This window comes from Callorhinus ursinus, unplaced genomic scaffold, assembly GCF_003265705.2.
Source record: "Callorhinus ursinus isolate GAN/ISIS: 27379988/994484 unplaced genomic scaffold, GSC_fseal_2.0 scaffold77, whole genome shotgun sequence".
NCBI classification, from domain to species: Eukaryota; Metazoa; Chordata; class Mammalia; order Carnivora; family Otariidae; genus Callorhinus; species Callorhinus ursinus.
The window spans coordinates 2,612,153-2,740,493 of NW_027397139.1; the positions used below are offsets into that span (position 1 = coordinate 2,612,153).

Consider the following 128,341-nt stretch of genomic DNA (forward strand, 5'->3'; position numbering starts at 1 on the left):
GGATGGCGTGATCCAAGGGGGGTTGTATCCATGAAATCAGCTGTGCACAGCGCTATTCTCTGCATGGGACAGACTTCTTAGCTCAGGACCTCCTCCCTGACTCTCAGCCCCACACGATCTTCCCGTAGGGTTGCCCGCTGATTTCATCCTTTGCAACCACATGGCTTAACTGTTGCTCATGCCTTCCTGTAGCCGGGGCCCTTGTTCCAGCCGTTGACCCTCACCCTCACCCTTCCAGGCCCCACCGAAATGCCACCTTCTGTGGAATGAGACCTTCCAAGACCACTAGAAGACTCATTTGTGTCTGCTTGCATCTGCTTAGGCAAACCCCTTCCCTTCCTTGAGTCTTAATTTCCCCATCTGTAAAATGGGCCCGATGACGTTTTCTTTGCAACTTTGCTGTGAGAGCCAATGCGATGTCAGATACCTCCTAGCCAGGGCTCTGGGCATAAGATATTCATATGTTGATTCATCAGACTTCTATTGAGCACCTGCTGTATGCTAGATCCGGTACTGAGCCCTGGGGAACATAGCAAGACTAAGGCAGACCCCAGTCCTGCCCTCAGGGAGCTCACAGTATGCTGGGGGAGATGAACATTAGATTAATGTATATATCAACATATAATTAAATATTAATATACAACCAATTACATTAATGTATACATTAAATATTAATACACATTAAAATAAATATATTCATATTTTATTTTTTATTATTTTTAAAGATTTTATTTATTTGACACAGAGAGTGAAAGAGCACAAGCAGGGGGAGCAGCGGAGGGAGAGGAAGAAGTAGACTCCCTTCTGAGCAGGGAGCCTGATGAGGGACTCGATCCCAGGACCCTGGGATCATGACCTGAGCCGAAGGCAGACGCTTAACCATCTGAGCCACCCAGGCGCCCTCATATTTTTTATTTTTAAAAGGATTTATTTATTTATTTATTTGAGAGAGTGTGTGCCTGTGCACATAAGTGGGGGGGAGGGGCAGAGGGAGAGAATCCTCAAGCAGACTCCCTGCTGAGTATGCAGCCCAACACAGGACTCGATCCCATGACCCGGAGATCACCACCCGAGCTGAAACCAAGAATCGGAGGCCCAACTGACTTTGCCAGCCAGGCGCCCCTATATATTCATATTCAAATGACAAAGGTGACAAATTCTGATGAGGGGAATTCTGGGAAGCTCTGGCCTCATCTAAGCCACACCATTTCTTGCTTGGAAGCCAGCATGAGCCTCCTCTTTTTACTTAGCTCTCCCCGCACTGTGTTCTTCACACAGCAGCCAGGGAAAGACTTAAAAACGCAGATGCGAGGGACGCCTGGGTGGCTCAGTGGGTTAAGCGGCTGCCTTCGGCTCAGGTCATGATTCCAGGGTCCTGGGATCGAGCCCCACATTGGGCTCCTTGCTCAGCGGGGAGCCTGCTTCTCCCTCTGCCTGCTGCTCCCCCTGCTTGCACTCTCTCTCTCTCTATCTAGCAAATAAATAAATAAAATCTTAAAAAAAAATAAAGTAAAAACGCAGATGTGCATGCCTCACCTCTCCCTCAGGTAAAATCCTCCTATGGCTCCTTACTGCCTTCAAGGTAAAGATCAACATCATCACTGGGTCTCCAGAGACTGTGACACCTTTAGTCAGGCCCCTGCTAAGTTCTCCCACCTTCACTCCCCCAAGGCTACCCCTGTGTGTGGGAACAAGGTGAGAATAATTTGCAGGCAGGTATCTGGAGGAAGAGGGTTCCAGGTAGAGGACACAGCCTATGCAAAGGTCCTGGGGCAGGAACTGCCTGGAGTGTTGGAGAAACAATGAGGAGGCCCATGGGGCTGGAACAGAGTGAGTGAGGGGGAGAGGAGGGTGGGAGGGGACAGGGGCAGGTCCTGCAGGGTCTTGGGGGCCTCAGGGAGGACTTTTACCCCAGGGAGGTGGGAGCCCTGGAGGGCTGTGGTTAGAGGAGGGCGGGATCGGACTCGGGTGTTCACGGGCGCCCTCTGGTGGCCGCCTTGGGAAGGACGGACCGGGGGTCGGGAGCAAGGGCATTAGCAGGGTCCGGGGCGGAGGGGACTGCGCTAGTCCAGGCGGGAGATGATGGGGGCTGGACCAAGTGGACGCAGAGAAGGGGCGAGAAGTGGACAGGTTGATACAGAATTTTGAAAGCAGCGGGGACAGGACTTGCTTATAGATTGGACGTGGAGAGAGCAAGCCGGAAAGAAGTCAAAGATAACCTGAGAGATATTTGGCCCCAGCCCCTGGAAGGATGGCACTGCCATGTGCTGAGATGGGGACGACGTGGAGGAGCGGGATTCTGGACCAGGCACAGCTTCGTCCTGAGGAACGTCCGCTTGGCGATGGCAGGTGGATTCTTGGATCAAGAGCTGGGCTCATTTGAGGCTTTGATGGGGGGCAGACAGGCAGGGAAAGAGTAGGCCCTTGTTCCTGTTGGGCTGGCTGAGGGCCTAGGGTTCTTTCTGGATCCTGTCCCCAGAACGCGCCGCACACCGTCTCCCCACCGGCTCAGGACCCTCCGTCCAGGCCCTGGATCTGTCCACGACCCCCGGTGCTGAAGTTCTAGCTGCAACGCGGCAAACCCGGTGCTGGAGTAAAGTGCTGGCTAGGGACTGACAACTCGAAACCTATCCCTGGACTTCACCCAGGATGGCAAAGCTCCTTCGCTGCTATTGGTCTGAGCCGGTTTCTATGCCTGGCACACCCCATCCTGCATTGTATAGACCTCCAAAGAGAGGCAGGTATGTGTCACTCTAAGTTCCAGACTTCCTTTCTCTACATGCCGTTACAGTCCCTTTAAGGATTACTTAGTGCATCTCTCACTAAGGCTCTAAAGACTGGCCCGAGTTCCGGCTGTGGACTGGCTGGTGAGCTCATGAATATGTAGATCACCCCCACCTCCACCTCACTCTGGTAGGCTCAGGAAAGAGAGGGGGCGGAGAGAAGGCGGAGCTGGGGGCGGGGCGCCTTGCTGGAAGCCCCCACGGAGAATTTTGTGCATTTTGTGTCCTGTGGGGCCTCCAGTACCTATACAGTGTGCAGCATACAGCAGGTGCTCAACCAATGCTGTCGACGCCCGAATCCAGTAGTAGTGATGTCTTGAGAGTTCGCTTTTCTGATTTGGGAGGAGATGGTTCTGTTTTGCCTTCGTCATATTACATGAAAATGACGATGACTGTTATTTATGTGCATTAATTAATCTCCCTGATGGTCTCCACAGTCCTGGATGGTGCATACCATCAAGAATCCCATTTTACAGATGAGGAAACTGAAGTTTGGAGAGAGAAAGAGGCGGCCCGAGGGCAAGCAGGCCTTGACTCCGCTCATTAGGTCCTGGGAATCCAGAGTGGGTCCTGCGAGTGCACGTCCCCTAACCCTAACCCTAACCCTAACCCTAACCCTAACCCATAGTACCCTAGTTTGATCACCATGCACCCTGCTTGCGTCTTCTGAGCCGAAGGGCCCCTGTTCCGCCACTAGGACATGGCTAATACCTCCCTCTCCAGGATGGCCAGTGCTGTTGTCTGGGCTCAGAAGATCACGTGTGCCTCCGTCCCAATCCAGCATTTTAGGACCCGGAACCGGAAGGAGGGCGAAGGCCGGGTGGCCGGGCCGCATTCAGCCTACAAAGGAGCAAGGCCTGACGGGAGGTGGGGCTGACCCCAACGGCTTTAAGGGACAGGTTAAGAAATTTGGACAGGGTGTCTTTTGTGTCCCAGCAGAGAGCCCAGGGGTCTCTCTTCACCACCACCCTCAGCCTCCAGAGCAGTGCGGGGCACACAGTGGGTGCTCAATAAATGCTTGCGGTTTTTCAAAATGGTGACGCCAATACTGGACGAAGGCGTGGGTCTCTGCTGCCCCCTGCTGGTATCCTGGGATGAAGCCTTTGGAAACTTTCAAAGGAATTGATTTGACACTTGCATAGCGCTTACTCCGGGCTGGGCTTTCTAAATATTAACTCGTTCATTCCCACAACAACCCTCAAAACGGGGTGCCCGATTAACCGCATTTTGCAGAGGCGGGACACTGAGAGATCTGAGCCGAGGGATCGGCCACTGTCCTGACAAGTGTCATAACTGGGATTCAAACCCTGGGCTAGGCTCCAGGGAAAAGGGAAGTAGATAAAACCCACGGGCATCGATGGCATGCTGGTTTAGGGAACCGTGCCCGGCAGGCAGCATGTGCCCAATAACCAGCCGTTCGTTTTGGCACATTCTGGTCTGGCTTCCCTTACAATTCAATTATCTGCATGACTTTGAGAATCAGTTTATCCAGTTCTTTGAGAATCAGTTTGTCCAGTTCTTTGGAAACAATTGTGGGGATCTGAACCATGTCGAAGTTCTCTTTAAGACTGGGAGTCTTGGGTGGCTGAGATGGTCAAGAGTGGTTAAGATGGTTAAGCCACCCACACCTGGGTGGCTCAGATGGTTAAGCGTCTGCCTTCAGCTCAGGGCATGATCTCAGTGTCCTGGGATCGAGCCCTGTATCAGGCTCCTGGCTCAGCGAGGAGTCTGCTTCTCCCTCTCCCTCTGCCTCTCTCCCCTGTTCATATTCCCCCCCTCTGTCACATTAATAAAAAAAAGTGAATTAAAAAAAAGATTGGGAGTCTTATAACTTAGTGGCTTAAACCATTCACTATCTGAGTTTCTGTGGGTCAGGAATCTGAGGGTGCTTAGCTAGGTTCTCTGCTTCCTGGCCTCTCATGGGCTGCACTCAAGGGCTTGGCCAGGGCAGGGTCTCATCTGAAGGCTCGACGGGGGAAAGACCCACTTCCAAACTTGTGTGGTTGTTGGCAGGACTCAGCTCCTCGTTGGTGGCTGGCCTTTGCCACACGGAGCAGTCATGTGAAATGTTGGCACTTTTCCCAAAATGCCTCCCATACCTGCTTTTTCCATTCTTGCATCTTTACAAGATGTATTTAAAATGAATTCTTAATTTCCTAAATAATGCTTGAATATATTCACCCCATAAAGATCACAGGTGAGTCTCAACTGTTCGTCCTCCCCTCCTTCAACATCCTGGTGAATACACATCTAGTCCTCCTCATCCTTATACACATGTCCCTGGACAGAATGCATATTTTACACACACACACGATATTTCCTGCTGTACTTTTCTGCAAATCTCTTTTCATCCCAGGTGATGTGGTCTGGAGAGGGTTGTGTTCTCTGACAGCCACATGGATGAGGCACAGGTGATGGTGTGTGACCTGGAGACAGACCATAGAAGGCAGCATCCTCTCTCCCTCTCTCTCTGTCCCTCCCCCACTCCTCCTTTGGGTCACAGGGAAGCCAGCTGCCAGGTCATGAGCAGCCCCATGGAGAGGCCCACATGGTGGGGAGCTGAGGCCTCCCTCCCACCAGCAGCCCTGCGAGGGCGCTGGCAGGAACAGCTCCTCCTGCCCCGGTCCAGCCTTCAGATGAGGCAGCCCCGGCTGGCCTATGTGCTGACCACAATCTCATGAGAGACCCCAAGCCAGGACCACCCAGCTACATCTGCTCCTGGATTGCTGACCACAGAAACCCTGAGAAAATAAACGCGTGTTGCTTTAAGCTGCTAAATTGCAGGGGGTGGTATTTGTTATGCAGCAATAACTAACTGATACACCCTGCCTGTCACTTAGCTTATCCCCCCGGAAGAACACTGACATCACAGCAGGGCTTGGCCGTGTCAAGCATATGCCTGTTCACTCCGTGGACACACCCAACCAGAACTGCTGTCTTGTAAGGATGTACATTCCAAATGCTCAACAACTTTGAATTACATTTTAAAGCTTCAGTTGGAGTATTACAAATAATAACTTGAATTACAATCTAATATATTTAAATTTTAGCCACTACGTACTGCAGGGAAGTGGGTAAAAACTAGGCAGAGGGCCAGGATTCCCTTCTTGCTGAGCTGCCTCTGGCAGCCACTTACTCTCTCTGGGCCTCAGTTTGGTAGTAACTCCTAGAATGGGGCTGTCATCAGGACACCCATCACAGGGTGATGGCAGGTTACGTGAGTTAAGTCATAGGAAACGCTCAGCCCCATGCTATCCACAAGAACTTCATGCAGTGATGGACGTGCAGCTCTTGAGCCCTTGAAATGTGGCTTCATTTGGCCAAGTGAATTTATAATTTCGTAAATCGATTTAACTGTAAATAGCTACGTGCAGTTAATGGCTACTGTTGTGTATGACTCAGGCTTGAAACAATGTTTGGCAAATCATAAGTGCTTAGTAAACGCTTGGTAGGACTATTGTCCTGCCACATTATCTTCCAGAGTGCATATCTGCAACCCAGCAGCAGCACGGAGGTCACCCTGGTGTCCTTCTCATACCCAAGTAGGATCATGTCTCTCCCCTGCTCCAAGCCCTTCTGTGGTTCCTCATTACCCTCAAGACAATAGCCCAGATTGGTTCATCTCATTGTAGTTACAACTTGTAGCACCCTCTGGAATTACTATTTCCTGCAGGGCTGTGCACTTGTTTTTTTGCCCCCCTTCCTCCTTGACTGGGGCCTTGGGAAGGTGGGGACGAAATCCAGCACTTGGTAGCTGCTTAATCACCAGAGGCCCTCTGTAGCTGAGTCCCTCCCACCTCTACATCTGCCTTTCCAGCCAGTGCTGCATCTTGGCTGACCGTCCAACCTCCACATCTCAGCCTCTGAGCCTTTGCCCAGGCTGTTCCTTCCACCCAGAAAACCCTTCCAGGTGGACTCAGACTCAGCTTTCCAGCTCCCACCCCAACTGGCCTTGTTCTGTGTGAGGTGCTGGAGCGAGGCACCCACATGCGCTGCCCCCCACACGGGGTGTGAGTCCACGTGTGTGACACGTCCAGAAGAGACTAATTCACCGAGGGGAAAGGGGCTCGTGGGGGCCGGGGGTTGAGGAGAGGGAAGCGACTGTTCACGGGGATGGGGTTGCTTTTGTGGGTCAGAATGTCCTGGAATTAGGCACACGTTGTCTCTGCACAACCTTGTGAATGTGCTTAATGCCACTGGATTATAAACTTTAAAATGGTAAAAACGGTGACTTTTATGTTATGTGAATTCTACCTCGACTTAAAGAAAATGCATATTGTAGAGTCTCTGCTCCGTGGGGCCGCCTCCATGAGGGGCAGAGACCAGGGCTACCTGGGCGCACAGAAGGGTTCGGCAGGTGTCTGCAGACTGAATGAGCGTGTGAATCCGCCATCACAGGCACCTGCTCTCCTGGAGAAGGAAGAGTCCTATCTCCTCCACTTCTGGACGAATCAGAGGGAATCTTGGTCACGGGAGTATTCTCGGAATATCTCCTCCTGCATCCCCTAACTTGAAATCTGGGTTTTTCCTCCTGCCCAGGTAACTCGGGCCAGACGCGCTCGGTCTTTATTGACGAGGAGAGGGCAAATAAGGGAGGACCCAGTCCTTTAGCAAGTAAAACTTTTATTAAATAAACTTTCAGTTTCTCCAGACCAAAGAGAGGCGTTTGGACATTAAGATGATGCTTGCAGCTTCTCACCTGAACACGCCACAGTGACAAGGATCTCTTCAGCCAGAAATTCAAACCAAGTCAACCCAAAGTTCCCTCTAAGTCCCTTTCTCGTTTTCCTTTTCTGTGTGTGTGTGTGTGTGTGTATGTGTGTGTGTGTGTGTGGCGGTTTGTCTCCAAAAGTCGGTTTGCAAGTTGAAACTTCATGAAATTACTCGTAGCAGAAATAAAGTACATCGTACAAATCACGTAGGTCTTCGATGTGGAGTATAAAAATGGTATTTACAGCCGGTAAACATGGACCAGAAGGACACACGCCACTGCACGCCACCACGCACTCCCAAGCAGGCCCGGCGGGGGCTTGGCGGGTGCCGGGGACGCGGACGAGGCCCCCTCGTGGCCCCTGGGCACGCGCTTGCACACGCAGACGCACGGGACACAGGCACGCTAGAGTGTCTCGGAACAATTATCAAACTCTGGAATATCGAAACAAATCCCTTTTGGACTTTCTTTTTTTTTTTTTTTTTTTTTTTTTTTTTTCTTTGGGTTTTTTTTTTTGTTTTTTTTTTGTTTTTTGTTTTTTTTTCTGGGTCAGTCAACACATTTTGGTAGAAACAAAAGGGAATGCTGTTTTTTTTTCTTTACAAATTTTTTTTTTCTTGAGCTTATTAAGTTCTCTGGTGCCTCACTTGGCAAGAGGCCCCACTGACGTCCAACGAACTTGACTCTGTGCTTCAAAGTGGGTTTTCACGGTTTGAGTAGCTATACAGAGACTCCCCCGCAAGACCTCCCTCCCCGCCCCAACTAGGAAACAAAAATCCACTGTCGTCTGATTTTTTTTCCCCATTTTGTTCTCTTTTCTTCTTTGTATCTGCTCAGAAAGACCAAAATTAAAAAAAAAAAATATTTGTAGAGGTATCTCTGGTAAAGGGGTGCTGGGCCAGTGCAGGTTGGCTTGTCCAACGCGCTTGGCAATCTTGGTCATGAGATCGTGAACTCCAGGCTGGTGATCCGAAGGCAGGGAGGGTGGCTGCCTGCCCTTGGGAGGGGGCACGAGGGGCGGGGGGCTCCCCCGACCCCGTCTGCCCCTGACGGAAAGCTAAGGGCTATTGGTCACATGAGTAAGGCTATGACGGGGGGAGGTGGGGGGGGGGTCTTTTTTGCCCAAATCGGGGGAGGGGGGGGGCCGGGGGGGGGGGGGGGGGGTAGGGGTTCCAGAAGCTGCAGCTAAGACCAGGGACACTCGAGCTGGCTGAGCCCAAAGGCCTGCGAGAGCCGTCGGCAGCAGGGGCCCAAAGTCCTGGAGGTATATCGCGTTGGCTGATGATTCCCAGTGCTTCTTGGTGCCCTGGTCTGACATGACAGCGGGAGATGGGGAGACACTGGGCCGCCCGGTCATCCTCAGCCCTTCTTATGTCCCTGCTGAGTGACCGGGCCAGGGTCACCTTCTCTTGGATGGAAGGAAGTCGGAAAAGTTTGGTCCCATGATCTATACTCAAAAAATATATATACTGTCTATAGCTCTATATATATATGCATATATATATATAGGAAAAGTTGTGATTTAGTTTGGGGAGCCACCAAGGAGGGGGGCGGTGAACCCCTCGGCCCCCAACTCAGGAGCCCCCTCCCCCCAGCGCTGAGGCAGACCACGAAGCCCCCTCCCCGCTCCGCGTGGCCTTCAGTAGGGTTTCACATTAGGGGATGGGGGCAAGGGGAGAGGGGAGGGGAGAGGGAGGGCTGGTGTCCAAACTCGGTTGTAATTTACGGAAAAGTCCGGGATCGGTTGGAAGCGGGAAGCCCTCCTGGGGTGGGAAGGCCCCTCACCTGGCGGAGAAGGGAGGGGCGTTAGGGTGCGGTGATGTGGGGCCTGCTGGCCTGCGACATCGCCTCCCACCCGTACCCCCTGCCCTGGCCAGGCTGGGTTCTGGGAACCCAAGGGCCCCTATCTTTTCGGAGACAGAGTCCATTTCCAGATTCGGAGGCCAACAAACCACCTGGGAAGGGACTTTGGGTCGCTGAGCCCATTTCCTCCCACAACCTGGGGCCAAGAGCTGTGTTTATTCTCGTCTCCCCTCCCCCGAACCCTGCCACTGAAGCTCCACGGAGGCAGCTCCCCCCCCGCAACCCCCGCCCCCTTTCTGGTCATTCACAGCTGTGTCCCCAAGTGCTGGAAACAGAGCCTAGCGCATAGTAGGTGCTCAGTAAGGATTTGCTGTCCCAGAGTGTTCAGGTGCATGGGGCGTCTGTTAGTTGCCTGATCCCGCGACTGAATACCCGCGAATCTGTGGGTGCTGATTTGACAGGGTCTGAAAAGCATGCGCAGCCCCTAACTGAGCACCTACTTCGCGCCAGACCCCAGGCGCAGCGCTTTGATGACGACGGCGCTCGTGATCGAAAAAAGAAAAAAACGAATGATCAAGAGCTTTCCAGGTGGCGGGTCCTGGGCTCGGCTGGGAAAACACCGCATCCCCAAGCGGATCCTCCCTGCTGCCTCTCGGGAGGCGACTTTCACGAACCCATTCCACAGATGAGGCTCGTCAAGGTTTGCGGTCAGTTACGTCTCCCCACTGGCCCCTTAGGCTCACTGTTCATTCCCCAAAGAAGGTGTTTAGTTGTTGATAAAGCTGTTCTCTCTGATGGCAAAATACACTCTTGGGGATGTGTTTGGGGGTATCTTTTTTGGGGGCGGGGCATGCTGGTGAGCAGGGCAAACATTCCACTTTCTCACCAGTCCACTGAGCACGAATTACACCAAATAAGGAGCTATGACAGGGGCCCAGCTGTGAGATTTGTAGGACACAGGACAGAAGCCCCTGCCCAGAGCCCACCCCACCCCAGACCAAACCTGGCCTCTCAGGCGAACTTCTATTCATCCTTCAAAGCCTTCTTCTGGAAGGATTCCCCAACCACCCCTGGACCCTGGTTACACCCTCTGTTCCAGCCCTGACCGAAGGGGGAATGGGGGGTGACTCTGGTCTAGCTCTGTCCTCACCAACCCAACCTGGGGGCTCCTCGTGGCCTCCAGCAGCATCCCCCGGGGCTGGGGAGGGTTTGGAGAACGAGAGGGTGTTTGGCCAAGACGGGGTGGGGGCGGGGTGTGGTTGGGGCCGCCTGGCGGCTCACCTGGGCCAGGCCCGCAGCCTCCGGGCGGCTGTGGGCGCGGTCAGTAGGGGTGTCCCGGGTCTTTGGGCCGCTTCAGCTGCACTTTGAGCCTCTTCATGCCGATCTGAAAGCCGTTCATGGCCTGGATGGCCGTCTGCGCGCTGGCCGGGTTGTCAAAGCTCACGAAGCCTGCGGAGACCGGGGTGGACCCGCGATGGTGGGCAACGTGGGCGTCCTCCGCGTCCTCCGGTGCTGCGGCCCAGGCTTCCCGGCTCGCGGGGTCCTGGGGGCGGGGGTGTGCGCTCGCAGGGGCAGATGGGCCCAGGGAGTTAGGAGGGCGTGCCAGAGCACACACAGCAGCCCGGGGCCTGGTTCTGACACCCTCTGGACTTACATGCCCCTGGGGACGGGGTGCTTGCTCCTTACCTGGGGTCTGCTCTGCTGAGACTTCCCACAGAGGGAACAGGTGGGGCCTCTGGGGGTCCTGGGAGGGCCACATTCTCCCTCCCTCCCCATCGTGGCTGCCTGCCTTCTTCCAGACCCTGGATGCTAACCGCTATCCATCTGGGATCTGGACCGTGCATCGGACTCTGTCTGTCTCTGTGCGCGTGTCCTTGTGTCTCCTCGCTCTGCCTTTTATCTCTCTTTCTCTACCTTTGTCTCTCTCTACCCCTATCTCCCCCCACTCCTACCAGGTAATCGGAAACATCCCAGCCTGGCGCTCCTCAAGCTTCCATCAGCCCCAATCCCTCCACCTGCTGCCCCAGGCCACCCTGCCCTGCTCCTGCCCCTCCCCTCTGGGTCCTCACAGGCTTCCTGGGATGGTGTGGAGGCCACAGGGGCCAGGGGCCCTCTGGGGCAAGGGACTGCATGCACAAGCATTTGAGGCGGGGATCCCTGAGCTCTGTGTGAGAGGCCGGGTGGGGGGTCAGGTGGAGAGACGGTGGGGCAGGGTTGAACGGTCTTGCAGGGGCCCACTGGGGAGCTACGGGGGAACGTGGAGCTGGGGGGGACGTCTTCACATCTCTTATCTCCCCTAACACTTGCCCCCCGCCATACTGATCAGGAAACTGAGGCTCAGAGAACACCTAGGACTCCTCACTGTTGAGGGGGATTGAGGGGTTTCCTCTACACACATTGCCTCCTTCGTCCCGCAAGCAGGATGCTGAGGAGGGGCCTGGGCGTGGGCAGGGACCCTTACTGGTGTGACCTCAAGTGTGCTATTTGACCACTCGGTGCCTCTCGTCCTTCCTCGCTAAATTGGGGCAATTCTTCTATTTCATGGTTGGATACTGAGTATATACAGGAGGCGCTTACTAAATAGGCAAGAGTTGGCCTTTTGAATACAACAGGGTGGGATTAAGAGTCCACATTTTAGAGTCACACAGACTGGTTCTAGTCTAGGTGCTGCCTCTTTGCTGCTGTGTGGACTTGGAGGCATCCAAGGCCCCGCACGACCTGCCCCGTCCCCTCCCTGCCCCATCCCCTCCCTGCCCTGTCCCCACCCTGCCCTCTCCTCCTCCCTCTCACCCCCTCACTCACCCTGCTCCAGCCACATGGGCCTCCTGGCTGGCCCTCCAACACACCAGACCTAGTTCTGCCCCAGGACCTTTGCATGTGCTGCTCCCTCTGCCCGGAACCCTGTACCCCGACGTCCTGGGGCTGGGAAATCTCATTATTTGGGTCTCAGCTGAAACATCACCTCCTGCATACCAGCTTCTATGTCCTTAGGAGTAGATGGTGATGGTGTTCTTCATGCCATTTATAAGCCCCTGGCCTATGTCCTGCCTTGTTTATTCCCACCTCCTACCTGTAAACCTGTGCTTTTTGGCTCCGTGGTCGCTGGCCACAGGTGGTAATTTAGATTTAGATTTGTGAAAACTACAACTTCGCTTCTGTGGTTGAACTGCCACACTTGAGGTGTCTGGTGGCCACGTGTGGCTGACGGCTCAGACAGCAGAGGTGTAGAGAACACCTCCGCGGGTGGAGAAAATTCTGTTGGGCAGTGCAGCAAGACTGCGAGCTTTGGAAGGCAGGAATTTTGTTGGCTTCCTTCACTGCTCTGTACCAGCACCCAGCATGGTGCCTGGCACACAGTAGGTGCTTAATAAGTGCTCATTCTAACTTCTAAATGTTATTCTTTTGGACCACACCCTCCCACGCCCCTGTTCCTTGGCGGGCGGAGTTGGGGATGGGGCTGGCAAGCAGGAAGGGGTGCCTGCAGCAGGTACTCACCAAAACATTTGCTCTGGTTGGTGGCCCGATCCATAAACACCTTGGAGGAGATGATATTGCCGAAGGGCAGGAACATCTGCGTCAGCTCCGTGTCTCCAAACTCCTGGGGGAGGTGGTAGATAAACAGGTTACAGCCTTCGGGACCTGCAGGTGGGGGAGAGAAAGACATAAAGCCCCCAAGGAGAGGAGGCGGACCCCCCCTGGGGGAGGGGCGCGGGACTGGAGCCCACCTCTGGCATCTCTAGCTGTTGGGGGAGGGTGCCCGTGACACCAGGAAGCAGGGGCGTGGAGAGGCGGGGAGGGGAGGCGGGGCGTGCTTACCCTCGCCTGTCTAATCCCACACTCAAGTATGCCGAACCTCTGATGATCCTCAGGTCCCAGATAATTTACAAAATTCAGATGGCGCCTCCCCACAAAACTGAGATAAATCCCTCAATGCCAGAACCTGGACAATCCCCAAATCCCAGACAACCGGAAACCCCTGAAAAATCCCTACACTGGAAACTCCAGACCATTTACGACATCAGATGAATTGTATGTGGGGTATGCGGACACTCTGCTCTCTCTATGCACTAATTCTGTAAATATAAGACTGGTTTTAAAATAAAATGTTCATGTTTTACAAGTCCGACGATCATAGAATAAAGTAAGACAAATCATCCTCTGGTCCCAAACCCCAAATATCTAGTTTTCAAAACCGTGGATAATCCTCCAAACCTTGAATAATTTTCAAAACCCACACAACACAAAAATAAAATCAAGTAAGATAAAAAAAATTGTCTAGTCCCCAAAACACCTGGTAATTTTATTATATTTTTATTTATTTTTAAGTAGGCTCCATGCCCAATGTGGCGCTCCAACTCACGACCGTGAGATCGAGAGTTGTGTCCTCTACTGACTGAGCCAGCCAGGCGTCCCCGGCCCCCACCTGGGAATTTTAAAATGATATACTGTACCAACCAGAAATACTTTTGCAAAAGTAAAAAGCACAGCTAACTCTCAAAACCATTCCATCCCCAAATAATCCCCAATGCACAGGTCACGTAAAATCTATAAATAACAATCAAATTTAAAAACCTTCATTATCTGAAGCCATGAACAGTCTCCAAACCTGCCCCTAATCCCAAACCAACAGATGACCTTCTCCCATGCCCCCACAAAACGCGGGGAACCTCCCAACCACCAAGAATCCCCTTCGGCCTGGAAATGAGTATTCTCCACCCCAGGAAATACAAAATCCAAGATTGGATTTTGTCCAGTGTCCCATTGACATCCAACCCTCACCTTCCTGATTAGGTCCACAGCTCTAAGAGCGCTTGTTTTTTAAAATGCAAGTGTGTCCCAATGCGATCATCGTGATTGATTCCGACCGCACAATCTTGACTGCAACACAAATGTTAGGTGTGCTTGTGTGCTATCTCATCTCCGAGAAACACGGGGTGAATGCAGAAGGCCGCACCCAGCTGAGTCGGACCTCAGGAGAACACACTCACAGCGGGAACGCCTATCACTCCCTCAGCTCCCCAAGTGTGTTGTGAGCCACACGCATCCCCGTCCGTCCGGGGTTATGACTCCCCGCCTGACTTCAGACAAGTCTCTTTCCGCCACTTCGCAGCAGCCCACGGCGACAACACTTCCCATCAATGCCATCAATGCCACCTCCACGCGCAAACCTGAGCTCTGTGCCAGGATAAAATGCCACACTGAGCGTATTTTTTTAACCTGCTCACGTGCATAACACCGTGCTACCATTTTTATTAGGGCTCTATCTTTAGTTTTGCTTTGACATGTCACGGACAGAGGTTTGGAATGGTGCAAGCAGGAGTCTTGCAGATTGTTCTGCATGCTATGGGCACTCTCCAGAGCGCTGGTCGTGAGTTAACAGCAGCACTGACCGCCTCTGCACCAGCTTTTACCCTCAGCCCAGGTGGAGGGAAGTTGGAGCAGGGACTGGGGAGGGAGACACCCAGGTCCGAGCCATCCACAAAACAGTGACCCGAGGCAGCTGGGCCCTCTCTGAAGCTCGCACTGGCCCGCCCGGGGGGTCCCGGGAGGTCACTGAAAGTCACATTGGAGCTGCCGGCACTGCCAAGTCCTCATGCCGGCTCTTCTGTGACTTTAACCACAGAGCCCCCTGGAAATATAAAATCTGACAGAGAATGGGGTAACAGCTGGTTGGCGGAGCTGGGGACCCCTCAGCCTAGGGCTCGCCTCCCAAAGCTCAGCTCCTGTATCCTGGCAGTGCCCCCCTTCCAAGGGGCAAGGGCAAGGGAGAAGTGGGGCAGAGCCTCAAAGAACTCGGTCTGCAGGCCAGGCCAACTGCGGAGCTCCCCTGGCCATGGGGCGAATTGGTCACCTCTCCCCACCCCACTAGCTGGATGCGCGAGGGAAAGGGCCTTCCTGGGTGCTGCGCCGCACTGTGTGTCAGGAACGGCCCTGCCTCCTTCCTAGTAAGGCCTCTTGACCCAGATGGTCGCTCCTGTTGCAGAAGAGGAAACTGAGGCACGGGGCAGTGAAGTGCAGCTTTCCTTATGACGTCGCAGTCAGAACTGGGTGGATCTGAATTCCGGCTGTCGGACTCCAGGATCTAACTCCTCCCTCTCTCCACTTTACTGGCGAGGCCTCAGTTTCCCTGAGATACCTCATCACCGCCCCCCTGCCCGACCTCAAGACGAACGTCCTTTCCAAAAACTCAGAGAATCGTCCAGTCCTGGAGAGGGCGGCTGGGGGTTTTCCAGAGGAGGGAGCCGAGGCTCAGAGAGGGTGATTCGGTTCCCCCAGGACACCCATGGGCCGCGCCAGAACTCGAACCCAGGTTTGTCCGGCCAGCCCGCCGCGCTCTTAGCCGCGGTTCCCCGAGGCCGCGCGCCAGGTCAGGACCGGGGTCCTGGAGGTGGAGGGGGCGGTCAGAGGGCGGGGCTGGCGCCCAGGGGAGGTCGCGGCCCCCTCACCTTCTCGCTGCTGCTGCTGCAGGAGGGGCGGCGGCTGGGGGACGCTGTGCGCGATGGGCGTGATGGCCGCGGTGGGGTACATGGCTGCGGAGACCGGGAGCGAGACACAGGGCGGAGGCGGGTGTGAGGCCGGTGGGCGGCCCGGGGCGGGCGGGGGCGGGGCCACGGCGGTCTCGGGAGGGAGGCGGGGCGTGCCCGCGGCGGGGGGCGGGCCTAGGGGAGGGGCCAAGGCCCGGCGAAGAGCGGGGCAGAGCCACGAGGGGGTGGGGTCAACGCCTGGCATCAGGCGGGGGCGTGGCCACAACCGAGGGCGGGCCTGGAGGAGGGGCCAAGGCCACATAAGATCAGAGTGGGTGGGGCCAGAGCTTGAGGGGCAGGGCCATGGTTGAGGGCGGGGCCCTAGCAGAGACGGGGCAGGATATGAGGGGCGGGACCAGACGCTGCAAGGGACGAGGAGGGGTGGGGCCAAAGCCTGGGATTGGGCCAGGGCCAGAAGTAGGAGGCGTGGCTAGGTGCAAGAGGGAAGGCCAAACGAAAGGGCGGCCCCCTGAGAGGCGGGGCCAGAAGCGGGCTGTGGCTAAGGGGGAGGGGCTAGACAGGAAGGAAGCCGGGGCCAAGGGGGCGGGGCCACGCCCGAGGCTGGGCCGGACTGCCCGCGTACCTGTGTACTGCTGGACTCCGGAGAAGGCGGGATGGAGGGTCTCGGCTACGGTCGGGCTCTGAGCTGCGGGGCAGACGGAGGGGCTGAGTGGGACGAGGGCAGCAGATCTGCCATCCAACCCCGATACTTAGGACCCAGAAGGAGAGCAACAAACATCTGCCCCAGCCTCACCTCTGCATAAACGTTTTACAGGTATTGTCCCCATTTTATGGACAGGAAAACTGAGGTTCAGAGAGGTGAAGCAACTGGCACAGGGCCACTCAGATAGGAAATGGCAGAAGTCGAACAGGACTCCAGAGAGGTTTAACCATCACCCCCATCTCTCTGTCCCCATCCGGAGCCCCTCGCTCTTCCTCTTTATTCTCTGGATTCTCCAGGACTTCAGGCCTCTGCTCCTGATCACCCTCCACCCCCATCCGTTTCCCTCTCTCCCACTCCAAGCCTCACTCATCAGACACCCCGTGGATCCCCCATGTGGCTGTGACCTCCCAATGGCTCCCAGGGGAGGAGGTAAGGGGAGGGGAGAGGTTGTCCAGACTGCTAGAGCTGGTGCATCAGGGGGGAGATTTCAGCCAAAAGATTCTGCTCGAATGGAGAGAGGTTACTAGAGGATGGGAGTGTGTGTGGGGGGGGTGACCATAAAGGGGTCACATGAACGAATCACCCCATGGAGATGGAGCAGTTCTGTGTCTTGATTTTGGTGGTGGTTACACAAACCTATACCTGTGATAACATGGCACAGACCTCATGTGCACACACACATATGAGTGCACACAGAAAGTGGTGCAGTCTGAATAAGGTGTCCAACTCCTGTTGAGTTAATTGTATTGTACCAATGTCAGCTTCCTGGTTTCGACAATGTGCTCGGGTTATGTAAGCTGTCAGCTTGGGGGGCGGAGGGCTCGGTTGGAGGGACCAGGACCTCTCCGTACTATTTTTGAAACTCCCTGTGAGTTCCAATCATTTCAAAATAAAAATAAATTCTCCTCAATGGTGGAAATGCAGATGATTTCACCTAGGCAAGGTGTCGGAGGAGGCTTGCCTGGGGATTGTGGTATAGGGTCGGGAAAGGTGGGACCTCTGCTTCACAAAGGTAGGGCCCAGCCTAATTCGGTGCATGGCTAATACTGAATGGATGGATGCATGAATGAATATGGGTACTGATATCTTCCTAAATAGTGATGATTAATAATTAAGATTGATGGTGCTGTTCTTGGTACAGGCGATGTGTTAAGCATTTGACATGCTAATTTCATTGTCAGTGCAACCTCCTGAGATGACTGATGTCATCTGCCCTATTTCCCAGGTGAAGAAACTGAGGCCCAGAGACTCACAGAGACCATCCGGGACCACCAAACTGGAATTTGAACCCAGAAATGTCTGGATATAAAGTTCCCATGTTTTAACCACCCTGCGACAGCACTTTCTCTGTGCTCACAGCTCACATCTGTTCAGCTGAGACTCCCTCTGTTTCCCAGGGACCATGGCATAGGAACTCATGCTTGTCCCAGAGACACCCTCCCCGCCCCCTCCCCAGATCCCAGGGGACCACTCCAGTTACCTGGGTAGGGCACAAGGCCATTGGCATACACAGTCTCTAGGGCAGGGTGCCCCCCAGGGAAGGGCACGACACCTGCGAAGCCATTGGTGATAGGAGCCACAAGTCCGGGCACGGCAGTGGTGCCAAGCAGGGGGGGTGAGTGCAGTCCTGCAGAATGGAGGAGCACCATGGGGAGCCTGAGCCTGGCCCTGGCCCTGCCCTGCCCACCCATCCTTAGGCCCCTGGCGGACTCTCACCAGAGGCAGGGGCGATGGGCGTGGCAGGCAGCCCGTTAAGGCTGACGGCGCCAATCTGCTGGATGTGGCAGGGTGAGAAGGCCACGCCAGGGCTCAGGTAGCTGCCCGACGTGGACAGGACCGTTGTCTGCTGCTGCATGAGCTGGGGGTGGAAAGGGAGTCAGCGTGCACAATAAGGGTGACACCTGCCCTGAGGTCATGACTCATGGGAGGAGGCCTGGTCCTCAAGTAACTTGGGAGGGGAGGGGGTCAGACTGGCTATCTTGGCTCAGGCTGGGGTCCGGGCTCAGTTAGAAATTGGGGCTCAGCATGGGATCAAGGCTCAGTCTAGGATCAGGGCTCAGGCTTGAGATGAGGGCTGAGTCAGGAATCTGGACTTGGTTTGGGATCAGGGATCAGCCAACATTGAACCCAGCCAGGGTTGGGTCTCAGTTTGGAGTCTCGATTTAGAGGCTCCTTTTGGGTTTGAGACCCAGCCTAGATTTAGGGGCTAAGTATGGGGTCGTGTCAGTCCAGAGTTAGAGTTCAACTTGGGCCTGGGGCTCAGTTCATGGTTGGGGGTTCAGCTGGGGGTGGGGGTTCAGGAATCAGCCTGGATTTGGGGACTCAACCATGACCAGGATAGGATCGTGAATCAGAGAGATTGGGCAAGATACAGAAAGATGAGCAGAGAGGCAGAACCGCCAACAGAGCATGGATGGAGAGAGAGACTGAGCCGGACCCCCAGAGTGGTGTTGGGAGCCCTGCTGGAGACAGAAGTGCAACTGCTGGGGTCACTCACAGCCTGGGCGTAGGCACTGTAGGGGCTGAAGGGCAGGGTGAGGGATGGCGTCAGGATGCCCAGCTGGCCCACCATCTGCTGCATGCGCCGCAGTGTTCGCTCCTTGTCGGTGTCGGCAAACTTGACCACCAGGCTGGAGGAGGCACCCTACAGTGGCAGCAGCAAGCAAGGAGGGAAAGGAGGGAGGTAGCCAGGACTTTGGGGTTCCTGGAACCGCGCCAGCTCTGGCCCTCGGGGGGAGCACCGTAGATGTCAGCAGCTGCTGGTCCTGCCCGTGTGCCCGTAGCTGCAGGACACGCACGTCACAGCGAGAACAGCTCACAGATTAGCATCCTGGGTCTCGCACTTGACCATGCAGCCGCCTGTGGGCACAGGTGGGGCATCCGAGCCCAGGGGGTCGCGTCTGGGGCACAGTAGAGGACCCTGACTATCAGCCACACTCTCAAAAATGGAGAGTCCAACTGGCGGGGAGAAACAACGGAGACCCAAGTGGAAGACCCTATAACTGTCACTCACACCTAAGGACAGCTGAGACTCCAACCATCAGAGAGGGAACATGCCCCCTTTGCTGGAGAGCTCACTCCCTGATGCGCCCCATCACTGGTCAGCTGTGTGCATGTGAAAGCCTGACCTCACGGTGAGCCGAACCCTGCCACTCCAGGACTAAAACTGAGGCCCCAGAGCCCAGAATGCAAGGGACAGCAGGCTCTGAGGCTACCCTGCTCCTCACACCCGTTTTTGAGAACAGCTGAGAGGAGAGTTGGTTCTCTAAGGCCTGTCTTCCCTGTGGCAGATTCAGACACTTATGTACAGCGATGTGGCTCCTAGCAGCTCCTTCTGGAGGGCAGGGCTACTCCCAGTACCTGGCTGGTCCTCCCCAGCCTCTCACCGCTCCAGACCTGCCCCCTGCCCATCCCCACTCTGGCCCAGGGGACACTTCCAACTGACCTGGCCCCTTCCCTGCCCTGTCAAAACCTTCCATGACTCCTCATTGCCCTAGGAACCCCGTGCTCCTCGGCCGTTGGCTGCAGCCCCTCCAGCCATCCCCCCTGCTCCTCTGGGGCTACGCGCCCCCACCCCCATGCTTGTTGTCATGCCCCACGCCCCACGTTCCCCTGCTGGCCTCCACAAAGCCAAACCACCCCTCAGGCCCCACCCCTCTAGGAACCCGCATGGACACTCACACACACATGCACACATACTCTTACACACGTTCACACACGTTCATACACAGTCACACACACACTCACCATGCATGCTCACACATTCATGCACCTAAAAACATAACCTCACACACCACACATGCTCACACACACACCCCACATGTTCATACACTCACACACATACACACACTATGCATGCTCACACTCACATCCACATGCAGACTCACTATGCACGCGCATGCACATTTGCACACACACAAACACCACCCACACAAACACACTCACAGACACGAATACACTCACAAATATGTGCACACATTTACACTCACCATGCCTATCACACATGCATTCACACAATACATTCAGAGGCACACAATCACACATGTACACATGTAGTCACATACACACATATTCACAAACACACCCATCCACACACACTCACACACTTGCCCTCACATATACCCACAGATGCACAATGTGCTCGTTCCCTCCACATCAGCGAGACAGACCCACACATACACATGCGCTCAGTACACACATGCATAAACACACACGTGCACACACCTACATGCATACCACACAATCCACTCACACACACCCATTCAGCACACTTACACATGCGCACTGGCACACACACATATCCGGACATATTCTCAAACACACACACCTCACGTGTACATTACCAATCCCCTACTAACAACCACACACACATGCACTCACATGTTCTCTCTTAAACACACACACAGACACACATGTCGCCACACACTGGCAGTACATCCGTGCATGCTCACACACTCACATGCTCCACACATGCACAATCGCACACTCACATGCGCACACGTACCCCTACCACCATCAGAGACTGCACCTCTCTCTCCACCTGTGCCTTGCTGATGAACAGCCTGAGGCTACGGGATGGAGGGACCAGTAGGGAGAGATTTCGTCCCTGTCCCCTCCCCCCTTCCGCACACCCAGCACCATGGCCCGGGATGGGCCCTACTCACCGGCATGGTCTGGCTGCCGTGCAGGGCATGGATGGCCGCCTGGGCCTCGGTGTGGGAGGAGAACTTCACAAAGGCACAGCCTGCCCCAAGAGAAGGAGAATGCGTGAGGGGCAACGGGGTCTTTCTGGGTGGGCAGGTGCCACAGGAGAGGGGACTGGGAGCCCTGGATGGCTGGTCAGACAGTCAGAACAGAGAGACAGCCAGTAATTTGTTCAGACAGACAGCTGGACAATAAAGGATCAGGCAATAAGACAAGCGCACGTATGACATCAGCCAGGTGGCCACCCATTCACTCAGAAAGCCACCAGCTCCACAGCTGTTTGTGGCTCGCGTGGTTTGACAGACACCGAGAGGCGGTGTGCGGTTGGCGGGGCAGGTCCTGCTCGCTGGAACTAGTGAAGGGCGCAGGCTTAGACCCCACCAGCTGCTGACACCGTGAGATCGAGTTATAATCAGATATGAAGAGAGAAGGTGACAAATGTTCAGACACAGGCACTGAGATACGGCCCTGTGGGCACACTCAGGCACAGATACATTCAGACCCAGACAGGCCCATGTGACCAGAGTTGGAGAGATGGGGATAGAAAAAAAATAGATACATCCATCCATCCATACATACATACCAGACAGGTCAGACCCAGCTGGCTGGTCACACAGGAAGAAACCAGAAATTAGGCAACCAGGGACCACCAGACACAGGTGAATTCAGACACACAATCATAAGGAGAGACTACTAGACATAGTTCCAGACAGGCAGAGTACTATGGAAGACTGGGGGTAGGGTAGGACGATGGAATGTTCTGGATTAGAGAGTGGCAATGGTTGCACAATTGTTTGAACATAAAGCACTCCACTGCACACTTTCAAAAGGCGAATTTTACAGTGTGTAGATATCAATTAAAATCAATAAAAAAAAGAGGGGCGCCTGGCTGGCTCAGACGGTAGAGCATGCGACTCTTGATCTTGGGGTTGTTTGAGCCCCACATTCGGTGTAGAGATGGTAAATAAATAAACTTTAAAAAACATTTAAAAAATGAAAAATAAAAATAATTTAAAGAGAGGGAGAGCCAAGCAAATAGGGACCATGGGATACATTCTGTCCTAGAAGATAAAACGTTTTGAGGGCCAGAGACAGGCAGGGCAAGAGTTGCTGCCTGATAGATGAACTCAAAAAGGTAGAATCAAGTAGACGGACAGACAAAGACCACCAGACGCATGAAGACCCAAACAGAAATAACCATTTAGACACTCAGGCAGAAAGTCAGAGACTAAGAGCCGCAGGTGCAGTGATGCTCATCTGCAGTCACAACCAGTCACGTGGACAGACAGGTAAACAGGTCGCTGTGGACCATTAAAGTCTTTCCTAGATGTTCAGCCAGGATCAGGCAGTCCACAGGAAAATGTCCCAGTCAGGTAGGCACAAGCGGCCCGCAGGCAGGACCAGGTGGGACCTTACAGTCTCCGCCCACCCAGCCCCCGCCCCAGGAACAAACCCCAGCCTCCCACGTGATTGGCCCCGCCCCCAAGAGCCAACCCCCGCCTTCTCACGTACCCCGCCCCCAGGAGTCAAACCCCGCCCCCACGTACCCTATCCCGCCCCAGAACCTAGTCCCGCCTTCTCAAGAGCATGGCCCCTCCCCCAGAGCCAACCCCGCCCTCCCACGTGCCAGGCCCCTCCCCCAGGAGCCAGTCTTGCCTTCTCACGTGCCTGGCCCCGCCCCCAGGAGCCAAACCTGTCCTCCCACGTGACCCGCCCGCCCCCGAAGCCAACCTGGCTTTCTCAAGCGCCAAACCCGCCCTTCCACATGCTCTGGCCCGCCCCAGACGCCAACCCCACCTTCTCAGGAGCCTGGCCCCGCCCCCAGAAGCCAACCCCGCCCTCCCAGGTGCCAGGATCCACCCCCGCAGCCGTTCCCGACCTTCTCATGTGCCCGGCCCCGCCCCCAGGAACCAACCCCGCCCCCCCGTGCCCAGACTAGGCCCATCCCCCCACGCTCCCAGCTCCACCACCGGGCCAGTCCCGCCCCCGGCCGGTCACCTTTGCTGCTGCCATCAGGCCCGCGCAGCACGGTGCATTCGTCGATGACCCCAAAGGGCTGGAACAGCCGCAGCACGTCCTCCTCCGACTGCTGCTTATTCAGCATCCCCACAAACAGCTTCCGGTCTCCTGTGGGCGGAGACACCCCCTCAGCCGAGTCCTGGCCTCCGGGAATTTCTCGGTCCCTCCAACAGAATGGAGGCAGCAGGGCGTGGGGGGGAGCACTGCTGGCCCCTGTTCTGCCTGTGTGTGGGAGGACACAGCCGCGCGCTTCCCTGCTCTGGGCCTCTCCATCCTCCCACGTGCCGTGCACGGCTCATCTCCAAGCCTTTGCTCACGCAGTGCCCCTCTCCTGGAATGCCCTCCCTTCAACCCGGCAGGGCCACCGCTTCACTGCTCCCACCCTCCGGCCAAAGATGGTCTCTCTCCTCGCCCTCGGAGAACTCACACATAGTACTAGCGTAAGAACTGCCTTGCCTGGCCTGGGTCCCTGTCTGTCTGTCTGCCATCTAGATTTCCCAGTCGGGGGTGAGCGCTGATGGCCCCTGCGTCCTCAAGAGGGGCCAGGCAGTCAAAGTCTGTTGAATGAGCGAGGGCACGTGTGCGCGCAGGACCAGGTGCCCGAAGCCTGGAGCCCCCATCTGGTGGGGTGGGGGTGAGGGTCTGGCTGGAGGCCTGGCTGGAGGCACCAGAGTCCTGCTCCCTCTGGTAACTGGGCTGTTCCCCTGCAATCAGGAACAAGGCAGCTTCATCTCCCAGGGATGGTGAGCTGGGTTACTATGGAAACCTGTTCTCTGACAGCTGTCACTCATGGGGATGGAAGAGAGAGGCATAGAAGCAGAGAGACTGAGAGTCAGGGAAAGAGACAGGTGAGAGAGAAAGAGACGGAGAAACACAGAGACAGTCAAAGGGAGAGACAGTAAGAGACAAAGAGAGACACCAAGAGTAGAGAGAGAATCAGAGACACAGAAGGAGAGAAAAAAATGAGAGAGAAAGAGGTATGAAGTGAGAGGGAGAAAGAGAAGGTGATACAGAGAGAGAGCGACAGAAGGAGGAGGAGGAGAAGAGGAAGAATTATTAAGAGAGAGAAGAGAGAAGAGAAGAGACGGAGACATGCAGGACCCCCCAACCCCCATCCCAATCCCTGACCTACACTAGCAGCCTGTTTTGAGAGTGCGAAAACAGGTCCCAGCCCAGATGGGCTGTACCAGGCTCCTACAAATACACAGGCGTCCTAACAGCCCTGCCCCACACACCACCCCCAAGGCTGGCTGCTCCCCCTCAGCCCCCAGTCCACCTGAAATGGGGAGGGGGTAGGAAAATCTCCCAGAATGGCTAGCTTGGATGCCACTAGGGACAGTCAAGCATACCCCCACGGTCACATCCCCAACACAGTCCAGACCTATGCAGATGCCAGGCCTCCAGCCCGCATACCCACACGCCCAGCCTGGAACAGTCAAGCACACAGGCTCGCACACACACGCCCACACACAGGCCAGGCATGCAGACATGCACACAGGCCAGCAGGCAGCCCCACCGCATAAGCCACAGAAACACACATGCACGTGTGCACGTGCTCACACACATCTGTACACAGGTGTGCCAAGGTATGCACGCGCACACACACACACACTGAAAGCAATCCCCCTGAGGGGTCCCTTCAGGGTTCCCAGCCCCTCTGCATCAGAAGACGCCCAATACTGCACCCTACAGGGAGTGGGGCATTTTAAGTTCTTGGGGGAAGCAGCTGGACCTAGCCAGATCCCCCCCACAACTCCTCCACTCCTGGGCCTGTGGCACTGTGGTGTGGAAGAAGGGACACAGCGCCCCCCACCCGCCGCTCTCCTGTCCCAACCCTAGCCAGGGGACTCTGCCTCTCCCACCACCATGAGGTGTGTGAGCAGAGAGGTGACTGCTACAGCCTTATGATCGGGGACTCCCCTCCGTCCCCCATTCTTCTGCCACCCCCCAGCCTGGTGGCCACGGAGAGATGACAACTACCTCCGCGGCTTTCGCTGTCCGCCGGCTTCACTTGGATTGGCCGCGCCATCTGTAGAGAGAGAGGGGAGAAGGAGGTCAAGGCTGACAGTGGGAGCATCAGGGGTGGGGGCTTCGCTTGAGCTCTGCCAGGCACCCTGACCACCTCCCCAAGGCTCAGCATCCCACCAACTTCCAGCAGCAAATCAGTCAAACGAGTGACACAGCCCCATCTGTTCCACCGATGGGGCTTCACTCATTGCAGTCTGGAAAACTCTTACTTTACCTTCAAAACCCAGTCACAATATTTCTTGCTGTAGGAAGCCTCCTTGCTTTCTCAAGTGTAGTAGGTTCTTTGCAAAGATGTCCAATCCCTCTAGTCCCTGTGTGTGATGTGACTTTGCAGTTTCTCTCATCAAAAACTGGAGCCTATTTCCCCACCCTTCTGCATCTGGGCTTGGCCTCCTGACTTGCTCTGACCAGTGGAATGTAGTGGAAGGGAAGTGGTGTGAGTTCCAAGCTCTGGCCTCAAGAGACTTTGCAGCTTCCTCTTTTGGAACCCTGACATTGCCAGGTGATACGCCCAGGCAGGACAGGACAGAACTCATGCCCTGAGAGGTCCCCCTGACAAACAGCATGTGGGAATGAGGCTGGCCTGTCCCAGCTCATCCCAGCAAGCCCTGCCTGCCACTGCATGAATGACCCCAGGAGAGACCGGCAGAAGAACCATCCAGCTGAGCCCAGTCTGAGCTTACTAACCCACAGAATCAACAAATAAAATGGTGGGGTTGGTTTGTTACTTAGTAGTAGCTGACTTATACCAAGGCAGCTACTTTTAGTCAGCTCTCTGAGCCTTGGGTGGGAGGACTGTCATACCTGAGTGGACCAGCTTTCAATCTGGGCTCCTTGCTCTGGACACTTCTGTCCTCCACCCCCAGCACTGAAAATGATGTTTAACGGAAGAAATCCTCCTCTAATCCCCACCCCCAAACTGACCCAGCCATGGGTGTGAGCTAATGTGGATATTTGAGAATAAACTCAAGGGATGTGGGAAGGGGGGTGGCATTTGCTTCTCCACTGGTCTGGGAACAGAATCCTCCTCCAAGCCTCATGTCTCCTGGTGAACTCCTATTCATCCTTCAAAACCCAGCTCAAAAGCCCCCATGCAGGCAATCCTTCCACCCCTCTGGGTTCCTTCCTCCATCTCAGGGCAGGAAGTGTCTATGTCTTGCTTTCTCAGAGCAGGCATCTCTCCCCACACCAGACAGGGATAATCCGAGAAGCTTGCCGAACTGAATTGACCAGAAAGAAGTGGCTGATGCACACCAGCATGGAAGGTACCTGGTGGCTCTGCGCCTGGCCTGGGGTTGGAACGAGTGCCAGTCCTAGACCCCCTCCCAGGTCAGACCATCCCCATGGTCATTCAGAGAAGGTGCTTGATGGATGTCAGCTTTCTAGTCGCTGTGCAGGTGCCCAGCAAGCTCCAGAGGCAGGCACAATTTTCACCGGGCCTTACAGATGTCAATATCAAGGCCCCGACTATTTGTCCAAGGTCATGGTGGGCGAGTCGAGGCACTAAGCAGCCTTCCTAGATGTCAAATTCAAAGATCTTTCTACCCACTCCTATGAGTGGAGACCCCTCTCCAACTATGAACCCCCAAATCTCCTTCCCCTTGTCTTGGACCCTATCTCAGCTCTGAGCCTCCTCACCCCATCGGAATCCCCTCCCTCACGCTGCACGCTGTTTCCCTGAGCCCCCTCCCCCTCTCCAGCTTCCCTACTCTCTCTGAGCCCCTCCCATTCTGTTTGTTCCCTGGCTCATATGGGCTGCCTCAATTTGAACTCAGCCTTGGGAGCCTCAGAAGCAGAGAGGCCTCCCAGTGTCCCCAATACCTGCCACCCAGCCACATCTTCAGAGGGACCCCGACCACCTGGGAAAGGCAAAACCATGTCTCCCTTCCCCCACCACGTACATACACACACACACAAACCCGGGCCCTCTCCACCTGGGTACCACACCCAGCTCGCTGGAGGCAGGAGGGGGAGATTATTTCAACCAGATGGGACCAGTTTCTGGGCTGGGGGCAGACAGGTTGTGAAGGGAGGTGGGGGGAGTACGGGCACCTGAACTCCAGCCTCCTGTTCGCCCCCACCCCTCCCACCCCGCCTCCGCTGGCCCTCACCTCCTCCCTCCTCCCAGCACCTTGGGCAGATGAGGATGGGGTTGCCATGGCAACGCTGATTCACCACACGGAAGCTGGCAATTGTTGTTGCCATGGAAACCGCCTCTTAGGGGCGAGACCAGCTCCTGCCTTGCACAAAAGAGATATTTAAATATAATCTTCTGGAGATGGATGAGCTGAGGGAGGGAGCGAGGGAGGGGGGCCACGGGGAGGGAACCTGTCCCCCTCACCGCACCCTCCACCCCCGCCCCAATTCTCGCGGCCTGGATACCTGCGCCCCATCTCCCCCGCCCGCCGCGGAGCCTGGGACCTTTCCGCCTCCTCCTGGGAGGCCCCTTCCCCCTCCCGGGTCAGCTCGGGCTCGGGGCAAGGGTCCCGGTGTGGTCCCGAGAAGCCAGGCGGGCAGTCCCCCCCCCCCCCGGCCCCCCCCCCGCCCCCCTCCCCCCCCCCGCTCAAAAGCCGAGGCTCCGAGGCCTGGCCATCCGCACCCCGCGGCCCGCCTTACCCACCGGCCTGGAGACGCGCGCCAGGCTGGCCTCCACGTGCCGCCGCCCTCCCGGCCGGCCCTGGGCGCACAGGCGCGCACACGCCGCACGCACGCACCGGCCCCGCGCCTCGCTCCCTGCGCCCGACGCCCAGGCGGGAGCTGACGATCCGCCCGCCAGAGGCCGGGCCCTGCAGGCGTTGCCCGCCGAGCCAGGAGGAGGCGTGCGGCGGGGGGGGGGGGGGGGGGGAGGTGGGTCTCCCCACACCCCCCCCTCCTGTCGCCCCTGCCCGCCCATCTGGCTCGGCCCACCTCCTTCCGGCTCCCTCTCTCCATCTGTCCCACCGAGGTCTCTGCCTATTGCCCTCCCTCCCTCCTCCACCTTCTCTGGCTCCCCATGGCTGCATCCCTTCCCTGCTCCCTCCCTTCCTCCTTTCATTTATTCAGTAACATTCCCGGTGTGCCCCATGCTGGGTAATTTTGCAACCCCAGGGAGGACTCACTAATCTGGCGTGAGGGGAGACAGAGGTAGATACAGTCACTCCCAGACCTATGCGGTCAGGATTGAGGCAGAGGTAGGGACCACCCCCTGGGAGACCCTAGAGCATAGAGGAGTGAGGAGCCAGAGGCTATCCTGGGGCTTCACTGAAGATGGAAAATCTGCGGTGGGTTTTGAAGTATGAGTAAGAGTTTGGGGTAGGGAGACAGTTTCTCATGTTGGAGGAATCCCTATATCCATTGACTTATTTGATCTCTAAACAAGTTTATGAGATGAAAACATTCTCATTCTACAGATGGGCAAATCAGAAAGCGAGAGGAGAAAATCAGAAACAGAGGCCCAATCTCCTGCGGGCGGGCAGGTTTCCTCAGGGTCTTCTTGGAATCCAGCCAACCCTCTAGCCAAGGAGCCAGGGCTTTGGGGAGTGTCTGTGTCTTTGGGGTGGGCACACATTAGATAGCTGAGACCCAGTCCTTGCTCTATCCCCCAGCTTTTGCTGGGTGATGTCAACCAAGCCACACATCATTGAGAAACCAGGGTCCCTCATGTCTGACCTGTGTATATTACAGACAGGGAAACCGAGGCCGCTGGGGGAGGGACTGCAGGAGGTGTCCCCAGCGGTCAGGCTGGGGCCCCAAAGATGGTCCTTTAGAAGATGCATAGTTGTGGCTTTAGAGGACGTGGGGACCCAGGAGAGGCCCCCACTAGGTCATTTCCAGGTGGTATGGAGGAGAAGGAAGCAAGGTGGTCCCCAGGTCACTATTCCAGCCTCCCCTTCTGCCCTGGAGCCCCAGCAAAGCCTCTCCCAGCAAAGCCAGACCCCGCCGCTCTCCTGCTCTAGGTGCTGCCGTGGCTCCTTCTGCCTAGGGGGTGGCTTCCTGGCCTTCCTCCCCACTCCTCCTCCCAGGCCCCCAGGACACCACTGTTGAACTCACTGGCTGGCACTCGCCCCTCCACACCCCATCCTCACTGTGAAGAGACCCCTCACATGACACCTCCCCCTGAAGACTTCCCCTCCAAGTCCATCCGCTTCAGGCGCTACGGCCCCCACCAGACACACCGTCCCTCTTGGGTGGGCTCCCGGGGGCAGGGGGCCGAGAGGCCCTGGGCACACCTCCTCACCCGAGGCCCAGCACAGGGTCCACAAATGACAACTGAAAGGAAATGAGACAAGAGCTATGGTTTCCAGACCCCACGGAAAAGGAACCCCAGTCCCTCTCCCCGTGGGCAAAGAGCAAAGTGCTGGGAAATAACTCAAGAGCGTGGGTCCAGCTGTGTCTACACCTTCCCCACTTCATGGAGGAGAAACCAGGCTTGGACAGACGACACAACTGGCCCAGACTCCTGCAGGCTCGCTGTGTCTACACCTTCCCCACTTCATGGAGGAGAAACCAGGCTTGGACAGACGACACAACTGGCCCAGACTCCTGCAGGCTCGACAGTTCATTCATTCATTCATTCATTCATTCATTCATTCGTTTGTTGATTCAGCATGGATTTACCAAGCTCCCGTTGTGAGCTCAGCAATGGGCCTGTGTCATCCCACAGGATCCTCAAAGCCCTCCTGCAATCCCATTTCACAAATGAAGAAACTGAGGCCCAGGAGAGTCACACAGCTGGACATTTGGCACCTGGGGCCCCTCGCTCAGTCTCAGGTTGGGCTTGGCTCTGAGCCAGGTCATGGGATGTGGGAGGGGGTCTTGCAAGGGGGCCCCTTCAGAAACCCCTGCATGCCTAGAAAGGGTTTTCGGGGGGCTCTGTGAGGGGACCCCCAGCCAGCCAGACAAACCTATCCCTTTCTGGGGTGCAGGGCAGATGTCAGATCTGGGATGTCCTTCGCCCCTCAAGACCTTCATGAAAAAAGAGACAATACCCCCCCAAATGGCACAGCCTCTCAGAGACAGGCATGGGACCTGCCACGCCCTGCCCCCCGCTGTCCCCACTGGTCTGTTCCATCTCCAGGAACCTCATCCTGGGGTTTGACAGCCTCACAAAGAGCCTCTGCTGCAATCTGAGGCTTCTGCCCAGCGTGGATTCCAGGGTCCTGCGGTCCATTCTGGGTTCTATTCTGGGATTCTGTTATTCAATTTAGGATCTTATTCCAGAATGCTGAGATTTGATTAAACCGCATCCCCCACGGACGCCACTGTCACACTCGAGATGGGGGCTGGAACTTGCTTCAGAAGCAGGATTTGTGAAGGGGGGGCCTGCCTGTTCCCTGGAGTAGGGGGAGAAGCACGGAGCCAGCAAATGACCTGGCTCACTCTCCCCTCCCAGTTCAGGAAGAGATAAAAAGACAGAAGGGTCCACTCCACACTGTCTCCCCCAACACACACGCACGCACGCACGCACGCACGTGGGTTTTTGAGGAGAGGCAGGGGACAGGAGAGACGGTGGCTGTCTTGGTCTCTGGCGTGACCCAGCTGTGGCCCCCTAAGTCCCCGGCTGCGTGTGTGGGCATGTGCGGGCACGTGAGCCGGCCGGGTGGGCTCTTCCAGCACGGGGGGGCCCCTGGTGCAGCAGCAGCTCCATCTTCTGGTGGAGACGGAGGGGGGGCTCAGATAACCGTGCTCAGATGCGGTTGGCAGGCAAGGGGGGCCTTCCCCGCAGCAGCCCCTGTCACTCTTCCTGCAAGCCGCGAACGAGGCTCCAGCTCTGGTGCTGAGTGTGCCGATACCATTTCTGTGGGTGCCCTGGGGTGGGGGGAGGAGGCTCACCCGCAAGTCAGATCCTTTGCTAGGCAGGGGGGTGTCAGCTACAGAAGCTGGAGGCACACACACTCGGGGGTCGGGACTCCTGAGAACGCACCCAGAGGAGACACGGCACGTGTCCCTCACAGACAAGGGTCTCTGTCGGTCTCGGCAAAAGCCGGAAACAACCCAGATGTCCACCACCAGGAGGATGGAAAAATCAATTGTGTATTCGCGCTGTGGAATACGACCCGGCAATGATAAAGCACCAGTCACCAATGTGTGTGGCACTGACAGGTGATACCCAATCTCTTCAGCATTGTACTAAGTGGAGAAAAAAAATGCAGACGGTAAAGACCACATGTACTATGGTTCTGTTCATATTAGGTAAAAAGCGAGATGGGGAAAAGCGACCCAATGTTTTAGAGATATATTCATAAGCGCTAAGAACATGAAGAAAAACAGGGGTTGGTTACCATAAAAGTCAGGACAGTGACAGCAGAGGCTAGGGGACATGATCGGGATGGTTTCTGGGTATTGCTGGAGACCCCTCCTCCTTCCTCTCCAGCCATGAGCTGGTATCAAACCGAGACCCACAATCTAGACATATGATGACACTGCATCCTGTTCCTGAGTCTAGAACTGTCTAACTAGGTCTGCACTGTCTAACATGGTAGCTGATCCTTGGTCTAGGACATTCTACATCTGTGCTATCCCAAACAGCGGCTGACTCCTAGTCTAGGACATTCTAGGTCTGCACTGGCCAACATGGTAGCTGCCTCCTAGTCCAGAACATTCTAGGTCTGAACTCACCAATATAGTAGGTGACTCCCAGTCTAGAACATTCTATATCTGCTAACACAGTAGCTGACCCCTGATCTAGAACATTCTAGATTTGAGTTGTCCAATGTGGTGGCCACTAGCCACATGTGGCGGTTTAAGTTTAAATTTAAATGTATTAAGATCAAGTAACATTAGAAATTGTTCCTGAGAGGCGCCTGGGTGGCTCAGTCGATTAAGTGTCTGCCCTCAGCTCAGGTCATGATCCTGGGGTCCTGGGATCGAGCCCCATGTCTGGCTCTCTGCTTAGCAGGGAGTCTGCTTTTCCCTCTGCCCCTCCCCCCCGCTCATGCTCTCTCTCTCTCTCTCTCTCTCTCTCTCTCAAATAAATAAATAAAATCTTTTTTTTTTTTTTAAAGAAACTGTTCCAGGGTGCCTGGGTGGCTCAGCTGGTTAAGCGTCTGCCTTCGGCTCAGGTCATGATCCCAGGGTCCTGGGATCAAGTCCCGCATGCCTGCTTCTCCCTCTGCCCCCCCCCTCATGAATAAATAAATTTAAAAAAGTTAAAAAAAAAAGAAACTGTTCCCAAGTCACACTTGCCACATTTCAAAGACTCAACAGCCACACAAAGCCAGTGGCCACCAAATTGGACAGCAGAGACAGAACATTTCCATCACTGTGGAAAATTCTATTGGACAGCAATGGTCTAGAATGGGGATCTGCCAACTCCATTCTGGGCCTCTGTCTGTTTTTGTAAAGTTTTATTGACACACAACCACACCCATCCATTTATGTATTGTCTGTGGTTTCTTTTATGTGATGTGACAGAGGCCCTATGGCCCATGAGGCCAAAAATATTTACTCTCTGATCCTTTACAGAAGAATTTTACTGAATCTTGACCTAGAATATTTCCAAAGGCTACTGTCCAATATGGTAGCCACCAGCCACATGTGGCCATTGAGCCCTTGAAACATGGCTTGTGTGACCAAGGAATAGAGTTTTAAATTTTGTTTATTTATAATTAATGTAAATATAAACTTAAATCTAAAAACTGATTCCTGACTCCATTCTTAGAAAACCTTTTAAGTATGTTTAGAGCAAGCGGGGTATGTGAACCTCCTTTTCCGACCATCAGTTTTATAGAATGCATACAGCAAAGGCAGATCGAGCATTTCTGATAACAACTGATTGTCCAACTTCAGACGGACTGAAAAGCAGGACACACACTGGGTGTTGGACGCCTACGAGGGAAAAGGGAACGTGAGCTCTTACTAACTATGCTGACTGCCTGCTGAAATGATAATATTTTGGAGAGGTATTGGGTTAAAATGAAATCTAGTATGAAAATTAATTTCGCCTGTTTCTTTTTAATTTTTAAATGTTGCTCCAGAAAAATGTGAATGCAATTTGTGGACTGCATTATATTTCTATTAGCACTGTCCTAGAACATTCACCAGCTCCTTATTCTCCTGATCACTGGATGACAGTTGTCTCTCCCAGTCATGACAATCGCAAATGTCCCCAGACATCACCCAGGGACCCATGGGGGCAGAATCACCCCCAGGGTTGAGACCCCCTTCTGACCTGATGTAACTCCTCCATGAGACAATGGAGGCTCTCGTGTGTTCCTGCACTCAAAAATGCGCCTGGCACGTTCCTACCTCCCAGTCTCGGCACACTCGGTCCCCACGCCACCCCCACCTCCATCTGCCACAGTCTTCCCCATCTCTCAAGACGCAGCTCAAACGCTCCCTCCTCCAAGAAGGCGCCTTGTTTGCCTGCCACCAAGTCATTGGCGGTGGGGCAGCCCCCTGCTTCCCCTCTGACCCCCCACCCCCGAGATGCCGCCCCCAGCTGCCTTATATCCGCTGTTCATTTAGTGCTCGCCCCATTACAGTGGGTTGAATAGGGACTCCCCTAAAACACGTCCAAGTCCTAAGCCCCTGAAACCTGTGAGCCCCTGAACCTTATTTGCAACAGGTGTCCTTACAGATGTCAGTAAGTCATGGATCTCGAGATGGGGTCATCCTGGATTTCGGGTGAGCCCTAAGTCCAATGACAGGTGTCCTTATAGGAGAAAGGCAGAGGGAGAGGGGAGATGTGTAGGCACGGAGGACGGCCATGTGGTGACAGAGTCAGGGATCGGGCTGATGCGTCAATGAGCCAGAGAACATCAAGGATTATGGGCGTCACCTGAAGCTGGAGAGACATGGAGCAGGTTCCCCCCAAAACCTCTGGAGGGAGCACAGCCCTGCTGATGCCTTGATTTCAGACTTTGGCCCCGAGAACTGAGAGAGGGCAAGTCTCTGTCGCTTTAAGCCCCCTAGTGCACGGTGCTTGGTTGCAGTGACCCCAGATCACTCACTGGCTCCCCCATTCACTCCTGCCCGGAAACCCTTCCTCCTAAAGCATCTCAAACCCCTGACTTCTACCTCCACCATCCCTGCCCGAGTCGCTTCCTGACCAACTACAGCTCCCTGCTGCCCCTCTGGCCCCCTCCCCGCTCAGAGAGGCGTCCCCAAGCACCCTGTCTGAACAGAACCTGCATTCGGAGTCTGAAAATCACTCTGAAAGACCCCCCGCTTCTCAGCTCCATGTTGCGCTCACCACCAGAAGCCCTCCCATTGGGTCCCACTTGGGTCACAGATCGGGTGCTCAGTACGCATCTGACATGTCTGCTGAATGAACCAATGTGTGCTGAGCACGCAGCCCAGGGTCTGCCCTGGAGGGGCCCCTAATCCCGGCTGCTGATGGAGCCCAGAGCCCAGCTTTGGCCCCCAACACAGAGGGAGCTGGGCCTCAGGTGGTGGAGAGGGAGGCTGGCTTTGACTCCATCAGGAAAATGGGAGCAGAAGAAAGCTAAGAAGAACTTAGCTGGGGACACCACTAGAAATGTTAGCAGATCTCCAAGAGGGTACGGATTTCTCTGGACAGAAGGGTCAGAGCTTCCAGCCCGAATCTGATCACACACACACACACACACACACAGAGGTCCACTGGACATGGAGGGACTGGGTGCCCGCAAAGTGTCTGCCGTCAAATCCCCGTTCTGCTGTTTGCTGGCCGCCCGACCTTGGACACATCCACTAGAACACTGCTTTGTTCCTCTCGGTGCCCAATGCCCCCAGGCTCCTGGTGCCCGGAGCTGGGCAGACAGCGTGTCGCTCTGAGACCCAGGGGCACTGAGCTTCCTCCTTGCATCCTGGGGGGAGCTGGCCGCCGTGCCGCGAGGCTGCTCAAGTGCTATCAAGGTCTCACTCCCCCCTGGAGAGGAAGTGAGACCTCCCGTCCGTGGCCGCTCCAGGGGCCAGCACGGAGGCCAGTCCCACAGCCACACTCAAACGCCAGCTGACAGCTCGACTGCGACGTCAGGAGAGACTCTGAGCCAGGACCATGCGGCAAACTCATTCCCTAATTCCTGACCCAGGGCCCCTGAGATAACTCATGCTGGTGGCTTGAAGCCACCAGGTTGTGGAATAATCGTTAGGCAGCAGGAGATAACTAATATGGTCCACAGAACCCCACTGTTCCCCCCACCCCCCGGTGCTAACCTGTACGGATGGACCTGCCCTCCAGTTCCGGCTCAGTTTGGGGAGGTGCCGGCAGAGCATCCGAGGGAGGGACAACTATGAATTCTCTTCTCAGATGTCACCTCCTCAGTGAAGCCTTCCATGACCACCTTCGCTACGGTTTCCTCCCCTCACTCCCCCCTGTTATACTCTTCTGGTGCTGAAGATCAGAGAGGTTAAGTCACTGGCTCACAGACACAGCAAAGACTGCTTGGAGCTAAGCAAGGAGTGCCGCCACAGCTCTCTAGCGCTCTTGTCTCTACTTCACCCCCCCTCAGGGAGGGACACCTTATTCTTCACTATGAGGTTGAGGCCAACCCCAGGACCATTTTTGGTGCTGTTCGGCGTCAAGTCAACCCCTGCCATGATCTCATGTTCCCAGCAGGTGCACCCCGATTATCCAGCCAGCCATGCTGTGCCCATATTCTCAGCACTTGTGGCCACAGATGCCACCCAAGTCGCCCCCAAATGCCTTTGAGGCTGAAGAGTGCCTGAGAAACGCAGAGGGAAGCGTGGACACCCCCAGAGGTCATGGGGTGCCATGGATCTCACTGTGGTTCCTTCGATTTCCACCCAGAGGCACTGCCTGGGGACCGGGCTCAGTTAGCTCAGGGGGACCACCCTCCCTTCACTGGGGACAGGGACCTCCTGCCCACCCCAAGAAGGCAGGGCTGACAAGGGAGAGCCAGCAGGGACAGAGCCTGGGCCAGCCCTGTATGACTTGCCCAGTCCCCTCCCTGCCCTCCCCTCCTCCCTCTCTCCCTCTTGCCCACTCTGTTCCAGCCACACAAGCCTCCTTGCTGTCCCTCCAACACGCTAGGCACAGTCCTGCCCCAGGATCTTTGCACGGGCTATTCCATTTGCCTGCTAATGCTTCCTCATCCTTCAGGTCTCAGCACGACACTAACATGCTGGGCCAGGTGCCCTTGTGCAGTATGCGACCTACACAACCACACACAACCACTCTGATGGGAAGTATGGAGCATGACATGCGGTAGGCACTCAATAAATGCTCTCTTTGGTGATCATTTCTGTCTGTCGGCACCTTATACCTCTTTCTGAGTCCAGAGGCATGTGGGCTTCACAGCTGATCCTAGGAAGGGCCTTAGGCTTCCCCAGGCTGAGAGCAGCCCCCCTCCCCAGAAAGCACCTCGGACTCACCCCGGGCAAGGTCTTCTGTTCGTGCAGGGCAGTCTGAGCTTTGATGGCAGAGTCCCTGGCACAATAGGTGAGAAAGGCACAGCCTGGAAAGGAAAGAATTGGGGGTGTTAACAGAAAGGAATGCGGAGACCCATGTTCACGGTCACATTGATCCCAACAGCCAGAAGGTGGAAGCAACCCAAATGTCCATCAGTGGATGAAGGATAAACACAACTTGTCGTTCCATCCACGCGCTGGAACCTGATCCAGCCTCAGAAAGGAAGGGACCCTGACACCTGCCACAACGTGGAGGGACCCCGAGGACACTGTGCTCAGTGAGAGGAGCCAGACCCAGAAGGACACATCCCACAGGACCCCAGTCCCAGGAGGTCCCCAGAGGAGTCCTATCCACAGAGACAGAGGAGAGGTTGTGAGCTGGGGCTGGGGCAGGGGGTGGGGAGTCTGTGCTTCGTGGGGACAGAGTCTCCGTATGGAGAGATGGAAAATTCTGGAGACGGCGGGTGGGGGGTGGTGATTGCACGACAGTGTGAGCGTGCTTCATGCTGCCGAGCTGCGGGGCGCCTGGGTGGCTCAGTCAGCTAAGCGTCTTCCTTTGGCTCAGGTCATGATCTCAGGGTCCTGGGATCGAGCCCACTGCATCAGGCTCCCTGCTCAGTGGGGAGTCTGCTTCTCCCTCTCCCTCTGCCTCTCCACCCCCGCCCCCGCTCGTGCTCTCTTTCCCTCTCAAATAAATAAAATCTTTTTTTAAAAATGCTTTGAGCTGTGCACTTAGAGATGGTTTAGACGGTAAATTTAATGTTATGTGTATTTTACCACAATAAAATAATGGAAAAGGAGGAAAAATTGTTTAAGATGGTAGATTTTATCTTCTTTTTTACTATAAGTTAAACAGAGGAGCCAACTTTTTTGGGGGGCAGGGGCCAACAGCAGTGGTTCAGCTGCCCCCCACCCCAAAAGGTGAGCTAGGGAAGGGGAGAAAGGAGCCCCAGCTGTTAAGTAAATCCGTGGCTGACGCTAGATAAAGCGATACTGAGAAGGCTAGGTGAGGTGCGGTGGGGGGGGTGGGACAGCTGCTGCCTCGGGGCGGGGGTGCAGCAGCAGCCCCCAAAGACGCAGAAGGCTCCCCGGGACGGGGCGAGGAGCACCATGGCTCTGCATGGACCTGCTTCGTGGCCTCGCATGGGGCGCCTCTGCCTCCGTGGACGGGGCGCCACCTCTCTCTGGGTCTCAGTTGTCCCCATCAGAGAGGATGGTCCCAGTGTAGAAGGGGGGGGAGGGACAAGGGGCGGGGGAGGAGCTAGAGGGGGCGTGGCGCAGTGGCCAAGGGCAGAGCCAATCAGGAGAGGAAGGGGCGGGCCAGCCCTGAAGTGGTCCAGAGCCAGGGTGTGATTGACTGGACGTCGTCTGGGGAGGGGGGGGGGGCGGGGGCGGGGTGCAAAGCGTGAGAACTGCAGAGACAAGAGACACTGAGAGAGACAGAAGCAAGGAGAGAGAAGCCCCCAGAGAAAGGCTGATGAGATCAAAGGTATTTGAAAGATGTTTGCCTGAGGCCGGGTGTGGGATGCAGGCAGGTGTCAGGTCCCCTTCGACGGACCCAGGGGACCGGGCCTCAGCCCTGGGCTTTGCCTCTAACCTCTGTGGACCTCATTTTCACTGCGTGTGAAATGAGACCATCGTTGGCCGCTCTGATGCTGTTGGACCCTGTGTCCACCACCCCCATCTCCCTCCCTCTGCCTCCCCCTCCCCCGCAGGACCCCCTGCGCAGAAGCCCTGGGAACAGCTTCGTGGTGCCCATTTTTGCTCCAGGCAGGAGCTAATTAAAGCCGTATCCTTCCTTCTGGGATGAGCTCACCAAGCCCCCACTCCCACAGGCGGGGCCGGTTGATGGGGAGGGGTCTGCCTCAGGCCTGACAGGCTCCCTTGGAACCCTGGGGAGAAAGGCACCAGGCAGAGCTGAGGATGGTTTCTAGCATTTAAAAAACATTTGTTGTGAGAATGTAAAATGGTGCAGCCCCTGTGGGAAACAGTTTGGCGGCTCCTCAAAAAAGTTAAACATAGAATTACCATATGATCCAGCAATTCCACTTCTGGGTCTATACCCAAAAGAATTGAAAACAGGGACTCGAACAGATATTTCAAACAGATATTACACATATTCACAGCAGCATTATTCACAACGGCCAAAAGGTAGAACAACCCAAGTGTCCACCAACAGACGCATGGATAAACAAAATGTGGTCCATTCATACACTGGAATATTATTCTGCCTTAAAAAGTGGGGAATTCTGACCCATGTTACAACGTGGATGAACCTTGAGGATGTTATGCTCAGTGTAATAAGCCAGACATAAAAGGACACATCCCTCAGGACCCCACTCCCAGGAGGTCCCCAGAGGAGTCCCGTCCACAGAGACAGAGAGGAGAGGGTGGGAGCCGGGGCTGGGGCAGGGGGTGGGGAGTCCGTGCTTCATGGGGACCGAGTCTCCGTGTGGGGAGATGGAAAGTTCTGGAGACGGAGGGTGAGGGTTGTTTCACAACAATGTGATTGTGCTTAATGCCATTGAGGTGTGCACTTAAAAATAGTTAAGATGGGGGGGCGCCTGGGTGGCTCAGTCAGTTAAACGTCCGACTTGTCTTGGCTCTGGTCATGATCTCAGGGTCGTGAGATGGAGTCCCGTATAGGGCTCGGCGCTCAGCTGGGGGGTCTGTTTGAGATTCTCCCTCTCCCTCTGCCCCTCCCCCACCACTCTCTCTCTCTCTATCTCTATCTCTAAAAATAAACATATCTTTAAAAAATGGTTAAGATGGGGCGCCTGGGTGGCTCAGTCGTTAAGCGTCTGCCTTCGGCTCAGGTCATGATCCCAGGGTCCTGGGATCGAGCCCCGCATCGGGCTCCCTGCTCAGCTGGAAGCCTGCTTCTCCCTCTCCCACTCCCGCTGCTTGTGTTCCCTCTCTCGCTGTCTCTCTCTCTGTCAAATAAATAAATAAAATCTTTAAAAAAATAAAAAAATGGTTAAGATGGTGAATTTAATGTTACGTGTATTTTACCAAAATAAAAAATTGTCATTGGGATATATTAAAAACATACCCCCCCGGGGCGCCTGGGTGGCTCAGTTGGTTAAGCGACTGCCTTCGGCTCAGGTCATGATCCTGGAGTCCCGGGATCGAGTCCCACATCGGACTCCCTGCTCGGCGGGGAGTCTGCTTCTCCCTCTGCCCCTCCCCCCTCTCATGCTCACTCTCTCTCTCTCAAATAAATAAATAAACCTTTAAAAAAATAAAAAATTAAAAAAGTTAAAAAAAACATACCCCCCCAAGAAAAGTGCAGAACATGAAAGTATACAATGTAGCAAATAATTATAAAATCATGTAACCATTTCCCAGGTCAGGGAATAGAACATGGCAGTCACCGGAAACCCCAGTGCCTCCCATCCCATGACAAGCCCTCCATCCGCCGGAGGTGACTGCTATCCTGGCTTTTGTGATAACCACGTCATTGTTTTTCATTATGGCTTCCCGCCCCGTGTGTGTCACTAATCAATGTAGCTGAGTACTTCCTGCTTTTGAACTTATATAAACGGAATCATAGCATATGTATACTTTGTGTCTAGATTCTGTTACTCAACAACAGATGGTTGTGAGTATCAGGAGTTAATTCCTTTTCATAGTTGTGTAATATTTTCTCCTGTGAATATACTGCAAGGTGGCTATCCATTCTCTTGTGAGTGGGCATCTGGGTTGTCCACTGTTAGAGACGATCATGAATAACGCTGCCATGGAACATTCTTATATAGGTGCTTTGATGCACAAAGGCATATCCAGGAATGGGATTGCAGGTTATAAGGTTGGTTTATGTTTAGCTTTAACGGATTCCTTCAGTTTTCCAAAATGGGTTGTACCAAAGAATTCTCCAACCAACGGGTCTGACAATATTAATGCTTCATTTTCACCAACCCTTGGTTTTACCAGCCTTTTAAATGTAGTCATTATGGTAGGCGTATCACTGCATTTCATTGAGATTGTAACATACATTGCTATAGTTATTAATAAAGCCAGGCACCGTGTTGCTTTGTAGGAGTTCTTTATGTGCTGTGTAAATAAAGAATACTTTGGATTCTTTTGTGGTTACATCTGATGCACACATCTTCCCCCAACCCATGGCTGGTCTTTCTACTCTTTTTTTGGTGTTTCTATTTTCTGAATTTAATCCCCCAAGGTCTTCAGGGAAAGGAGAGGCACTAAGACAACTAGCCTAGGGCCTGAGAGAAATTAGGCACAACCAGCAAGAAATTGCACTGCAAGAAGATGTGAAATAGAAGCAAAACCCTTCCCCCTTGGGCGCATTCCTGCCCGTGAGGCCTCATTTGCAGAACATGGAGTGTGCTGGTCCTGGGAGGCTAGGCTAGGACCCCTGAGCGACTTTCTAGGCCATCAGCCTCTGGGTCCGGAAGGTTTTCAGCCAGAGGGACAGAAAGACCAAATTGCATGCCACTGTCCCCGGTGCTGAAATGCTTGCCTGTTCTCTTGACCCCTTAGTTTCTCTTTTCTAATGGGGAGAAATGTGTGATGTTTACCCGTTTCTGGGTAAACACAGCCTCGATGTTCAGTTAGTTCAGTTCCTGTTAGGGTTTAATTGGATCCCCCCTCCCCAAAATTCATATGTTGCTGTCCTAACCCCTCAGGACCTCAGAATGGGACCTTACTTGGAAAATGAGCCATTGCATATGTAATGAGTTAAGGTGAGGTCATCCTGGAGGAGGGTTAGCCCCAGTGCCATAGGACTAGTGTCCTTACAAAAGGAGGAAATTTGGGCACAGAGACACACACTCAGGGAGAAGGCCATGTGATTATGAAGGCAGAAATCTGGGGGATGTATCGACAAGCCCAGGGACTTCCAACAAACCACCAGAAGCTGGGAGAGACCTGAACCAGATTCTCCCTCCATTTTGAAGGAACCAATTCAACCCACACCTTAATCTCAGACTTCTGGCTCCCCGGACAGTGAGCAAACATGCTTCTGTTTTTGAAGACCCCTGGTTTGTGGTACATTTTTTCCGCAGCCCTAGCATCCTAATACAGTCCCCAATCAGCACAGACTTTCAGCGGTATTAATAAAGTTCACTGGCTTCTAATACTAACAAACTTGTACTCAGTATGGACTCACTCAATCCCTATAACAACCCCACAGAGTAGCTGCTAGTATTGTCTTCATTTTACAGATGAGTGTCCAGGGCAGAGAGTAGGGAAGGGACTTGCCCAGGGCCTCACAGGTGGTAAGTGTGTGCTCATCCTGGCTCCATGGACAGTTTGCCTGGAGCTTGCATCTTTTTAAAAATTTCCCCAGGGCCTAGGGTGAGGATCACAGGCCCCTGATTCACCCTTTCCTGAAAGGAGCTTTAAAATCGTGTCAGGATCAAATGCTGGTTCAAATGCATGGACCTCATTTTAATTGTTCGAGGTCTGTTTGCTGTAGCCTAGTCCCACAGAGGCCTTTTGAGGGAAGTCACAACCCAACCAAAGCCTACATCGGGTGAAACTCTCATCTCAATTTCAGCCCTGGCCACCCCTACCCCACACATCAGCCTCACCAATGACAAGGGGGCCAAGTCTGGTGTCCAGCAGCCCCTTCCCATGCTGGCCAACCCCTGGGGTTCTTCCCAGAGTGCTCAGCGCTTGACCATCCCTTCAAACCCACACCCATTTTCAAAGCCTGGACCAGGACGGATCTGGGGTGGGGTGCTGTTAATGCCCACGGATCTCTCTAGGCCCAAAGACAGAGCAGGGACCAAAATGGGGGAATCACTGGGGAACAAGAGTATGTATATATGAAAGTTTCCTAATAACTAGATCCGTGTCATCACAGCTCCCTTGGGAGGGAGGGAGCTCCCCATCTCTGGAGGTAAGCAGCAGTGACTCCCCAGAGAGGAAACTTCTTTGCCAGAGAATCCTCAGAGTCCCTCCTCATGCTAAGATCCTCTGCTCTCTGGTCTGAGATCTGAGCTTTTGGGATTTCATGACTCAAAGTTGTAATGATGATGATAATAATAGTCAGTGTCTGCTGAGCACCAGGCATCCTTACAGGGGCACGTCACTGGTATCAACCCTTTGAGTCCTCAGACTAGCCCAAGAGAATTGCATGATTGTATTTATTATTATTGTTATTATTAAAGACGTATTTATTTAGAGAGAGCGAGCACAGGGCAGGGGGGGGTGCAGAGGGAGTGAGAATCTCAAGCAGACTCCTTGCTGAGCATGGAGCCCGACGTGGGGCTCGATCCCACGACCCTGAGATCATGACCTGAGCCGAAACCAAGAGTCGGACGCTCAACTGACTGAGCCACCCAGGCGCCCTGGTATTTTATTTATTATTATTTGCATTTTGCAGGTAGGGAAACTGAGACAGCAGCCACACAGGTAACATAGTGATGGAACTCCAGAGGACTAACTCCAGTCTGTGCCTCCTTGACCTCAATATTCTCCCTTATAAAGATAGTGGTAGTTACGACAACAGCTCCATCACGGAGCACTTGGACAGGGTGGCCATTATCTTGGGGGCTTGGTTCCACCCCCCTCGCCCCCTCTCCTCCCCGCAGGAATCCTGTAAGGTGGGTCTTATGCAGACTATGCAGGGAGGTTTGCCTAAGATGCACAGCAGGAAAGGGTAGAGCCAGAGTTTGAACCCAGGGGCATCTGACGTCATGGGTTTCACTGCCATCCACTGTGCTTAGAGGCTTTGATCTCCAGGGTGTGGCTGTGGAGTGGCAGGGGCTCCCAATTCTGCCATCTTCCCTGAAATTCACTCAAAACCTTTGATGTTTTAAGGCAAAGGTGGCCTTAAAAGCATCTATGAAAAGACAATTATGCGCCACCTTCCATCTAGTGTAGACACCGATTGATGTGCAGATCAATGGAATCATTAGGGGGTGACCTAGCAATACAGGCCTCCCAAACATGGGCTCTGGGGCAACCCCACAGAGCCTTCAGTGGTGGGAAGAATTGTGCCCAACTTACAGATGAGAAGACTGAGGTTCACAGTGACCCAGGTCACCTGGAGCCCATATCTGCATGACCCCATTGCCCAGGGCTCTTCCCCCAGCCCACAAGGACACTCCTCTATCCAGCCCGGGAGATTCTGTCTCTGAGGAGGGGGGCAAAGTTGACCATGGTCCCTCCGCAGCAACCAGTCTCTGTTCACCCTGGGCTCCAGGGAAAATGCCCTGACTAATGGGCGATCCTGAGGCTCGCAGGCTGGGAAAAGGCGCAAAAGACACACCCCCACGTGTGGTCAGCCTGGGGCAGAGGGTGGGACAGAGGGCTAGGGGAAGCCCAGAGGACAAAGGGTGGCTCTGTCGGGCGCTGAGGGTGTAGGGAGCAGGCTGGGGAGTTTGGCAGGTGTCAAGCGATGTTGTTGGGGGGCGGGGAGCATAAACACTTTGCTCAGCAGGTGAAGACAATGAGCTGAGTCGAAGGCAGTGGGGAGCCACAGAAGATGTGTGGGCAGGGGAGGGCACAGAGGTGTGTGCTGGGAAGATCTTCTGGGGCCAGCATGGAGGAGGGACCGAAGTACAGAACAGAAGGCTAAGGTCAGGAAGGCGAGGACTGAGCTGGGGCCATGGGGGCAAAGAGGAGAGACGGATGAGACCTTCAGAAGGGGTCTCTGGGGGGCAAGGGGCTGGGGGTAGAGGCGGGGCGGAAGCCCAGGGCCACCCCTGGGAGGGTGTAGTGGACTGTATGGTGGCCCTCCTGAAAAGATATGTGTACATCCCAGACCCTATGCGTGGGAACTTATTTGGAAAAAGGGACTGTAATTAAGATGTAATTAAGGATGGGGGCGCCTGGGTGGCTCAGTCGTTACGCGTCTGCCTTCGGCTCAGGTCTGGTCCCAGGGTCCTGGGATCGAGTCCCGCATCGGGCTCCCTGCTCCGCGGGAAGCCTGCTTCTCCCTCTCCCACTCCCCCTGCTTGTGTTCCCTCTCGCGCTGTGTCTCTCTGTCAAATAAATAAAATCTTAAAAAAAAAAAAAGATGTAATTAACGATCTTGAGATGAGATCCACCCTGGATAACGAGGTGGACTCCAGATCCATTGACAAATGTCCTTGTAAGAGACGAGAGGGGACACAGAGAGAGGAGAGACCACGTGAAGACGGAAGCACAGATGGAGGGATGCAGCCACAAGCCAAGGGGAGCCTGGAGCCCCTGGAAGCTGAAAGAGGCAGGAAGATCTGTCCCCTGGAGCCTCCCGAGGGAATGCAGGCTCTTGATCTTGGACTCCTGTTCTCAAGGACCGGGGAGAAGTCTGCCCTTTTAAGCTAAGTTTGTGGTCATTCGTGACCTACGTCCCAACAGACTCACTGCTCACTGGATGGAGATCCAGTAGGAAGAGCAGTTTGGAAGAAAGATGCAGAATCTGGTTTGGGTCCTCAGACCCATCTGGGGACTTGGGAGACATCAGGGGAAGGACCACCCCCCAGGACTGACTAAAAATCCCCCAAATGTCCCAGCAAGGAAGTACCAACTGAGGACAGAGCCAAGCCCTGGGTCAGACGCCATGGCCTCAGCTGGAACCCTCCTTCTAAACTGGCAGATATTTGCATCCTGTGTTACAGATGCGTGAACCCAGCCTCAGAGAGGCTTAGCAGCTTTCCTAAGGTCACACAGCAAGTCACAAACAAGGCCTGGAACTGAACCCAACCTGGGGGTGGGCACAGGGCTTCTGAGTTTCAGAAAATCCCAGAGTGTGGGGGACTACTTGAGTGGCCTAAATAAAAATAGTTTTTAAAGTTGTTTTTTCCTTCTTAGTATTCATGGTCATTATTTTCATGCCTAAGTGTGGGATTTCTGTCACTTCCGGGGAACTGGGCAGGTCTGGGAACTGGCCATGTCTCCCCGCACCCCACGCTCGGCCTCTCACCCACCACCCTGGAGCTCGCCGCGCCTTGGTCCACACACGCCCGCCCTCATCTGTGTCGCCCATCCTTTCTCCTCCACCCCACGACCCGGCCTGTGTCCCTTCCCGAGGAGGGGGGTCAGGCACCCCTGTGGCTCTCCCTGAGCCCGTGCGGCACTCTAACTGCCCATCAGGAGTTACTGTCCCACTGGACTCGGAGGCCCTGAGGGTGAGAACCAGGTGTGCTGGCCACTGCACCTGTCCCCAGGGCCCAGCACTGGGCCCAGCACTCTGTGTGCTCAGCAAGAATTTGGCCACAGCTCACAGCCTCCATACTGGTAGAGTGCCCATCCATGCCCTCCTGGACATGCGGTCCCCTCTGCCCTGGTCTCCCCACACTGCTGCCTCCCTCACCCCTACAACCGGCCCCCAGGGGCCACCAGAGGGCGCCTGTGAGCACCTCGTCTGCCCACAGCCCTCCAAGGCTTCCTCCTCCCTGGGGTACAAGCCTAATCCTCCCCACACGGTTCCTAAGGCCCCCACAACCTGCCCTGTTCCCTCCCTGTCCTCCCCTCCTCCCTCTCTCCCCCAGCCCACTCTGCCCCAGCCACACATGCCTCCTCTGTTCCTCCAAATGCCAGGCCCTCCTGCCCCAGGACCTTTGCACAGGCTCTTCCAGAATTTGCTTCTCCAGATCTCTGCACAGTTCACTCCCTTCCTTCAGGTCTTGGCTCAAATGTCACCTCCTTAGTGGAGCCTCCTTTGAGCACACTGTTTAAAGTTACGGCCCTCAATCACCCCCTCACCCGGCTCTATTTTTCCTCTGCCCCCATCACCATTTCTATGATGCATACAGGTTTCCCTCACTATCCAAAAGCAGAGTGTTCCTGTGAAACCTCCTGTCAGCCTAAATGGCATACAGCAAGGAAGCAACCACCTTAATTTATATGGAAAACTTTTTGAACATTCCCACACTCAAAAAATAACCTCCCTTAGGCTTTTCGGATACTTTAGGACACATCTTGCTAATGGATGCACAGAATGAACCAAGGTAAAGCACAGATGCTCACACGGTTCAGAGCCCTGGCGGGGGGGAGCATTGCCTCTGTAAGAGCTCACTGCAAAACCAGCGCTGAATGCCCGTTTTGCTTTCTGCTTTTATTCATAAAAGCAAATATCCCCTTCGGATTTCTTCCAGTTGCCAAAAAGAGGTATTCACGTAGGCCTTTCGTGGAAGTGAAGTAGGGTAATACAAACTTTCCAAAAGCAGGGGGTGCCCACATTATATTTATTTCTGTTCCCCACGCCCACTGGAATGTCCCCTCCACAAGGACAGAGGTTTTTACATTTGATTTGGGGGGGTACCCAGATAGTGCCTGGCACACAGTAGGTGCTCAGTGGATAGTCATTGCCTGAATGCTTGTGTTTTCAAGCTGACCTGCTAATATCAAGGTGACCTCTTTGAGGGCAACGGCATTTGATCCATTTTCATTCCTCCCCTGTCCTACCCTGCGTGGCATGGAGTTATTCAGTATTTCCCGAGCACCTATTATGCACCAGCTGTACAATGGAAACAGACGCAGGAAAGACCCTTTGTTCATTGCTGATCACTAACATCTCCCACTTCCTTCGCCAGCAAGGACCGACCACAACAGGTCGTGTGAACCCTCCTCTCAAATCCCGTGGGCCCCCAACCCCCTGCACTCCAGGTGCCCCATGTTCTTGGTCTTTAACCTTGGCTCTGTGATCTAGCCCGGCCCACTGCCCCTCTCTGCTGTGTGATCTTGGGTCACTTAACCTCTCTGAGCCTCCACTAAGGATTACAGAAGATAGTCCCATGTGCTGTGGGGCCACCCTCCACCAGCCCTCTGCCCCCGGACACCCTCTCTGTTCCCCTCCATCCTTTCAGCCCCAGGCTGTCCCTACCTACTAACAACAGTGGGGTTGACAGGCTCTCTCCTATATTCATCACGCCTCCCCTCACTTACAAAGTCATTGGCTCCTGTGCAGGAGGGCAGGGCTTCATGCCCAAGGCTCACGCTCCTGGACCCCTCCATCCAGTGCACCATCTCTGGGGTGGCCTCCTCCCTCCCCGGCTGAGCTCCTCCTCTGCCCCAGACTTACTCATCAGGGCTCCTCAGGCCTCGTCTGGACACGTACCCCCAATCTCCTGCCCACAGCCATCTTGACTCTTCCCACAGACTGTCACCACTGCTGGTCCCTCCATCCGTACACCCACCCACATGTCCATCCATCTGTAATCCCTTCATTTACCCATTCTTCCACTTATCCACCCATCTGTCCGTCCATTCTTCCTTCCATCCATCCATCCATCCATCCATCCCTCCCTCCCTCCCTCCATCCATCCATCCATCCATCCACCTGTCCATCCAACTGTCCATCCACCCATCTGCTGTGTTCCAAGCACTATTCTAGGCCCTGGGGACACAGCCATAAATACAAAAGGCAAAAGACTTCGTCCTGATGGGGTTTCCTAATGGGGGAAGGAGAGAAAAGCGAAATAACATAAAAAGCAAAATCTATGATCTATGGTATGTCAGAAGTCTTCATTTTCACAGGGGGAAAAAAAGAAAGCAGGGAAGAAGGGTTTGGAGTGCTGGAGGGTGGCTGTGATTATAAGTCACGTCTGCGGGGAGGCAGCATCGAGAAGGTGAAGGTTGAAAGGTATGAGGAAGGAGGATGCGAGTGTCTGGGGGACAAGGAGGCTTCACCAAGGAGGTGACATCTGAGCCAAGACCTGGAGGAAGTGAGAGAGTGAAGCCTGCAGAGATTTGGGGGAACAGCATCCCAGGTAGCAGGGATAGCTCATGCAAAGGCCCTGGGGCAGGACTGACCTGGTGTGTTGGACAAACAGCAAGGAAGCCCGTGTGTCTGGGGCAGAGTGGGTGAGGGGGAGAGAGGGAGGAGGGGAGGGCAGGGAGGGGCGGGGCAGGTCATGCAGGGCCTTGGGGTTGCAGAGAGGACTCTGGTCACTCTCTGGAATGGGGCCATCCCAGGCATGTGGGGGTGCTGAGCAGCATCCCTGGCCCCCATCCACTGGATGCCAGGAGCACCACCAGTTGCGACAACCACAGATGTCCTGAACATCACCTGGTGTCCCCCCCAGGGGCAGAACTGTCTCAGGCGAGAACCACTTTGCTAGATCCCTTCCTCTTCTCTACCTCCCCGACGACAGCTGATGATTTGACCCCTTAAATATGTCTCCCCAGGGGCGCCTGGGTGGCTCAGATGGTTGACCGTCTGCCTTCGGCTCAGGTCATGATCCCAGGGTCCTGGGATCGAGTCCCGCATCGGGCTCCCTGCTCCTTGGGAGCCTGCTTCTCCCTCTGCTTCTCTCTCTCTCTCTCTCTGTCTCTGTCTCTCATGAATAAATAAATAAAATCTTTAAAAATATGTATATATGTCTCCCCAGTACCCTCAAGTCAAAGCCAAGATTGCCTGCCTTTGCAGTCCTTCCCAACCTCACCACCGCTGCCTTCTGGACTCTTCTCTCAACATTCCCTCCATTGCCCTTAACTCCGATCCACTTGTAATTCCCCAGACGTGCAGCCTTCAGGCCTCAGGTGCCTGACTCTGGAATTCCAGCCCCTCCCCCATAGCCCTGCTCTCCTCTATGCAGCTTTTCCCCCAAATTGTGGTAGAATACACATAACATAAATTTATCATCTTAACCATTTCTAAGCGCACAGCTCAGCGGTATGAAGCACACTCTCATCCTCATGCAGCCACCCCCACCCTCCGTCTCCAGAACGTTCCATCTCCCCACACAGAGACTCTGTCCCCATGAAGCACGGACTCCCCACCCCCTGCCCCCGCCCCGGCTCCCACCCTCTCCTCTCTGTCTGTGTGGACGGGACTCCTCTGGGGACCTCCTGGGAGTGGGGTCCTCCTGTGGGATGTGTCCTTCTGGGTCTGGCTCCTCTCACTGAGCCCGGTGTCCTTGGGGTCCCTCCGAGTCGTGGCAGGTGTCAGGGCCCCTTCCTTTCCAAGGCTGGAGCGTGTTCCCGCGTGGGGACGGACCGCACCGTGTTTATCGATTCATCCTTCAGTGGATGCTTGGGTTGTTTCCACTTTTGGCCCTTGTGAATTGTGCTGCTATGAACATCAGTGTGCAAATAGCTCTTGGAGACTTTCAATCCTTTCGGATCTGTATGAACTGCTGGCTCATGTGGCAACCATGTGTCAGTTTCTGAGGAACCGCCAGACTGTCTTCCAGAGCGCCGCCCCGGCTCACATCCCCCCAGCCATGCGCGGGCTCCGATTTCTCCACCTCCTCGCAGACACCCGTTGCCTGGTCTGTTTTAGAACAGCCGTCCTGCTGCGTGTGGGGTGGCACCTCATTCGAGGTACCCTCGACCCCAGGACGTCCGCTTTGCCCGCCCCCAGCACACATCACCACCCCTTAGGACCAGCACAGACATTCTGTCCACCTCTCCCAGAGCCGTGTGCTCCCTGTGGACGCACACTAGGTCTTGTGCTCTCAAAACTGGCACATAGTAGGGACTCAAGAAATCGCTGAGAGAGAGGAGAGGTAGGTAGATGAAGAAATGAGCTTGCAACCCCAACCATCTATGTGTCCTTGGGGAGGTCTTCTCCCCTCCCTGAGCCTCCATCTCCCCCTGTTGTGAGGTTGCTCTGGGTCCCCCCACCCCAGCCACGGTGGGGTTGCCTCATCTGCTCCCTCCCCCAAGCAGAGGGTCAGGGACAAGGACTCTCTCTCCTAGCCCTCACACGTTTACCCTGACCGCACCGCCAGGCAATCCACCACCCTCAGGAGGCCCTCAGAGGGGCTGGGTGCAACCATGGTGGCAGAAAGCTCCATCTGCACTCCAGGACTCTCTGTGCCTTAGTTTCCCCATCTAGAAAATGCAGGACCCAGAGTCCATGTTCTTCAGATTCTGAGCTCCCTGAGGGACCCTGTCTTTTCCCTGCCCACTGCCTTCAAGGGCTCCCACCTCACTCAGGGTAAAACCACAGCCCCAGAGTCCTCTCCAAGACACATGAGACTCAACACAACCTGCCCCATCTCCTCCTTCCTCCCTCCCCTCACTTTCTCTACTCCTGCCACATGGACCTCCTCGCTGTTCCTCCGACAGGTCAAACTCATTCTGACCTCAGGGCCTTTGCCTGTGCTGTTTCCAGTCCTGGAATGCCTTTCCCTTGGCTTCAGAACCACAGCTTCCTCATCTGTCATTTGGGTCACCTCCTCAGAGGTGTCTTTTGGTCTTTGGCCACACAAGGTAGGCTGTCACCCTCCAACATACACCCTACATTATCTTCTTCATAGCAACTCAGTCCAATCTAAATCTTACTTCTTTGTTTCCCCATTTATTATCAGTCCCTCCTCTCCCTGGGATTGCTTTGTGTCCCCAGAGCCCAGCTCAGTGCCTGACACATAATGGAGACTTGAGAAACAATTGTTGACATCTGATTGCCTGGTCATGTATCGAGGACACCTACAATATGAAAGACATCACTCAGAGTCATTACATTAATCACATGATATAAGTGAACTCTAATTTCTACAACTACTCTGGAAGACAGCTATCAATATTCTTTCTCTTTTACAAATAAGCCTCAGAAAAGATGAGGTGGCTTGTCTAAGATCACACAGAAGCAAAAAAGCAGAGCCAGGAACAGACACCAAGCCTGTCAGACTGCAAACCTGATGGGTCGTTCCCATCCACTATGTGAGGAGGAAGGTGGTAAATGCTGGGGAGGTACCCATCTTCCACCCATGCAGCCACCCATCCAGCCATCCACCCACCCAACCATCCATCCATCATCTGTCTACCCATCCATCCATCCTTCCATCTGTCTACCTACCCATCTACTCATCCATTCCCCCATCCATCCATCCACCCACACACCCATCCATCAATCCATTCAGGCTTCCATTCCTCTGCTCTTTCATCTACCAATCCACTCATACATCCACCAACGGATTGTCATCCATCCATCCATCCATCCATCCATCCATCCATCCATCCATGCCTGCACCAATCTACTCCCTTAACCATCTATCTATCCATACTGTAGCCAGCCCACCCTCCCACAACCAACCACTCCCCACCCTCCCACCCTCTCTTTCCCCCATGCCCTTGTCCATTCTCACGCTCCACTTCCAAATGGCAAATAAGACACAGTCCTTGCCCTCATAGAGCTTATGCATCAGTGATGATCCCCATGACCCCAGGCCAACAGGACCATTGCTAGGTCAGTGTCTTCCAAACCTAGTAGCCCCTTCCTCTGGCACTGGTCGTTTTCAGTCCAAGGACAGCAGCCTCCCTCAATGGCTTTTACCCTGAGCCTTCATCTCCGCAATCATACCTCTTTCTGTGCCTCCTCGACTCCTCTGCCAAAGCGGGCCAAGGCTCAGTTTGGGAGGTTTGCCTCGCTATATTGCTGTGTGACTTGGGGCTGAGTTACACCCTTCTCTGAGCCCCAACTCTTCATATGATCCATGTGGGGGGGAGGGGAACTTGGTTCTCTGAGAACACACGTCTGCCTCTTTGCATTCCTCTTTCCCCACAGTGTGGGCTCACCCCAAGGGGAAGCTTCCTCTTTTTCCATCCAGTTGCGTAGGAAGTAGGCATATCCCGAACAAGGCTAGGAGCCTGGAAAGAGGCTGGCTATGGCAGGTAGAGAGACATGGGAGCTCCCTTTCCACAAAAGTCTGAGTTCCTCCCCTGCTCTGAATTCTTCCAGGGCTCCCCAGTGCCCTCAGTCTGAGGTCACAAGCCCTGCAGGCCCATGCTCCCTCCCTGGCCTCATCTCCCATGTCTCACCTAATTCCTCCTCTGCTCCAGGTATGCCCTCCACACGTCCAGGTCCCTGTAAACCCAGCTGCCTCTGCCCACATGCATGAGGACAGGGACAACTGCCCAGCTCACTCTCGGCTGTGTTTCACCCGCATCACTGGGCCTGGGACACGGTAAGTGCCTCTGTGAAGAAACAAATGGAATGCTTCTTCCACCAGGAAGACTCCTATTGACCTTTCAAAGCCCCTATTCTAAAGCCACTCCTCCATGCAGCCTGTTTCCCTGCCCAGTTCCCTCAACCCTGCATCCTTCCCTCTGAGCCGGCCCTGACCACTGGCTCTAGGTGCTTATGGCCAGCTCTGTGTTGCCGTCAGAGGGCTTTCATCCTTGTCTCACCCAGGATGAGACAAGGCCCCAGAGGCTTTCAGGAAGTGTTGGCTGAATGAATGAATGAATGAATGAATGAATGAATGAATGAAAGGGCACCTGAGTGAGTATGGTCCTCCTGAGCGTTCCTAATGGCCAGGTTCTCATCCGCCAGCGTCAGGGGTGAGAGAGAGAGACACGAGCTCGTGCCAGACATAGCTCCTGGGCCCACCCCCAGTGCCAGAGCCTCTCAGAAGAGCCCTCAGAAGAGATAAAAGTCCTAGGTCAGAAGGGGACGCTGGGGCTCCCAGGACCCTTTGCTTCTTTCCCACCAGGGCAAAACCTCTGCCCCTCCCCACCGGAAGTTTCCAGAGTTAACACTGCTCTGGGCCTTTGCACATGCTATTCTCTGTGCCAAGAACACCTGTCCCCATCAACAGATCCTTCTCACCCTACAGGCCTCAGCTCGGTCCCATAATGAGCCCAGTCCGGTGCCAAAAGTCTTAACTACCATTGTGGTCCTCGCCTTCCCGACCCCTCTGAGACGGAAAGCCCCGCAGGTCTCCCGATTCTGTAGGTAGCAACACGGTCTGCCAGTAGGATGCAGAGAAACCAGACGCATCTCAATGCCGAGCTCGGAACTGCTCTTTCACGCTGACCACCTCCTCCAGGAAGCCCTCCTGGTCTCCACACCTGCAGGGGCCGGGGCTGGGGCTCCTCTGGGCTGCCCCTGGAGGCACGTGTTTCCACCATCACAGCCCTAACAGCAATGCCTCACTGTGTCCTCCTGCTGGACTGGGATTTGAAGGCAGGTCAGATCTTGGGGGGCATTTTTATCGGTGTCGCCCAACATCGTCTCCTGGGTCTAGAACGGGGCCTGGTGCACAGCAAGTGCTCAGTAAATGTCGGTTATATGGGTAGATGGGTCCATGTCTTGTTCACTCCATCATGAATCCTGCACTGATTCCCGTTCACGCGGATCCCCACGTCCCCACAAACGCCGCACACAGTAGGTGCTCAGTCAACCTTCTCTGCCTGAAGGAGGACGGAGGTGATGCCATGATCCCAGCCTGAAAGGCCCTGAGGGCCTCCTAAAAGCCTGTTAAATCAGGGAAGAATGGGCGGCTGGGGAAACTGAGGCACAGAGGGGGGCATGCCTAGCTCGGACTCAGGGCCCCAGCAGCCCCCACGTGCGGCTCTCACTTCGCCAACTCCTCCCTCGGCGCCCCCGCCAGGCAGCCCTCCGTCTCCCTGGGGCTGGCGCGCGCTGCTCCGAATCTCATGCCTCAGAGCTCAGCGTGCTCCAGCCTCCCCTCCTGCCGCCAAGCCGAGCAGCTGGTGCTCCCATGGAAACCACAGGCCTCCACCCGGCCCCCCCACCTGCAGCGGGCCCCCCTCTCAACCTCCGCTTTAAGACAAATATTGTCATTAACATGCAAATGCATATACGATTACCATAAACGGGGGGCCGCTCGGCAGTGATGGCCGAGCCCTGTGACGGGCGCCTGCCTGCCCCGGGGCAGGGTGGGCATTGATGTTCGGCCCCCCTCGGGAGAGAGGGACAGCACGGCCATGCCAGGCACCTCCGTGGGCCCCCTCTGAGGCCGCTGTCCCCTGGCTGGGGCCTGGTGGGGGGGACATGGGGATGCTGGCCAGTGGGAGCCCCCCAGGTCCTGGCCTGAGCTCCTGGTGAGGCACAGGTCTGAGTGGAGAAGCGGCCTCCCTGCTCCCCTTCTCCGTGGCTCTCCCTGCCTCCCCCTGCCTCTCCCTGGCTGTGTGCGGCGGGGGGTGGGGGGGTGGGGGGGTGGGGGGTGGGGGGGTGGTCCTCCCTCTGCCCCTGTTTCTCTCAGTCTCTGGGTGTCTCTCTCCATCTCCGCTCCTGCTCTGAGTCTCTCTTCGTCTCTTCTTGTGTCTCTAAATCTCTGTTTCTCCATCTCTCTGTCTCCATCCCTTTCTCTCTTAAAAACAAAACAAGCCAGCGCCCAAGGGCCTGCCCTCTTTCTAAGGACTGTGTCCTTCCCAACCTCCCCCGACCCTGCCAAATTCCCAGAGCCCCAGGCGTGGCTGGACCTCCTGCCCAGCCCTTGGTCTTGGCATGGGACCTCACTGCGCAGGCCCTGAGGCATCGGGGTGCCTCGTGTCACAGGCCCTTCCCTCCGCAACACCATCTCTGAGGGGCCTGACTCTTGGATTGGGGGAACCCGTCACTCCTCCATCACACAGACAGACTTTTGTATTCCCGGGCTGGAGGGGGACAGGTGGGTGACAGTGGGGGCCCCAGCTCCGGTTGGTCCTTGAGACCCAGTACTGGCCCCTCCGAGCCTCAGTTTCCCTTCCATGTGAACCGGGCTAGTGCTCGCAGCCCACCTCAGTGGCGACCCCTTCAGTGGGGGGCCTAAACCGGCCCCCGGGCATGACAGTCAAAGGTGAGATGATCACTGGGACAAGGATGATGCTGGGTGGCCATCGCTGCACGGGGTACCAGCGGCACGGTGACCCACTTCACCCCCTCTGGCCCTCCGGCTCCCCTGGTGCCCATCATCATGGGATCCCCTAGCATTCAGGAGGGATTTCTCTCCCCTCTCCCCCTGCCAGGACCACACCCCCAAGCCCACAGCTCTCAGCCAGCACCACCAGCAGGCATCCTGTACCCTGTTGGCTCCCCGGAAACTAAACCAGATCAGTGTTGGCGGGAGGTACCTGAACACCTCCTGGACTTCCCATTTATCATTCCACCTCCCTTTGGCTGAGGCCCAGAGAGGGGCAGCCACTGGCCAGAGGTCAGACAGCTGAGCCCCAATCACCGGCCTCCCTCCTTGCCACTGGCCCTCAAGAACCCCTCACCTCCAGCTTGCCCCACACCCCAGCCCCTCTCGCAGGTGAAGCCCAGCCAGACCCAGCACAGGTGGGATCAGGAGAGAGATCCATCCTTGACCCTTGGGTGTCGGAGAGCGGATATGAGGGCAGGCCCCCTGCCTTAGCCCCAGGTCCTGTTTCCAGGGCCCCTGGGAAGTGGAGGGTGACAGGCAGGTGTCATGGACACCCTGCTTCCTATTTTCACCCTTCTGGGAAAGCTCCTGAGGGGCCCCTAATCCAAGAATCTCCAGCCAGAAAGACAACCACACATTCAAGGGGCCCTGCTCTGCGGACAGTGGGGGAAACTGAGGCTCGAGACACAGTCCCTCATTTCTTCCTGGCCAGGGGGTGGGGGGAGCTCCAGGGGAGATTTTAAAAATGGGAAAAAGGAGAAGAAAGGATCACCCAGTGTGTCCTTCCCCTGCACCCTATTGGCTTCCCAGTCCAGAGCTCACCGACAGCTTTTCAATTCAACATTTGGGGACTGTGTGGACACCCCTTCCAGTCTCCATCAGAATCTTTCTAGAAATGGGCCCTTCAGGCATACTAGGGGTAAGGGCTTGTGGAGAGAGCCTTCCATGCAGCCGTGGACCCCTGAGCATGACTCATGGGCGAATGGAAACCCCCTGCCCTCCTAGTTCACAGAGAAGAATTAGATTTTCCAAGCCCGATTTTTTTTTTTTTTTTTTTTTTTGGTGATGGTTGGATTTGAAAAGAGGTGGGGGATGGGAAGGGTTTCTTTTCTCCCTCTAAGATACCAGCTGGAGGGTCTAGCTACAGTTACAGGCCCTGGCTCCATCCCACCAGACTCTCCCTATGGTCTGCCCCAGTCCATCATCTATCTATCCATCCACCCATCCATTCATTCGCTCATTCATTCATTCATTCATTCAAACATGTATTCACGCTTCCTATGCCTGCAACAGAGAGGAGGATGGAGACAAACGGTCTGAAATAGGTCATGGGCCCTGGTCCATCCCCAAGGCATCTCCAGGGTCTTGTCAGGGGTGTCCAGCACAAAGCCTTCACTGTCCCCACCCTCAGTCGCCAACACCTTTACAGGAGAGCCTTCAAAGCTACCGTAATTCAGACAGTGGGCCCATGATTGGAGCCCAGGGCTGGGGCCACAGCCCCTCGGCACCTCCTCCCAGCATCCCATCAGAGAGAGAATCAGGTGGGAGGGAGGTGGGCAGGCCTCCCCACTCCTCCTGCCTCCCACACTGGGCTCCCAGGTCGCCCACGCCTCCCTGTCCACCCTGGGATCTGGGCTCTGCCAGATGGACAGTCCAGGCTCATCGTCTTTGGCCTCAGACCTCAACACATTGCTAACAGGCTAGGCCAGTTTTAACTTGAGCCAAAGGTGGAGGCAGGGAGGGGGAGGGCAGAGAAATGGAAGGGGGACGCTGATCCAAACAGAGAGGATGGGTGGGGGGGGGAGGGCAAACCATAGCCTTTTAGCCACCCAAGGCTGGGGAGGCTGGCGCCACCCCCCCAGCCTGGCTCAGCTCCCTGATACCCCCACCCCGCTTTCTTTGTAGTTACCGATTAGCCCGGGGTCCTGGGCATCCGTGTCCCCTGCGGCTGGCCGGACCTGCCCCGCTGGCCTGGCTTTGTGAAAATGACCAAAGCAATGGAGTCCAGAGGTGCAAACTTCCCCGACGGGGCCTGGGGAGGCCGAATGAATGGGGGGGCGGGGAGGGGGGGTGATGTTCAGGCAGCTCCCCCAGCAAAGGGGCAGGAAAGAGTGGGTGAGGGAGGGAGGAAGGGGTGGGGGTCCAGGGGGAATGGGAGGGAGAGGCAGAGAGAGAGAGAAGGATGTTGGGGGGGGAGAGGATGGGAGGTAGAGGGAGATGGGAGAGGAGAGAAAAGGAAAGAGAGAGGGAGAGGGAGAGAGGATGCCGGAAGGTGGGGAGGGAGGGAGGGAGAGGGGGCGGAGGAGGGGAGGGGGCCAGCTCGAATCTGTCAGCTGCACCCCCAGAGGGGGGAGGAGGGGTGGGTGGGAAAGGGGGGGGAGAAATGATGCTGTGGCAGAGGCGAGCAGAGGGAGGAGGTGAGGAGAGGAGGGCTGGGGGAGAGAAGATGCCGGAAGGTGGGGTGGGGAGGCCGACGGAGGGGAGGGGAGGGGAGGGAGGGGGCCGGGGCGCCCACCTTTGTGCATGCCCGTGTAGGGGTCTTTGAGCACCGTGAGCTCGTAGATGCGGCCGAACTGCTCGAAGAGCGGCTTGAGGTCCTTCTCGTCCAGGTTGCGCGGGATCTGGCCCACGAAGAGCTTGATGGCGTCCAGGTCCTTCATGCCGTCGGGCTGCCCCCCGGGGGGCTCGGGCCCGCTGCTGCCCACGGGCGAGGGCCGCGTCTGCAGGAGCTGCTGCTGCTGCCGGCGCGCCTCGCTCTCCGTCAGGCGGGCCATGGCGGGCGCAGGCGGGCGGCGGGCGCGGGACCGAGCCGGCGGCGGCGGCGGCGGCGGCGGCGGCGGAGGGCGGCGGGCGGCGGGCGGACTCGCAGCTGGAGCGACGGACGCCGCCTCCCGCCTCCCTCCCGCCCCGTCCCCGCGCCCTCCTCCCTCCTCCGCGCGCCCGCTCGTTCCAGCATCAGGACCACAAAAGGGTGGCTCCGCAGCGGCCTCTGGCGGCCGGAGCGTGCCTCGCCGCCGCGGCGCCCCCCGTGTCCCGAGTCCCGGCGCCCAGCGCCGGCGGGGAAACCGAGGCCGGCGGGTCCGCAGCCGCGCCTCCTGACTGGGCGAGCGCCAGCCTGAGGGCAGGGCAGACCTGGCTTCCAGGGGGCACCCGCTCCTCCCGCTGCTAACGACAGGAAAATACACTAGAAGTGGCGCACAGTTCTATAGGGTGCCTACTTGGCGTTGACCGGGCTGTCCTTGGCACTTTTAGGCCTCTAAGTCAATAATAGTAGTAGTAGTAGTAGTACTAATAATAATATCAGCGACAAAAACCCAAAAAGGAACACTTTGATAACCATGTGCCAGGCACTGTGCTCAGTACTTTTAAGTTTATAACGTATTGAATAGAAATAACCATCGTCCGGGGTTTCAGCAGCAAAACCCTTGAGCCGCACACACACACAAAACAAAAACAGAAAACAAACAAAGAAATAGCAACCATTGTGCTTTTATCAGCAGCAACCAGAAGTAACATTTTTTTCTCACACTTGCTGTGTGCACATACTATTCAAAATATTTCAAAGTATATTGACACATTTGGTCCAACTGCTCTAAGAGTATCATGTCACCCTGCCTTAAAACTCTCCAAAGATGTCCCCAAATTAAAGCCCACGAGGCCCTGTAGGACCTGCCCCCTCGCCCCCTCTGTCTCTCTCGCTCACCTGCTCTGCCCCAGCCACACAGGTCTCTGTTCCTCCAGCACGGCAGGCGGGGTCTGCCTCAGGGCCTTTGCACGGGCTGTGCCCTTTGCCTGGAATGCCATCTCCCAGATGGTGCATGGCTGACTCACTCATTGGATCCTCATCACTTTCTCTCTCCATCTTCTCTAAAATCATTCAGCCATTATCATGTCCGTTCTCTGGCTTGCTTTTTCCTCCATGGCATGCATACCCTTTTAACTTAACTCTAATATGCTATATATTTACTTGTTTATTAATAAACCACATAGCTCTTTCCAGGTGCCAGGCTCTGTGCTGGACACTCAACATGTAAGAACTCATTCAATCCACACAACAACCCCCTGGGTGGGTGCAAATAAACAGATGCTGACAGACTATGTTCGGTCGCTGGAGCATGGGACTCTTGATCTCGGGGTCATGAGATCAAGCCCCATGTTAGGGGTAGAGATTACTTAAATAAACTTAAAAAAAAAACCCACTTAATGCAGGTGTGGCTGGGTGGTTCAGTCAGTTAAGCATCTGACTCTCGATTTTGGCTCAGGTCATGATCTCAGGGTCCTGGGATTGAGACCCATGTTGGGCTCCTTGCTCAGCATGGAGTCGGCTTGAGATTCTCTCTCCCTCTGCCCCTCCCCCTGCTTGTGAGTACTCTCTCTGGAGTGAATACATAAATCTTTTAAAAAAAACTTTCTAAAAAAAGAAATAAAAAGCCCTGATATTTAAAAGATCAAAATGCAAAAAATTACAATGAACAAGATATCAAAATTTTAAATAAGCACAGAATTAGTATTACTGAGTTTTCCCATTGGCTCAGCATGGCACTGTTACTGATCCTGATTTTAATTTTTAATTTGTTTTATTTTTATTTTAAATTAAAAATTCTGTTTTAAAACAAAGACAGGACCAGTAACAATGCCATGCCGAGCCAAAAGGGAAACTCAGGAATACTGATTCTATTTAAAGTGTTGACATTTTGTTCATTATGGATTTGTTGGTCATCAGTGTTGACTTTTTTAAATTGCATTAAAATAATCTTTGTCTTGATGACTGGGTTTTTGGCACCCCCTTAAACTTTCTCCCCAGGCGAGCTCACCCTGGTCCCTCCCAGCACAATCCTCAAAGCAACCAACTGTAAGAGGGGCGTACTGTTTCTATACCCCCTCTACAGAGGGGGAAACTGAGGCTCAGCGAGGTCAAGTCACGCAGAAAGAGTGCGGGGATTTGAGTCCAGCCAGCTGATTCTGGAGCTCACACACTTCCCACGATCCCACGCCATCTTCCTCACGCTACAGGTGGCTAAGCCTCGGTTTCCTTAACTGTCAAGTGACATCAAAGAGTGAACAGGGGGACGTCCCTGGCATGAATTCAGTGAGCTAATTGGTGAGGCTTAGTATAGTGCCTGGGACGTTCTTAGCACTCAATAAATGGCTATTATCACGACTATTACCAGCAGCCACTTGTGCAACCACAGACAGGAGCAGGACATCAGGGTTGGCTGAGAAGCAGGGGTTGGGGGTGGTCAGGAGTCCTCCTACGGCATCCCACCCCTTGGCCCTGCCTGGCCCCTGGTTCTCGGCTCAGCCGCAGGATGGGCTGGTGGAGCAGGGCTGGAGACAGCTTCCGTCTCCATGGAGACCGGAGGACGGTGCCTGAAGCCCTGTGGGTCTCTGATGTGCCAGGAGAGTCGGTAAAAAGGACAAAAATTAAACCCAGCAGGCACCCTGTGAGCTAAAGATGCACTTTCCTTAGCCTCTTGCTTCTACCCAAAAGGAACTGGGGGGTGGAGGGGAAGGGGCCGGAGAGAGCCTAGTCCAGCTCCCGTCTGGCCTTGGGGAGCTGAAACTCAGCATTCCACCTTCTGAGCAGTACTCAGCTCTGGAGTTCATTCCCTGACCCAGCTCGAGCACCTCAGCCAGAGCAGGGGTGGGGGCAGGGCAGGGAAAACAGCCTGTGCATCTGGAAGCATTTGGAGCCCATGAGGCCGCTTGGCCTGAGTTGTTTCCAGCCAGGGGTGGGGTGGGGGGGGGAAACCCGGTCACAATTGGCATCATGGCAGGGGTCCCGCCAGCTGGGACATTACTGAAGAAGCAGAGGGTGGGAGCAGAGCCCATTGGAGAGTCCGGGTGGGAGGCTTCCAGCAAATCACTTGGCTCTCCCGTCCTCAAGGACCATCCACGCTGTAGCCCCTGTCATCTTCCACCACAAGGATGGACACATTGTAGATGCTTGGGCTGCAGGGAGCATGGGCATGCAAGTATCTGTTCGAGTCCCTGCAAATCAGCTCTTTTTTTAAAAAAAAGATTTTATTTATTTATTATTTAGAGAGATCGTGAGTGCACTTGTGAGCACAGGGAGGGCAGAGGGAGGGAGAGAGAGAACCTCAAGCAGACTCTGCGCTGAGCGTGGAGCCCAACGTGGGGCTCCATCTCACCACCCTGAGATCATGATCTGAATTGAAACCAAGAGTCGGATGTTCAACGGACTGAGCCACACAGGGGTCCCTCAATCAGCTCTTTTTTTTTTTTAAGATTTTATTTATTTATTCATGAGAGACAGAGACAGAGAGAGAGAGAGAGAGAGAGAGAGGCAGAGGGAGAAGCAGGCTCCCAAGGAGCAGGGAGCCCGATGCGGGACTCGATCCCAGGACCCTGGGATCATGACCTGAGCCGAAGGCAGACGCTTAACCAGCTGAGCCCCCCCAGGCGCCCTCAATCAGCTCTTTAAATACAAAACAAAACAAACTTAAATAAATTGATCTTAAAGGCTGGGATGCCTGGCTGGCTCAATCAGTTAAGTGTCTGCCTTCGGCTCGGGTCATGGTCCCAGGGTCCTGGGATTGAGTCCCACATCGGGCTCGCGGCTCAGCAGGGACCCTGCTTCTCCCTCTGCTGCTCCCCCTGCTTGTGCACTTGCTCTCTCTGACAAATAAATAAATAAAACCTTAAAACATTTTATCATAAAGGCAAATCTACATTGCTGCCTTAAAAAGGAATGAGGTTTATTAGATATGCGGTGAAAACCATGTTTTTTAGGAGGTTTAAATTGGACTCTGACACTCTTCCTCTTGGTTCAGAAGGGCCATCAGCAAGCATTAGAGGTGTGAAAGACCCGTTAGCACCTGAAAGACTTTCTCCCGTCTTCAGTGGAACCGCAAATGAGCTGGAAAAGGTGGTCTTTCCATCAACCCCCAAATCACAGTGGGAGTCCCACCTTTTGGGAAACCCTGGATTAGGAGACAGTGCTCTAACCCTAACAAAAGGTGGTTTGTGCTGTGTGGCCCTGGGTGAATCACCTGAACTCTCTGGGCCCCAACTCCTTTATAGGTAAAATGTGGGGAGGGGCGGTGGCAATTCTGTGAAACGGAGCTGTGAGGCTCACATGATACCATGGATGGGTAGCGGGGTGAGCCCCAGCCCTGCAATAACAGTGTCCAAGAAACGCCGAGTTTTTAGACTCTACAAATTCACTTAAGTCCCAATTCTTGCCCCCATCCTTCCCCTGGCCGGCGGGAAACCCTGGAGGCTGACATTCCTGTGTCAAAACCTCCTCCTCCCCAAGCATGCAGGAGGTGGCCCTGAGCAGCATCTCTGGGCCCCGCGTGTGCCCTGAAAACTCCCCCACGTCCGATTTAGGACCCTTTCCCTAGAACACCTATAAGGAGGCACTTTGCACTGTAAGGAGGCGTCAAGGGGGAGCTGGAAGGCACGGCAGTAACTTTGTAAGGGGAGGAGAGCAAAGTCCAGAGAAAAACACGGATGCCAAGAGTGAGAACACCACCAGCTACCACTGCATCAGCTAGTCGCTACTGCGTAACCACGTACAACAAACTCAGTGGCCTGAAACAGGTTTACTGTCTCACGGTTTCCCTGGGTCAGTAACTTGAGCTCAGCGAGTCACTGGGTTCTCTTCTTAGTCTCACGAAGCTGCAATCAAGGGGTCAGCCAGGTGGCATTCGGAACGCCAGACCCTCTTCCAGGCCCAGGTGGTTGTCATTCCCGTTGACTTGCTCAGCTCCAGATGCCGCCCGCAGTTCCGCACCACGCGGCCCCCCTCCAGACAGCTCACCCAGGGCCAGCAGCAGACTCTCCCGCTCCAGTCGGCTCAGATGGAGTCTCGTCACAGAATGTGCATGTGCCCATCTGGGCATCCTGCCCAACACGTGGATCCTGACCCTGCCGGGGCCGAGGGGCGGGGCCTGGGACTCTGCATTCCCAACAAGCCTCCAGGGGAGGGGCTGCAGGTCTGGGGCGATGTCTGCAGTGGTCCCGACTGGACTTTTCACAGCAAGGCTCTTATTTCACCAGATGTGGGCACGAAGAGGGCTGAGCCCCCGGAGGAGGCATGAGAAATGGCTCCTTGTCCTTTTCGGGTCCATGTCTCCCTTGCCCCCCCCCCAACATCCTGGCTTTCTGCTGGTGGGGAAATGGCCAGTCAGCGGGCAGGGGCAGGGCATGTGGGTGATGGTCAGCCTCATCTTGTCCCTTTGGACCCTGATGCCCTTCAGACCTGCCCCTGCACCCCTCCCGCCCCCCCCCCCCCCGGGTGGCCCCCCCCCCCGGGGCCCGGGGGTGGACAGGTGCCCCCCCCACTGAATCCTCCCCCTGGGAATTTGAGTTTGAGAACAAGAGGAGCCCTCGATGGGGCTGGGTGTGCACCACGTGGAACCTGGGAGTCGTCAATGGGTTTGGTTTTTTTTCTGCCAAGTTAGAATGAGAGAGATGGATAATAAATTCTCTTTTCTGAATGAGCCAGCCCCAGTGTGTTCCTGTGACTCGCAATCAGAACCACGTGGGCTTACATACCGTAGGATTCTGTGCACGGGAAGCGTCCGCATCGGCAAATCCAGACACAGAGGGTGGATCTGCGGCTGCCAGGCGCCGGGGGAGGGGATGGGGTGTCTCTTGGGGTGATGGAATATTCTGGAATTAGGGCTGATGGAGGCACAACTCTGCGAATGTACTACAAACTACTGAAATGCACACCTGAAAAGGGTGGATTTTATGGTCAGTGACTCGATCTCAGTGACTCTGTTTTGTTTTGAATTAAACTAAATGTCAGCTCTGGGGGCGCCTGGGCGGCTCGGTCCGTTGAGCATCCGCCTTCAGCTCGGGTCATGATCTCAGGGTCCTGGGATCGAGCCCCACGTCGGGCTCCCTGCTCAGCGGAAGTCTGCTTCTCCCTCTCCCTCTGTCACTCTCCCTGCTTGTGCTCTCTCTCCCTCTTTCTCAAATAAATAAAATCTTAAAAAATAATAATAAAATTAATTAATTAATTAAAAAAACTAAATGTCAGCTGTCTCCCAACAACCATTCGACCTCAGGGCGAGATACTTCACGGGTTTGGATTTCTCTTTTGTCCTCTGTAAAACTGGAAAGACAAGTGGACATATAATCCCAGCAGGGTAAAGGCAGGAGGGACGGAGTGAGAAGCACCCCCCACTTGGCAGCCATCAGAGGGTCCTGCTTTCAGGCACGAATCCCCAGTGGGTGCGTCCTTGGAGGAGTACCAGGGTCTGCACAGAGACCCTCCCCACCACTGCCTGGTCACAAAGGGGATGACGGTAACTCCCCGGTGGGGAAACCCCAGACGCCACATCATCCACGCCATCGGGGGTTGCGCCCTGCAAAGGACACGGCATCTGGGTTGTGGTCCCCCGGCCCCCCCGACGCAGAAGCTGAACCCAATTGCATGGGCACACCAGGATACCCACACCGTGGGTCATTCTACAAAAATACCTCCTAAAAGGGTCCAGGTCGTATGACAAAAAGTTGGGGAACAGTCCAAGGTACAGCAGGCTAAAGAGACAGGACTCCAGAAGGCAGGTGTGATCCGGAATGTTTTTTACTACAGAGGACGCCGTTGGGGACAATGGCCAACACTTGTCTGTTATTAGTCGATGTCCACTACCTGAGCTGGGTGAGTGCTCTGTGAGGGGGGGACGCCCTGCATTTGAGGAAATGCACTGGGACAGATTTAGGAGAAGGGGTTGGGGACAGGGACGAAGCACATGTGACATGTTAGTGTTCACAGAGCGCACGAAGGGTTTAAAAAGTTCTTTCTGGTGTTCTCAGTATGTTTCCGTAAATATGATGTCCAAATAACAAGTTAGGAAACAGGGCTTTGTTGAAGCACTGGGCAGCGTCCCCATTTGTCCCTTGAGAGCCCGCCCGCCCGCTGCGAGCCCCTCTCTCCCCTCTTCCTGGGGGTCTCTGATCCGGGGACAGGTGCAGGGTGCGGACTGAGGATGCCCCTTGTGTCCTGGGCCACTGGGAGAGACATTCCTGCGGCCCCTGGGAGCCACGTGTCCTTGAGCGACCCCTGCCACCCCTCCTGTAGTGATCAGAGCGCCTCTCCGACGCCAGCAGTGTGTTCTTGCCAAAGGACAAAGGTCCCCTCTGCTCCCCGGCAGTGGCCGGTTCCTCCACAATGAAAGAGGAAAACCAGAGCACAGATGGGGGGGCACAGACTGTTCCTGGAAAGAGCTGGGTGGCAAACATTTTGGGTTTGGCCGGGCACAGGGTCCCTACCGCTCCGCGCACCAGCAGCTGCAGGGGAGACATAACCAGGTGGGCGTGGCCACGCGCCTTTAAAACTTTATCTACAACCACCGGCAGCAGGCTAGACCAGGGCCCAGGCCCTCCCAGTGTTCCGAAAGGCCCCTGTGAAGGTCTGCGGGGGTGGAAGCTGGGGAAAGCTGTGTGTCCGCCAGGAGGAGATTGGGTGAGTAACTCCAGGCACCCTCCTGGGACAGAATACCATTCGGTGTTGAAAAGGGCCGTGTATATAAGGGAAACTATAAAAGCAAGTTAACGCAAGCCCAGGTCGGTATGACGCTGTCTGTGGAAAAAGGTTAGGCTGTACACAAAACACTCCTGCATACTGTCCATGTGTCCCTACGGATGTACGTAAACACGCTTTTTTATTAATTTTTATTTTTTAAATATATATTAGGTCCTCTCTACCCCCAACGTGGGGCTCCAACTCATAACCCCAAGATCAAGAGTCTCACGCTCCACCGACTGAGCCAGCTGGGCGCCCCTAAGAGTGTTATTTAAAGAACAAAAAAGGGGCGTTTGGGGGGCTCAGTCAAGCGTCCGACTCTTGATCTCAGCTCGGGTCTTGATCGCAGGGTCCTGAGTTCGAGCCCCGTGTTGGAGCCTACTTTAAAAAACAAAAGTAAGGGGTGCCTGGGTGGCTCAGTTGGTTAAGCGACTGCCTTCGGCTCAGGTCATGATCCTGGAGTCCCGGGATCGAGTCCCACGTCGGGCTCCCTGCTCAGCAGGGAGTCTGCTTCTCCCTCTGACCCTCTTCCCTCTCGTGCTCTCTATCTCTCAAATAAATAAATAAAATCTTTAAAAAATAAAAATAAAAATAAAAATAAAAATAAAAATAAAAAAAAAAATAAAAATAAAAATAAAAAAAAAATAAAAAATAAAAAACAAAAGTAGGAACAGAAAGGCCAGAGACAGGGAACAGTGTCTCCGGGGAGCGACGTGGAGGTGGTCTGGAAGGAGGCTCACTTGTGTTTTATCGCCTCAAAACACAGACGCCTGGGCAGCAGTCGAAGCCACACGAGGTGACCCCCTGGCAGTCCTCATGGAGGCGACAGGGCCCTTGCTGGCACACACGCTGGTCCAAATCATTGGCTGCCGCTGCCCAGGGATAACGACACTGCGGGTGAAGCTGGCCAGCCCCCAGGGAGCCCACGGAGGCTTCCCAACCGCCCTCCAGGAGCCACTGGCCCTTTTCAACTGTAAGTCAGGCCTCACCCCTCCTCTCCTTGGCCCACCTCCTCCCACGGTCCCCCGTCACGTTGAGATGCAAACGCCCTGCCAATTCCCTCCGGCCCTGCATAGCCCTCGCCTCCTCCCTCTCCTGCCAGGGCTCACTGGGCTCCAGCCGCACAGGCCACTCCTCACACCGGGCACGGTCCTGCCCAGGGGCCTTTGCACGGGCTATGCCCAATGCCTGGACCACCATCCCTAATTTCCACACAGCTTAATCCTGGTCGTTCTGATTTCACTCATAAAAGCGCTCTTGAGGGAGTCTCACTGTCCACTCCCCACGTGTTTCCACTTTTCCCTGTCTTCCCCAGCGGACAGTGTAGCCCCTCCACGCATCCCCAGGCCCAGCATGGCCCCTGGCACGTGGCAGGGGTGGCAAAGGGCAGCAAGGCAACGTTCGAGTACGACTTGCAAAGAGCTGTCCAAACAGAAAGACGGCTGAGCCCCGAACAACGGGGGTTTGGACGGCCCGGGCCCACCTGCCTGAGGACCTGTGACGGGTTTCCTTTCCTAACTGGAAGTTTAGTTAACTCTCTCTCTAGCTTGCTTTAGGAGCACAGCAGGTAACACATGGGCCAATGGGCTGCTCGTGCCAGGGCGAAGGCAGACTCTGGGAAGTCCAACGTTGTAGGAGGGCTCTTTTTTTTTTTTTTTTTTAAGATTCTATTTATTTATTTGAGAGAGAGAGAGAGAGAATGAGAGACAGAGAGCACGAGAGGGAAGAGGGTCAGAGGGAGAAGCAGACCCCCACCGCTGAGCAGGGAGCCCGATGCGGGACGCGATCCCGGGACTCCAGGATCCTGACCTGAGCCGAAGGCAGTCGCTCAACCAACTGAGCCACCCAGGCGCCCTGCAGGAAGGCTCTTGACAGCGCAGGGGTCGGTGCGCCTTGCGCCTGGGTTAAGGCCCAACCGTACCTAAAACCTATACAGGAACCCCATTCTCAAGATGGGAGGTCCTGTCCGCCCACCAGCGCTGAGAAGCAGGATGGAAAAACCCTGGCGGGGGTTACTGGTAGCTTGTTTCCCTGGTTTCAGTCAATGGAACTTTCTGGCTAAGCCACCTTCCGGACCTAGGGGTGGGAGGGCAGCAGGGAAGGGAGACGGCTTGAGAAGAGGTGGCCATGACCCTGGGGCCAGGGGACCCAAGCAGTGCCCGCTCCAGGCCCAGCCCGCACACCTCGGTGAGCCCCGCACTCTGGGAACCCGGCCCCTGCCCACCCCCCCCCCCCCCCCCCCGGGGGGCCAGCCCATCCCTCCGCCTGCACCGCGGCGCCCTTGTTCTCCCCGCGGCGGCCACCAGAGGGCGACCGTGAGCACCCCCCGCAGGGGGAGGATCACACAGCTCACCTCCCCATCTCCCCACCGCTCCCCGCAAAAACCCCAGCAGCCGAGACCACGTGTGGTCTGTCCTCCCCCGTACCCAGAACGCCCAGAACGTAAGCTCCCGAGGACACTCCTTTGTTCTCCCTGAGTGTCACAGAGCTGGACAATGGACGCTGTTGGCAGACTGACGAACGGGGTGGACCCAAGTAGGGTCAGCCCCAGATCGGGGTCCTCCCTGTGGAGCAGGCAGGCAATGGGAGCTCCCGGGCCTGGAGCAGAGACCTGGGCCCCATACACCGCCCCCAAGTGACCCAGTGACTGCGCCCCGGCCACGACCTTCCTGGGACCTGGTTTGGGGCTGGGGTGGGCTTTCACACAGCCCGATGCCCCCCATCCTGGGTGGAACGTGTCCCCCCAAACCCATGTCCGCCAGAACCTCAGCTTGGGACCTGATCTGGAAGGAGGGTCTGTGCAGCTGTGATGTCGGGGTAACTCGGTGCTGCACTGGGTGGGCCCTGACGCCACGCCTGGGGTCCTCTAAGAGCACGAGAGAGAGAACCCGCCTCGAGAACACTGAGGCAGAGGCGGAAGCCGCATGGCTACAAGCCCAGGAACCCACGAAGCCAGGAGAGCCCCAAACAGACCCCCCACGGCCTCCGAAGGAAGCAGCCCTGGCCACACCCTGACCCCCAGACTTCTGGCCTCCAGCGCTGGGAGCTCATCCACTTGTTGCTTTAAGGTGCCCCGTTTGTGGTCTGGCTGACTCAGGAAACGCGTGCACTTCACGGTCCCATGTGACAACGAGCTGGTTTGCATCCCCATCTGGCAGCTGGGGGGCAGGAGGGTGAGGCTGACGGGCATGGCGGGGGTGGCAAGGGCCCCTCAAGGACTGCAAAACCCCTTGAGGGTGGGTACAGCCAAATCCCGACCCCAGCCCCCCGGACAGGACACGCGAGGCTGATCATTCGATATGGCTTTATTTTCTGATCGTCCAAGTGTGTCCCACAAACAGCCTGAGCTGACGACCTGCCCTGGGGAGGGAGGACACCCACTCGGCACCGGCACGCGTGTGCGGGAGACAATGAGCCAGTGCCAGTCCCCACATCCTGCCCCCCAGAGGTGGCCGGGCTGGCTGGGCACTCGGTCAAGTCTCTGGGGGAAGACAGGCCACCCAGCAGGGCAGAGAAGGGGGGACAGACAGGAGAGCCCGTGGCCCCCAGGCCCTCTGCGGGCCTGGGAGGCTGGGACGGCAGCCATGCCAAGGGGTCGGGCTTGGCGAAGGCAGGAGGCCCAAGACAAGAGATGGAGATGTAGCCCCCAGGAGCCGGCACCCTGCAGCGAGTGGCGAGCTGGCTTATGAGGGCTGGCTGGGGGCACACGGAGGGAGCTAGTCCCCCTGCTCCGCCGCCCCTTCCGTGAAGACCTCCCTGGAGGCTGAGGCTGGTGCCCAGAGGCCCTTCTCCCTCATCCCGACCCTCCCCTCAGCACAGAACACCTAACTGATTATATTGCTAATGAATCGGTACGCCTGGGTCTCCCTGAGATCAATCTCAGCAGCGCTAGATGCCCCCTCTGCACCCCTTCCCTTCCAAGGAGCCTGATTTTTGGGGTTCAGGCCTGGACCTTCCTCCCCAGATCCCAGGTCCTGGGACGGGCAGCCCCGTGGGGCCCGCGGCTGCATCTTCTCCAGCAAACGCTCCCCCTCGACCCCCAGCCTGGATGCCCTCCTAGGACACGGGGGCGCCAACGGCCCCACAACACACCCTCCTCTCTCCGGATGAGGAAACGGAGGCCCAGAGAGCCCGAGGTAAGGGGCGGGGGAGTAGGGGCCTCCTCTCTTCACGGCTGCCTCCTGCCCCAGGGGCTCCAACGGCACCCGGGTTCCTGGGGTCAGGCCCGAGCTCCCCGGGGCGCAGCGGGGAGGGGGGAGCAGGCGGTGAGAAGCACACGTGAAGGCGAACGGCGCAGGGAGCCGGACCGGGGAGGCTGTGGGTCTTCAGGGCACTGGCATCCAGGGGGCTCAAGGGAGACGCATTCCAAGGCCACACCCTGAGGCGGCTGCCCTCAGCCCCGGCCAGGGGGGCGGGACGCAAGGCTTCCGAGGGAGGGGCCAGAACCTGGGGACCCTTCTTCAGACAGGAGGAAGAGCACCCGAGTCACCGCGGGGGACCGGGGGAGTGGGGCGGGCAGACCTGGGCCAGCGAAGGCGGCCCCTTGCCCCTCAGCCTGCGGTCCCCGCTCAGCATCGTGGCCAAGAGGCGGGACACGGAGGCCGCGCTGGGGGCGTCTCCTCGGTCATCCCGTGGCCGGCGAGCCCTGAGGGCAGTGGGGCTGCCTCTGGGGCTGGGGGCTCATCTGCAGACTTGTCCCTAAGTCAATGGCCCGGCCCCGGGCCCTCCACCAAATGCTCCTCCGGGGGAGTTCAAAGGACAAAAAAGAGAAAGAATCCCCCAAATCCTCAAGAGCAACACAGAAAAGCTCTGTAATTCAGGGTTCCGGCCGCTGAGCCGGGGTGAAGCCCTGCCCTCCTGTGGGCTGCAGCACGGGGAGGGGCGGCAGGCAGTGGCTCGTGGCGCCGGCGACGGGCCACGTCACTGCGTCTTGGCCTTCACGAGCAGTCTCTGAACCGTTTTGTACAGGAGGTCGAAGTGCTGGGGGCAGCGGGAGCGCTCGTGTGAGGTCGGGGGCACACCCACCACGAGGAAGGCCCGAGGGCCACCGTGGACTCACCGGCTTCTAGGCAGGGTGGGGGCCGAGGACTCACCTGGCCTGGTCGACCCCCCCCCCCCCCCGCAGAGGGGGCCTCGCCTCCCACCTGAGCCTCCCCCTGCTCACCTGGACTGCCGTGTAGGCCATCCCGAGGTAGGCGCCGATGCAGACGGCCAGGAGCAGGTCGAAGATGGCAGGCTTGACCCTGAGGGGCAGGGGGCGGGGCATGGGCAGGGTCAGGGGAGGGCCCGCTGCTGGACCACGTGCCCCGGGCTGTGACCCAGGGGCATCACGGTTCCGATGCAGCGCGACTCACCTATAGGCGTTCATCACCTGCTTCAGCTGGTCATAGAAGACAAACTCGGGGTCCCTGTGGAGAGAGTGCATTCACCCGAAGGCTGGGCCACATCCCACGGCCCCCAGAAACCAGACCACCCAGAGGTGCCACCAGCCCAGGAACGGGAGGGCGTGCGTGCGTGTGTGCGTGCACGAGGCTGCCACTGACCTTCCTGGGGAAGGACAGGTCTTTATTCTGAAGGAACCTTTTCCCTGTTGCTTTTTTGGGTGTCAGATCTTACTCTTTAAAAACTAGGGGCACCTTGGGGCGCCTGGGTGGCTCAGTTGTTAAGCGTCTGCCTTCAGCTCGGGTCATGGTCCCAGGGTCCTGGGATCGAGCCCCGCATCGGGCTCTCTGCTCGGTGGGAGGCCTGCTTCTCCCTCCCCCACTCCCCCTGCTTGTGTTCCTGCTCTCGCTGTGTCTCTGTCAAATAAATAAAAAAAATATTTAAAAAAAAAATGAAATAGGGAGGGGTGCCTGGGTGGCGCAGTTAGTTGGGTGTCCAACTCTTGGTTTTGGCTCAGGTCATGATCTCAGGGTCGTGAGATGGAGCCCTGCATCAGGCTCTGTGCTCAGTGTGGAGTCTGCTTGGAGTCAGCTTGAGGCTCTCGCTCTCTCTCTCTCTCTCTGCCTTGCCCCTCCCCTGCTGTGCACGCGCACTCTCTCAAAATAAATAAAATCTTTAAAAAAAAATGAACTAGGGTGACTCTATAAGATTCTACTGGTCCGGAGAGCATTTCTACAGAGGGAAGACGATCATGGTCTGGGCATCAGCGACCTGGCTCCATAGCTGTGGGTCCACTCTGAGCCTCAGTTTCTTTTTCTGTCCAAGAACCCTGACTCCTAGGCACAACATGAGTGTGGAGAAGGCAGAGAACCAGCGAGCGGCACCAAGCAGTGTGGGGGTATCTCCTACCTGCAGACACCTGCAGGTTCCCCTCCTACCACAAGGCCCTGCGGTGCTAGCTTGGCCCAAGGGGGGAGGAGCATCGTGGGGCAGATGGGGGACCCAGGGCCCAAGCCACCTGATACCCCAAGCACGGAAAGACCAGAGGGTGGGTGGGGGTACAGGGCTGCCCAATAAAACACAGGACATCGGTTATATGTGGACGTCAAAGAAGAAATTGGCTCCTCGTATAAGTATGTCCCAAACGCTACATGAGATACGTACACTAAGAAAAACCTCATTTACATGGAACTCACGTTTAATTGGATAGCTATACTTCTTACTTATTGTTTTGTTTTTCAACCTCTGCTTTTACTTGCTCATCCTCGCTCCCGGGGTGCAAGGGTCCAGAAATGCTTGCTCCCTGGTGAGCCCAAGTCAGGCCATGGGATGCTTGCAGGGAGGCGACTGACTCACCGTTTGTCGGCCTTGATGTGGTGCTGCTTCACCTCCTTCAGGTAGCGGCTCAGGTAGTGCTCCAGCGTGCTGAGGAACGTGCCGTCCTTGTCCACCAGCTGGGCGGCCCGCGGCTGGTTGGTGAGCCAGTCCATCACCGAGTCCAGCTGCTCCTGCTGGATCTGCTGCGGGGCAGGGGCGGTGGTCACGGGAGCCCCCCCCGCCGGCCCCGCCCCTGCCCGCGCGGGGCTCCCCACCCCCCCGCCGCCGTTACCATCTGCTCCATGAAGACTGGCATGTCTGGGGGGGTTCCCTGTGGAGAGAGGAGGGACAGACCCTGAGTCTGACCCGCCGGCTGGGGGCGCGGGGGGCTGGCGGGCGCAGCCAGCTGGCGGGGGGGAGCTCACCTTCTCGGTCAGGTTGTAGATGACTCGGGTCAGGGCCTCCGCGATCAGCCTGGTGTTGCGGGTCAGAGTCTTAGAGTCGACCCGGGACCTTAGGCAGCGTTGAAAAAAACATGCATAGGTATCTAGAATCCACGTCCGTTAAAATCACCAAAAAAAGCACAATCGTATCTCCAACGATAATAAAAGCAAGAAAAGCCACAGTGTTCTCAGGGCGGGCGCCTGCCGAGCGTCCGCTGGAAGGACTGCTGGGCTCGGGGCCCATTTCCTTAGCGCAGACGTGGGGGTGGCCGGGGGACCCACATCCGCCGTTGTCAAAGCAGAGCTGAGGTGATGCCGCGTGGCGTGAACAGCGTTCCCCACGTTCACCCCCACCCAGAACCCGGGAACGGGGCCTGCGCTGGAAGCAGGGCATCCGCCGAAGTGGCTAGCGCTGGAGGACAGCCCTACGTCAGACGGCGGATGTCCTCATGTGAAGGGGGAGACCATCTGTGGCCACAGGGGCAAAGACTGGGGAACCACAGGCCAGGGGACACCCAGCACCACTGCCGACATGCAGCCCCGCAAGAGGGGCTCGGGTGCAGAACAGCGCTGACCGCTGACGGGAGCGGGTCACCGGGGAGAGCGGGGGGCAGCGCTCTCCCTTGGCTCTCACTCCCTCCACCCTGGAATGCCCTTCTCTTGGCCCACACCCCTCAGTTCCGGCACCAACTCCTCCAAGAAGCCTTCCTGATGCCCCGGAAACAGTCAACACCCCTGCCCACACCTGCTCTCTCTCTGGGCCTCACCCGTAGCCAGGCAGGGCCTCTTCCAGGCCCAGCTTCTCATCTGCCAGCAGACACACGGCCAGCAGCTGGGCCGGGCCCAAGGCTGGCCAATGAGTGCGTGTGGCCAGACCAGCCCAAGCCCAGCTCCGTGGCCACCACAAAACCCCGGCCCTGCAGAGGGCTGGCACACCACCGGGAGAGGCGGACGGGGGTGAAATCAGAGGTGCCCCGCGTCTTGACGAGCGGTAATGTGAGGAGGGAAGGGTGGGGGGGGCTCCCTGATGAGGTATGAAGAGTGAGCCGTGCAAAGGCCCAGGGGCAGGAGCTTGAGCCTCTGAGCCACAGGGCAGGCCGAGGTGCCCAGCATCTGAGGGTCACATGTGGGGTCTGGACATCACACATGGGGGCCAGGGGACCGTAAACCACTCACACGTGACGTGACCCCCTGTCCCTAATAAGGGGGGCTCAGTAACCCGACCTCAGGTCCCCCCCACCGGACTCAGGCCAACCCCCCCCCCCACCACCCACATTTCAGGTTCATTCCCTGCAGGCGCCTGCGTCCACACCGCGGCCCCTGAGATCACGCACGGCAGCAGTGGGTGGAGGGGAGGCCGTGCCCACCTCACGTCCATGATGCTGCTGCGCTGGCCGTCACGGTGGCTCTCCAGGTGGGACAGGGTGAAGGCAGGCAGCCGGCGAATGGCGAAGCGCTCATGCTCCCAGGCCAGGATCTCCTCCGCCAGGTTGATCTTCTTGTGCACCATGGAGAACCGGACCTCCGGGAACTGGTGGGCAGCCACCTGCGTGCGGGGGCGCCGTCAGGGTGGCGCTCCGCCCTGTGGTCCCGGCGCCCCCTCCGCCAGTCTCTGTGGAGGTGACCCCCACCCCCCAGCCCTGGCTCGGGCCATGGATGTTTACACAGGGCCTTGACAGCCAGGAGCGTCCCAAGCCACTCGCCGAACGACCCTGGCCCGGCCCCCGGCTCATAGGTGCCACAGCCCTGGGTCAAGCTGCGGGCAGGAAGGCACCTACCACCTCCAACTCCCGCAGGAAGGCGTGCTGCAGCGTCCCCTCTCGTGGCGGCTTGGACACGTGCAGGTGCAGGCTGTCTCCCCGGCCCACGGTGTCCAGGCACAGCACGAAGGCCACATTGTCCTGGAGCAGGCTGGAGTCTGTGGGGCAGGCAGGGCTGGTTGGGACGGGCGGGGAGCAAGGGCCCCGGCCCCCCCGCGGGCCACTCACCTGTGTGGTCCAGGTTGTCTTCCAGCCAGCGCTTTGTTCCCTGGTAGTTGAACTTGCCTCCTCCAGAAGCGAAGAAGAGAAGATTGTACCTGGCATGGGCAGAGTGGGGAATCAGCTTTGCAGGACAGCGACCAGGATCCCGACGAGCAGGTGGTCTCCCCCCAGGTACTGAATCCTGACTAGCGCTCAGAACAGGGTCTCCCTGTCCCGGCACAGCTGAACCTCTGGGGAGCAGAGCCGTACCTGTGGCCCCCACTCACTCAATGCCAGGAGCACCCCCAGCTGTGACAACCACAGATGTCCCCAGACAGGACCCTGCAGCCCTGGGTGCAGGATCTGGGCGGGGCTCAGCTCCAGGCCTGGCATACTGGGGGGGGGGGGTAAGGGGCCCTCCACACAGACCCCGTTATTCCTGGGGTGTGCACATCCCCCAAACCCAGCAGCCCCGCCCTCCCTGCAGCCCCTCCCGCGGGCCGTCGCGTACGCCGCATGGGTGCGCTTGTAGGTGTAGAGCCTGGAGAAGAGGCGGGCGAGCTCCAGCAGCACAGAGATGCCGCTCCCGTTCGAGTCTGCACCGTGTGACAGCCACTGTGGGCAGGAGGGAGACAAGGCCAGCAGTCAACCCCAGGTCTCACCCAGCGCCTCGCTGCCCCGACCGCGGCAGCCGGAGCCGGCTCCCAACAGCCCCACCTCGCCTCCAGACCGCATGGCCAGTGCGCGGCTGACATCACGGCTCCACTCCAACCCCCAGGAGGACGGCACCCCGTGTCTGCACGGCTGAGCCCCCAGACACCCTGGGCCCTGCCAGCTCTCCTGCTCGCTCCCCAACACTCTGCACCATGCCCCGGAGCCCAGGGGGGCTGCCTCCGTGTGGTCTCAGCGCCTGCCCTGTGCCACGCAGCACACCCATGCACTGGGAGGGGCGTCAGCGCGGGCTCCCTCCACGGCAGAAGCCCCCGATTCATCCGGATCCCACGATCTGAAGCGACATTCCTGGGGCGCCTGGCTGGCTCAGTCGTTAAGCATCTGCCTTCGGCTTGGGTCATGATCCTGGGGTCCTGGGATCGAGCCCTGCATCGGGCTCCCTGCTCTGTGGGAAGCCTGCTCCCCCCCCGCCCCCCGCCCCCTCTTGTGTTCCCTCTCTTGCTGTGTCTCTGTCAAATAAGTAAATAAAATCTTAAAACAACAACAACAACAACAACAACATTCCTGACAGCATGGTAACTGGACCTTGGGACCCTTCTGAGGTTACAGTCCATACGCCAATGTATCACGTATTGATAGTATTACAATGCGGGGGGCGAAGGCAACATGATGCTCAGGGAGGGAACCAGACACAGAAGGCCACACGGGGCATGAGTCCATGCATGTGGCATGTCCAGAACTGGCTCATCCATGGACGGGAAGAGGGCCCACGGGGGCCGGGGGCTGGGGTGTGACTGCTAATAGGGACGGGGCTTCGTTCTGGGGAGATGGAATGTTCTGGAAGTAGATGATCGTGGTTGCACAACTCTGTTGAGTGTTGGACTAAACTACACGCTTTAAAAGAACAATTTAAATGTTCTGTGAATTCTATCTCAGAAATAAGTAAATAAACGCTCCACAGCAAGGGCTGGAGGAGATTTGGACAAAAATAATCTCACAAGGCTCCTGCTCGGGTGTGAGGGAGACTGAGGACCAGGCTGAGCATTCTGAGGTGACCGCTGAGGCCCTGGCCTCCCAGGCGGGGTGGCGCTTGGAGCAGCCGTGCACCATGGGTCCCTCGGTCAGGACCTCACACCAGGCTGCAACTGGGCAACCTCTTTGCTTCAGCTGATTTTTCTTCCAAAGCAAGACTTTCCTGATGAAGAGCAGGCACCGTTCACACTGCAGTGAGCCCTGACCTCGCTGCGGCGGGGGCGGCTGAGAGCATGGCCCGGGGGGGGGGGCCCCTGAGACGTCCCTCCCCGGAGGCCGGCTCGCAAGGCTGGCCCTCGGCGGCATCTGGAACCGGACTCCGGGCTCCCACCACCCTCGCTGCCGGGGGGCTCGGGTCCCTGGACCGTCTGTGCAGACACGAGGTTCGGACTGAGCACCTGCTCCCCTCCCGGAGTCCGGGGTCCGGGCCCAAGCCGGGCAGAGGGGCCCACGAGACCGACCCCCGCAGAGAACCGGGCGCTGGGTCTCTGCCGGCCCCCCGGAGACCACACCTCACACGCGCGGTCCCGTCTCGTTTGGGGGGAGCTGAGCGCGTCCTGTGGGACACCCCGGGAGAGGACTCGAAGCTCGCGCCTGCTGTCCCCACCCCTGCCCCCCACGCCCCTGCCCTGAGCTCATCTGGCTTCCTATCCTCTCTGTATAAACCACAGCCGTGGGGTCGACCGTCTGCTGAGCCCTGGGGGTCCTCCTGGCACATCCCCGCACCTGGGCCTGGGCCTGGGGATGGACACAGACACCTGGCCTGGCCACCTATCTGCATGGGACTCCAGCCACGAGACCCACCTCAGATTAGCCTGTTTCTGCTTCCCGAGGACACCCACCCCCGGGGTCCTAAGAGGGTGGGTACTGCTGCTCCGACCTCAGCCAGATGCTCCACCCGAGCTAGGCCAGAGCAGCACCAGCGGTGGGGGGGGGGGGGGATGCCCACGCGTACGTACGGGCGCTACTCCGAAGGCATCATAGTGGGCCACGATGACAATGGTGGGAAGGTCCTCTCCGCCCAGCCCTGTCAGCCGCCCCTGCAGAGAGAAGGTCTGTGAAGGGCCTGCTGGCTGGGGCCCCAGCGGCCAGAAACAGCCCAGGCTGCCCTCCCGGGGCGGGGCAGTATTCCTGGCTTTGCTGGCTCTGTCACGGACGATATGTGAACGAATGGCTGTGGCCACGTGTCAATAAAACTTTATTTACAGACACAGTGAAGCGGGCCACGGTGTGCTGACCACGGCTCTAGCATGCAGCCCCTCCGGAAACCCGCCCAGCCTTCCTGGCTGAGCCGCAAGCCACCGGTGGGCCCAGCAGGAGAGCTCAGCTAAGGACGAGGAGGGGCCGGTATGGAACGTGGCCACAGTCCAGGTCCCGGCGCCCACGCCCTGGCTGGAGTCTCATCACATATGAACTGGCACTCACTAAAGTCATGGGGGTGGCAAACGAGAACGGCCTTCTGTCAGGAAAGGCCTTGGCCTCCACGCCTCCCATCCGAGTGCTGGTCGCGGGGTGCAGAGGGGTCGGACAGCGTGGCCCAGGGGTCCGTGCCAGCACATGGCTGAGGCCCTGTTTTCCTGATTTTCGCAACCAGAGGGTGAGCTCTGCGAAGACCTTGGCCGTGCTGGAGGGGAAGCTGCTGCCGGCCGTGGACATACCGCTGCCCCTACGGGCTCGGGGCTCTTGCCCCGACAGACGGGCTGAGGCCAGTGCTAGCTCTACGGGCCACGGGGGTCGGGGAGAGGAGGCCAGCCGAGCACCCCACCTGCACGCAAACAGCAGGGATGGCAGAGGGCTCATGGTGGTGCAAAGGTTTCCAGAAGCAAAGGCCAGGGCGGCCAGGCAGGCTGGCTGAAACAGACCCCCCAGTGGCGAGGAGGACCCTCTGCAGCCTGGCTGGCTCCGGCTGCCACTGACCCACAGCAAAGCCGACACTGCGGCTCGGCCCGACCTCCTGAAGCCTGATTACAAGGACTCTGGTTATTGGGGCTTTCTTTGCCCAAATTGCCATGATCCCGCACACAATTTTAAGAAACGTATTCCTTCTAGAATTTCACTGATAGCTTAGATGCTGCAGCGGCTTCCCCACATCCTGGATCGGCCTGTCCAGCCCCACTGACCACCCTGCCCTGCCTCCTCCACCCGGTCTGTACGGGGCAGCCCACAGCACCCACAGCTGGGCACTCTCCTCGCAGCGGCAGGCCTGCAGCCTGGACGTCCCCGGGTGCCCCCGCACACAGGGCAGGGCCGCTAGGGGACGGTGCCCGCTGCCCCGGCAGAGGCCTTCTCCCACTGTGCTAAGTGCCGGCCTGCTGCCCTCAGACCTCGTCCCAACTGCCAGTGAGTTCTTCCCGGAAGGAAGGGCATCTTGCTGCCTCTTGCATACAGCGGGGCTCCGGAAGTGCTCACGGAGAGGCGGACTCACTAGTTCTGGAGAGGGAAGGGGTGGCTGCAAGTGTGGCTCCACCCAAGTCCCACCTGCAGCCGCACCCCAACACCAGGTGGGGGCACAGTAGCCTTGCACCACCTGGTGTAAGCCACTGGGGCCTGGGGCCCAGCACGTTCAGTGACAAGTGCTTGCTGAGGGCCTACTGTGCCCCAGGCACCAGGTTAGGCTCCGGGGACACAACAGAGGCCACGCAACGAAGTCTCAGCGTCTCTGGCACTCGGGCTGATGGGAAAGAAACTAATGGCCCATGGCTTCCGAATGGGTTGAGTGGGCTCATCACTCAAGAGAAAGTGAAGCCAGGGACAGGGCAAGCGTGAGAGTGCAGAGCTCTGGCTCCAGGTTCAAACCAACCTGTGGCTTTTTGGGCTCGAGCCCAGGCGTGTTCAAAGGCCTTGCTTGGAGGACTCCCGGGGGAGGCCGCCCCCCACTCCAGACTCAGGGCACACGGGCATGCCGTAGGCCGGCGGGCTGCCACTGAACACTCGGCCCCTGGCCGGGCTCGTCCCACGTTTGCGCCCCTTGCCCTGTGCCTTCGTGGCCGGGGCCTCTGCCAGGGTCTCTCGGGCTGTGTCCGGGGAGACCTCCTCACTGGGGTGGGGGACACAACGGATGTGAAACCACCACAGAGCAGACAGTCCCCACCTCACCGTGGGGACCCAGCCCTCCCCGCCCTGGGTCCACACCACTGCCGGAGCCTTTTATCCAGCACCGCCCCCACGCCCCTGCAGCTGCCAAGCGCGCCGATCCCCACATGGGGGAGGAGAGAGCAGCAGAGTCGGGCTCTCCTCTGGTCTAGGCGCTTGCTTACACCACCACCAGAGGTGATCACAGGCTGAACTCTTTCACGTTTGGCTTGTTGCTTTAATTGGATACTTCCACATCCAGAGCTCAGCTGAGCTCTGAACGACAGGGGTGTGTGGCCCCAGAAAGCTCTAAGGACTTCTGGGAAGGCAGCATTGGAGGGACTGTAATATGATGAGAAGGAGCAGCCACTGTGCGAGAGAGAGCTCTCTGTGAGTCAGGGACAGCCAGTGCAAAGGCCCTGAGGCAGGATGAGGAGGCTCGATGTGCGGCTGGGACTGGCGGTGGAAGATGGCAGGAGATTCAACCTAATTTCCCTATCCGAAGCTCCCTCCGGTGGGGGAAGAGGTGACAGGTGAGCTCAGGGAGCTTGGGTGCCCCCTCCCCAGGCCTCAGTGCGGCAGACAGGGCCGGGCACTCACCTCCACACTGGTGATGAGCCAGTCACTCACAGCCTTGCTCTGGACCCCGCTGGTGACCATCTGGAAACCATTGGCAGTGGCGGTGTGGAGCAGCACTGAGGACGGGTGGGGGAGGTCAGCCCAAGCCCTGGGGGTTCCCGGGCCCGAGCCGGCCTCCCTGTGGCCCCCACGCCCCCGACGGTAGGGGTTCGGTCTAAGCCCAGCTGTATGCAGAAGTGACCCTGTGACCTGGAGCACAACGTGGAGACCGGGCACGGGGAAGAGCCTGGCATCCAGAGCGAGAGCTGCTGAGGCCGCTGCCCAGCCCCAGGCCGGCCGGCAGGGGCGACTCCGAGGGCCAGCCTCCGGTTCCGCCCACCACTTCCATGGGGACGAAATGTCAGGCGGGTCTTTTCTGGGGCGTTTCTTCGACTACTTCTGCTAGCTCATTCTCCACAGCCACCCGCCCCTGCACCAAGCTCGTGGACGTCCTCGGTCCACGGGGCAGGAGAAACCTGTGTCCTCCTCTCCCCGAGGACGCTGCTGCCCCACCCTGATGGGCTTCAGCACGATGGTGATGCTGAGTGTCCTCAGCAAGTGGGACAGACAAACCCAACAGACGCCCACAGGTTCCATAAACCATCCAGAGGCTAGTTGAGCAACACCTCCCTCCAAATTAGTGGTTCTCGAGGTTTTGTTTGCATGGGATCAGCGGTGGGGGGCGGGGGGCTGCAAAATGCAGAGTCTTGGCCTCAACCCAGAGACGGTGGCACAGCAGGGTGGGGCGGGGGGGTAGGGCCTGCTAACCCGCGTGAGACAGGGCCCCGGAAACGGTGTGGCGTGGCCACAGCCGGCTCCGCTCGTGTAGCCCGAGCCCACCTTCGGCAGCCGAGGCGGAGCCCTGGGCGGCGGATGCGGCCTGCGTCTGCTCATAGATGGACAGCAGGGCCTCGTCCTCCACAGCAAAATACACAGGGACGACAGTCTCCATGGCCAGCATCTCAGGCTCGGTCTCCATGAATTGCTGTGGAAGAGACACACGTTGAGGGGCTTCTAGTCTGGGGGTGGGGGTGCCCAGGGGCTGTCCCTGGGGTGCAGGCACGCCTCCTCTCAGGCTGGCTAGCAAGGCTAGGATCATGCTGGAAAGGAGGCCGACGGTACGAACGGGACAAGGCCGGAGGGACGGGGGGCTGGCAATGCCCACGGGGCCCCCAGGCGGTACCCATCGGGGAGGAAGCCGGTTGGGAGAATGGGCGAGGGGGGCCAGCCAGGTCTGGGGTCCGATCTGGTGTCACCGGGGGCTGCCCCCAGCCCCACTGGCCATCACACCCTCCTCTGTGAGTGGGCGGCGGATGCTGGCACCCTGGTCCGATGGAGGGAGCCCCACACAAGTGGGCACAAGGTGCCCGGCACTAAGCTGGCCTTCGGTAGCCTGACCTCCCCTCCACCACCCCACAGCTGCGCCTCATCTGCAAAAGCATCTTCATCCGAGGTGTCTCACGGGATCCTATCAGACACCCCCCCCCCCCCCCCGGCACAGTGGACGTCAGGCGGGTCACTCTCTGTGGGGCGTCCTGGGCGCTGGTGGAGCTCAGCAGCGTCCCCAGCTCCACCCGCTGGACGCCAGGAGCTCCCCAATCCTAATGAGCACAGATGTGCCCAGACACGGCCCAGTGTCCCTCAGGGACAGGATCTGTCCGGCCGGGAGGGGGCAATGATGAAGGCAAACAGGCACCGTCCTGCTTCCTGAAGGGCACAGACAGCTTTTCAAAGGCCAGTGGGGGTCTCCCCAGACACAAGGCACCCGAGCACTGACAAACGCAGGACCAAGGGGCGCGCTACCATCTACCATCACTTCCCCCAGGCGCTGGCACGTGGCAGCAACCTGCCCAAGGCCACCTGGCTGACTGCAAACCCGGTGTTCCTTCTTCCGTGGAAGGTGAGGGTGCAGACTCACCCGGATGACGTCCTGGGGCACGGCGGCCATGGCCCGTGGCAGGATGATGACCACGGCACCAGCCGACTGCCGCAGGGCCTTCTGGTACTGCTCGTAGGAGAAGTCCAACAGCCGCATGAGCACACAGCGACGGCTCAGCACGTCGGCGTCGATGGTGCGGGCCTCCGTGTTGAGCACTGCGTTCCGAGTGCCTGCAGGAGGGCAGGGAGGGTCTCCCTCAGAGGGGCACCGGGGCCCCACCTGGAGACCACCTACATGTCCTGTTACTGGGTGCTGGACAGGACCACGTCCGCCAAGGCCAGCCCCTCACTGCCCGCCGGTGCAGTGCCCACTGCGACCCCGGTGAGTCACAACCCACCCCCCCGGGCACTGTGGGGGGCTGAGCAGCATTCCCCACCTGCTTGGTGCCGCCTGGAGCTCTCCCAGTTGTGACAGCCACAGATGTCCCCAGACACTGCCCAGCGTCCCCTGGGACAGTATCACCCCAGGTCTACATCCAAGGGCCATTTCCCACCTCTCTTCAGAGAGCTGAAGAAAGCTCCAGAAAATCAGGAAGAGCGCTAGAGCCGGAGTTTCCAGGCAACTGTACCCTATCCCCCACCCGAGAAGTGGCGGGTCAGAACCAGGGTGGCACAGACAGCTTTTCAAAGGCCAGTGGGGGTCTCCCCCAGACACAGGGCACCCCGAGCACTGACGTTAAACGCAGGACCAACGAGCGCGCTACCATCTACATCACTTCCCACAGGCGCCGGCACGAGGCAGGCCCTCAGGGGCCATCTGTCCCCATGCACTGCTGGGAAAGGGGGCTCGGGCAGCTCCGGGGTCACGGCACTCAACTGGGGTGCTGCCAGAAATCCAGGTTTTACATCCAGTCACCCAAATGCCAAAGGTAAGCAATGACTCCAAATGTTTCAAAAGCTGCACCCTGACCCAGGATGCACAAAACAAGCAAATCACGTTGCATGTGGGGGCTGGACGTGCCCCCCCCCGCCCCTCGGGGTCTCCAGTTTGGGATGCACACAGTAAGCACTCAAAAAGACAGATGCAGAGAAGTGGCCTGGCTTCCCAAGGGGAGCCCAGCCTGGCAGTCCCGGAGGTCCAAGCTGCAGGGGGAGGCATCGCCCGTCCACACAGATGAGAACCTACGCTAGGCCACCGGGGCCCCCCACGTCCCCGCCTCTGCTTTCCAGGGAAGTGCCATCTGGGAGAGCAGGTAGGTGGGAGATGGCTGGCTTCCAAGGGAGCGTTCTGCGGGGCTGGGCAGGGGAAGTGGACAGCGTCCCGGGTGGGAAGGCCATCTCAGGAGCAGGGGGCCTGTGACCAAGGAGCAAGGTTGGGCCATGGGTCCCAGGGCTGGAGGGGGTGCTCCCTGCCTGCACTCCCCCAGCCCTCCAGGGGCCTTTTCTCTGATTTAGGCCATTGGGGGGGAAGCCCCAGGAGGGCTGAGCAGGGAGAGGGCAGCCAGACCTTCAGGACGTCCTTGAAGCTCCGGGAATGCCGAATGCCGGAAGGCCCCTCCCCCATGCCCCACCTGTCCTGCACGCTCAGCCTCCCAGAGGCCCTCCAAATCCGCTGGGGGTGGAGACACAGAGGACCACCTGTGGAGCCTACTGTGTGCTAGGCTCCGCAGGCCTTGGGCCCGGTGCCCCTGCAGGGCAGGAATCCCCACTTCCCAGAGGGAGGAAGCCAGAGAAAGGAAGGGGGAGAGCACAGCTGGGTGGATGTGGGCACCCCACCCCCTCAACCAGGGCAGAGACCCTCTCATGCTGACGGAAAAGCTGGAGCCGGCGCTCTGTCTGGACAGGAAGAGGTCAGGCTGGGCGGACGACACAGAGGTGGGTGCCAGACACCGGGACAGAAGTCACCGGTTCTCACCACAGGACCGGACCCAAGCAGGGGTGGCAAACTGCTCCATCAAGGGCCAGAAGGTCAGCCCTCTCCCCTTGTTGGCCACACCGGCTCTGTCTCAGCTACTCAGTTCTGCTGCCGGAGATGCACGCCAAACAGTGGGAGGGGCCGTGTGCCAGTAAAACTTTATTCACAACAACAATGGGTCAAGGAAGCTGACGTGGGTGCTGGGAGGCTAACGGCCCCACCTGCCGGGGCCTCGTGTCAACCAGGGGATTGAGTGAGACAGGGAGGAAAGGGGCTGCTCAAGGCAGCAAGGGCCCACAGCAAGCGTCACCTGGGAGGGCCAGAGTCTGCCTGGCAGGAGGCGTGAGGTCACACCCCATGGCCTTGGACCTGGTGGATCACCCTCAGCCCTGCTCACACTTCAGCACAAAGAGCACACGCCTCTCCTTCCCAGCAGTTGTCAGCTTGCATGTCTCAAGAGGGGTGAACAGGAAGTTAGGAAAGACCCAGAGCAAGGGTTGCACCAGGAGGCAGGGAGTCTGCAGGCGTGGAGAGGCGCTTAAGACACTGGGGAGACCGCAATCCGTGGTGACCCAGCAGAGCCGCTCTTAGAAAACACCGGCCAGGAGAGGCCTGAGGCTCCCTCCAGCCACACCAGAGGGGCCTCACCTCCAACCACCCCCTCCGGCTTCTCCCCAGGTGAACGCACCTGCTGTGACTGGCCGGGGGCCAGGAGGTGTGTGAGCTGCACACGTAGGACCTCATCCAAGCTTTAAGAGCCAGGCCACAAGCAGCACTTGGCTGAGGCAGGTGTCGTCCCCCCCCCGCCCCAGGCCCCTGTGGTCACCCCCAGAGCCCAAAGGCCTTCACAGAGGCCACACATGAGGCAGGCAGCCCCTGGGCTTCTTAGTAGAAGCAACACAGACGAGGGCGTGTAGGCAAAGATGTCAAGTCACAGAAAAGAATAGGAGGGAATCCCAGGCTTAGGGACAATGGACTCAGGGAGGGGAGAGAAGGCAGTATGGAAACCGAAACTCGGGATCCAGAGAAGGGGGTTATCTCAAGTCCTAGGACCTGGGCCTTCGGGAGGGCAGATTCCTCTGGGAAACCAACAAAAGCTCTAGACCAGGATGGCAGCCACCAGCCACATTTGGCTATTTCAGTTTATTACGACTGTACAACACTCAGATTTCCCCTCCTGCCTTGGCCCGAGCCGCAGCTCAAGTGCGCAGCGGCCCCCCGTGGCTGCCGGCTCCTGTATTAGCACACGGCACACATCCACCGTCACACCAGACAACGCGGGTAGAGACCCTTCCTCCAGGGGAACGTGAAACATCCTGCAAAAACGTGCCCACGACATCGGGGGCTCCTGGTCTTCCCTCCCAAGCCTGGGCCCTCAGGTTTAAGAGCATCACTCACCGCGGCCTGCCTGCTCGGCACTGAGGGCATGCAGGGCCGGGGGGTTCTCTGTGGGGGGGGGGGGCATCCTGTGCGCTGTGTGGTGATGAGTGGCATCCCCGGCTCCCACCCACTTGATGCCAGGACCCCACTCCCCACTTGTGACAACCACGAAGTCATCACCCAATGACCCCTGGGTTGACAACCACTTCTCTGAACAGCAACAGCCTCACTCTGGGGTGAGGAGGGATCTGAGGGGAAGTCTGGACATGTCTGCAGGGACTGGGACTCCCCAAGGACTTGGCTGGGGGTCCACGGGGCTCAAAGCTGAGGAGAACCAGAACTGGGGAGGGAGCTCCTTTCTGAAGAGAGCAGAGTCTGACTCGCAGGGACCCAAGGCACCAAGCTGGAAGAAAAACCAGAGGCCAGCAGGTCCTGGAGCACCAGATTCAGTTACAGCCGGGCAGAGATGAGAGAATGTGGAATTCAGGCTTAGGGGCTGGGATCAGCACCCTGACAGGAGAAGAGGCAGGAGGGGGCAGCAAGGAGCTGTGCTGGATCCAGGCCCAGGAGGTCCAGAGGGAGGACCGAGTAGGGGCCAGAGACAATCCAGGATTCCTGGAGAGAGGGAGCGAGTGGGATAGCCAACGCTTGTGTGTGTGTGTGTGTGTGTGTGTGTGTGTGTGTGCGCGCGCGCGCGCGCGCTAAAGGAAGGGACAGCACACAGGGTCCAAGGGACCCCCAGAAGCCCACAGGCATGGGGACTGAAACGGGGAGGGGGGCTTGGGTAAGTAATCTGAGGAGCCTGATTCCTGAGCTGGGCCCAGAGAGCAGAGAGCCCGGAGAGGTGGGCCTGGATATGAGGCCAGGCCTGGGTTAATGATCAGAGCTCCTGAGCCCCCAGGGGAGAATACTGGCACTGAACAAAAAGCGCTGGGGTACCCGTGGGGGCGCCGAGAACGGTCAGGGCTGGCTGGACCTGCCCATCGGGTGCCCCGGCCTGGAGAAACCAGGCCGAGGAGGCGCGTCTCCAGCTTAGCTCCCCAAGTGGGAGCTCTGGGCGCAGGGGCATGACCCAGTGAGGATGGGCACCGGGGTGGCGTCCGGGGAAGGGGGCTTGGGCAGTGCGACTCTGGCCCGCCTCGGAATCAGAGAGAGGGGACCCAGGCAGGGGTCCAGGCGCACAGACAGCTTGGCCTGCGGGTCGGAGCTGCGGGCTCCGGGGCACGTTGTCCTCGTCCGGGGCCAGGGGCCGGGGCTGGGGGAGCCATCGCTGAAGGTTCCGGGGGCACTGGACGCCGAAGCCTGGGGGCGTCGCAGGGGTGCAGGCACGCAGGCTCTGACTTGTCTGGGGCTGCCTACGGGTCTGCGCGCGGGACTGCAGCTGGACGGGCCGGCGCGGCGGGTCCTGGGGCTCGGGGGAGGCCGGGGGAGGCCGGGGTGCACGCACCGTAGGGCTGCCCCTGCAGGTCGTACTGCTGCATGCGGTAGACGGTGAACTCGTGCGCCGCGTCGGCGGCGGGCAGCGGCGGCGCCACGAGCAGCAGCACCGCGGGCAGGAAGACGATGAAGCCGAGCGGCAGGCACGACGCCTTCAGCATGTTCTCCAGCACCTCGCCCGCTTCTTCCAGCATCCTGGCCGGCGGCGGGGCCGCGCGGGGCGGCGGCGGGGACGGGACAGCGGCGGCGGCGGCGGCTCCCGCGGACTCCCCTCAGCATGGGTAGCCGCCGGGGTCCTGCGGGCGCCGCGCCGGGCAGCCCGCGCCGTCTCCGGGGTCCTGCGGGCACCGCCACGGGCCGCCCCGCCCGCCGCGCCGCCTCCGGGGAGTTGTAGTCTTCCTGGCGCGCGCGGAGCTTCCTGGGAGTGGTAGGCCCGCTCCGTTACTCTCCCGTGGAGGACGCCGTGATGGACTGTGTGGCTAGACCTAAGGATGAAGTTTCACGTAATACGCGAGTCAGACAAATACGGAGACTTTAAAGCAACTATTTGCAGTGGAACTTTCTCAAACGCTGTCTTCGTGGCGGGGGGAGGGGACGCTGGGAGGAGGCGAGAGGCGGGGCAGGACGTGACCTTGCGACCCGGAAGGAAGTTGGAACGAGAGCCGAGAGGGGCCCGCCTAGGGCGCGCAATCTCCTGGGAATTGTAGTCCTGTTACGCAGGCACAAGGGCTCACGGGAGCTGTAGTCTTCCTCGTCGAAGTCAGAAAAATCACTTAAAACCCCCAAGGAACGTGGATGCTAAAGTCCATGAAGGCAAAGACTTTTGTCGGCTTCCTGCGTTAATGTATCCCCAGAACCCAGTGCCAGGCCTGGCACACAGTGGGTGGGTTATGCCGTTTTTGGATGAATGAATGAAAGGAGAATAAAGAAATCATGTTAGAAGTTTCCTAAAGGGATGGCGCAGTGGGTTATGGGACTTGTAGTCTGGCGCCTGGAGTTTGTGAAGGGGTTGGTGATAGGCTTATTTATACTGAAGGCTTATTCATATTTGGAGCGTACTCATAGCAAAAAATAGATTTCGTTGTTCATCGGAAATGCAAATTTAACTGGGTGTCCCAAATTTGTATTTTCGAATCTGGCAACCCTAAGAGCCCAGTGTGTCCGGGCCAGGGATCCTGAGGAGCATCAGTAACGCATACCCCCTCCTCCAGATGGGAAGACTGAGGCCACGGGGTGCGGAACACGAGAGCCCCAGTGAGCTGACGTCCGGGCTCCCCTACGGGGCCGCCCCCTTCTGTCCCAGGTGCGAGGTGGCGCTGACTCACAGCATTCCGGATTCAAGTCCCAGCACCTCCCCTTTCCCAGCTGTGTGACCTTGGGCAGATTGCTCCACCTCTCAGAGCCTGTTTCCTCAGCTGCCTGACATGATGATAAATAATCTCACGACCTTTGCCCACTCCCCCAGGGGTAAGAATTCAATAAGATGATCCCCGTGAACTGACTCAGAGAGAGCCAGGCACACATTCCGTGCTCCGAACGTGTTGGTATAATGGGAACGCACTTGGCTGCATCTGCTATCCCAGCTCCCCCGCCTCTCCGCAGGGCTGACATCTTCCCGAAATGACCTCTGGCTGTTTGTCACCCCCCCCCCCCAGAGTCTGGACCTTTATGGGGGCAGGCAGCAGGCTGTTTACGGGTGCAACCCCTGTGCCCGGAAGAGAGCCTGACACACAGTGGTTAAGTGAATGAATGAGAAGTGAGGGCCCCAGCACCAGCCCACCCCTCCTAGTCCTATCTCCTGCTTCCGGGGAGCTCCTGGGCCTGAGGAGTCAGGGATGGCCTGGCAGGGCAGGGAAAAAGGACCAGAACTCATTCTGGCCCCTGTGCTCTTCGCGCCTGTTCCTTCCATCTGCCGCCCCGCCCCCCGTTCTTCCAGGTTGGGCTATGAACGCACAAGATACACACGCACACTCACCCAGAGACAGCCCAAGAAGGGGGCCTGAGCCTGACTCAGATAACAAGGCTTGGACCCTAGAGCTGCTCATGCTGCCTCCTCCTCCGAGTCAGAGTTTTCCTGCCTGGAAAGTGGAGAGATTCAACGAATCCCTAACAAGCAGGGATCAAGAAGCCACCTGCCTGCCACCGCCACTTTGAATCCCAGATCTGCCCCTTCCTAGCTGTGCGACCTTGGGTCAATTACCTAATCTCTCTGGTCCTCAGTTTCTCCATCTGTAAAATGGAGTTGACGGTGGTAGCGGATTTCAGAGGAATAAATTAGTTAATACAAAGGCGAAGGGAGCAGGGCCAGGCACAGAGTAAAACATAAGGCCTTGTTGCTGTTGTTATCCATTTAAAAACGTGCACATCACAGTTCCAGAGCCTCTGAGGGCCTCACCTGATCAACGTGCCAGGAGGGCAGGGGCTATCGATATCCTTCTTTTACAGATGAGGAAGCCGAGGCCCGTGGTGTGAGGCAGAGCTGGAAAACGGTGGCAGGTTACCGACGCCCGGGCCATCCCACCAGCAGGAGTCCGGATTCTTGGGGACATTTGTGCTGCTGTCAGGGAGGAGGGCTGGGGTGGGGAAGAGGTTTCTGAGGCTCAGAGGAAGGCACGCTGTTGGGTCCAGAGCTCTGGCCACAGTCGTGACCCAGACGCTGCCGTAGTCTCTACCCTCACGGAGCTCCCAGTCCAGGGGAAGAGATGGAGGAGTGTCCAGAAGTGATGACAGCTGCAATCCATGCGGGATGCGCAGGCAGCTGTGGGAGCCGAGAAGAAATCGGGGGAGACTTCCTGGAGGAGGTGATGCTAAAGCTGACACCCGAAGGGAGGGCAGGCGGCAGGCAAGTGAGGACTGAGGGTAGGCACATGCCAGGCAGGCTGCTGTAGTGGGGACAACAAGGGCAGTGAAAAGGTCCCCAGCTAGGAGGGGCCAGCAAATAGTTCAGCTGACTCCAAACAGAGCGTGTGATGCCCCGCAGAGCAGAGGGGGCAGCCAGGCCAGCTCACACAGGCCCAGGGCACTGGCCGAGAGCTTCAGGGTGGCCCAGGCTCCACTCACCCCAGATTCCGCCAAGGCCCTACCCTGCCTGCAGCTGTCCCAGATGAACGTGATGACAGGAATCGGGAAAATATAAAAATATCCCAATTTATTGTGCACCTGGACACATGTTCGGAACTCTATTCAAAGTTCTCGGATGTTGGACTTGTCCTGAGTCTACACTATCCAAAACAGTAGTCACAGGCCCCATGTGCCTCTGGAGTACTTGAAATGAGGCTTGCATGACTGGACGTTAGGGGCTGAATCATGTCCCCTCAAAATTCACATGTTGAAATCCTCAGAAAGGGACCAGATTTGGAGACAGGGTCTTTACAGAGGTAATCAAGCTAGAAAGGAGGTAGTTAGAGTGGGCCCGACATCCTTGTAGAAAGGGGTCATTTGGGCACAGACGCCCAGGGAGAGCACCTCGTGAAGGCGTGAAGAAATCGGGATGACTTCCAGGGGCCAGGGGGCGCCGATGATGCCAACAGACCGCCAGAATCCGGGAGAGAGCATGGAACAGGCTCTACCTCGGAGCCTCAGCGCACCAGCCCCGCGGGCACCTCGGCTTCAGATTTCTAGCCTCCAGAACCACGGGAGGACACATTTCTGTAAGGCCACCCAGTCTGTGGCACTGACACATGGCACCTCCAGCCGACCGACGCACCAAGAAGGTGAATGTTTAACATTTCGTTTCATTTTCATTCATCGTAAATAGCCACATGTGGCTGGTGGCTGGGGACCAGCCAGCACGGCGAACAGCTTCGGGTCTCCGCACCCCTCGTCGTGCAGAGAAGCCGAGGCTCAGAGCCGAGTGGTCCTGTGCCCGATGGCGGGCAGAGTGCTGCCCCCCAGCCCTGGGCAAGGTGGCAGCAGGAAGACTTGCAGGCACTGGCTTGCCTGGAAGGAGGGAGAGAGAGAGAACTTTCCCCCAGGAGAGGTGGCGCGCGTTGAAGGTGCACCCCTGCGCCATCTAGTATGGTCACCACGGGGACCACGGACTATTTAAACGCGAACGAACTCAAAGTTCACTTTGACAGCCACACTGGCCATTTATCAAGGCCACTGTGGCTCCCGAAACGGACAGCACGCTCCTACCATCGTCAGAAGTTTGGTGGGACACGCCGGACACCACATGCCACAGCAAGCACCACGGGTTCCATCCCCGATCAGCCCATTTCACAGGAGGGAAGGACGAGGCAGTTAGTGCTAAATGGAACAGGAGAGGAGCGGTCAAGCTTCCCTGAGGTGGGGCGTGGGGGGCGCCAGGTGGCTGCGCCTCTGCGGGCCCCCTGATGGGGCCCCTGATAGATGCAGAGGCCAGAGATGAGGAAGAGGCTGCCGCGGCCCAAGACGAGAGAAGGGGTAGGGAAAGGGGAAGTGAGGGAGAGGGGCGGGGGCCGACCTGGCAGCTCCCACCGGCTCTCACACATGTGCATGCACACACACATGCACACACACACACGCACACGAGGTGTCTGTGCACACAGACACACCAGCACTCTCAGCACACCCTGTTGTGTGCCCACCTCCCTCTCTCTCTGTCTCTCTTGCACACACACTCACGCCCACTCTGCTGCTCCCCGTCACAGCCATATCCCCAATCTGCACAGACCCACAGCCCTCCCTGCTCGCACGCCGCCGGCTGAGCCACTGCCCCGCGCCATCGCCCCGGTGCCCACAGGTGAATAAGAGGGAGGCTGGGACAAACCATCGTTGAACTTCCGTGTTGCCAGGCCATCAATCCCTACTGCTGCCCGCCCCTCATAGCCTGGGAGCCCCCCGGAGGCTGGGGAGGGGCTGGGACTCCCCAGAATCACACAGGAGCTGGGGGACGTACATAGTAAACCCACTCACCCCCACTCCAGGACCCTCCCTGTTCCGGTGAGCAGCCGCCTCCTCCAGGGAGACCATGGGACACCTGCTTGGCGTCAGCGGGCCCAGGTGCTGTGAGGGGAACCGTGGGGCCTCGGGACACATGCCCAGCCGGCTGCCCTGTTCCTGCCTCTCCATCAGAGCCCCCCCACTCCCGGTGTGCTCCCGGCCCCCCGGAACACGGGTCCCTGCTGTGGCTCAGACGCTCCGCACGCTGGAGATGCTGGTCAGGGGCTCTCGCATCCGAAAGCTGAGCGACCGGGAGCCCCGAAAGCTGTCCCTGGGCCTCAGCGAGCTGTCCGTGGTGGAGGCTCCGGAGTGGGCCTCACTGACCTGGGCCAGGCAGTCCCTGGGCCCCTGCAGGCCCAGCCTGAGACACCCGCAGCAGAGGAAGGCCAGTACGGCCTGGCACACCTCCCGGCTGCGGAAGGAGTAGATGAGGGGGTTCACGGCAGAGTTGAGCACGGCCAGCGCCAGGATCCAGTCCATGCCCCGCAGGTACTCCTGCGCCCAGTCCGTGGAGCTGAAGACATCGGCCAGCAGCAGGCCAAAGAGCGGGCCCCAGCACACCACGAAGGCCACCAGAATCATGAGCACCGTCTTGAGCAGCCGGCGGGCCTTGCGGCGGGAGGGGGGCCGGGGGGCCTTCTGTCCGTTGGCCCGCACCACCCGGAAGATGGCCCCATAGAGCGCCATGATGGCCGCCAGGATGCAGGCGAAGACCCCCACACAGAAGAGGATGTAGGCCTTGGAGTAGAGCGGGAGCAGGCTGGAGCAGCGCTGGAAGGCGCACACACAGTTCCAGCCGAGCAGGGGCAGCAGGCCCAGCAGGGCGGCTAGCAGCCAGCACAGCCCGATGAAGCCGTACACCCGGCCCCGCTTGCTGGCCCCGCTCTCGGCCACCGGCCGCACCATGGTGGCGAAGCGCTCGCCGGCGGTGAAGAGCAGGCTGAAGGTGGAGGCAGCCAGCGCCATGAAGAGCAGACCCTCGCGCAGGAACCAGTGGGCGGGCGCCAGGTGGAAGGTGCGGGCGCCTGACAGCAGGACGTTGGCCAGGTAGGCCACACCAGTGAGCAGGTCACTGAGCGTGATGTTGACCAGGCAGTAGTAGACCCAGCGCCGGGACCGCATGTGGGTCACGATGGCCACCAGCACCAGAAGGTTCTCCAGCACCACCAGGCAGCTCACGGCCACGAAGATGCCCCGCAGGACCCCCAGGCTCCCCTCCTCGGGCCCGCCCCGCCCGGCCAGCCTGCCCGAGTGGTTGTAGTGCAGGACGATGAGCCGGCTGTGCCCACTGGCCACCAGCTGCTGGCAGGACTCGGGGGCCTCTGCCGGGGGCCCCGTGGTGTTCATGGCGGTCCCCTGGGGCAGACTGAGGCCTGGGGTGGCTTGCCCTGGGCAGGGTGGGGCTGCCGCCTGCCCAGCCTTGGTTTCCTGTTGTTTCAAATTTCCTGTTATGTTCAAGGTACCCCCAAGCTGGGGGTGAGGCCAGGGACAGGGAGGGGCACCCCAACGGTCGGCTCCCACCCAGGCTCCAGGAGGGTGCTGCGGTTGCTCCCGCCGCAAGACCCTGTCTCTGCCCCACTGTGGTCCTCAAAAGCCCAGGGAGGGGTGGGGGCCCCAGCAGGGAAGGGAAATGCCCCCCCCCCCTCCCCCCGGCACACGCCACCCTTCCCTGGGCTGGGCAACTCCCCTGCCCCCACATGCTACCCTCTCCAGGACCCGGCTATGCTCCAAGCCTGCCCGGCACACAGTAGGTGCTTAATAAGTGTGTTAAGGCACACAGGTAAGCACCCCCAGATACCTCACTGGGGGCAGAGATGCATCCCATTTTATTTCCAGGATGGACCTGCAGCATGCCCGTGCACAGAAGGGGAGACCGAGGCCTGGAGAGGCGGTACCAGCTGTCTCCAGTGGGAGATAAACCCCCGCACACGGACCCATGTAAGTCTCGGCCAGGACCCTCCTTACTGGGGTTGCCTGGCCCGCCCCTGAGCTGGCCTTGCTAGGAGCAGAGCTGCTGGGGACGCATCCCCCCCAAGACAGCCCCTCACCTCTGGAGGGGGAGAGGCTCATAGGAAAAGTGGGAACTCACCCCCCCCATGCCTATCCTGAGATGCTGGGGACCCGGGCGTGGGTGCCGGGTGGGGGAGGGGTGAAAGTAGAGCCCGTCGTGGAGAGTCGGCTGCGGGAGGCACAGGGGTCCCATTAGGGGCTCCAATATCTCCATCAGGGGCAGGGCAGTCAGGGGACTGGGGCTGAGGGCGGCCCAGCTGCCTGTGGCCACCGAGCAGCAGCACCCCCCCCCCCCGTTCACTGTTCAGCCCTGGGACAGAGCAGTTACAGGGAAGTCACAGATAGAAGTGCTGCCTGGGGAGGTGGTAGCTTCTTGTCACTGCAGGTGACCAAGCGGAACCAGGGGCCTGAAGAGGAGGCTGTGGGAACAAGGGCTGCCCAGGCAGTGGGCCTGTGAGGTTGGGGCAGGCGGACAAGCAGCCAAGTCTTGCTCAGGTACCACCGTGCATAGCTGAGAACTGAACCTTGGTCTCAACTTCACAAGGAGCCACCCAACTCAGGCATTCACAGAGAGACACACTGTGTGTTCTGAGGCTGAGCCTGGACCCTGAAATGGTAGCTGATGCCAGACTGAACCCTGATCCTGGACTGAGGCTGAGCCCTGATCCCAGACTGAGCCCTGATCCCAGACTGAGCCCTAATCCCAGACTGAGCCCTGAGCCCAGGCTGAGCCCTGAGCCCAGAATGAACCCTGGTCCCAGACTGAGCCCTGATCCTGGACTGAGCCCTGGTCCCAGACGGAGCCCTGATCCCGGACTGAGCCTTGATCACCGGCCGAGCCCTGATCCCAGACTGAACCCTATTCCCAGACTGAGCCCTAAGCCTCGACTGAGCCCTGATCCTAGACTGAGCCCTGATTCCTGGCTAAACTCTGATCTAGGCTGAGTGTGTGACTAAGGGCTGGCCACAACTCTGACTCCTGACCCTGACTGAGACCTGGCCCCGAACTGAACCCTGATCCCAAACTGAGTCCCAATTCTAATTGAGCCCCAACCCCCACCCAACCCCCACTCCAGCTGCATCCCTGACTCTAGGCTCAGAGCAAATTCAGGACTAAAGTAAATGTAATGAGAGAGCAGAGTGTGACTAGTAAGGCCAAGCCATCCAACAATGACTTTCTGCCATGAATTACCTGCTGCCTGGTGGAAGGCCCTATGTGCATTGTACCTCATTTAATCTCAGGACTATCCCCATGCTACAAAAGAGCAATCCCCCCTCTAGAAACCTGCCCGAAGACGCAGCTCGGACCAGGCTCTAGTATGCGTGCAAAAGGTTCTTCACTGTTGCTTGTGAATGCAAAGTATCAGAAGCAGCCCAAATGTCTGTACACAGGGGAGACGCTGACCAGCCACACCGCATCATAGCGTGGAGTACCACGCAGCCATGAACAAGAGTCCATTGGAGCTACCTCCAGGTCATATTGTTAAGTGGGGGAAAAATACGAAAAGGTATATGTAGTAGGCTACCTTCTGTGAAACAAAGAAGGGGGAATGAAATATATATATAGCTGCTTGTTTTTGCAAAAGAAACAGAGGAAAGATAAGCCAGGAACCAATGAGGTTGGTTCCCGATGGGGGGGCGGGTAGAGTTGGAATGGAAGGAGGAGGGCATGACGACCTCTGTTTGTGTAATTTTCAAACTCTGTTTATGCTTTCTATATTCTACAATAAAATTAAATCAACAAGGGTGCGGGGAAGTAAGCTTGAGAATGGATTATGAACCAAAAACAGAGGAACCGAACTGTGTTTCAGATGAAAACAAGAACCACACAGAAACAGAGGAGAATGAGCCCATGCAACTTGTGGACACACACTTATTCTAAAGGCAAAAGGAACTACAAAAAAAAAATATGACCTTTGTGTAGTAGATTTGTTTTCAGGAGTGGTAGAGGTGTAGTGATTCTGAAACTCTCATGTGTATTATGGGACTGAGCAAAGTAGCAAGTGTACTGATGTTCTTAAGAACCGGGTCTCCAGGGGCGCCTGGGTGGCTCAGTTGGTTAAGCGACTGCCTCCGGCTCAGGTCATGATCCTGGAGTCCCGGGATCGAGTCCCGCATCAGGCTCCCTGCTCAGCGGGGAGTCTGCTTCTCCCTCTGACCCTCCCCCCTCTTATGCGCTCTCTCTGTCTCTCTCTCATTCCCTCCCTTTCAAATAAATTAAAAAAAAAAATCTTAAAAAAAAGAACCGGGTCTCCACTGGGGAGAAAATGCAATGTAAATACAGGACGGGAGGACACACCGTTCAACCCCACAGGGATGGAATGGGATCGAAAATATCAGCGTGGACCCGGGACTTAAACAAAAATCGATTTTGTCACTCTGTCCGCAGAGACATGCCAGGAACGACAGGCACATCTATCCAGCACCCAGATCTCGGCTTCTAAATACCACCTTCAGGGCTTCTGCGAGAAACTGCTGATTCCAGGGGTGGGGCAGGGGGAGTGCCTGATGGGCCTGGAACATCCTGGTGTACCAGAAAGTCAGGAAGTGCCTCAAGAAGGATGGGGGGGGCAGTCAGTGTTTGATGGGGACAGAGGTCAGGTTTACGAGATGAAGAAGGTCCTGGAGGCGGGTGGTGGGGATGGTGCACGGCATTATGAAATGTGTTTAACGCCCACCAGACTGGGCACTGAAAGTGCTGAAGATGGTGCATTTTATGTCAAGTGCATTTTACCACAATAAAACAAATTAGGGGGAAAAAAAAGAATATTCTTTCTATATGATCTATAGAAAAATCTATAATTTCTATAAAAATTATATAAATTCTATAAAAATTTTGCAAATAAAGTTTTATTGGCACGACGTCAACTCATTTACATACTGTCCCTGGCAGCTTTTGCTACAACAGCAGAGTTGAGTAATTGTGACAGAGACAGTCTGGCCCACAAACTATAAAAAATTCTATAAAAATTATATAAATTCTATAAAAATCTATATAAAGATTTTTTTAAATTTATTTGAAAGGGAGGGAATGAGAGAGAGAGAGAGCACATGAGAGGGGGGAGGGTCAGAGGGAGAAGCAGAACCCCCGCCGAGCAGGGAGCCCGATGCGGGACTCGATCCCGGGACTCCAGGGTCATGACCTGAGCCGGAGGCAGTCGCTTAACCAACTGAGCCACCCAGGCGTCCCTGGAGACCCGGTTCCACTCCAAGGCATCCCCCCAATAACATAACAGTCACCATTTTGTGGCTGGCACAGCAGTGGCTGGCCCAGGCAAGAATCAGCACGGGGTGTTAAATTATCGGGCAGACGCTGGTTGGGGAGCAGGGTCTCTGCATAATCTCAAAGTGTCTTCCTACGGATTCCTTTATTCTTTATTTTTAAATTTTTTTAAGTAGGCTCCATGCCCAGTGTGGAGCCCAGCCCAAGGCTTGAACTCACGACCCTGAGATCAAGACCTGAGCTGAGATCAAGAGTCAGTGGCTTAACCGGCTGAGCCCCCCGGGCGCCCCCTACAGATGACTTTTTAGTTACAAAGAGGAAACTGTCTTACTGGAGAAGTGTCGTGAAGATGGTGTTTACATCACCAGGGGAGTATGATAAATCAGCATCTGCCTTCCCGATAGGACGCAGCCGCGGGGGGCCGGTCGCTGCTGGGACGTTCCCACCAGAAGTGTGTACCCTGCATCTGACTGAGGAATCAGCCCACAGATCCACTCTGAGGCACATCCCACAAGATATTCCAAAGAGTCAAGGTCATGAAAGGTCATGAAAGACAAAGGAGCAAGCCCACGCTGTCTTGTCTGGGATGGAAGGAGACCCACAAGGTGTGGAGTTAAGTGCGGGGAGTGATCCTGGATGGGACATGAGCGTGGAGGGAAAGGTGCTATAAAGGACGGTATCAGGACGACCGATGGGATTTTCGCTTGGGCTGTACATTATATAATAATATTCTACCAATGTGAGATTTCCTGAATTTGACTATCATCCTTTGCTTACAGAACAGAAGGTGTTTGTTCATAGGAAATGTTCATAGGAAGTGCTTTGGAGTCAAGGTTCATGATGCCTCCCCAACTCACTCTCAAATTATCTAGAAAAACGGAGGAAACGGAGCAGAATCTTTTCTATAGAATATATTATATACTTTTAGATTATGTTTATAGGCAGATACAAAGCAAAAAGGTTAACCACAGGCAGATCTAGCTCTGGGATCTAGATTTTTTTTCTTCAAAGGGCCAAATAGTAAATATTTTGAGCTTTGTGGGCCAGACTGTCTCTGTCACAATTACTCAACTCTGCTGTTGTAGCAAAAGCTGCCAGGGACAGTATGTAAATGAGTTGACGTCGTGCCAATAAAACTTTATTTGCAAAAAAACAGGCTTGGCGCCGGTAGTTTGTTGATCCTTGACCTAGATGAAGGGTATATGGGAGTTCGTTGTAATAGTTTTGCAACTTCTTTCCTAACTTTGTGGTCAGATTGTGGTCCTTAAATGTCACCTCCCATTAAAAAGAAGCAGGGCTACTTGGAGAAATGGCAGGGTCCAGGGCAAGTGCAGGGTGAGCCCAAAGCATCCCTCTGCGCCAGAACATGAATTCTTAAGGCCACTGGGGGCATGTCAGAAGGACTGAGGAGCCCACGTGCAGAGGTCTCCCCTGACCGGAGACCCAGCCGTGTGGGTACAACAAAAGAGTAACGCCCGCCATCATGCATAAAATTCACCATCATAACCGTCTCTAAGTGCACAGCTCTGCAGCATGAAGCATACTCACGGGGCCCTGCAGCCACCCCCACCCTCCGTCTCTAGAACTTTCCATCTCCCCACACGGAGACTCTGTCCCCATGAAGCATGGACTCCCCACCCCCTGCCCCAGCCCCCGCTCCCACCCTCTCCTCTCTGTCTGTGTGGACGGGACTCCTCTGGGGACCTCCTGGGCGTGGGGTCCTATGGGATGTGTCCTTCTGGGTCTGGCTCCTCTCACTGAGCCCAGTGTCCTCGGGGTCCCTCCGCGTCGTGGCAGGTGTCAGGGTCCCTTCCTTTCTAAGGCTGGATCGTGTTCCAGCGTGTGGATGGACTGCACTGGGTTTCTCCTTTATCCATGGATGGACACTTGGGTTGCTTCAACCTCTTGGCTATTGTGAATAATGCTGTTGTGAACATGGGTGTGCAAGTATCTCTTCAAGATCCTGCTTTCAATTCTTTTCAGTGTTTTTTTTTTTAAAAAACAGAATAATTCCAGGCAAAAAAAATGCAGAGAAAATGGAAGTATTAGAATATCACCATTTTTGCCATCCCAAATGACGTATCTAAGGAATGCTCCCCAATGGCTGCTAAGACCATCAGGAGAAAGGCTCATGGGCAAATTCATGATGGATGAATCAGACTGATGCCCCCTAAATCCAGGGATCAATTTTAACATGGCAGAGAGAGTGAATGAACTTGATGTTCCATTATGTGTCTCCTGGAGAGGGTCAGAGATGCAGGGACATGTGCAGTGAGAGCCAAGCAGAGGTGCAGTGTCTTCCAGTCGAGGCTCACAGCACCCCCTAGGAGTGCACTCCCATTTCCAGATAGATGAGCTTGCAGGGGTTACAGGGAACGAGGCACATGTTCTTTGACACCGGGGATACCACCTGCCCTGTCTGGAGGCTGGGATACTCTACAGGACAAACGACCTGGGTTTTTAGACAGATAAGTGACCAAGAAAAAAAAGTTGGGGGATGCTTCCAGATGAAGAGAGTTACAGCAGCCAATATGCCACGTGTGGGCCTGGTTTGTGAGCAAACATTTGTGACTTATGCCCATCAGCGGTGAGACACACTGTCCTCGTGGACCCGGGGAGGGGTCAGTACTGACTCAGGAGGGCTGGGGTCTCTGTCCTGGCTTCAGGGCAGCTTCCCCTTTAGGCCCAGGGTCCAGGACACTTTGTGGGGCCTGTGCAAATGTTTTTAATTTCTTTTTGAGATTAGAAGAATAAAATGAATACAGCAATCATGAATTGGTCTTTCTACCAACAGTGTTGTAAGAAAATCAGCGTTAACGGTTGCTTATGCAGGAGGAGGCCCACAAAGGCAACATACGTTGAGCCCACAAATGTCCAGGTGTAGCCCTGACTCGCCTCCCTGTTTTTGTAGGCTTGATATTTTCCACAATAAAAAAAAAAAAGGCCTTCAAAAGAGTTGGGTGACTCCTCCGCCAGGTGACCGAGGCGCACAGTGGCGGCGGGCTGACCGCACGTGCTCTTGATAGGATGCGGCGGAAATGGCCCTTTGCCTCTGTGGTCCTCCGCCCTAAAATCTGCAACCTGAGCCCAGTCATGAGGAAAATACCAGGCAAGCCCCCGCCAAGGGACTGTCCAGGAGATACGGTCAAGTCCTAACCCCTGGGACGTGGGAATGTGATCTTCTTTGAAAACAGGGTCTTTGCAGACGTAATCAAGTTAAGACGAGGTCATTAGGGTGGGCCCCCATTCACTATGACCGGCGCCCCTATAAGGAAGGAGAATGTAGACACAGACAGACGCACACAAGAGAAGGGGCCACATGAAGGCGGAGGCAGAGACGGAGGGGCGCCTGGAGCCCCTGGAGGCTGGAGGAGGCTGGAAGGATCCTGCCCTGGAGCCTCCAGAGGGAGCACCCTGCCACACCTTGACTTCTGCCCTCCGGAATGGACAGAGGACATTTCTGCTATGTAAGTCACCCACTTTGTGGTACTTTGTTTTAGCAGCTGGAGGAAATGAATGCAATCCCTGACCAGCAGGCTTTAAAACTACCGGGGTCATCAAAAACAGGGGAAGTTGGCAGCTTCTGTCTATCCGCTAGACTGGATGCTCCCTGATTCGTGAATCTCTGGAAAAAAGCCAGTAAGTTCTTTAAAAATCACAAATGAGGAAAGTCTGAGAAACTGTCACAGACCAGCGGCGTCTCAGGAGACATGACAGCCTCAGGTCGCGAGGTGTCCTGGCTGGAGTCCCAGGACAGCAAAAGGACACTTGGGAAAAACAGGCAATCTGAATAAAGGGTGGACTTCAGGTCACAACGAGTCAATGTTGGTTCATTGATTATAAAAAAAACGTACCACATTAATGTCGGATGTTTACAATAGGGAAACTGGCTATGGTTTCATAAGACAACTGTCCGTAGTATCTTCACAATTTTTCTATAAATAGGACTATTCTGAAAAAGAAAGTGTATCTTTTATAAAAGTTAAAAAAAAAATAGAAAAGGCTTGATTGAATCAGAATCTTGGCTCTGCCATCCCGCAGGCTGGAGCCTCAGTCAAACGAGTGCATTTCTCTGTGTCAGTTTCCCCATCTGAAAACAGAGGTGGGCTGGCTTGTGACACGGCCCTGAGGACGGTGGGGGACCGCGGTCCGGGGTAAGTGGAGCCGTCCCCATCCGCATCTCCACCTTCATCCGAGGCGGTGGTGGCTCCTGGAATTTGGGGTGAGTAGCAACACAGGCTGGGCTCAAATGCCGCCCCCTCCCCCAGGCCAGGGAGAGACCCCGACTCCACCGCCCGGCTCCAAGTGCATCAGTCCCACACGGCTCCCAGGACGTGCCCTGCACGGGTGCACGGACGACACCAACCTCCCCCCTCCTTCTCCACGTGGCTACCCAACCTGGGACAGTCGCCCTGAGAAGGGGCCGCGCAGGGAGGCACCGGACGCCCCTAAGAAATCACAGGTCTCCAGACACGTCTTTAATGTCTTGCAAGGGGCCCCACAGAAGGGGAGGGAATAAATACAGAAAAGTTGTAAGATGCAGTGCGCCCGGGCCCCCAGACTGGGAAGTGGGGGAAATGCCTGTGGGCCTCAGTTTCCCTCGTCTGTAAACAGGGCAGGACACACCTTGAGGCACAGGCTCTGGAAGGGACAGCGTTCTCTCTTGCCGCCCGGAACGGGAAGTCCCCGCGCCGCCCAGACCTCAGGCCGGTGGATGCCGCCTCCTGTCCGCTAGGGGGCGCCAGAGTCCGGCGCCCTCGGACTGAAGACCCGCTCCCCCATCGCTGGGCTGGCGCATCACCTCGGTGGGGGTCCGCGGCCTCTTCCCCGGAGAGGACCTCCCCAGGGGTGGGGCAAGTCCTCGATCCTCTGCTCCCCTCACGTTTTCCTCCACCCTGCCATCCCAAGTGGCCCTTGTGCTCCCTTTCCGAGGAGGTAAACGGAGTCAAGGGAGGGCAAAGGCAGGGGTTGTCCTGGGGGAGGGTCAGAGAAAGGAGGGGGCGGCGACCGGCCTTCAACCGCCGACTCACTCGCGGCCCTTCCGCCCCCCGGACCTGGGGCTGAGCGACAGGGGGCGTCTGGGCTCACTGAGCACCGGTCCGCTCGCAGGTCCCGCCTGCCACGCGCGGGTCTGAGCCCGGGGGCAGCAGGGCCTGGGTCACAGCAGGTTGATCTCGTCCAGGTAGCGGGCCAGGACCGAGTCCCGCACGTCCTTGAAGACCTTGCGGATGTTCTGGGTGTCCGTGGCACACGTGTAGTGGCTGAAGAGGCGCCGGGAGCGCGGACCCCTCCTGTCCCCGTCAGCGCTGTCCACGCAGCCGGCGTACATTCCGGTGTACATGTCCAGGATGAACCTCTTGGCTGCCTCTGCGTCCTGCTTCGGGCCTGGGGGAGCAGGGGTGGGCAGTCAGGGCACGCGGTTCGTGGGGCATGCGGGAGACTCTCCCCGCTGAGCCACAGAGGGGGATCTGGAGACCCTGCTCCAGACGTGGACTACATCAGGGCTGCAGGGGCCGCAGGGACCGGGCACCACGTGCAGGCCGGCGCCATCTTTTGTCTTTCTAGAGGGTCACATGACCATCAGGTCCAGCCAATGGGAGCCTCAAGCATGGACTCTGAGTCACATGACTGGGATGGAGCAATAAGGCTTGGCTCTGGGACTTTAGGCAGAAAGAAACCCTCTCCCTTGGCTGGGCTTGTAACGGAGGGGATGGGCACCTGGCGTGGCAGAGAAAGACGTCCCTGAGCAGTGCAGATAGGTAAACCGAGGCCAAGAGGAGGGGAGGGACGGCCACCCTGGGGAGGCAGCTGACATGCGCAGCCTCTCTGTTTCTGCGTCTTTCTGTGTCTGTGTCTCTCTGTCTTAAGCACCGTGTGAGCTAAGGCTTTTGGAGCCCAAGACCTGGCTCTGCTACTTACTAGTTGGGTTGCCTTAGAGGGTAGTCCATGCAACTGCTGTGAGCCTCAGTTGCCTCATTTGTAAAGTGGGGATCCTAACAGGCCCAAGCCTCTCAGAGTTGTGGGGATTCAGTGCAATCATGTAGAGGGCTCTGTACTCAATAACCAGAATGTTATCATCATTCTTCCAGAAAGGCAGGGTACCCAGCGGGTAAGGCTGGTGGCTCCTGACCCAGACAGCCTGGGTTCAAATCCTGCCTCTGCCACTCACTGGCTGTGTGGCTTTTGGGGAGCGTTTGCACCGCCCTGTGCCTCGGTTTCTCCATCTCCGTGGTGGTAAGAAGAAAGAATTCCACTGCACAGGGAGCTTCCAACGGTGTTCGATGCCTGAGCTGTTGTTATAATCACAGATGTTATTTAGTACAGAAGAGGGAAGGACTGAGCGCCAGAAGTTGGCAAAGAGTACTCAAGCCTCTGGCTGGGAGAAAAAGGTGAGTCATGAAGGTTCCCTTTGATGGGAAGGAAAAGAGTCCTTCAAAACTGTCCACTTTAGGGGCGCCTGGGTGGCTCAGTTGGTTAAGCGACTGCCTTCGGCTCAGGTCATGATCCTGGAGTCCTGGGATCGAGTCCCGCATCGGGCTCCCTGCTCGGCAGGGAGTCTGCTTCTCCTTCTGACCTTCCCCCCTCTCATGTGCTCTCTCTCATTCTCTCTTTAAAAAAAAAAAAAAAAAACTGTCCACTTTAACCCCATCCCCAAATTCTCCACACCATGTTCCCGTTCCCAAGGCTGCTCAGCTGGGGAAGGAGTAAGGGCTGTCCGCCATGCTGGAATAAGTTGACATCTGTCTCTCAGGCCCCCAAGGCTTCTGGATCTGATTGGTTGAGAGGGGCTCACATGGGCTCTGAGCCCTAACAAGGCCAAGGGTCACACCCATGGTGATGTCACCAAACTTAAGAGCTGCATCTGCTTGTGTATTGGGGTGAATAGCATCCCCTCAAGTCCCTGTCCACCCAGAACCTCAGAATATGACCTTATTTGGAAATAGGGTCTTCAGATGTAATTAGTTAGCCTGAAATGGGGTCATACTGGATTAGGGTGGGCCCGGTAGCCAATGATTGGAGTCCTTATAAGAAGAGGAAAGGCAGGCGTGCGCGCGCACGCACGCGCACACACACACACGCAAGGCCATATGACAACTGAGGAGATCGGAGTGATGTGTCTATAAGTCAAGGAACCCCAAGGATTGCAGGCAACACCAGAAGCTAGTGGAGATGCCTGGCACAGATGTCCCCTCAGAGCCTCCAGAAGGAACCAATCCTGCTGACATCTCGATTTCACACTTCTGGCCTCCTTAACTGAGGGGAATACATTTCGGTGGTTTTCTGCCCCCTAGTTTGTGGCCCCAGGAAATGAAGCCAATTTGTCTCCCGCACGGCCGCCATTACTCCCCTCCCTGTAGGTGGGTGCCATTTGGCCATCAAGAGGGGAGTCTGTTTGCCTCCTTTTGAGTCTGAGCTGGCCTGAGTGATTTGTTTGACCAATAGAGTGAGGCATCTCTAACCATCTGGGACTTCTGAGGCTCCCCCCACCCAAACCGGGGCTGAAGCCTGGCTACCGTGAAACAGCCATGCTGTGAGGAAGCCCAAGCCTCATGAAGGGACCCTGGATTAGGAGACACCAGATGGGGCCAGGGAGGGGTGCGGGGATGGGGGAGAAAGCAGCAGAGGGAAGGAGGGGGAGGCAGGGAGGGAGAGGGGTGCAGAGCGATCAGACACACGGTGTTAGAAGTTGGAGGGGTATCTCAGTCCCGGCCACCTCAGCTGATGCCATACACATCAAAGATGAACTCACCCACCTCAACCTTTCCAAGTTCCTGCCCCACAAAAATGTGAGCAAAGTCAAAGGGCTGCTTTAAGCCCCTAACCTGGGGGGCAGTTTGTAGCTCAGCTGGGATATTTCCACCAGCCCCTCACAGCGGCCCTCCAGGGAGAGCGCGAGCCCATACGTCGTCCGTTCCTGGGACTCACCCAAACCCCACCTCCCTTCTCTGTAGGATATGCTAAACGGTGCCGTGGCCAACTCCCCCATCCTCCTCTCCAGAAGGCCAGGCCCTTTGCCCCTCGGGCTGGGCTGAGGGCTCACTCCCAAACCTGCTCCTTAGTCCTGATTCCTGCGTGCTTGCCGAGACACGACCGTGGCTACCAGCACCGCATGTAAGAGGGTTGCTGTATTTGTGAAAACCGAGCCATGTGCCTTGGAAGGACTTGTCCAAAGGTCAGGCACCGGTTTCCTTTTGAATCTGCTATCTTAGATGTAGATAAGATGACTATGAAAGATCGAAAAAGAAGTCTCAGAAATCGAGGCAGATTCTGGAAATGGTTGTTGACGCCTTCCAGGTGTGGCTTATGACAATGAACTCTACAGTGGACCCACGCGCAAGAGATCTACAACACCTGCCTCCTTGGAGCCCCCTGCTTGAAGCCACGGCATCAAGAGAGATGGTGGCTGTCACTTTCTCCCCATTCTGCAGAGGGGGACACTGAGACTCACGGCTTGGGTCTAGAACTCAGGTCTGTCTGATCCCATTTGAAACTCCACTGACTCCAGCTGAGGTAGTCTGGACCAACATTTCTCTTGGGAGCTGCTTTCGGGAGGCGAAGGGTTACAGAGAGTTCTAGAACCACTCACCCTGAAAACTGGGGAAGTAGGTAGCCAGGTGGGAGGTGGGGATCTTCTCCTCGAGGATGTCAGTTTTGTTGAGAAAGAGGATGACAGATGTGCTTTTGAACCAGGGCAGTTCCAGGATGGTGCCAAACAGGGCCAGGCTCTCCTTCATTCGGTTCTGGGTTGGGCGGAACAGGCACGTCATTGCTCCAATGGCTGGCTTGGCCCAGACAGGAGCCCTCCCCCTCCATGTGGAGATGGGGCTGTCAGCCTAACGTCCAGGAGCTTGGGGCTCCCCAGCTTCTGGCTGGGTCAGAGGGGGTGTGCCCATGCTTTTGTGTGGCCTCTACTGTCTTGACTAGTGTCCCCCACAAGTTCATGTCCCTCTGGAACTTCAGAATGGGACCTTATTTGGAAATAGAGTCTTTGAAGATGTAACTAGTTAAGAAGAAGTCATAGTAGATTGCCACCTCCAATGGCAGAGGTCCTTATAAAGAGGGGATGTTTGGACACAGATGCAGGGGATAAGACCATGTGACCACAGAGGCAGAGATGGGGCGACGTGGCCCAAGGATGGCCAGCGACCCCCAGAAGCAGGGAGAGCTAGGGATAGAGTCTCCCTCACAGGCTCGGGAGGAACGAGCCTGGCCAACATGCTGGTCTGGGGTGTGTGGCCTCCAGCACTGGGAGAGGAAATGTCTCCGTAGCTCCAGCCCCCAGAACTTCACATTTTATTATGGCAGCCCCAGCAAACTAGCACATGGCGGGTGGCTGCATTCAAGCAAGATCTATGGCAGAATGACCTCAAATTCAATCTGTTTCATTTGGCCTGAGAGTCAAAATTTTAGCATCTGACCCTTGGGTCTCCAGACTGTGCGTGTGACATTTTAACCCCTAAAAGTGCAAACGTCTGAAACAAGCCAGGTCCTAATTAGGAGAAGAGTTCAAAAAAGAGCAATGCCCAGTCTTTCTGAATAAAAGCAGGACACTGTCCCTGGAGCATGCCCCGTTTTCCCAGGCCAGCTGCATTGTGCTTCCTGGGGGCCACGTCTCGGGGCTCGAGCATCCCTTTGAGAGAGAGAGAGTCCGGGGTGCTTGTGGATCTGTGTCTTGGACTCAATGCTCTGACCACGGAAGAGTGGAGGGTGGAGCTCAGAGCCACGCCAGATGCACACAGACCCACTCAAGAGTGGCAGGGGGGTTTTCTGCTCAGCTGTGCATCCCGGGGACAGCAGGAGGCAGCGCCCCTGCACCCGCGGTGGCCTCACCTCCTGGTTGTTCTCCTCCAGACACTGGTCGTATTCGCTCAGCGAGGCTAGGTAGATGAGGGCAATCACGTTCTCGAAGCAGTGGATCCACTTCTTGCGTTCTGACTTCTGGCCCCCGACATCCACGATCCTGCCAGGAATCACCCCCCTGTCAGGCCTGATCAGGAACCCCTGCCATGGCACCCCAGACCCCAGGCACGTCTGAGGCATGTCCAGATCAATATTTAATAGCAGCAGGAACTGGGGGCAGCCTCTGGCCTCTGCTGCGTTACTGCATTTCAGCCCCATGAGGCAGATGTTACTGTTGACTTATTTACACATGGAGGCACGGGAGGGGAGACTTTGCTGAGCTTCTGCATTGGGCTGCCTGACTTTCACCCCAGGGTAGACGACGGCAGGTCAGACACATCCGAGGTCTGCCCTGGTTCTGGCGGGTGACCTGGGGCAAACTGCCGAACATGTCCAGAACTCAGTCTCCCTATCCGTGATGTGCGCATTGTTCTGACGGGCCAACACCATCCCCTCTGTGTGTGGCCCAGGGTGAGGGCCCAGCCTCCACCTCCACACACCGCAACAAAAGCCTGAGCCCTCCCGCCTTCCTCTTCTCTCCTCTAAGAAATGTGGGTCACTGCTAACAAGGCTTGCATCATTTCCCCAGGGATGGGACTGTTACCCAGGCAGCCAACAGGAAATGCCAGAAGCCCCAGAGCAAGAAGGGACTTGCCCCTTTGTATGGACAGGAAACCAAGGCTGCCCATCCACCCATCCACCCACCCATCCACCCATCCACCCACCCACCCATGTATCCATTCATCACCCACATAGCCATCCGCCCTTCCTTCTGTCCGTCCTTCCACCCACCCATCCCTCCATCTACCCCCGTACTCATCCATCCATCCACCCATCTATCCATCTATCTACCCACCCACCTACCCGTGCATGCATCCATTATCCATCCACCCACCCTCCACACATCTACACCTACATACACTCACCCATCCATCCACCCATCCATCCTTCCATTTTCCAATCATCCTCCCACATTCACCAACTTCTACTCTGATCTTGAGCTGATCATCACTAGCAAAGCAGGAGAATCAAACTCATCCCCTGGCCTTTTGGGGCTCTCCATCAGGGGAGGAGACCGATGGCAAACAGAAAATTATGAACCATCCTCGTAAGGGCTATGAAAAGGCCAGAGGGGCATGTTCAGGGGGTCAATCTAGGGAAGCATGGGACTCAATACGGGTGAAGTGAACACAACCCCTGTGTCCAGTCCTCACCCTGCACCCTCCACAGTTCCCTGCCATGAACCTACAGACAGGGAGCTTGCTGAGGTCACAGATGACCCTCTCACCACAATCCCAGAAATCACTGCTCTCAGTGTACTCTTTCTGATCTCGCCTTAGTCTTTGACACTGGTCATCATTCTGCCTGGATGACCCCGTGCTGCACTGGCCACTCACACATGTGCCTTGCAGCTCAGGCCTGTGTATGCCCAGCTACCTCCCAGATGCCCCAGATCCCTCAGACTCTAGTGTCCTGAACGACTTCGTTGTCTAACTGAATACCCCCATGCTGCCGCCACCACACATTGACCCCATCACCTTGATTCTCGGACTTTTACACTCATCTAGTCCTGCCCGTTTTACACCCAAAATGATTTTTGCACCATCCCTTCATTTCCATCCCCATGACCACTGCCCTGGCCCTTACCAACACTTCCTGCCTGAATCATGGCTCCTGCCTCCTCCTGAGTCTCCTGACCTCCAGCCTCAGCCCCTCAAGGAGATCACCTTTTGAGCTTCCCCAGCCCTGAATCAATCCCTCCGGAATATCACTGACCACACAGTCTCTGTCTCCTCCTACCTAGCAGCCCTTCAAGACTTATCCTAGTGAACTCCTACTCATCCTTCAATGCCCTAATACCAATGTCCCCTCCTTAGGAAGACCTGCCCTCCTAGAGCTCTGGTCGCCCCACTCTGGGCTCTTCCAGGTCTCAGACCTGACTGCAAAGGGGCTGAAGGTGTCGAGATCCAGCTCTGCCCCCTTCATCCTGGAAGCCACTTGAGGACTGGGACTGGGAAACTCCTACTCATCCTTCAGGGCCCCAGTTCCTTTGCCTGCCTATAGGAAGCTTCCCCCGACTCTGGGCTGTGAGCTCACCGCAGGTTGGTCTTCTGCACGGAGAAGCAGTACTCATTGATGCCGGTGGTAGGCATGCGGCTTCGGAGCACGTCCTGTGCTGTGGGGATGTAGCCCTCCTCAGTGATGCGCTCCAGGTGAGACAGGTAGCTGTGGAGTGAGGAGCCCTGAGGCCCAGCCTTGCAGACTTAGTTTGTTTCTCAGACCCCCCACCCAAAGCCCAGTGAGGCCCCTGCTCGGGGAGGGGCCAGGATCTCTGGGTCTGCAGGTAGCCCAGAAGCATCACCCTGATGCTGTGGGAACATCGGGAAGAAGCCGTTTCACCCTCAGAGCAGCAGGACCTCAAGGACACTGTGAACTCAAGAACAGTTTCACTGTGTGCGGGGGGGTCACCTTCGGGGAGCTGTCACCCAGTGACAGCTGGGTCCCAAGAAAAGTCCCAGCTGTCACATCACCCTAGATGCCCAGCATGGTACTCAGGACAGTGTCACTGTCTGATGATGAGCAGCATCACCCCAGGAATGATGTCACTGCAGGTCAGTGCCCCCCCTCCCCAGGAATGACATCACTCTGGAGCAAGACCATCCATAGCCAGCCCACCCCACAGCATGTCCCACATCAGGAGCCCACCAGCCTGGGCCCTGTCTGTCCAAGAGCAGTCCCTGGGAGGAGTTCATCACTGGCTGCCTCTCAGCCGCACCCTGCACCCCACACCTGCCACCCGTGGGCCCCGGACTCACTACACGGCCGAGTCGAGCAGGTGGAACTCTCGGCGGCGCTCATAGCAGGCCCGGATGCCGGCGTCCCTCCACAGCCACTGCATGGCCACGGCGTAGTGCTTCTCGAAAGTGGTCACTTTGTACGGGTCCTGGCTCATGACCAGACTGGCATAGTGCTGCGGAGGGATGCACGGGGCACATCAGGGGCGGGGCCGCCCTACACACATCCCTGCAAGCCACCTCCTCTCTCTGCGACGGAGCCCCCTGCACACTGCTGTCCTGCTCCACCCCTCTGTTCTGCTCCTTCCTTCCCTCCCACACGAGTTTGTCCCCAGATGGAGGGCAGAGGGGCTGCAGAGAACACAGGTGGATGTCAGTTCTGGTTCCTGGACACCTGTGAGGCAAGTCGCTACAGGTGCCCCCACCACAGACTAGATAATGCAATGAAGCCCTGTGGCCCGGTTTCTCGGGGAGGTAGAGGCACGTGCAGCCTGAGCCTCCTGCCCGGTGGCCCCACGTTTTCCCCTTCTTCCTCACAGCAACCTCCACTCCATCTCTCCTTCCCTTCCAGCAAGAAGTCATCAGTGCTGATCAGACTCCTGCGCTGGTGTGGGCACACATGTAGGCATGTGTGCGTGTGGGCTTGCATATGCCTGTGAATCCGCGTGTGTATGGGTGTGCATCTGGGCACATGCATGTGAGCTTTTGTGGATCTGTGTGTTCCTGAGACTGGGAATGTGACTAAGATGTCCACGATCTCTAATTAACACTGTACTGAGGTCCTTGCCAGTGCCATACGACAGGGAAAAGAAAGGAAAGGTGTCAGGTTTGGAAAGGAGCATGTTCTGCTGTGGTTATTCACAGGTAACATGATTCTATGTAGAAAATCCAAAACAGCCTAGAGATGAGCTATCAGAATAAACCAGTTAACTTAGCAAGGTCCCTGAATGCAAGATCAATAAACAAAACTCAAATGGGTGGCTATATATTAACCACGAATCAGTGGAAATTTTTAAAAGTTTGAATCCCATTTACAGTGGCACTGAAAGATAGCAAATACCTAGGAATAAATCTAACAACAGATGTGAAAGCTCTCTACACTGAAATGTAGAAAACACCACCAAGGAAAATTGAAAAGATCTAAATAATCGGAGGGCTATGCCATGCCCGTGGATTGAAAGACTCAGCATTTTTTTTTAAGCTGCCGATTCTCCCCAAATTAATCTACAGATTCCATGCAATTCTACCAAGATCCCAGAAAGGTATGAAGGTGTGTGTGTGTGCAAAAACTGACAAGATAATTCTAAACTTTATGTAGAAATGCAAAAGGACCCAAAGTAGCCAAGACAATTCTGGAGAAAAATAAAGTGGTAGGATTTACACTAACAGGCTCGAAGCCTAGATATTAGGAAACTACAATCATTAACATGAAGTGATATTCACTCAAAGGTAGATAAATTGACCAGTGGAACAGAAGAGCATTAGCAGGTCCAGGCACATTTGAACACTTGATTTATCACCAAGATGAGACTATGGTACAGTGGGAAAAGCATAAGAGGCACTAGCACGATTGAGTATCTGTCCTGGGGAGAATGAGGGGTGGGGGTGGAGTGGAAGGAAAGAAACATAATCCCTGCCTCACACCCTACACAAAAATCAATTCCAAGTGGAATGTAAATCTAAAGATGAAACAACAAAGCTCCCTTTAAAAGACAGCAATAAAGAGTTTCATCATGACCTTGGAGTGGAAAAACATCTCAGTCTGGCTCCAAACCCGCCCACCCCCACCACAACAACACACTATTAACCAGAAGATTGACACACTGGACTTCATTGAAATTAAGAGCTATTCATCCAGACACCATGAAAACAGTGAAAATACAAGGAACGGATGGGGAGAAAGTATTTGCAAAATGCATAACAGAGTGCTCATATCCAGAACCTACAAAGAATCTGCTACAGATCAGTAAGAAAAAAACTGACAATACTTTTTTTTTTTAAATGGGCAAAACTAAAAACAAAAACAAAAATGGGCAAAAGTTTTGAACAGGTGCTTCACAAAATGGAATATCCAAGTGTCCAACACATATATGAAAAGCTGTGCAGCCTCCTTATTAACCAGGGAAATGCGAATCAGAACCACAATAAAATATGACCAAGAACCCACCAGAATGGCTAAAACGAGGGGACAGCATCAGGTGTTGGCTAGGATTTGGGGCAAGCAGAACTCTTCACACGCGGCTGCTTGGGGACAGTTTGGTGTCTCCTCCTTACCTAATCCACTTTATTATCCACATCGACTTCTATGCAGATACCCAACGGAAATGCACAGATTGGCATAAAATATATATGGTAGAAAGGAACAAATCACAACTATGCCCCCAACGATGGAAGAATTCCAGATACACTGTGCAGTGCCAAAAGCCAGACGTGGCAGAACATTCCGTCTAATTCCATGCAGGAGAAGTTCAAAAATAGGCAATACGCTGATGGGAGACGGGATAGTGGTTAGCCCCGGGCGGGGGTGGGAGGATAGCCATGTCGGGAAGGGGCCTCTGGGGACATCTTCTGCTTCTCGCCCTGGGCAATGGTTACACACGTGTCTTTGCTTTGTGATGATTCACTGAGCTCGCAAGCTGGCTTCTTTGACATATGTGTTACATCGCAATAAAAAACGTTATTCTATAAAGCAAAGCAGCATAACCAAAGGTGGTGGCCTGGTTGGTGGGTGCTTCTCTTTGGTCTTCCACTTGTGGACTGTGAAAATTGAGTCAAGTGAATCACTTCCTTGAGCCTCCTGTTTCTCAACTAGGAGATGGGGACGATGGCACCCAGCTAGAAGGGGTTTTGTCCCTTCTGCCGATGCTTACTGTGCCCTACTACACTCCAGGCACCGTTGTGAGAGCTTTCAGCACTTTTGATAGATCACATTCTTCTATCAGCCCTGTGAGGAAGGTTCTACCAGCCCCAGTTGCTCTTCTGAGGTCCTTGGACCAACTCAGATTCAAAATCACAAGCTTTCTGATTCGAGAAAGGTGATGTCACCTCACACCTGTTGGAATGGCTATTATAAACACCAAACAAAGGACAGGTGCTGGCAGGGATGTGGCGAAGCTGGAACCCTTGTGCCCTGTTGGGGGAAATGCAAACTGGTGCAGCTGCTGTGGGAAACAGCATGGAGGTTGCTCTAAAAAATTAAAATAGAACTACCCTGTGATCCCACAATTCCACTTCTGAGTGTCTAACCAAAAGAATTGAAATCAGGATCTTGAAAAGATACTAGCTTCCCATGTTTCCTGTAGCACTATTCACAACGGCCAAGATGTAGAAACAACCTAAATGCCCATCAACAGATGAATGGAAAATGAAAAAGTGGTGTGTACATGCGCGTGTGTCCTCGTGCACGTGCACGCACACATACACGCTGGAATATTACATAGCCTTAAAAAAGAAACGGATTCTGCAATAGATAACAACACTAATGAACCCAGGAGACATCGTGTTAAGGGAAATAAACCAGTCACAGAAGGACAAACACTGCAGGGTCCCACTCATGTGAGGCATCTAGAAAAGGCAACCCCACGGACACAGAGCGTGGAATGGGGCCGGTGGAGGGGGATTCGGGGAACTGACATCCAACGGGCATGAAGTTGTAGTTAGGAAGGTGGATGTGTTCCAGAGATCTGCTGTTACCAGCCCTGCCCCGTGCACACCGAGATGGGTTGCAAGGGTAGAGCTCATGGGAAATATTACCAAATAAAATTTAGTAAGAAAGGGATGTGACACGTGCATGCACAGTGGCCTTCCCCGCAGCAGGATGGGCAGGATTCAGTCAAACATTTCCACGGCGAAACGGGGGCTGGTTCAGGACTCCCACCCTGGGCATCGTGGGGTCCAGGGAGAGATGACCCAGCCCGGAGGTCCATGCATGAGAGGGAGCCAATGCCCAGCTGCCTGGGATGCACGGAAAACCCCCAGGAAAGTCCTGGGGTGAACCTAACAAGACCTGCGGGCCTGAAAAACACGGCCATGCCCCAGGTGCTGACCTGGAGGGTCTGAGTGGACATGGTCCTGACCTGGGGGGTCTGAAGGGTCATGGTCCTGGACTTTGAGGTCTGAGGGCACACTCTTGCCCTGCGGGTCCTAGTGGACACAGCCTGGGTTTGGAGGTCCGAAGGGACATGGTCCCACCCTGAGGTCCAGAGGGTCCCACCCAGCTTGAAGCCCAGCAGGAGAGGCCCCAGGATGCTCACGCTGCTCTCGGGCCTGCTGAAAGGGATCTGCAGCCGGTCCATGGCCTCAATCATGGCCCGCATGGAGACGAAGATGTTCTGGTAGACGAGGGGCCGGAAGCCCTTGCGGTCCTCCTCCGAGTAGCCTGCCCCGTGGATGATGCGCATCTGCTTGATGAACGTGCTCTTCCCGCTCTCACCGGGCCCTGGGGAGGCACACGAGCAGCTCAGCCCTGGGACTCCCGCTACCCACCACCCAAGCCTCCAGGGCTCAAATCCCGGCTCAGCCAGGGCCGCACTCTGTGACCCTGGGCGAGCGCCTTTACCTTCTGGGCCTCAGTTTCCCCAGGTGTAAGACGGGGTTCGCAACAGACCCTGCCCGCCAGCTCCCAGGAAAGGAGCTCACTGTAAGGGGCTCCCGGGGTGGGGGGGGGAGTGGTCAGCAAACTATGGCCTGTCGGGCGATCCAGCTAGCCGCCGATTTCTGCGTGGCCAGCAAGTTCTTACAGTCCGTATGGTAGCTTTTGCATCTCTAATACTTTTTACGGTTGTAGTTTTTACATTTCTAAACGATGGAAAGGTATTAAGAAAAAAAAAGACTATTTCATCACATGTGGAAATGATATGAGATTCACGCGTCAGTGCCCATAAATAAGGTTTTATTCACACACGGTCATGCCTGTGTGTGTACAAATGGACTATGGCTGTTTCCTCACTACAACAGCAGAGCTGAGCAGGTGGACAGAGACCGCCTGGCCTCAGCACTGAAAATATTCACCAACTGCTTGTACAGGAAAAGCTCGTGGAGCCCTGGCCTGCAGCATGCCTGGACACAACACAGTAAGAGCTACACTGGCGTTCGCTATGCTCAGCAGCAGTAGCAATGACTCTAGTTCGAATTGCTGTTATTATTATTTGCTATGATAATTTCGGGTAGAGAAAGTTTTATGAAGGCAATACAATAGAATAAATAGTGTTTAGCTGACTATAGCTGAATGTCAGGGAAGGCTTCTCGGTGGAGGTGATTTGTCTCGGAGTTGAGATCTGAAGTCTGGGAAGGTTGCTCTTGGGCCAAGATGTGGAGGAAGGGCACATCATGCAGAGGGCACAGCCCGTGCAAAGGTCCTGGGGCAGAACCAGGCCTGGTGTGTTGGAGAACAGGGAAGAGGCCATGTGGCTGGAGCAGAGCGGGTGAGGGAGAGAGAGGGAGGAGGGGAGGTCAGGGTGGGGATGGGGCAGGTGGTGCAGGGCCTCGGGGACCATGGAGAGGACTTGGACTTGCACTTTGACTGACCCCAGGGAGGTGGGAGCCCTGGAGGGCGGTGGGGAGTGGTACTCCTCACCCAGGTCCTCACAGGCATCCTCTGGCGGTGGGGGGCGGGGGGTGCAGTGAAGACAGACTGTGGCGGGCAAGGGCAGGAGCAGGGGGCCTGGGGTGGAGGTCTAGCTGAGTGATGATGGGGCTGCACCCCGGTGGGAGAGAAGGGGACGTTTGAGAGCTATTTGGAAGCCAGACTCAACGAGACCTTGCTGAGGGACCAGAGGGGTCCTTGCAGGGCCAGCTACACAATGTGCGGATCCAAGGGCAAGATGAGGCCCTTCTGAGCCCAGGGCGCTGTGGGCCTGCCCCGGTCTCACACCCAGGAAGCCGGCCCTGGGCTTGCGACAGTGACACTTGGATCTTCAATAGCCCGGGGCTGGAAGCTCAGAGACCAAGTCTCAACCCCCCACTGTCTGAGCTCTGGACTCTCCCTCTCTGGGTGCCTCTGTTTCCCCTTTTGTCAAGTGAGTGTGACAGCCAGGCAGGAGGTGTGGGACCAGGAGGCCCCTCCAACACCTTCCTGCCCTGCCCAGCTCCAGGGGGACACTGGCAGGGGGTCCTTCCAGGGACAGGGTGGCAGACTGGAAGGAGGAACAGGAAGGAGCAGAAAAGGAAGGGGTGGTCTGGTTGGAGCCCAGAAAGAGGAAATGGGGCAGAGGGAGCAGAGGGAGGGGAGGGTGGGAAGCAGAAAGAGGAGGAGGTGCTGTCTTGCATCACCCCCCCCCCCGGGGAGCTCCCTGTCCCCACATATCTCAGGGCAACAAAGGCAGGCCGGGGTGACACCAGGTATTCGTTAAGTCCACTGGACTCGAGGTCCAAGAGAAAGAGGTGCTTTTCTCTTGCCCTGAGGGACATCGGCAGGGAAAGGGGAGAGTGGCCGGGCTGGGAGTCAGGTGTGCAGGCCGGGCTGGTGGAAGGTTCTGCAGGGCACTCATCACCTGCTCTTGATCCTCGTCCTGGGACGGTCCCTGCCTTGTGGTGGGACCCAAACCCACGAGGTATTTAGGGGTAAAAAGCTGTCAGGCCTGCAACTTACTTGCAAACAGTTCAGGGGAATAAAAAATGAGTATGTACACGAATATATAATAAAACAAATTATAAATATAAGTATGCATTATATAAATTATGAATATACAAAAAAATTACGAATATACACACATATCCAGATACGTAGTGTGTACACAGAGAGAGATGGAGGACAGAGAGAAAATGGTAAAATGTCAACATTTGCAGAAGAATCGGGCGCCACTTTTCCGCGAGGTCTGAAAGTATCTCAAACTGAAAAGTGAGGTTGCCGAAGGGGACGCCCGAACAGGAAAAGGGCCCCAGCGGAAAACCAGGCACATTCCGAGTCGGGCGTGAATTTCTCAGCCATGACAAACGTGCTGTGCTCTCCGACATGTGACCTCGAGTGGAAGCCGTTTAGGAGTTGACAGGAATCCTCTGTACTCTACCTTTGCCATTTTCCTGTACATCTGAAATTATTCCAAAATAAAAAGTTTCCCCAAAACACCCAAACATCCCACGCCACGGGTCCACAGGCTGAAACTCTCCAACGTGGAGCTGTATGTGTCTGAGATTACGGAATTTCTTGGGTTCTAGGAAGGGCTGCATCCAGCTCACTGAATGTCCCTGTTGGGGGAATGTCCGAGCGAATATCACAGCCGGGGTCAAGCCCAGGAGCCCGGGGTGGGGGGTGGGGGAGAACACCCAGCCCCCAGAGCGCCGGCAACACAGCATGGCGGCGGTGGCCGTGAGCCCGGACTGAGGGACGGCTCTTGGCTCACTCTTCGTATGGGGAAACTGAGTCCCAGATAGGCTGATGGGATTGCCGTGGGCCATGCAGCCGATAAGTGGCCGAGCTAGGACGTAAACCTCGTTCCATCTGAGTCCTGAGTTTTAAGTAGGATACCAGAAAGTTCCCCATAAAGATAATCACAGCGAGCGTGATTTAACTCTTGGCGTCTGCCCGGCCCTGGGCCAAAACAGCCCGTGCCTGTCCTCGGTCAATCCCCACAAAGATTCCCACTGGCTTACCATCTGCAGAAGACACCCAAGGATCAGAGAGGTGAGGTGATTTTCCCAGGGTCACACAGCCAGAGGAGAAGCAGAGCAGTAAACTCAAGCCCTTACAGGTCCTGAGCCAACAAAATGGGATCCGGCCATCCAGCCGGGTCAGGCGTCACCCGAGTATCAGACGACGTCACCCGAGTATCAGACGACATCATCTGAGTATCAGATGACGTCATCCGGCTGCAGACACTCGGAAGCTAGACAGCTCCTGCAGGGGGGGCATACTGAGGCCAGCGCAGGGGACTGCGCCCTTTGCCCTCTCAGACCTGTCTCCCCCAGGAGTGTGGAGAGCAATCACAGGTCTCACAAAGCAGCAGCTAACTTGCTTTTTTTCTCTTCTCTTCTGTTTCGTTAAAGGAAAAAAAAAAAATCCTGGTCACCACCCACAAGATGGATCGTGTGGGGGGCGCCTGGGTGGCTCAGTCGTTAAGCGTCTGCCTTCGGTTCAGGTCATGATCCCAGGGTCCTGGGATCGAGCCCCGCGTCGGGCTCCCTGCTCTGCGGGGAGCCTGCTTCTCCCTCTCTCGCTCCCCCTGCTTGTGTTCCCTCTCTCGCTATCTCTCTGTCAAATAAATAAATAAAATCTTTAAAAAAAAAAAAAAGATGGATCATGTGACTCACGGATGGGTCACAGGCTGAAGTCTGAGCACTCCAGCGGGCGGAACCCCCTCTTTGCAGCCCAGGGCTATCCTGAAGCCAGGAAGGACTCTGGAACTTCTCCAGCCCCAGGCTCCCGGTCGGCTTCGGGACACCCCCACCCTGTGGGGCTGGGGGCCGCAGGGAGAGCTCTGTCCACCTGGCGGGTCAGAGGGAAGTGACTGCTTCCTTCTGGCGATGGGTGAGGAAGCGGAACCTCGCAGACACCGGGAGGGGCTGTACCAACCCCGGGCATCACGAGACACCCGTGCACCTCCTTCCCTGGTGGGTGGCCGCTCCAGGAAACAGGGCCTCGGGGTCACAGGGAGCCAGTCCTGGGCAGCTGGAGGGCAGGCGGCTTGGCGTCCATGTCCAGCTCAGGTTCAGACAGGCTGCCGACCCCAGCCCAATCCTGTCACCTCCCTGGGCCCCAGTTTCCCCATCTGTCATTGGGGAATTGGGGCTTTTCTCTCCAGGGGCACATTCACAGGGAGGTCAAATGCATGGGCTTTGGAACCAGAATTCTAGGTTCTGATCCTGGCTGTGTGACCTTGGGCAAATTGCTTCCCCTCTTTGGGCCTCGGTTTCCCCATCTTATCTACCTCAGGTGCTGCGGACAGAGCTGGCTCCTTTAATGGCTTCATTCTGATGCCCTCCACTCCCCAACAGCCAGTCGCTTCCTGTCCGGGGCAGACCCCTGGCCCCTCAGCCTGCTTCCTCAAAAAGATCAGCCACCTCCAGGAAAAAATAACTTTTGGATTCAATTCCTGTTTTCAAGAAGGGAGGGTGGTGTGAAGGCCGCCCTCGGAGCTGGGGGCGGGGGGGGGTAGTCAAGACCACAGTCCACAGCGCGGTCTACAGGGCCACCATCAGCGCATGGGAGGTGGACAACCTCCCCTCCCCCCACCTGACACCAGCAGAAGGGGCTTCCTGATGCGGGGCTGGCCCCGCAGTGGTCAGAGCCGTGTAGGGGCAAGGGACCGCCCCGGCTCTGGCGCAGCTCCAGGGAAAATCACCCCTGAAACAGGACTCGTTCATTCCCTTATTCATTTATAAAGTCTGCTCTGGGCATCTGCTCTCTGTCGGGGTCACCGCGCTCCTGGGCCGGATGCTGGGGACCCCGGGAATGAACGAGAGAGACACGGTCCCCACCTTTGTGCTGTTTGCTGTGTCACTGGAGAGACAGACAATGAAGAACAGTGAACAAGTCTAAGAGAATCTCAGTGAGTGAGTGCTCAGAAGAAAGATCAAGTGGATCAAGTGGAGGAAAGAGAAGGGTGGACGACCTTTGTAGCCAGCGAGTCCTGGAAGACTTCTCCAAGGAGGAGACACATGGGCCATGCTGCCTGAAGTGAGAGCACCGGCTGTGCCGAGGTGTGGGTGAGGCTGACAGGTCCTAGCAGGAGAACAGCACGTGCAAAGGCCCTGAGGTTCGGGTATATGAACTTGAGGTGTGCAAGGAGAGATCACCGACACTGATACACCTGAGCCTGCTGGACGGAGGAAAAGCAAGCAGATGGAACCAAAGAGAGGGCACCACCCCAAAGGCTCCGGGCCTGAAAAGGATGATGAGGGGGCCTGTGGTAGACAACTGGACGCCCATCCCTTTGACAGCTTTGAAGAAATGGGCAAGTGCTTTGAAAGGCACCGACAACCAAAACTCACGCGAGAAGAAATAGCCTAGCTAGCCCTCATAATATTATTATTAAAAAGTAATCAATCACACATCATCTATCATACCTATTATTACTGTAATAGCCTACCTGGTCTGAAGAAATCAGAGATAGCTATTAAAGTAATTAAATTCTTAATTAAAAGCTTCCAGGCTCAGACAGCCTCATTGGTGATTTTACCAAAGTGGTGTTTTTTTGTTTTGTTTTGTTTTTCGTTTTATCTGACAGAGAGAGACACAGCGAGAGAGGGAACACAAGCGGGGGGGGGGGGGGAGAAGCAGGCTCCCCGGTGAGCAGGGGGCCCGATGCGGGGCTCGATCCCAGGACCCCGGGATCATGACCTGAGCCGAAGGCAGACGCCTCACTGCCTGAGCCACCCAGGCGCCCCAGATTTTACCAAAGATTAAGGAAAACAAAATAGTCCATGAAGAAAGCAAAGAAGCCAAGTGACCACCAAAGGATTATGGGAGGAAGGAGTCAGAGCTGGGGTCTGAGAGGCCATGGGGCTGGAGCCTGGTCCCGACAGGCCATACCCGTGCCAGCTTCCTTGGAAAACGAAATGTGGCGGGGGGGGGGGGGGGGGGGGGGGAGGTGTCTTTTACCGGAACTGCGTGTAAGACTAGAGTGAGAAGGGCCCTGATTCAGGCGCGGTCCCGGGGGCCCCACGCTTTCACTCCTCGGGGCCCTTGGGGTCCTGGCCCACCGAGCCAGGGGAGAGAGAGGCCAGTGCACAGATGGCCAGCCTCCTGGCCCAGGGCCGGCTGGATGGCAGCTGTGACTCGGGGACACCCGACACCTTCCCCGCACCGCCCCCCCCCCCCCGCCGCCCAGCTGGGGCTCAGGATGTCCCGTGCAGGGCAAGGCCCGTGGGGGGTGGACACGCGAGCAGGACAAGACCTGGAGCTCCCCGGGGCCACAATCCCAGAGCCTTACAAGCCACCGAGCCCATCACTTCTCCCTCCCGCCCTGTTTTCTTTTCCTCCTTTTGCTCTTCTTGCCGCCGGAAATTATTTTATCTGCTCGTTGGTTTATGGGCTAACGTCTGCCTCCCTCATGGCAAGATGAGGTCCACGGAGACCGGGACGTTGCCCATGTCCGTAGCTGCTGCGCCCCAGGAGGCGTTCACTGTTTCTTGACTGACTGAATGAATGAAAGAGCCAACCCGCCCGTCAGGCAGGCAGGGCCGACGGGCAGTGCTCTGCCCGGGGGACCCCGCAGACAGTCAAGCCCTCCGTGGGGCGGGCCGCGTGGCCGGGAGAGGGCGGGAGGGCTTGTGTGGATGGCCGGCCGGCGAGGCCTGGGCCGGCCACAGACCTGAGCGCATGACTCCCTTGCCCTGACTCCACAGCCGGATCCGGTAGGGCGCGCGGGGCCTGCCGCCCCCGGGGCCACCTCCGCTGCGGCACAGGCCCTGCCAGGCGCCCGGAGCTGGGTGTCTCTGTGCCACAGGCTCCGTGCCCGGAAATGGGCTCCCAGACGCTCCCGGCCTGGCGGGGGTCCCGTCCAGGTCCCCGCCCAGGTCCCCGCCCGCCCCACTCACCCAGCAGCAGCAGCTTCAGCTCCCCGCGGTCCCGTTTCTTCTGCTCCAGGAGGATCTTGTTGATCTCCTGGTCGATGCGGGCTGCCGCCTTCTCATCCTCGGTCAGGCACCAGGGACAGCAGTGCCAGGTCAGGGAGCGGGCCATGGTGGGGGCCTCAGCGGGCACGAGGCGGCATGACCCCGGCCCCCGGGGAGGGCACCCCGCCCGGCTGGCCCCGGGGAGGGCTCCTGGCCGCCGCCCGCGGGGGGGGGGCTGCGCTCTTCTGGGGGGGGATCACCCCCAGGGACGCCTGACTTCCCGGCCTCGGGCACCGGGCGCCCGGCTCGGCAAGGCCTGAGTGCCCGGCACAGGCGGGTGGGGGCAGGAGGAGGAGCCCAAGAAGGTGTGGAGGTTCAGGGCTCCCCGCCCATCTCCAGACCTGCCCGCCCGGCCCTGCCAAACTGGTTGAGGGTGGGTGCCCCCGGGGAGGGCGGGCTGCCGGCAAGAAAAGGCCCTGGCCACAGTCAGCCTCCCGCAGCGCCCGCTGGGCCCTCCTTCCTCATTCTGGAGAAGGGGGTGGACTCCATCCTCCCTGGGCCTCTGCCGCCGCCTCTGGGCTGGCCCCAGGCCCACCCCTTCTTCCCCTCCACGGAGCCAATTAGAAGACATCATCAGAATGCCAATAACGATCTTTTTCAAAAAACAGTGAAGGCCAGGGGCTCCCGTGCAGGAGAGTTCCTGTTACCCCCCATGTGCAGATGAGCAAACCGAGGCACAGAGCCAGGAAGTGACTCGCCGGGACAGCCCCGACAGCGGCTGCAGAAGGACAAGACAGGGCTGGGAGTCTGCAGGGCCCCAGGCTCTAAGCGCTGAGCCGGCAGCCCTGGGGAGGGGCTGTTCCTTCTTCCTGCAAATACTTATTGAGTGCCTACTGTGTGCCAGGCGCAGTGCTAAGCATGACAGGAAACCAAAGGGGCAGAATCCCGGGCCTCCCTGCCTCTAACATCTCAGACAGAGACACAGATGAAGAAACACAGGTTTTTTAAAACATATTCCAGCCTGTTGGGTGGGTGATACGTTTATTCTGAACAAAAAAATAAAGCAGAGCAGGGGGTAGGGGATGTTGGGGTGCTGGGGCTTTAAATAGGGGGTCAAGGAAGGTCACAATGGCCAGATGACCCGCAGCTGAAAAGGCAGCCTGGGCGTAGGGGGACCTTGGGAGTCGAAGCCATTCAGGGAGAGTTCAGGGACTCTCCGGGTGAGGCCACGGCGCCACCTGACCCTACCCCCTGAGCCCCCAGGACCCTAGAAGCAGGTTGGTGACACAGCAGCGGGAATGCACGGCCGCTTCCTGGATGGACGCTCGCAGCAAAAGGGGAGGTCTTGGGTTGTCTCCAATCCCGTAGATCTTTGCCCTGTTTGGGTGCAGAACCCCCTTTGAGAGGTTCTAGAAAGCTCTAGAAAGTTCTGGAAAACCCCTCCCCCCCTGGAGGTACGCATAATTCGGGAGCCTCTGGCCACCTCTCAGATGGCGGTAGCAAGGCTCAGAGAGGGTGAGAGAAGAGCCTGGATCACACAGCAGCAACCGTCGGCTCTCCCCCATGCACGGCCGGCGAGATTGTGCGGTTTTCTTTGCTGTTGATTCATAACGAATGGCAGATGGGAAGTCCGATAGGGGGCCCCCCTGTTGGGTCACTGGGGCTGGTAGGCACTGCCCTGCTCACCCGCCCTCCCGCCCACAACCGGATGGCTGTGAGGAGAGGTGCTGCCCAAGGCTGGAGGCCTGAGCGACTTCCCACTCTTGCGGCCGTTGAAGAAAAGCAGAAAGAGGTCTGACCCAGGCAGAGCCGGGAGGGCCGCAGAACAGAAAGAACCAGCTTGGCAAAACCAGGAGGCCGGGCTGAGTCACAGACGCACAGGACACGGAGGGGCCCCCTCTGCCGAGTGTTTCCCCAAGGGGACACCAGGCCCCCACAGGCCACAACAGGACCGGGGTGTGGGGACCTTGGCTTACCATCTTCCGTGGCTGCCAGGGGCCTCAGAGAAAATGAACCAGCTCCTCCATCCCCACCCTCCTAGTGGCCCAGCCTCTGAGAATCTCTCCAGCTTCAAAATAAATCTCCTTTCTGGAGCTTTGACAGGTGAGCTGCTTCCTTTCCCCATGCCAGCCGCCGTGCGGGACATCTGTCACGTTTCAGTTCATTCGGGAATACCAGGGTGCGCCTGGGTGCATATTTTTAAGACACACACACACAGCGCATAAAACATGAATATACAACCTAATAAATTCTTGTGAAACCAACAACCACGTGACTGGCACCCAGGTGAAGAGGAAGGATGTCGTCAGCCCCAGGAGGGTGCCCAGATTTTCCTTCCTTCTGCCCAGTGGCCCAAAAGGCTCCGAATTCCACGGTATCCTGTGTCCAGGGAGCACTTTTTGGTAATAAGATTTATCTTGCCCTTCATTTCTAAAATTTAGATGGCGCCGTATTCACTTTCTTGGGTGTGCGGCTCTATGAGTTTCAACAGAGGTACAGACGTGGAAATTACCACCCGCACAGTGGCCACGAGGTGGCTCCATCCCCTGAAAATCTCCCTCCAGGTGCCCACCCCCCCGCTGGGTCCTCAGACCCTCAACCCAGCTCCAGTCCCTGGAAACCGCTGATCTTCATTGCCATGATTTTTAAAATATTTCTCAGGATGTCTTATCAAGGCAAGCCTACTCTTATGTGGCTTTTCAGGTTGGCTTCTCTCCCTTACCGTTTGAGATTCACGTCTTCAAGCAGGGGTCCCAGGCCTCCTTCTGACCACTGAGCGGCTGTGGGGCACTGCCCAGCAAGGTTCATCCACAGAAGACAGGGCGCTGTTTCCCATGCAGGGTGATCGTGAAGACCGGCTGCTACAAACACACGTGTTCATTTCTCCAGGATAAAGCCCTCGAGGCGGGGTTTGTGGGGCCAGGGTCTGCAAGGCACCGTGAACGGCTTCCCAAAACCGCCGCACCATTGCGCATGGGCAGCCGCGATGGATGACACACCATTGTTGCTCGGCGTCCTCTTCAACACGTGGTGGTGTCGTATTTTTCATTCTAGCCACTCTAAGACGTGCGTGATGGTGTCTCCTTAGGGAGTTAATCCGCGTCTCCCGGAAGAACTAACGGTGTCTAGGCGCCCTCCGTGTATCCTCCTCGGGGAAGGATCTAGTCACGTAATTTGTCGTTTCTTTTACTGCGTCGTTGTCTTATGACTGCGTTTGGGAAATTTTTGTATGATCTTGATACAAGTCCCTTATTGGGTGTGTGGTTTGCAAATATTTCCTCCTAGTCTGTAGGTTGGCTTTTCATCCCCTTAACTGTGTCTTTCGTGGAGCAAAAGTTTTAAATTTCAATGCTGTTCGATGCCCTTTTTTTTTTTTTTTAGATTTTTATTTGTTCATTTGACAGAGAGAGAGAGAGACAGCGAGAGCAAGAACACAAGCAGGGGGAGTGGGAGAGGGAGAAGCAGGCTTCCCGCCCAGCAGGGAGCCCGATGCGGGGCTCGATCCCAGGACCCCGGGACCGTGACCTGAGCCGAAGGCAGACGCTCCACGACTGAGCCGCCCGGGCGCCCCTGAATGTTACATTTAGATTTATGATCCTCGTGTTCATTTTTGTGTAGGTTGAGGTTCTTCCTCCCTCCTCCTCCTCCTCTTCTTTCTCCTCCTCCTCCTGCGTGTGGGCGTTCAGTTTTCCAGCACCATTTGTTAAGAAGCCTGTCAACTGTCATCTCCTTTCAGGCCCTCCACATCTTGCCTTGTGTACCCCGTGCACCCCTGAATCATCTTGTCCTCTGGTGAGTTGATTCTCTTAGGTAAAGTCCCTCTTTGCTTCTTTGCTTTTCTTTACCAATTCACAACTGAATTAAGAAACCTAAACATCGTGTTTCATTTTTGCCAGTTTTGAACTTTATCTGAGTAGAACTGCACAGGATGAACTCTGGAGAGTCTGGTTTCTACCCCTGACTCCGCTTTGCGTTTGCGACACAACGTACTGCCACACGCGGTTGTTAAGTCCTCCGTCCTCACGGCTGAGTAGCCCACCGTCCCTTCATCCATTCTTTTGTTTTTCTGATCAGCATTTGATACTTGTGATGTTTCATTGACATGACTTTGTATCGGTTTCAGGTGTACCGCACACAGACCCAATTTTTGTGTTATATCGTGAAATGATCACCACAATGGGGTCCAGTTAACGTCTGGACCCACATGTAATCACATTCTGTTTTCCTGTGATGAAAAAGCCTAAGGTCTACTCTCAGCAGCTTTCAGATATGTTGAGTACGATCCCCATGCTTCGCTATCCTCCCGTCGTACTGTTGACGGGTGTCTGGTTAAATTTCAGCTCAGGGCTGCACTGAGCAAATAGGCTGCGGGCACTCAGCACATGCCGTTGGGTGACCGTCTGTCTGACTTTCTGTGGAATAATACCTCTGTGTGGCAGTGCTAGGTTATGAGCTATTTCCCAGATACTATCTTTTGCCAAAGTGCATGCACCATTTTACACTCCCACTAGCTCTGGTGAGTTTTCATGGGATGCATTCATTCCTTCCCTCCCCGTCTCCTTCATTCACAGATGACATGCTCCTTTCTGCTTCTCTGGTATTAAAATTTTCCTTTCTGCTCGGGGCGTCTGGGTGCCTCGGTTGGGCATCTGGCTCTTGGTTTTGGCTCAGGTCATGATCTCGGGGTCCTGGGATCGAGCCCCATGTGAGACTCTGTACTCAGCAGGGAATCTGCTTGGGATTCTCTCTCCCTCTCCTTCTGCCCCCTCCGCCCACTTGCGCATGCACGCACGCACGCTCTCTCTCTAAAATAAATAAAGCTCTTAAAAAATGTCTTTTCTGGGGCGCCTGGGTGGCTCAGTCGGTTAAGCGACTGCCTTCGGCTCAGGTCATGATCCTGGAGTCCCGGGATCGAGTCCCGCATCGGGCTCCCTGCTCGGCGGGGAGTCTGCTTCTCCCTCGGACCCTCCCCCTTCTCATGCTCTCTCTCTCTATTTCATTCTCTGTCTCAAATAAATAAATAAAATCTTTATAAAAATAAAAATGTCTTTTCTGCTTAATGAAGAATAGGATATTTACATCATTTCCAAGTACCTCCCACTCCTCAGATGCCGGGAGTCCATGGCTGTCCCTCCCTGGACCCTGTCCTTGGCCACACCTAAGGTCATGCCCACCCCCAGGAGTGGCCAGAAGGCAATGCTGGGATCCCAAGTTTTTAACCGATGAATCATTTATTTGGATAAGACAAGAAAGTCTTCATCCAGCGATTCCCACTCCTAGTTTTATGTCCCAAAGAACGGAAAGCGGAACTCAGGTACTTACACACCTGTGTTCATAGCAGCATCCTTCACAGCAACCAAAAGGTGGAAGCAATCCAGGACAGGTCAGCAGGGCAGGCTTCGTGGGTGTGCGAACCTGGCCCTGCAGGTTTTCCGACTTGAAATTCTCCTACTGTTCTCCTACTGCGTTGTCATTTAGCCCCTGCCCGAGCCTAGCTGGACGGGCTGCGGCTGGTGCCCAAGTCCCGCAACCGCTGGCCTACCGTCAGGGCAGGGAACTGGCCACTAGGTGCCTTGGTTTCCCTATTAGAGCGGGATGAGAGGCCCTCCCCCGGAGAAAACGCGCTTAGGGCTGCAGGTGGGCGGGGTGGCCAGAGAGCGGGCGAGCGGCACCTGCCGGCCGCGGGGGTCATGACGTCCAGGTGCGCTGGCAGTCTGGCGGGGCCTGCTCCTCCCCGCCGCCCGCTTCCCGGATCCTGCCACTCCTCTGCTTCCACCTGGTCCGCCCCCATCACGCCCGCCAGGACCAACGCAGTCCCCTCCACCTTGGTCCCCAGCCCCGCCCTCGCCCCCAAGTCCGCCGCCCTCCCCTCAGCGGCCACCAGAGGGCGTCCGTGAGCACCCGAGTCAGGTCCCGCCCTGTTCAGCCCACAGCCCTCCAGGACTCCCACCTCCCTGGGGCCCAAGTCCTCCCCGCGTGGTCCCCTAGGCCCTGCACGATCTGCTCCTGTCCCCTCCGCCGGCCCTCCCCTCCTCCTTCTCTACCCCTCACTCACTCTGCTCCAGCCACACAGGCCCCCTGGCTGTTCCTCCAATATGTAAGCCCAGTGCTGCCCCAGGACCTTTGCATAGGCTGTGCCCGCTACCTGCAATGCCCTCTCCTCTTGTCACTATTGTTACTCATCCTGCCCTCCCGCTCTATTTTTCTTCATAGATTAAGTTCTGGTGGTAAGTGCTACCTCCTTTGCCATACCGCAGTGCCTGGGACAGTGCCTGGCACCATGGGCCTTCAAGGAGTATCCGACAGACAAACAAGGGAATAAAACCAGAGGAGGATGTGCAGAAATTGAAACCCTTGTGCACGGCTGGTGTGAGTGTGAAACGGGGCAGATACTGGCAAAGGGGTTGGTGGTTCTTCCAAAAGTTAAATCGAGAACGACCATATGATCCAGCAATCCCACTTCTGTGTCTATACCCAACAGAACTGGAAGCAGGGTCTCGAACAGTTATTTGCACACCCATGTTCACTTCAGCACGATTCACAATAGCCAAGAGGTAGAAACAACCCAAGTGTCCGCTGATGGAGGAACAGTAAAGCACAAAGTGGTTCATCCATAAAATGATTATTCAGCCTGAAGAAGAAAGGAAGGGACCCTGACACCTGCCACGACTCGGAGGGACCCCGAGGACACCGGGCTCAGTGAGAGGAGCCAGACCCAGAAGGACACATCCCGCAGGAGGACCCCACTCCCAGGAGGTCCCCAGAGGAGTCCCGTCCACACAGACAGAGAGGGTGGGAGCCGGGGCTGGGGCAGGGGGTGGGGAGTCCGTGCTTCGTGGGGACAGAGTCTCCGTGTGGGGAGATGGAAAGTTCTGGAGACGGAGGGTGGGGGTGGTCACAGGACGGTGTGAGTGTGCTTCACGCCGCTGAGCTGTGCACTTAGAAGATGGTAAATTTTGTTATGTGTACTTACCATTTTTTTTTAAAGATTCTATTTATTTATTTGAGAGAGAGAGAGAACGAGAGATAGAGAGCACGAGAGGGAAGAGGGTCAGAGGGAGAAGCAGACTCCCCGCCGAGCAGGGAGCCCGATGTGGGACTCGATCCCGGGACTCCAGGATCATGACCTGAGCCGAAGGCAGTCGCCCAACCAACTGAGCCACCCAGGCGCCCTACTTACCACTTTTTAAGAAGGAAAAAAGCCCCAGAGAAGACTGCAGAGACAAGCCCAACCTCCTCAGTTTACAGAAATAAATACAGAATGTCCAGAACCTGGGCTCCTCAGTCCCCGACCAAGTCAGGAGGCACTTCTCTTGCCGGATGGTCTGGCCCGG

At 56.6% G+C, this 128,341-nt stretch overlaps 4 protein-coding genes across 10 annotated transcripts; all 4 read right to left on the reverse strand.

Annotated features, from left to right (window-relative positions):
* Nucleotides 1-7,958: 7,958 nt before the first annotated feature.
* Nucleotides 7,959-57,850, reverse strand: CELF5 (CUGBP Elav-like family member 5). Of its 6 annotated transcripts, none has more exons than XM_073887219.1 (13): nt 57,571-57,850; nt 36,532-36,614; nt 25,189-25,237; nt 23,188-23,316; nt 21,150-21,229; nt 18,983-19,129; nt 18,202-18,343; nt 17,966-18,112; nt 16,405-16,467; nt 15,744-15,827; nt 12,793-12,936; nt 10,579-10,746; nt 7,959-9,279 (listed from the first exon to the last, which is right to left on the reverse strand). In XM_073887219.1, exons 1-12 carry the CDS (start codon nt 57,827-57,829, stop codon nt 10,619-10,621), a joined length of 1,455 nt encoding a protein of 484 aa, XP_073743320.1. In that variant the 5' UTR covers nt 57,830-57,850; the 3' UTR covers nt 7,959-9,279; nt 10,579-10,618. The 6 variants fall into 6 exon arrangements, with proteins under 6 accessions (XP_073743320.1, XP_073743319.1, XP_025717088.1 ...); XM_073887218.1 differs by having other exon boundaries at nt 7,959-8,941; nt 25,186-25,237; XM_025861303.2 differs by having other exon boundaries at nt 25,186-25,237.
* A 10,993-nt stretch (nt 57,851-68,843) lies between these two features.
* On the reverse strand, nt 68,844-86,967 carry NCLN (nicalin). Of its 2 annotated transcripts, none has more exons than XM_025861041.2 (15): nt 86,674-86,967; nt 81,972-82,162; nt 80,894-81,038; nt 80,036-80,130; nt 77,323-77,403; nt 75,171-75,274; nt 74,687-74,775; nt 74,477-74,616; nt 74,066-74,244; nt 72,681-72,768; nt 72,548-72,586; nt 72,295-72,455; nt 70,911-70,964; nt 70,721-70,799; nt 68,844-70,536 (listed from the first exon to the last, which is right to left on the reverse strand). In XM_025861041.2, the coding sequence occupies exons 1-15, from the start codon at nt 86,855-86,857 to the stop codon at nt 70,477-70,479; spliced, it is 1,689 nt and encodes a 562-aa protein (XP_025716826.1). In that variant the 5' UTR covers nt 86,858-86,967; the 3' UTR covers nt 68,844-70,476. The 2 variants fall into 2 exon arrangements, with proteins under 2 accessions (XP_025716826.1, XP_025716825.1); XM_025861040.2 differs by having other exon boundaries at nt 72,295-72,458.
* A 2,827-nt stretch (nt 86,968-89,794) lies between these two features.
* Nucleotides 89,795-93,003, reverse strand: S1PR4 (sphingosine-1-phosphate receptor 4). The gene has a single exon (XM_025861042.2). The coding sequence runs from the start codon at nt 92,931-92,933 to the stop codon at nt 91,776-91,778; it is 1,158 nt and encodes a 385-aa protein (XP_025716827.1). The 5' UTR covers nt 92,934-93,003; the 3' UTR covers nt 89,795-91,775.
* An 8,281-nt stretch (nt 93,004-101,284) lies between these two features.
* On the reverse strand, nt 101,285-121,544 carry GNA15 (G protein subunit alpha 15). The gene is made up of 7 exons (XM_025861074.2): nt 120,990-121,544; nt 113,768-113,952; nt 109,536-109,690; nt 108,817-108,945; nt 106,651-106,780; nt 105,407-105,560; nt 101,285-102,204 (listed from the first exon to the last, which is right to left on the reverse strand). The coding sequence occupies exons 1-7, from the start codon at nt 121,132-121,134 to the stop codon at nt 101,978-101,980; spliced, it is 1,125 nt and encodes a 374-aa protein (XP_025716859.1). The 5' UTR covers nt 121,135-121,544; the 3' UTR covers nt 101,285-101,977.
* Between the last annotated feature and the right edge of the window lie 6,797 nt (nt 121,545-128,341).

Excerpts from the sequence above, each read along its gene's own strand:
- CELF5 (XM_073887218.1), bottom strand. The coding sequence starts at position 57,829 with ATGGCCCGCCTGACGGAGAGCGAGGCGCGCCGGCAGCAGCAGCAGCTC. Across the intron at positions 23,317-25,185 it reads CAGCGAAAGCCGCGGAGGTA|GAGACCGGAAGCTGTTTGTG; the intron begins GTTGTCATCTCT and ends CTCCGCCCACAG. Across the intron at positions 18,344-18,982 it reads ACAGTGCCTACGCCCAGGCT|CTCATGCAGCAGCAGACAAC; the intron begins GTGAGTGACCCC and ends TTCCACCCCCAG.
- NCLN (XM_025861040.2), bottom strand. The coding sequence starts at position 86,857 with ATGCTGGAAGAAGCGGGCGAGGTGCTGGAGAACATGCTGAAGGCGTCG. Across the intron at positions 70,965-72,294 it reads CACATCAAGGCCGACAAACG|GGACCCCGAGTTTGTCTTCT; the intron begins GTGAGTCAGTCG and ends CTCTCTCCACAG. Across the intron at positions 70,800-70,910 it reads CAGGTGATGAACGCCTATAG|GGTCAAGCCTGCCATCTTCG; the intron begins GTGAGTCGCGCT and ends CCTGCCCCTCAG.
- S1PR4 (XM_025861042.2), bottom strand. The coding sequence starts at position 92,933 with ATGAACACCACGGGGCCCCCGGCAGAGGCCCCCGAGTCCTGCCAGCAG.
- GNA15 (XM_025861074.2), bottom strand. The coding sequence starts at position 121,134 with ATGGCCCGCTCCCTGACCTGGCACTGCTGTCCCTGGTGCCTGACCGAG. Across the intron at positions 113,953-120,989 it reads GCTGAAGCTGCTGCTGCTGG|GGCCCGGTGAGAGCGGGAAG; the intron begins GTGAGTGGGGCG and ends GTGCCTCCCCAG. Across the intron at positions 109,691-113,767 it reads TCAGCAGGCCCGAGAGCAGC|CACTATGCCAGTCTGGTCAT; the intron begins GTGAGCATCCTG and ends ATCCCTCCGCAG.